This window comes from Strongylocentrotus purpuratus, unplaced genomic scaffold (genome assembly GCF_000002235.5).
Source record: "Strongylocentrotus purpuratus isolate Spur 01 unplaced genomic scaffold, Spur_5.0 spur5_scaffold_6, whole genome shotgun sequence".
Taxonomy (NCBI): domain Eukaryota; kingdom Metazoa; phylum Echinodermata; class Echinoidea; order Camarodonta; family Strongylocentrotidae; genus Strongylocentrotus; species Strongylocentrotus purpuratus.
In genome coordinates, this window is record NW_022145612.1 from 39,721,576 (window position 1) to 39,848,676 (window position 127,101).

The 127,101-nt window shown below is 36.5% G+C and overlaps 6 protein-coding genes across 15 annotated transcripts in view; 3 read left to right on the top strand and 3 right to left on the bottom strand.

Moving 5' to 3' along the window:
* The window catches only part of LOC577880 (bromodomain adjacent to zinc finger domain protein 2B), a 92,270-nt gene extending 70,124 nt beyond the window's left edge, over positions 1-22,146 (bottom strand). For 5 of the 8 annotated variants that reach the window (XM_030972748.1, XM_030972749.1, XM_030972750.1 and 2 more), the window contains exons 1-3: positions 22,033-22,146; positions 4,247-4,326; positions 1,165-1,362 (exon numbers count right to left, since the gene is read on the bottom strand). In XM_030972748.1, coding sequence (XP_030828608.1) covers positions 1,165-1,362; positions 4,247-4,326; positions 22,033-22,040 — 286 coding nt within the window. In that variant the 5' untranslated portion in view covers positions 22,041-22,146. Of the gene's footprint in view, positions 1-1,164; positions 1,363-4,246; positions 4,327-21,020; positions 21,172-21,227; positions 21,685-22,032 lie in introns of those variants that run through there. The other 3 variants (XM_030972746.1, XM_030972744.1, XM_030972747.1) reach the window with 3 other exon arrangements.
* An 11,292-nt stretch (positions 22,147-33,438) lies between these two features.
* LOC575689 (beta-glucuronidase) lies at positions 33,439-49,538 on the bottom strand. Its single transcript, XM_776075.5, has 13 exons — positions 49,244-49,538; positions 47,802-47,984; positions 47,022-47,197; positions 46,053-46,195; positions 44,703-44,896; positions 43,683-43,823; positions 42,150-42,325; positions 39,554-39,703; positions 37,556-37,643; positions 36,557-36,733; positions 35,410-35,545; positions 34,830-34,975; positions 33,439-33,700 (listed from the first exon to the last, which is right to left on the bottom strand). The coding sequence occupies exons 1-12, from the start codon at positions 49,451-49,453 to the stop codon at positions 34,857-34,859; spliced, it is 1,893 nt and encodes a 630-aa protein (XP_781168.2). The 5' UTR covers positions 49,454-49,538; the 3' UTR covers positions 33,439-33,700; positions 34,830-34,856.
* Positions 49,539-55,885: 6,347 nt separating this feature from the next.
* Positions 55,886-84,552, top strand: LOC577819 (protein DENND6A). 3 transcript variants are annotated; one of them, XM_030971966.1, is made up of 17 exons: positions 55,886-56,113; positions 57,444-57,482; positions 58,135-58,177; positions 59,043-59,158; positions 63,111-63,191; positions 71,429-71,534; positions 72,700-72,842; positions 74,811-74,927; positions 75,827-75,984; positions 76,980-77,071; positions 77,994-78,062; positions 78,608-78,672; positions 79,068-79,211; positions 82,238-82,347; positions 82,904-83,081; positions 83,582-83,689; positions 83,762-84,552. In XM_030971966.1, the coding sequence occupies exons 1-17, from the start codon at positions 55,928-55,930 to the stop codon at positions 83,774-83,776; spliced, it is 1,770 nt and encodes a 589-aa protein (XP_030827826.1). In that variant the 5' UTR covers positions 55,886-55,927; the 3' UTR covers positions 83,777-84,552. The 3 variants fall into 3 exon arrangements, with proteins under 3 accessions (XP_030827826.1, XP_003723848.2, XP_030827828.1); XM_003723800.3 differs by lacking the exon at positions 83,762-84,552 and having other exon boundaries at positions 83,582-83,716; XM_030971968.1 differs by lacking the exons at positions 57,444-57,482; positions 83,762-84,552 and having other exon boundaries at positions 83,582-83,716.
* A 14,296-nt stretch (positions 84,553-98,848) lies between these two features.
* Positions 98,849-101,817, bottom strand: LOC100891416. The gene is made up of 3 exons (XM_003723799.3): positions 101,638-101,817; positions 100,525-100,807; positions 98,849-100,302 (listed from the first exon to the last, which is right to left on the bottom strand). Exons 1-3 carry the CDS (start codon positions 101,638-101,640, stop codon positions 99,560-99,562), a joined length of 1,029 nt encoding a protein of 342 aa, XP_003723847.2. The 5' UTR covers positions 101,641-101,817; the 3' UTR covers positions 98,849-99,559.
* A 13,708-nt stretch (positions 101,818-115,525) lies between these two features.
* LOC100892117 lies at positions 115,526-117,536 on the top strand. Its single transcript, XM_011678040.2, has 2 exons — positions 115,526-115,823; positions 116,504-117,536. The coding sequence occupies exons 1-2, from the start codon at positions 115,541-115,543 to the stop codon at positions 116,896-116,898; spliced, it is 678 nt and encodes a 225-aa protein (XP_011676342.1). The 5' UTR covers positions 115,526-115,540; the 3' UTR covers positions 116,899-117,536.
* A 5,139-nt stretch (positions 117,537-122,675) lies between these two features.
* LOC100891336 lies at positions 122,676-126,743 on the top strand. Its single transcript, XM_011678041.2, has 3 exons — positions 122,676-122,795; positions 125,367-125,649; positions 126,261-126,743. The coding sequence occupies exons 1-3, from the start codon at positions 122,793-122,795 to the stop codon at positions 126,671-126,673; spliced, it is 699 nt and encodes a 232-aa protein (XP_011676343.2). The 5' UTR covers positions 122,676-122,792; the 3' UTR covers positions 126,674-126,743.
* Positions 126,744-127,101: the final 358 nt, after the last annotated feature.

Consider the following 127,101-nt stretch of genomic DNA (forward strand, 5'->3'; position numbering starts at 1 on the left):
GCAATGTACATGTAGCAGAATAAATTAATGAATAAATGAGTTAATGCTAACTATTGCTAAGCCAATTCATTAGTTCTTGCGGCACAGATCGAATTTGTCGAGTGATCACTCACAAATAACTCTAAATGCAATACATCTGTACTGTTCAAATTATGTATGTTTCCATTGAGAGAAAATTGTCCAAACCAGCTTGTTCATACAAGTATTCTATTAATAAAAACCCACCTCATGAGAATAGATGAGTTTTTCTAATAAATATATGTTGATGTAATGTTAGTCATAGACAGGAATGAAATTGTCCCAAACTAAAATACTCTTTGCCAAAACATTCAGCAAAAGGATTTCAGAAAAAAGATTTGAGCATCCTGCTTTGAAATCCTGCTTTGTTGGATCGTCAAGAAAATGGGTCAGGAAATACTGTCACACGCCTAGTATGTCATGATATCAAACACTGCCCATGGGTTATCACAATGCTCAGTGACGGCATCCGCTATCTAATACTTACTCCATTCCTAGCGTGACATAGTTGAGTCTGTGATGTAGACTAGCTCGACTCAGCTGTAGGACTTCCATTTAGGTTAAGTGCCCAGCACACTCACTCATTCATGCTTCCCCCTAGACTATTTCTTTCACACACACACCCACCCAAGCACACACTCACACGCGCGCACACACAACACACAAATGGGTCATTGAACTTAGGACCCACCCACACGTTCACACACTCAACTCCTACACCACACTCACTGGCTGGCAAGCTATTTCATTCAAGCTACTATCTGGTTGCTATGGTTGCAGGGGAAGCCAGCTCATTCATTGGCCGGGGAGAGGTGGCACAGAGCCAATTGGGTAACATTACATCATGAATATGCATGATGGATTTCTGCTGGCGAGGGACTTTAAACCAATGACAGAAAACCATCAAAAGCATGCATTTTAACCAAAAATATTCTCAGTAATTTCACAAGCACTTTTCTGTCGCGTAAGAACTCGGTAAACTGGCATAAAATTCATGGTCTCATACTCTCATTTTTTGTTGAAGATCCGGTACTCCCCAAAAAGAAAAATTATACATCAACACTGACAAGAAGGAGAAAGAAAAGAAATACTCATTAATACATAACTAAACAAGACGACCAATAAAATGATGCAATGTACACAAACCTGAAGTGGAAGCACCTAGGGAAGAAGCAGTTGCCCTTAGCGACCCGAGGCCTCCAAACTCCGCCCCCATGAGATGGGAGGAGAAGGCGGGGTGTGCCCCAAACATGGAAAAGGCACTGGGCATGTGTGTCATGGAGAACTGGTCTTGGCTGGTGGAGGGGTGAGCGGCAGCTGCAGCGGCAGCAAACAAGGGATGTGCTGTAATGGTCAAAATATCAATCAATTTAGTTTCTGTAATTTGTTGACAATCTTGGTTTCTACAGTATGTAAAGGATTGTTTAGACATGGCACGTTTTTTGCATGTAAATGAATGGCAACTGTGTCTATTCACCAAGCTCTATGTTTTAAGATGTATACAGAAATATGATTTGTGAAGTGTACTACATTTTACGTCATTAAAAACATGCAGCGGCTTTGTCACATCACACCTGAATGAACCTTAAATGTACATCATGGGCATCTAGGCCAACACTCCATAACTTCCTATTATATGCATTACTGATTGATTTATTTTGTTTGATTGAATGACAGTCTGATACCAAGCTGCATGTGAGGGGAAACATTTTATCGCGATTAAAACAACAGGACAAGCTGTCTCTAAATACACATGAAAAAAAAATTGTTGGTTTTGAGAAAGGTTCATCACCTACATGTAAAAACTTACTTTAGAAACTGTGATTGGTCATACCGGTATATGAATTTCTGTACTGATTTTAAAATTAATCTAAAACAGAGATATGTTTATGTTTGTACACATCATTGAAGTAGTGACAATTTCACAGTAATACATTAAAAACTGATGGCCTACATACATGTATGCACAAATTTAACCAATCATTAATGAAAGATTCAGCAAAACTAACAGTGCATCTCTTTTTAAAGAGCTGGATTAAGTGGCTAAATGGAGAGTGATAATTTAAATGGCTTATGAAAGAGAAAAAGAGTCATCTATTGGCTTGATCATGAGATTTACATCTGTGAATCTAAATTCATTTATAACACATGTATGCTGGAAAACACGTATGCAATGCAAGCTCTCTTTTAATCCTTCATAAATATTGACAGAAGAATCAATTGAATCTCCAGTCATGTCACTTGAAATCCTATCTCCGTGTACGTGTACTAATACACACACACACACACAGAGCCGAGTCTCTGACATCATATCAGCAAATTGTTTATCTACTTCAATTCAATAATACATTCTATATGTACTTGCAAATGCATTGTGTACCACTTTGACATTTCGATTGCTATTGCTATGCAAAGGTTTGCATCACACGTTGCTCCCGCATAATGCCATTTAGCTTTCAACAAAGAGATGAAAGCTGACAGAGAAATGGGATGGGATTGGATTGGAATGAGCTACCCCTTTGCACTTGATATCTTATAATGATACAGGAGGGAGGGAGGAAGGGAGGGAGGGAGGGAGGGAGGGAGGGAGGGAGGGAGGGAGGGAGGGAGAGAAGGAAGGAGGGAGGGAAGGAGAGAAGGAAGGAGGGAGGGAGGGAGGAAAAGGGGGCTGTGATTATCTCCGTAACAATTTAGGCATTCATTCAGAGAAGAACGATTGTGTATTTGACACAGACTCATTCCCCTGTTCCTTATTGAAATACCTTTTCTTTTATCTATCATCTCGTTGTAAGACAAAATTTGTGTTTACAGGAGCTTTCCAAGCGATTTCTTCATCTGAACGCTCTGAAGCATTTTTTTTTATAAGGTATTTTTTGTAATGTTCTTAAGCTGGGCAAAAGCCGTTTACTGCATAATATCTGTATCATATTCCTGGGCCCGTCTTTTGGAAAGTTGCAATTGATTCCCACTGATTGCAACTTAATAAAGAGATAGAAGTTTGCCATTCTGTGATTGATTGGAGAACTTGCGATCAATGCAAATCAATCGCAACTCTCTATGTGATGGGCCAAGGCTTGTATTTTTATCCTTCAAAGCCGTAAAAAACAGAAACCTTTCCCATTCATCAATGAATTTTTCCATCAAATTCCATGATATTTACAGTACAGTTTTCCTTCAAAAGAGATGAGATGATGTGAAATTTCCTCAGGGATAATTTGTGAATACAATGTTTACTATCTCTTGGTGGTTTGCAGTGCTCTGGTAATTTTGTCGGCTGGCTGGCAGAAGGGAGTTAACTTGAATTTCAGTTTTAAAAAAATGAAGCGCTAAGCAGAAGGGCATAAGCACTAAATTGCCTCAAACTTTTATAAAACTGACTTATTTTTGAGAAAAAATTGTGGTCGTGTTCTACTATAACATTTCTATTAGTCTTTAAAGTTTTAAACCATTTTTCAGGACGAAAAGCAGTTTAAATATAAAACAAATCTTTAAATGCGAATAATTTCAAAAAAGTAGTGTTCGAGTCGCTCGCACTAATGCCCTTCTGCCAGTCGGGCGACGATTTGTTGCAGATATCTTTGATAGCATTCTTGAAGCAGACCCATTCTCTGCTCTCTTGTAATTTTCTCCTGATAGAAGAAACTGACTCATCCCGGTGATGTTGATTTACATTATCTTCTAAGGATCATCCTATTCACAGATGACATGACACTTGTTATCATGAAACAGTAATCTCTTGATGGAAAATAATTGTGCAGAGCAGTTCTGTAGAGCATGCCAACAAAAATTCACAAGGTGTATTTTGATAATTTGGCATAAATCTAGGACTGTGACATTTCCCTAAACTTGCAGTCCAACCTCAGGTCAGTTGTTAAAAACATTAATTGCAAATTAAGTAATTGATTTTTCCTTTTTTTCGTCAAATAGTTACATCGTAACCATATAGATGCATTACATTATCATTAACAAAGCATTGTAACCTTGATATTCAAAATAAATCAACAGATAAAACATGCAAGACCATGTTCATCTTTAAGAATTGAAACTTTCTTCCAAACATTTATTGAAATGCATCAAATGTTCAAGAGTTTGGGCAGGGATTACAAGTAAAGGATAGTGGGAAACTACAATGAGATTACAATTATAAAACTGCAATCACTTTGCATATCTTATTTAGATCATCTTGCTTTTCATGGATTTAAATCAATTCAAGGAATGTTTCACTTACCAAAGAGATGTGAAGAATCAAAGAAACCTGCCCCCAGTCCAACAGGACTTTTAGGGGCAGAGCTCTCAGCTGGCTCCATACTGAAAAATAAAAAACAAAAGAATATGTATCTGTTAATCCTTGTTAGATTTGTATGATGATTGTTTTAGCTGACTGCTAAGAACGCATGTATATAATAATAATAATATTAATTTCTTGTATAGCGTGCAATACATTATGAAATAACGTCTACCGGTATGCACTTCCAAAGAGCTTTGGAAATTATTACCCTAGCTTTAGCTCTGGCAGCCATTATCAGTGCACAGTGCATTTCAAGGAATAATCCTACCAGGTACCCATATACCTCACCTGGATTGAGTGTGGAAAATGCAGATTAATGTCTTGCCAAAGAACCACGGACCTTGTGATCCAGTTCAGTGATATATCCACTCAACCCCGACACCACTATGCTTGTTGGTAAAGAACCAGGGGACCAACGGCTTAAAGTTCTCTCCAAGGGAGTGGTAATGAGGATTAATGCCTACAGAGCCATTGCGCCTCTTCAAATATAATTTCTATTAGAAAATTGCAGTCATGGTTGCTAATTCATTAATTATCTTGATACAAATACATGGAGTATTCCACAAGAAGAACCTGCAGAAATAACAAATGGATTTTTAATTATGACAAGATCTGGTACATGATGTACATACATGTTAGACCAGATGCGTTGCAGCAGGATTTGCTGTTGGCACTTAAAGGGAAAATTGTTTCAGATATCAAATATTTTCTTCACTATACTGCAAAGAATACAAAATGTACAGTATTTTTGCAAAAGCGCTCGTGTTAAATTATCTGCATGTTGCAAAAGATGAATTTAAAAGGAAATTATAGAGCACAGGATAACAGGAAAAATCTACCACTTGTTTGACTGCTAGATTCCTTTCTCCTTCTTTGTATTGCTCCACTTATATTCATACAATCCACTCCAAACTACTGCATACATGACAGAAAAAACAGTAATATTTCATGGTTCCTGCGTTTCTATTCCAAGCTCTGTTAAGCAAATGTTCCACCTCTGATTTTGAACAGATGATTGCATGATCATGATCTCCTCCCTGTATTTCTTACATGACCATCACAATCCAAATTGAGGCAAGTGTTTTTCAGATGCAGTCTGGATTGAAAGATGGAATTGCATATTTTAATTGAGCGTACTGTTTGCATAGATTTCTTTTAGTAAGCAAGGCCTAGGGGCGTTTGATTCTGATTTGAATAATTGTTTGTGTGGAAGTGTACGGAATCTAAAGAGGCGCACCAAATGGAAAATACAAACTATTGCCGTCATCAAAAATATGTATTCATACAAATTGGGGCGTAGTCATTACTTGACCTTTATGTCAATTTGCAAATGAAAAAAAAGGGAAGACAGTGCAATAGTGGTATAGAATTTACAATAGGATTATTGATATGGATGCATTGTGCAGATAAGAGGTATAATGGATCGGTACATGTATGCTTTATGATTGTGCGAGTGCTATTAAACTAAACAAGTGTATGATTGTACATGTAGTTATGCATTCTGAGGCCCAACACTTTTACATCCTATCTGATTCTGAGGGATTGGATTAATTGGATTAATATTGTTTCTTTTTCTTTTTCCTAATGTAAAAGCATGCTAGCTTGATTTTGAGCCTGGGGAATTAGGGTACCAACTACCAAGTCTTCCTTATGCATTATTATGAATATCGACTGAGAAATCTGGCCTTCTTGTAAAAATGAATGACTCTGTGGTTTCTCACTTACAAGGTGGTTCAACCAGGGAGGTGAGACTTTAAACTCACATGCCCTGGTTCAACAAAAAAAAAAATGACCCACAGAAAGAATTGGAGGATTAGATAAATGAAAGTAATTCCTCCTAGCAAAAGGCATCAAGCCAAGGTAGCATGCTTGCATTACATCAGATACACGGTAACTGATTTTGAGATGATTTAGTTTTGCTTTCTCAATGGGTTTGATCAAGAGGAATCTCAAGGTCCATATTCAATTAGTTAATTTTATAATAGCATGTATCAACACACTTTTCAATCGATACCACAGAACTCTTCATATTTTGACTACATCATCATCATCATCATCACGTCACGGTCTTAATATCATTACTGCCAAATTTCTTCAGGTCCTGAAGAGCCAGTAATCTAATGTCGGCTACAACCTGGGATAGCTAGGGTGCAGGTTAATAGCAAAATGTCGACCAATCTCTGAGCAGAAATCAATCACAGCTATGCAAATGTGCAACTCGCTGAGTATTGGAAGCCCACATATGGCATGCTCCAAAGATTTTCTCCTTGATGCGGCACAGAACCAGAGAGGAAGAAGAAGAAAAAAACAGAAAGAGAGAGAGAGAGAGAGGGAGAGAAATCTGCTAATGCCATTAAACACACAAAGAGTTTCATTACATAGCATAGAGAAGACTCCTATGATATGAGTCAGATGGCCTCCCGAATTACATGCATGTCCTACTGTGATGTATTCATATACACACACACAGATTTTTTGACATTGTATGTAGATTGTACAGGAAAAAAATAGAGAGAGATAATAAAATGGCTACACCTCTGCCCCAGCTATAGCTGATCCCATATGTACGCTACACACAGATTTACTTCTCTCTCGCTCTCTTCTTGCTTGCTTTATTGCAGAAGGTGAAGAGGAAATATCTTCCATAACATGTACATGTATCAACTGAGACACGGAGGGAGGATGCCCATTCATACACCACAGTAGCTTGACAAAACATCATAAGAATAAATAAACCTTAGTCAACCTTTTCACTTCCAATTCATCTCTTTTAAGAAAAAATCTACACGGGTACTACTCTCTTTTTTGTTGAAAGAATGAAAAACATTCAAATCCGAGTGCATGTTTTCTCTTTTGGATAATGTGGCATGCACAGTGAAACCATCAGATGGGCTACTGAACTGAAATGAACTCATGATTATAGGGTAGGTCACAACTACCAAGCCATGTTCCTTTGTTCCCCAACCCCCGGCCCTCAATGGTATATGAGGTTGTCATACCTCTATCTACATAGAGGGTTAAACTTCACCACTTAGCACAAAGAACTTGAATAATTCTCTCCCCCTCCTCTCCCATTTCATACATGCCACAGAAGCAGCTGTCAAGTATATTTTGAATAGCAGCACCAGAAATATGACAATCGGTAGCTTGGTTCTAGTCAGGCATCCAGTCTAATTTTTACATCAAATAGATTCAATATTGATCCATCTTTTCCCAGACTAGAAAATCTCATTTCTGAATCATTAGGAGCCATTCTTGTGATAATGATGTGGCTCAAGATACAAATCTTATTCTTGCATTGTTAAGACCTTCATCATTTGTAAGTAATTCAATCCAGCTTTCTTATAGGAAGTTTGCTCAAGTACAGTCATAGGCCTACACCACACAGAAGCAGAAAAGTCAAGTAAAACTTATTTATGTGTTATAACAAACACAGAATAAACTCTCTATCATACATTGCAAGTTTACATTTATCAGCATCCAACTGTTGCTGTGAGTTTTTTCCCCTCCTTTTCCTTATAATATTCTGTTCTATCATCTTTGCTAATTCATTTCTATATCTATATATTGGTAAATGTAAATGCATGGAATAACTGTTAACTTGAACTTGATATTTGATTTTGATCCAATTTACATTCAATGCAGTTCTTAAAGAAATTGTATTCAACATGCGTAAAGGTCAACAAATAGTTTTATTTGTGGATATCAGATCATTGATCAATTCATCAACCTAATTCTAAAGATCTTTGAAGACAGCATGGAACAATCATCAAATGTGAATGACTTTCTTTTCTTTTCTAAATTTTACAAGCAAATCTGTTGTTATCCTTATAATTAAGAAGAAGTTTTTTGTGGCAATATTTTCTCTTTTGAAAGTTAATTCAATCACAAATATCTAAAAGTTTACTTTCCTTATCAAGGAACTATAACAATTTTTATGTTTATTATGGACTACAATGAAAAGCCCTTGACAACAAAGCTTTAAAGCATCCTTCAAGGGAGAAGTTTTGTAGCATTCAGACTGCAAAGAATAATGTCATTTGACAAGCGTGAACTTTTCACGATATAAGTATGTATGCACAGATACATTATACAAGCAGGGCAACTCTAAAAGGCTTATAGTGTGATATACAGTGAAGTGTTTTTCTCAATACACTTCATGTGATGTGTATGAGTGTGCAGTAAGCCGACATAATCCCCGCGAGCTTGAAATTTGCAAACAAATTAAAATTGTATGTGACACTGCATAAGTTACTTAGACAATTTTCTTTTCTTTTACAGTGTTAAGACAAACCCAGTGCACTGCAGCAAGGGGCTTGATGACTCACGATAGGAAATGCTTGTATTGTAACTAAGGCATATTACCGACTACAATCATCATCTAGCAATCAATCTAGCCCAAGAAAAAAACTCTCGATTCAACTTCACGCGGAGACAAAGATGATATGTCAGAGGGGGAAAAAGAATGAAGGGAAAAAAATGCCCCATGAATCACCGTGAATTATCATCACAGACCACCTGGAGATTTTTATAGACTTGGGGAAAAAGAAGCTGTTTCATTCATAGAAGTGTAGATTGCAAGACTTTTAACAATCATAGTAAACAAAGTAAAGCCAAATGAGGATTAGGATATTTTTCAAAAGTGTCTAGAAATTGGGAACAATAGCATTGAGAATGGACTTGTCACTTCATCAAATTGTTTCATAATTTGAACTAAATCAATGTATACAGGTGTACCTGTTAAATACCTGTACTCGATCACAAAAATTGAATAGTCAACAAATTTAACTATGGGATAAATATACATAATTCATATATCAAGAATATGATTCGTCAAAACTCTTTTCATCGGATTCTTACTTGCTTGAACTATGTCATTTTATTTTTATGCAATGTACATTGTATGCCTTTTCTATAAAATATATAAAAAATGGAAACAAATATCAATCAGCAGGTTAGACATTCCAAACAAGACTGGTTGTCTACTTGAATACCTTGAGGCATTTTTGATTTACAACTATAATCATATTATCTTGATAAGTTCAGAGATTGCATTACCGGTAGTTAATTTCTTCAACTTCCATACCCAGTTTTGCAATTCAATGCTTATCATTGCTACCTTGCCGCGAACATGTAGGCAGGCCTACATTTATGTTATTTCAATAAATATCCTAAACTTATACATGATGCCAAGACGTTATGAATACAGCTCACACCCATAGTTTAATGACTAACGAACAAACGTAATCCTCCCTTCAAAAAAAGGTCAATTCATGATGATCTGTGATGCAAAGTCATTTCCATTTGCAAGCACTTTCCCTAAATTAGACAAACAGTAAATTCTAAAGCCAGTCTACACAAGCGCATCATGCTAAAAGTTGTACTACAACTTGCGTGTTCAGTAAAATAACAGAACAACTATTACACCTTAGTGCCATTATTCAAGAACATTCTTGCACAGTGCACTATTATCACATGAAAAACACATGTTTAAAACACACTGCAGAACAAAACAGAGGGTTCTTATTTTTAGGCACTACATATATGTGGGATCAGAGAGGTCACATAAAATAAACATCAGACTAGAGTCTAGATTTGAACACACAGCACAAAGAGGTAACCTTGCGAATATAAATTACAGACATTCTGGAAAGCTTATATCTTGTTGGATGTAATAGTCCACTCTGCCCTTTACAAACCCTGCCGTGTGTTATTCAGTGTGTGTCTTGCTTTCAATGTTGAAATAAATGGGGAGTTAAAATGCTGTAGCCCCAAAATTTGCTTTGCTATGCCATACACTCAGTCATAGACGCAGCTTTGGGCATAAATGATTACACAGCAGTGCAAGGGAGGAAACTGTAAATTTATTCAATGAAAAAGGCGAGCGCAGAATAAATTCAATAACTGCTTTGTTGTTCAAAGCTTATTTGGCACAGTGGATACATAGTTATTTTCCATACATTGGAGTTGGTAAAGCCTAATCTAGGACTCTATCAGCCAGATAATATGCACCATTTATAGTGTTGTACTTGTATTATATCCTGAACAAGGAACTGAACTGAATGTTGCTTTGAATGATACACTGCAGTTTCATATCAATACAGACTGTTTAGTTTCCTATTCTTCCTATTCTATTCTTCTATAAACCTCAACCCACAGACAATAAAATATAGACAAACATATAAAACTATCTGCTGAAGCAACAATATAGGAGGTGGAGATCCTGTAATTGAACCATTAGAATTTTTTTTTTTTTTATCTGAATGTATAACTCAGCCAATAAACCCTATATCCCTGAAAATGTTCCCCTAAATGAGAATACTACATTTATTCTACTCTAGCAAACTACAACTATTCTTTCAAAATGCATCTAAGAAATCCTGGTCATCCAGATCATACTGGTCAGATCAGGTCAAAACCATTAGACCTTTTAATATAAAGGTTTGTTTTTCATTTAATCAGCTGCAAAACATTATTTCCCTAAACAATGCACAACCATCTTTGTGAGCCTTGAAGCCTCAGGCACTATTAACTATTTTTTTAAACACCAAGAAAATACAACAGTAACTGGCACCATTGAACGCACGCATTATCTATGAAGCCTCACAAAAAACACATCAAATACATAAGCCCTCTCCTTTACCGCAATAAGTAATTCATGAAATATGCTGCAAGCAACCCTAGCTGCCTGCGAAGAATGCCAATTGATGTTTACATAATAGACAGAACGCAGTAAGTTTGCGCATAATGAGATATATCTGTCCATAGCCTACACGTACATAATTAGGAGGGAGCGATAGACGAGTCCAATTTGCTTTATACATTATCAAGTACACAATGCACAATAAAACAGGCTCTCCCAATCGCACCAGCGCATGTTTATATCATTCAACAGAGAGAGCTCTCGTAATAATTCATCAGCGTATTTTCTCCGCTTCACTTGACTGATAACTGAGCCCTCATATCCTTGTCTTCACAAGCAATGCATGCACCCAATCAGTTCAATACAGCTCCCTACAGCAAATGTCATTTACATGAATTCAAAACCAGATCTACGATGTAATCCTCAATCAACTTACTTGTTATACTACAATGAAATAGCATACTCAATCTTTGATATGTTTAGTTTATATGCTGATATTGAAAAGGAGTCAATTTCCGACTCACATCATTAGATACAAGCCTACATGACAATTGCTTAACTGAAATGTTCCACACAAAAATCCAACAGTCCATCACCAGAAAAATAGCAAGCCTTTCCTACATCATTTACTTCTAAGGTCTGTAAGGACTTATCAAAGTGATAGCGATCTAAATGGGATTAACTCTATAACAAACAAAAGCCAGCTGCACACAAGTACACACAATGAAACTGAATACATGTAGTTCATGTCATCTTTTGAGCTTTACCTGCAAAATCTCTCATAAAAGTCCCAAAGAGAGACATTTCCTAAAGTTCCTAAACCTTCACGTAACGCTCGCTTTGAATCTCAACCCTAACCCTACTGTAACTCTGTTGGCATGTAATAATCAGTTTATTTCCTTTCTCCAACAAAACTGCTCTGAAAACAATTCTCATGCATTATTGCAACTACATGTAAGTTTAACTTAAATTCAAAGGGGTAAGAATATACCAAATACAGAGCACTTTACTGCTGAGTTGAGTACAATCTTTATATTAAAGCATAGGAAAACACTAACACAATAGACTGGGCACAGTCTGAGCTTCCATTGGTCTATAGTTTCAGGACTTGTCCATTCAACATGTGGGTATATTTACAGAATCAGTCCCTCCAATTCTCTCAGTCATTTCTAGAAGCTTACACTACATGGAGAGATAGAGAGACAGGGAGAAGCTGACAAATGAAAGAGAGAGACAGAGAGATAGTATGAGAGACAGAGAAACATCCATGTTGTACAAATATATCATGTGGGCTGTAACATTTCAAAACCGACTGTATACTGTAGATTCAGAAACAGAGCTACAGTTAATATTTTTCAGCAAATGACTTGAAATGGATTGATGAAATGATAGAAATCCCTTTCTGCTACAATATACAAAAGAGATTTCAATCATCGGCTTAGCAAACTTTCTTCATCAGACATCATTTTCAAAATACCTCTTTGTAGAAATGTACTGTAAGGTTTCATACACAGAAACAGGTTACACTACATCTACTAAACATCGTGCAATGTAAAGCAATCAGCCAATCACCATATTAGAGTAGTTGTAATGCCATTTACTGATATATAGCGGAAACCTTATCTTTGCACAATGTATGCTGACTCATAAACAGTCATACATGTAGTTAAAATATTATCAAAACCATACTCACATTCCTGGCTGGCCAAAAAAACCCAGTTGAGACAAGCAAGTCAGGTCAACTCAACCAAAAGAATATCCATAGGCAATATTGAAAAAGAGAAATTGTGCAATGAACGCCGTTATACACTCATGAAATAACACAGCCCATGGAGGTTAAAAGTGAAAAGCAATTGTCGTGGCTTATTATAATCACAGCTACTCCGAGAGAAAACGCACACGACAACGTAAGAATGCACATCAAAATGTTGGCTTATCTATTCATATTTGAGTGAGACAGTGGGCTGGGAAAGAGAGAGAGAGAAAGCTCGAGCTAGCTAGAATAATTTTCTGCATGTTTTTTTTCACCTGGTCATAAAATATTCCATTCAGCGGTAATTGAGACTGCTTGCTTTTCTCTCGCACGCCCGATGAATTCTGACATATGTCTTTCATACAGTACATGCTGGCTATAAAAGGGAAGTGCAGTATTATTCCTATTTTTTCTTCAACTCTGTCTCCTTGTACAAGCTATACTTCCCATGGTGGAAAATAATTAGAAACTGAAACCGAGGCAGGATATTGAAATTACTAAAAAGGTATTCAAGTTAAACTGTGAGCAACATATCTTGTTTTTCTGCAGATTATATATGTAGTCAGCCTTTTTTCTTTGTGAGTAAGCTTTGGATTGGAAGAACCAAGTGCTATCATAAAATGTGCTGGTATTTTGCAAAACGTTTTGTTCCCTAATGCCTTACTTTCTTTTGGATGTAAACATTTACAATTTGCATATCATGTTTCTTCCAAGTATTGATCATGATCATTTCTAGGGGTATAGTTATGCAATTTTATGGGTATTATCTGCTTCTACAAACAGCATGAAACCAGGAAACAGGCATAAATCTAACAAGAGTAGAGAAATTGACTACCGTACATAGTATAGTATCTATATCAGGGTTCTTGTTAATTTTTCTGATAGCAGGCTATTTATGATTTACAGGAGGCTACTAAAATTGCAAAAGAAAAATCTCTGTGCGCATAGCGCACATCACCATGTGCGCGAAGCGAGCGCACAGCACATCACGAGCGCGAAGCGCGAAGTCCCTTGCGGCCGGGGTCCAGGGCCCGCCCAAGGGCCCTGGAAGCTTTAGGGTTTTAGATGCTCTCTGGTGCTATCTTAGCCTTATTTTTGAAGATATGACCACACTGTATGAGCCATAGTTTAATGATAAAGATCATAAATATTTTGGCTGAATAACTTACTTTTCATATGATATACAATATGAAATGAAAATGCTCCATTATTGTTTCTGATAAATCAATCATATTTGTGATGAATCTACAATTTTGAATTACATGATAATGATACAAGGTAGTCCTGGGCAAAAACGGTTAACTGACGTTTACAGGACCTTGTCAGTGAAGAAAATCGTTTGCGATAAAAAATTTAAAAAATTGGAACACACATAAAAAAAATATGACAAAATTGGATTGGTAAATGGTTTGCAGGTATGTGACAGCTGTCACAGGGGTCTGGTAAAGACTTCTGATCACAGTGAGGTGCACACTTCTCACTAGAACATTCTGTAATAGAAGCACAACCATTACTTTTTCGTAAGACTTAAAAAAAAATTAAAAAATATCGTTCATGAATAAACTACAGATAAGTTTTACATTTTGTTAAATCCAATGGAATGTATCATTTTGTGTAATTACTGCTTTGTGATAATAATAAATTAATTGTAAATCATTAGAAATTGTTCTGAAAAAAGAAGAAAAGATTTTACCAGCGTATTTTCATTCTAAATAATTTTTGGGTGGGATTTAATCTATAATACTTTTCTCCACAGCCGACAGGGACACCATTTCAGGATTGCCAATAAATTAATTGATACGGAATTATTGTGGTCACTTGAGCTCCTTTGTTAGTGTGTGTGTGTGTGTGTGTGTGTGTATGTAACACTGATTTAAAAGACAAAGTAGGCTACTAGGACAGGGCTCGACTTTATCGGGAGCCCGGTGGCCATTGGCTCCCTGAAACCCCTGCGGGCTCCCTGAAAAAGTGCTTGAGGAGCCCGGCTGGCTCCCTAAGTTTTTCTAGTATCAGCCACGAAAAATGCTGTTTCTTACCAGCAATTTAATCCATGTTTTAATCCATCTACAAACCCAAATTCCGCAGTCAAAATCATGAAATATGCGCTAGGCATTCCAAGGCACACTTGGCTCAACTCCAGCGCGAATAATGAGTTGCAAAAGAAAACACATCGAGATCAGTGCAGGAATGCCATGCATGATAACGTTATATCTCCGCACTCGTAACGAGTGCGCAATACATGCGGCATTGTATTTCGGTGCACTCAGAGAATGTACACACTAGGACAAACGCACGTGGTCGCTGCGTTGCCAGAGCTGAGTGTATGTTTACGTCGACTCGTGTTTGTGATACATGTGCGTTTGTGATCGTGAGTGCTTATTCTTCAGCGTGCGTACCTGGATGGACTTGATTATTGTTTGAACATAATTTTACGAACTACAAACTTCAAAGGCGTGTGTTAAAAGGGGTTGATTGTTGTTTTGTGAACATATCAGGGAATAATTTTCCTCAAATTTTTGATTAGCAATTTCAGCCGATGGATAAATATTTCAAATGAAATTCTGTACATTTCTATGGAAGAAAACTGCTACACAAAAGATATTTTGTATAGCAGTCATGCAAAAATGCATAGCAAATTGCGATGCGATACCAGGAAAATTATTCCCTGCATATGTACGAATTAGGGAGATTCGTGGCTAATCGTTAAAACGGCGTGTATAAACGGTCAAAGGGACTGAAAAGAATAAAATATGGAATAAAAAAGTTTGACTTGAATGTCGTTGGACTAACTTAACGGCAATCAATAAATGAATTTATTATTTGTTTCATATGTTTTCGCAAGTTTTGTGTACTACTATAAACTGTTGTGTGTTTTTTTCTTACAGTTTATGTTTTATGTTATTTCACAAAATGTTTTTATTGTAAACTGAAAGTAATTTAGCCTTCCATGGGTTGGCTGTCATATAGTAATACGTCATTTGATTAATTAAAAAAAAAGAAAGTATTTGACTATTTCAATCACGCTTCGTCTGCTATTACGACTGAGCTTTCATTTGCAAGATTTCATTCATGAAAACAGTGAGTCACGTCGACACTTTCTATTGCACCAAAAGTTTCCAAATGTGTAATTCTTGATGAGGTGAAGATGCTGCTAAGTTTTTTAATTTAATAAATTCATTGAGTGAGAATTCATTATTTTGAAATAGGTTGAGCAAAGATGAATGTCCATTTGCGTGGAAACTGAAAAATGCGTTGAAACAGATTGAGCAAGGATGAAATGATCATATTTTGGGAAGATTCTGAAAGAAAAGTTATGTTCCTCGTGGTTAAACATCTTTTCCAAAGTTGTTTTTGTCAGTTACTTTCCTCTCTGAATATGATATTATCGTTTGCTCAATCTGTTGAGCAATAATGAAGATTGCATGGATGATTGACTGAACATATTGAAACAGACGGAGCGAGGAAGAGTGACTATATCTCATTCTGATAAAACCTTAAGTCCAATGTTAGACTGTTACTGTAGCCAAAGGGCTTCATAATAGTTGTAAGATTAATTCTTCAGTACAGTCAGTTAATCCTCATGGTCACATTTACACTTAATAATACACCCCTCCCTCAGCTAGCTCAGCTCGGCTCACAACGCGCGCTTTTCTTGCGTAAGCTAGCTTGCCGGCCTGCGCTTGGCTCTGGCGCACTGGGCATAGATAGCTCTGCCCCCGCGTGCGCCGCGCCGCAAGTCCATATTTTAATAGGGTTTTATTTTACGATCGTTTCGGAGACGTTTCATCTCATTTCTTTACGACCGTTTTCACAACCCCGCGCTATGAAAGCGTGTCTTCGTGAAGCTTGTGATAACAGAAATTTGAGATAGCGACTTGACCGAATATGATGTGATTTTTGTATTATTATTATTTTTTTTTTTGAGAGGCTTACAGCCGGCTACGATTGCCGTTACAGCCGGAAAAAATAGCCGGTTGCCGGCTATTAACAAGAACCCTGCTATATAATACCACAAACAACAAAGTAAGAAAATCATAGATTTTATGAGATAGGCATGCCTGGCAAAAAGGCCTGGCCAGAGAAATCAATTTATTATCAATAAGACACTATTAAGAACTCATCTGATCATGCCCTATTATCTTGAAAACTGATATTTCCAAATGCATCGATTACAACTTACAAATGATTGTACACAATGTACAACATGTTTTTATTTGAGGTTTATGAATCCTGTCACGTCATGTCTGATTTATGTGGGTGAAAAGTATATTTGTTTTATTCACTTCACGAGGTCCCACTATTCACAATGTATTCCACACAGACTATGTAGGCCTACCTGTATGGCTATTGAAAGAACTTATAGTACCCTGCTTTTACATTTTAAGCTTTGTGAATAAGGCGATTTTATAAAGCAAACACTCTAAATTCATTTACAGTTACAAATACCAAGTGATTATAGCAATGATGTCCTTCATGTAGCAAGCAATTTAAGTAATTACACTAACAAGCAACATCGCTCATACCTGTGCTATATCTCTAAATTGTTGTCTGTCATCTTCAATGAAGAAGCCATCAACTTTACCCATTCTTTAGGACTCATGTGCAGGGTTGGGATCAGTGCATTTGAGCAGTCACTTTGCAAATTCCTGCAACCTTCCCTCCCAAATTGACATATTGTAGCCATGACTTTCAGCAGAATCCAATCAAATTACATTTTATTATTTGCAGCCTCCTGCAGTGGAAAAGGGAAATCTAGTCTGTGTGAGATTTCCACAATAAAACGCAACCTGAAGACACTCAATATGAATGTGATTGATCACGTAGTGCTTGTAAGCATGTACACTGTAGTCAGTGTGCACTAGGGGAAACAGCTGGGTCCCATTCACAACCAACACTGTGTACCATTCATGAAAGATGTGGTTTAAAGGTTATTCGCGCCATTCGCTGTCCTAAAATATATATAAGACAACCGTCTTTAAAAAATCAAGCTAAATCCTTATACATTAGTGTACACTTTCAGCAAATAGAAAATCTGAATGGAGGACGCATTTGTTCGAAGAAATGTTCGGAAAAAAAAAAACCCAAAACAAGGAGTTCACAAAACTACACACTCATACCAGACTAATACTGTAATTCCTGATGAGGCAGAAGCATCCATATTACAAAACACACATCTTTGTCATTACATGTATATGATTATTCCACTAAACTTTGGCAAGTTTAATACTTTAAATATATATCCTCTCTATTTATTTTTTGTTTGTTTTCACTTTCAGTCAAAATCTAGCTTCTTCATTTCTGTTGCATGCCAAACGCAACTTGCATCGGTACTAAATATTGTAGCCTGAACCTGAGCCTATTATTACACAGGAACAAATGGCCTGAAATCAAACTTTCAAAGTTCGCTACTCGTATCTTTTTCTTTCTTTCTTCCTTCCATTAAGATAATCTGCATGTCCGTGTTAACTACTGGTATTTTGTTTCCTGGATCATTTTGTATCCTTTTGCATGGATTCACCTTTGATCTAATTCAAGTTCAACTAAATCACATTCATTAGGTTTCCTTATCACATGAAATTCACATTCATTGTACTCATGTACTCACATGCCATTTACAGTAATACAGAATGAATAATGTACCAGGCCTTTTGCATGGTACACTTTATTAAATCAAAACATATATCGCTGCTTGAAATAATTTGTTGCCAGTTGGGACTCCAGTTTTTAAAAGTCCTTGATACATCAGAAAGAAAACACAAACAATGTATTCTTTAATCAATATTTGTCTTCAAACACTTTTTTTTTTGGGGGGGGGGTGGGGTGGGGGATCTTTGCGGTACAGTACACCAGCGGTATGCCATACAAAATACTACACACAGTAGAACATATAATGTAATTTGTATGAATATGCTTGTCAATACTGTGTGCGATTCCATCATTATGAAATGGAGAAAAAAAATGCACACAAATAATCAGCACATCCGTTTTGTCTAACTATTTTTTACCTCAAAAACAGTATCCTTATGAATTAATTGGCAAATATGTCACATGATAAAACATAACATCCTGATATTGGCTGCCACTTAAAGAACTTTGACAGTTAAGATATATACATCCTTGTTGCTCTTTATAAAGATGGCACATTTACATTTTTCAACAACTTAGGACAGTGCTTGCATACAATGAATAATTTGGCATTTCGTCTAGATCAACAGCGATCTTCAGTCAAAACATTAAGCCATTAACTACTTTACTGCCATTGTATTCTAAATACCTGCATCAAATGCAAATACATTAACATCATCCAAAGTGAGAATGACTTGACGCAGTCCAACTGTTACAAAAAATTTGGCCATCTTTAGATTACCATACCATCACCATTGTATGTTTGCGTATGATGGAGGCATGGGGTGAGGGTGAGGGTAAAGTTTAGGGTTAGGCAGGGCTAACTACTAACAGGCACCCAGGACACATGGGCACCTAAAATATAAGTCCAGACCCCTAAAATTTAGAATTTTTTACATGGGGTTCATGCACAGAGACTGTAAAAAGGTTCAATCTGGACCCCATTCCCAAAAAGTGAGTATGGAGCCCTGAGTTAGGGTTAGGATTAGGATTAGAGTTACGATTAGCTCAGAAACTCGACCGGTAACTTATAACATAGCTTCGTTGGTGTAGCGTTGGTGAAGCATTGGTCAACCTATGGTCATCTGGTTAATTTATATGATTGGGTATTATTCTCAAGTTGTTCCTAAAATTTAAAAGAATGTGTAAGGCCTTTAAGGAACATTTCAACAAGAAAATTTATTAGATTTCTAATAAGATGGCACAATATTTTCATGGATGCCAGAGCCGCAGAGCGCCTCTGAAATGAGAGTAGGCCAGCTAATGCCAAGGTAATGATAGTACAACGCTTAGTTACAGTTTTAATATAAAGCATTAAAATATGTATTGTTACTATTATTAATATTATTATGAAATAATTAAATTTTAGTTTATTATCGTTATTGAAAAAGTAGTCCTCTTTTCTGGAGAAATGTAATGCTCTAATTTAGGACAACATTTAAAAAAAAATCTCCATCCCATAAAAAAATCAAATCTGCTGGTTGGAATGTCTCTTAAAAAATTTATTTCTTTAGTTTCAGACAGACTAAGCAAATAAAAGCATTGTGTATAATTTACAGATGTACAAGTTCAAATTGCTGAGACGAAATATACTATCGTGATCGCAATGCAATCATTGGTGTAAAATTGAAACCTACATAAAATGAATGGCACACACCATAACATTAAAGTCATTATATCAACATCAACATCATACTGAAAACATGAATTGACATTTAAATTCTTGGAATTGTTTCTCTCATGAACGTGAACTTATTTATCTTGTGTTTCAAATGTTCAAATATATTGGCTTGACATCTGTAATAGGCTAGCAGAAGATGAGTTCACATGTCCATAGCATGTTAGGTTAAGAAATTGCATCATGTAAATACACAAACTATTTATCATCAAGATTTGATCTATTTTAGAGGCATCTATTTTTAGACACATCTATTTATAGATACATCTATTTTAAGATGTAAATATTCTAGAGTAGATCTAGAAGAATAAATCATGAGAAGATAAATAAAAAATCATGACAGTTCTTAAGCCTAGGGACGAAAATTAAAATAAGACAGGCAGGCTAAGAATGAGGTAGCAACTAAACAATTATTCACATAAACTTCTCTGGCAGTTCACATGAATGAGGAAAGGTGACGAGAAAGTTATCAGGGAAATCTGAGAAAAGTAGAGAAAACTCAAAGAAGAGAGGGACAGGAGGTACTTTTGAAAGCCCCACCTGGGACTGGGGTCTTGGGGAACAAAGACAATTGGATAATCGTCTTCAGGCATCTGTCAGCAAGGAAAGTGAAATTGATCAACTCCAAGGAAAGCTGCTGCAAAAATGACCCCCAAATCCCATCTAACAAAGGCACAGCACGGTGCAAGCAATGCGATAGCAATTCTCAACATAGAGCAGAACATTTTCAGTGCGATTAGAACGGCCAAGTAAATCATCGCCAATTGAAGGGGAATAAAGATGGCAGACGAACGATAGTGAATCCACACCCAGTGTGTAACGACCTTTCATATTTTAACAAGTACAGCAGTAATAAATTAGAACGATCCGAAACGCCGACAAACAAGTATGAAAATTTGGCCGAAATTCGTACAAATTGACCACTGATAGCCCCCAGTGAACACACACACGTGTGTTCGGGGTCAATGCGGACACGATAGGAGATAATTCCTAAAATTTTAGTCAGAAATCTTACCGTAAATCGGAGATGAAGACGCCAGTCGATATAGCAATTTAGAATAAAGAGATCCCTGTGGTTGTTTTCTAATAAAAGAACGAAAGATTTCCACCAGCTCGACATATTGGAAGGTCAGATAAAGCCGTAAGGAAATGCAACGAAAACACAGATAAATCCGATTGAATGTGTACTGATGTGTCCCACACACACTCGTATGTTACTTACCTGGGCCTGTAGTGAAGTGAATGGATGAAAACTTGGGATAAATTCCGTCAAATTTAGTCACAAATCGAGCGACGATTCCGGATAAGAAACGGACACCATTTTTTTGTTTGCCCTTGTTGTTTCGTATAAATAGGTAAAAGGATATATGAGGAGTCAATTTATGCATGAGTCGTCTACGGCTACACGGCAGCTGCGCGTAACATGACGGCTTCGCACCCCGCGGCTTGGCGAAAAATTGGGCAAACTTACGTCCAAATTTCACAACATTCGACCCAAATCACGGCTCCAGTGTTACGCAATCATCCAGGCACTAGTACCTTTGGCACATCATGGTATTTGTGGACATAAATGTGTTATTATTTCACCAAAAATCGTCGAAGATGTTGGCAAATGTTGCGACGAATTCGGGGGGTTGCTATTAACGGAGTATACATCGAGATAATGACCCCGAGATTTCTTTGTATAAGAAGTATACACATTCGGATATTACAATTAGAATTGAACCAATTTACCGGCAAATTATACACTATTATTCCCTCATATTTCATCGTTTAAATTGTGGAAATGTCGGTGTATGCTTAGTTTTGGGGTATATGTGTCTATTTAAATAATATAAGGCCATAAATATGTGCGATGTGCCGACTAAAGTGAGTGTTTGAAGTGATATAATCATTGGGGACATTCAGAACAAAGTAATCTTGCGATCATTCGCGAGGGGTCTGTCAAGTCGCGAGGAACAAAAAAAGTCAAACATTTCAGATTGAAATAAAACAATATATTGAATTAATTTCTCTATTTTACTCACTCATTCATGAAGCCCGATATCACCAAAGGTTTCCCTTTGGTTTCTGAAGTATTTAATCCTATATAACTCCAATAAAAAGCGGGGACTAAGCGGGTAGGGTAAGCTATCCGAGGAAATGGGAATTTCTAGCGGTGAATTATATTTTGTCTACATGTGGGTTTGTAGGATGTGCGTGACGTCACGCTCGCGAGGCAATAACAAAAAAAATCGACATGAATGAAATTTTGTGGACGCACTGTGTGTAAGGCATTACACGGTATGGTTCGTTTCTCAGACAATAGGGGGTATATTTTTTCGTCGTGTGGGCACAAATTGCGTTATTTTGCATAACTTATTTGATGGACCTGTCGCGTCACGGGCTTCGCGCTGTTTTTCTAGAATCTATTGTGAGTAATGCTTTCGACGAAAGTTGAATTCTTTGAATTTATGTCTGCATTGCATCAACGTCAATAAAAGATCATGGGATTATTAAGATATTTGTCATAACTATTTAGTTTCAACTTTTCTTAGGAAGGAATACGTAGGACCGTTTATTTTGTTCAATTAATTTTAATAAAAAACACTTTTCATATTTACGAGAACGACTCAGAGAATTGTTTTAACTTCTTTATTCAGGTTTGCAAGAGAAAAAGAAAAAGCAACTGAGTGTAGGCCGACCACGTTGAATTAAAGTATGAAATTAGTTTTAATATGATAAACGGTGATGATCGAATTTTCATAGAATTGAGGAATAGATACATAGATGGTTCATGAAGATCTATATGATTGGAATGATATGTTCAGTAACAAAAAAGACTACAAACGCCCATCGGTGCCGGATAAAATATTTAAAATGTTATGATGAATAAATGTAAAATGTAAAAAATAAAAGAATATTGAAGGTAATTGTTCTATGATACAAATAGGGATACCATTTTTTTAAATACAGATTGAACAACCTTCTTAGTGTTAGTTGTCGGTGGTGTATATCATGTGACCTCGTTGCAACAGTGTTGCAGAGGGATGTAATCATGGTCAACAGACAACAACAACGTTTGTTTACGTTTAGTCAAAGGGGCGTGGTTTGCACACGTGCTCTTAAAGCACGTGTATATATTACGCGCTTCTCGTTAAACAGGGGCGCGCGCCCATGTAACAAAATGGGCGGTTAGGGCGGTCAGTTGGACAGGGGCGGAGTATGTTTATGTAGGCGGGGCGAGGTCAGTGGGCGGGTCCGGCCTCTGTCAACAGCTATTGTTGTATGAACTGTCAAGCTTGTTTTACGAGAAAGAAATGCGGAAACTAAATCCAATCATGGCAAATTATTGTAAGGACTGGATGATGCCGCTTATTTGATTAAGAATCTGTTTTATTTTTAGTGCTTGTAACCTGTAGGCCTATATGCCACTTGCTTGGTATTTTTTTTCTTGCTTAGCCTACATTTGTATAATTAGTGGGTCAAAGTTTTAGTCGGCTTTTTTCCTGACCTTTTCCCCTTGTAGGTAGATTAGTTAATTTAACATTGAGGAATATCTATTCTGGTTTGAAAGTTGTTTATGTTGTTGTTGTTAATGTTGTTGTTATGTTTCTATTAGTTTTGTTTAAATACTTTTATATTCTTTAAAAAAAATTAATTTGATTTACATCTTAGTTCTTGTTTGCATAGGAGGCTTATTTCATCAATTATAAAAGCAAATAAAGGAAACAAAATAATGTGTTTAATTAATGTATAACTAAATTCATATTCAGCATAATAATCAGGAAAATGTCATATGACTTCTAGTCGACTTGTATATAAGCTTGTGTAACCTGCATATTTTTCTAAATCAATATAGGCTCATAATAATTATGCTGACTTTCTGTTTCTGTTTCTGTACGTGAAATTAAGAATAAGGAAATGTTTATTACCTTATTTGACGAGAAGGCAACAAAAGAGATAACAAATACAACTATAATACTTTCTACAAAAACAACAGATGCTAACAATGATAGTGGAGATGATTATGATGATGACGCTAATACTGATGATAATTATAATGATTATAATGATAATAATAAAAAATAATAATGATTTTGTAAACAGTGTCATCCAGTCCTATAGATGCAATGATGTTGGAAGTAACTATAATGTAATTACGAACCTCGAAAGTAGACAAGGAAATAGATAATAACGAAAACAATCATTATAATTATAATAACTACAACAATGTTAATGAAATTGTAATAATAAATGAATTATGATGATGATAATAATGACAAAAACAACAATAACAAGAAGAAGAACATCAACAACAATAATAGCAATGATAAAAGGAACATAAGTAGATGGAAGCATGGAGAAAGAAAAAGTAGAAAAGGAAGAAGAAAGGTAAAAGAAAAAGTTGATCATGATGATGATGGATGATGATGAAGAATCTCATCTTTGTTTTGTCAGAAACAGAATTATCAAAATAATAATAAAGCGCAATATACCCAATATTGTGGTTCATGAGATTCTCTTTGAAGTATTCATTTAATTATAAGAAGTCTTACAGATAATGACTACAAGTTGTCAATCTCCTTCACACCCCTCCCCCTTTTTCCCAATGCGGACAGCCCCACTGCTGTCAATTATATTCTCAATCAGAGAGAATGAAGAGAGAGAGAGGGAGAGAGAGAGAGAATATTTGCGCCGAGACAAACATTGTGCGAACTGCTTTGGTACAAGTGGGTCGTGCGCAATTCTAAATTACACAAATGACGCGATTACACGGAGATCAACAGTCTTCGAATCATCTTCATGGATTGCCCGCTGTCAACCGCCTCTCAGCCAATCACGCCACAGTATCCATACCACGTCATGATACATTTGCTTAGCTCATTAGCATATCTGGAGGTAAAAACACCTAGGTAGGGCAGGGCTCATTTTCATAGCGATATTTCGGAGATGCCTGTTTTTCCGGTAAGATTGTATCTCATTCGTTTACAGGACATAAACGCGCTTCATATTAGTCCTCGGCAGGTCATGCGGAGGGATAAAATACGCCGCACTACAGCACATCACCTATCTGTCTCGCGGCCGTAGTTCATACCTCATCAAAGATCATCAACCATTTTCTTGTTGGAATGACTCGAAAATCGTTATAATAAGATTATAATGGGTTATTTTGAAGGGGAAAAAAATGGGAAATGCAGTGTAACAGATGAGCAGAATATATTTATATTTTTAGAGATTGGAAGGAGGACTATCCAGCTGCAGCCGATCATCTTCATCATGGTCATCAGATTCATCATCATCGTCATCACCATCACATTGATCATCATCATCATCGTCGTCGTCGTCTTCACATTCATCATCATTATCAATATCATCGTCATGTTCATCGTTTCATCATGATCACCACCGCCATCATGCACCACCATCATCTTCCAATTCGTCGCCATTAGCATCATCTCATCAACATCATCATCATTCTCATCCTCATCACTACCATCATTAGGCCTATCATCCCATTCATCGCCACCAGCATTATCATCAACGTCATTATCATCATCTCCATGATTATCACCACCATCATCATCAGAAGCACGTTGTCGGTCTCGTGAATTTTTAAGAACTTTTTATCTCTCCGTGTTTTCTAGAACTTGTACTTTTAGTGATCGGCCGGTCTCATATACTTTATCATCGACGTCACCATTCCATCTTTATTACCATTATTATTAACATCATCATCACCAACCAACATTAGCACTACCACTATCATCATCACTTTTATTTACATCATCATCATCATCATTGTTACCTGCACCACCAATATCATCACTAACCACCACCACCACCACCACCACCACCACCACCACTATCATCATCATCATCATCTACAAAAAACCATACTTTTAAAAAATAAGTTACAATCAACTCTTTTATATAGTCATGTACAGTTACATGGTATACGGGAACGCATAATGAAGCGCCACTACTGACCCCCCGCCAAAAAAAAGAAGAAGATTAATGTATACGATTATAATTTCTTTTCAAAATTAGTCATTTACGTCATTACGTATAGTTGAAATAATCATTATAACGGATTCGACACTATGCTTTTATGTCAGGCAATTCCCGGGGCAATTTGTTCCTCTAACTTTGACAGAGAAGATAATAATTATTAATCATCTATACGAGAGGTCGTGGTAATATTTTTCATCCTTTCAAAATAATGCATATATTATAGAAGGTTGTTGCTTGGTTTCTATTTTTCCTTCATTTCTTATTTTGTTCATAATATTACATCACTTGGGTAGGTTTCATTCGTGACAATAGGATATTCCTTACATATCGCGTGTCGATGATGTTCGCTTCTGTCTTTCATGTTTTGATGAATAACTTTAAAGAATCCTTTTGAATCCTCGACAGGAATTTTCGGGAAACATCCAAACCTGGCGGGTCTTTCATTCAAAATACGCTCCAATCAAAACGTGTAAAGCTTAGATCCATTAGTGTCCTCATCGTTCGGCAAACCAAAATCGGGTATTTTGAACCACAAAGAAGAAATATACATGCGATTCAAAATGTCTGCTTTTACGTTAGTAATGGTGATGTATTTTTGTAATTGGAATGACTTAATTTCGTAAATATAGACGTCCTGATGCCCAAATGCTAATCAATAATAATTTATCGGCCAGACATTCATTTTTTCAGTAATATTTTTTTTTTTAGGGGGGGGGGGGGAGGTATTTCGAATTATTTTCAAGTTATAAAAGGGAAACTAACCCCACAGAATAACTTGTTCTTTGTTTTGATAAATTTAGTGCATTCTTGCCCATCAATCTACAAGATTCCTACCAAAGTGTATGAGAAAGGCATAAAGCAAGAATAAAGTACAGTTTCTCGGCAAGACACAGGCGTCGCCATTTTCTTGATTACATGACGCGGAGTCGTTTATCAAATAAATGTATTCAATATAAATTATGGATGATTCCTTCCCAGGTGTTTGTTGTGTTGAAGCATTTCATTCCCCTGCTATTATCCTTTGTACTCCAGTTGCCAGAACGGAAATTGCATAAATAAGTTGTTGCTGTTCTGGGATGAAGGTTTCGCATAAATGAAAAAACAGATTTTTCAACCGCTATACTTTTGGAACTTTTACATAAATGAGTTACACTTATTATTACCCTATTATATATTTTTCACCGAATGTAATTTTACCTTCTCGGCTATGATTTTCCTCATTGAAAAATAAAGGTTTTGTTATTGAATTAAAAAGTTTTTCCAATTAAAGCTTGGTGCATGATATATGTACAACCTCAACTGGTATGTCACATTTTCATGAAAATGGCTGCGCCCATGTCATGCTAAAATGCATAACATCATCCCCCCCCCCCAAAAAAAAAAAAAAAAAAAATTTATACATCTCTTGTACACGTTCGTAAGATTTGTTGTAAATCAAAAAGCAGGAATTCTTCTCGTTTTACAGAATATCACCGAATTTTCACCGAATGTAAGTTTTACCTTCCCGTCTATGATTTTCCCTCATTGAAAAGTAAAGGTTTTGTTATTGAATTAAAAAGTCTTTCCAATTAAAGCTTGGTGCATGATACATGTAGAACCCCAACTGGTACGTCACGTTTTAATAAAAATGGCTGCGCCCCTTAAATGCTAAAAGGCATAACATCATGCCAAGAAATCTTCATTTATATATCTCTTGTACAGGTTCGTAAGATTTGTTGTACATCAAAAGGCAGGAATTCATCTCGTTTTACAGAATATCTACACTTATTGTTTGGGGTTAGTTCCCCTTTAACCTGAAGAGGCTGAGATATTGGCCAAGGAACTCCAAAAACAGCCCTTGTTCATATTTATATAGCCAGCGATCTGTAACGCAAAAAAAAAAAAATCAAAAGTGTATTAATATTCACCCCCTGACTATTTTACATGCAGCAGAAACGGCATTCTCTTTGTATGAATCGTTCGAGTATAGGCCTATATTTCAAGGCATACATATTTATGTTCAATTCCGCTAATTGAATTTCCTTTGAGATATTGAATACGAATTTTTTTCAGAGACCTTTATATCAAAATCTTTATAAATAAAAAGTCTGAATACAGTCAATTTTCTTTCCCATTCTCTAGTCTCCATGGAACATATAAATACAAAACAATCATGACAATCGAACGTACGCGGGAAAGAAGAGGAAATAGATATTTTTCTAAAAGTGGACGGATCATTATGTAGTTATAATTATCACTTAAAATGGCAGTCCAAACAATTATTCATTAAAACTGGTTAATCTGTTAAAACGTTTCGAATGAAAAAAAAAAAAAAAACATCTTGAACGAAACCACAAAAGATAACCATTGTTTTTTTTAATTTCATTTCCATTTACAGGATTATAACATTTTCTTAATTTGCCCCCTCTCTCTTAATTTCCAGGCATATAGTTAAAACGTATAATAGTGTTTGTTTCTTCTCTCTTCCCCTTTTTGTCTGCCTATTTTTCTTCCCCCATCTTTCCCTTCTTTCTTTTCCCTCCTTTCTTTTCCGCCCTCCTTTATTTTGTTTCAAGTTTTATTTTGGAAAAAGGAGAATAATTAAAGAAGAAAAAATAATAAGATGATTATGGAGAAGAAGAAAAAGAAGAAGAAGAAGATTAAGAAAAAGAATAAAAAGAAGAAGAAGAAAAAGAAGAATAAAAAGAAGAATAAAAAGAAGAAGAAAAGGATGAAGATTGAGAAGGAAAAGAAACAAGAAAGGGGGAAGAAGAAGAAGAATAGGAAGAAGATTCAGAATAGTACAGCAAAAGTCGTCAATCGATACCTATTGATCACCGACATGCACTTGTAAACCACTCATAGAATATCTATTTGTAAAGGCTGTCATTTTTGCAAACCTTCAGGCGGTGAGTCGACCAGGTTAATGTCGTCGCGGTATAGCGCCATCTACAGTTTGCTCTGATGTATCAATGCAAGCCTGATCTCGAAAAGTGGACCTAATATCTGCACAGATACACTTTTTGTAATAATCTGAAAATTGCGAAAGAATATCTGATTCTTAAGTTTAACCCTTTTGATACCGAACCTGTCTTACAATCAACCAAGTTTTTCAATAGCATATCAATCTAAATACCCAAGATATAATATTTGTTCAATGAAATGTAATGTATAGCACCTGTAATTATATAGCATAAATGCAGCAGCCGATCTGTATATACATTTTAAATAGAAATTATTTTAAAGATTTATTGACAAGCCTATTTAATTCATCAATTTTTTAAAATCTTAATCTGTTACACTGGTCAGAAGCGGTTCTCTTTACAGTCTTTTTACTTGCATACCAAAACTGGTCTTATCCACATATCAATTGTAAACTCTTATTTTACTGTCAACCATGTTTGAAATTGCGAAAGAATATCTGATTCTTAAGTTTAACCCTTTTGATACCGAACCTGTCTTACAATCAACCAAGTTTTTCAATAGCATATCAATCTAAATACCCAAGATATAATATTTGTTCAATGAAATGTAATGTATAGCACCTGTAATTATATAGCATAAATGCAGCAGCCGATCTGTATATACATTTTAAATAGAAATTATTTTAAAGATTTATTGACAAGCCTATTTAATTCATCAATTTTTTAAAATCTAAATCTGTTACACTGGTCAGAAGCGGTTTTCTTTACAGTCTTTTTACTTGTATACCAAAACTGGTCTTATACACATATTAATTGTAAACTCTTATTTTACTGTCAACCATGTTTCCTTCATTCTTTCCTCCATTCTTGTTTTCATTTATTTTTCTCTTCTTCTTCTTCTTTTTACTTCTTATATATCAATTTCTTTACTGAATGTCTTAACTTTGTATTTACCAAATTATATTCTAATATTTGCCTGTATTTTGTATGCTGTGTTTTTATTTGTAAATTCAAAATGAATAGGCTTTGAGCTGTGCCTTTTTATTTTTTATTGATAAACCTTGATATTCTCAGAACATTTTGTTTATAATTATTCTGTCTATTATGTATAGTTTTATTGGATCAAAGCAGAATCAGTGATTAAACTGATAATTAGTGAAATTTTATTATATAAACAAGGAGATCATACACGTGACTTTTTTCCTGTCACTGTGATGTAAGATAAGTTCTGGGTAAGATAATTCTGAAATCTATAACTGTGAACGGAACAAAGAAACAAATATGAAATTTTCCCAATTTTGAACTGAGCTGGGCACATTTATGGACAATGCCAAATATCCTATTCATATTCTGTGTACAGCTGGAAAAAATGAATCGATGTGTAGGAGACAATTAACAAATTTGCTATTCTAACGAATAAACAGATGGAAAAGTGTTCCATTACATCATAGTCACACAACCATTTCTCAAAATGAGTATTTTCGTGTATTTATATCAGGTCCAAACATCAATATTTTCTTATCCTTGTCCTTCATGGATCAGTAATTTTCTGCCTTCACCCAAAGTCTATTCCTTCTATTTCTCTCTCGTTCCTTTTCTATCCCCATACCTCTTTCATCTCACTCTCTCTCCACTATCGCTATCATCCTTCTCTCTCGACTCTTTTCTCTCTCCCCAAACACCTCTCTTCTCTTTCCCTTCATCTCTCTTCCTTCCACACACACACTCTCTCTCTCTCTCTCTCTCTATCAACTATCTCTATCATCCTTCTCTCTGGACTCTTTCTCTGTCACACGCTTCCTTTCTCTCTCCCCCAAAACCTCTCTTCTCTTTTCCTTCTTCTCTCTCTCCCTTCCACACGCTCTCTCTTCTCTTGTCCTTCTTCTCTCTCCCTTCCACTCTCTCTCTCTCTCTCTCTCTCTCCACTATCTCTACCATCCTTCTCTCTCTCTGTCACACTCTTTCTCTCTCTCTCCCCCCAAACACCTCTCTTCTCTTTTCCCTTTCATCTCTCTCTTCCTTCCAGACACTCACTCTACCCCCCTCTCTCTCTCCACTATCTCTACCATCCTTCTCTCTCTGTCACACTCTTTCTTCCTCTCTCCCCAAACACCTCTCTTCTCTTTTTTTCTTTCATCTCACTCCCTTCCACACACTCACTCTACCCCCTCCCCCCTCTCCACTATTTCTATCATCTTTCTCTCAGGGCTCTTTCTCTGTTACACTCTTTCTTTCTCTCTCCCCCGAAACCTCTCGTCTTTTCCCTCATCTCTCTCCCTTCCACACACTCTTTCTCTCCCCCCCCCCCCTCTCTCTCTCTCTCCACTATCTCTACCATCCTTCTCTCTCTGTCACACTCTTTTTTCTCTCTACCCAAAACACCTCCCTTCTCTTTTCCCTTTCCCCTCATCTCTATTCCCCTTCCACACACACTCTCTGTCTCTCTTTCCGAAGCTTGCTCACTAAAATACTATATCAGTTTAATGAAACTAAAGATAAGAAAGTACTCTCAATGAAAAACTAGATCTTTAATTTAATGTTTTTTTGCAGTAGTATACAAGATTATAACCAAAGGTAGAAAGAACAACAATTCTACATGTCCAATGTTGAAAAAAAATGACTGAGTATAATACATATAATAAAGAACTAAGTCACAGTAATTAAAATCATTAACAAAATATTCAATTGCTGTATAAAAACTGACCATCAGAACAGGCTGAAAAGGTCAGTGAATAATCAATTTTGACAAAGGAAAGTTAACCAGAATATTATAAACATAGAATGTACACAAGTATGCGTGGTAATAAGCATGAAACTGGCATTCCTTTATAATTTTATAACAGATGACAAATACAAAAATTATACTTTTGTACAAGACTTAAACATATGATCAATAAAAAGAAATGGTACTCAAAATTTATCCATGGCAGAAATGTTAAATAATGAAAAGGAAAAGGCAAGAAAAGAAAAGAAAGAAAAAAAAATGAAATTGCAGCCTAAATGTATTAATTGTGATTATACAGGGGACAAATAATCCTAAGTTTTTGTTTAAAGGTTCAATGCTGGTATTGAACTAGTATACAAAACACAAGTTTTAAACATTAGTACTGTCTTCTGTTAAGAGATACATGCATTGCAAATTTGACAACTGAAATTGCAGCCTGGATAGGTATACATGATGAGTTGTGAGCAGACTAGTCGACATTTCAGATTTAGAATTAATTTATCACAATATTCTATATTGCTTAATGACAACAAAAAAACTGAAGAATTTTCAAAATTTGTATTATAATTGAATATATATTTGAAGACCAGTCGTGACATGTCTTGTGGTCTTTCATAAGTAAAAAATTCAATATTCAACACCCTTTTATTCTACTCATCCGAATATAAAAAAAACAGTACGTACAAGTGCATAATTGCAGTTTATGTATAAAGTATATATATATATATATATATATATATATATATAAAATATGAAAAACTTGGAATGTAAATCGTCCCTATTTTCACGAAGTGACGGTAATGAGGAAAATTGCCTTGAATTTGAGTGACGATTTTCCTCACTACCGTCACTTCGTGAAAATAGGGATGAAATGAGTGGCGATAAAATTTAAAGTCAGATAAAAAAAGAAAGAGAAAAAACCCATCAAAACTAAACTTGCATAGAAAAGCATTCAGCATAGTCAAAAGGTGCGAAAAATTGCACAGAAATTATGTACAATTGTGATGAATGCCTTGAATATAAAATGAAGAACATTGATGGTGTTCAACAGGTGAGGAGTGTGCAAAAAAATGAAAGTAAAGGAATGTGGCTTTGCAGTAGAGGACAACTGTGCTGCCTACAGAGAAGCTATATATAGCAGCCACAGCAAACTCTGAGTTAAAGCCAAGATTGAAAAGATTCAACAAAATTATGGAACCGATCTTGTGGTGTTTCCTGGAGTCTGCCAAAAAAAACTGCAGTCCTTAAAAACATCCAGGTGTGTAATTTAGATAAATATGTGATTGATTAACATTCCAAACATTGGTGAAATTCTTCATTGCAAAGCCCCCCTACAACTTACAAGGCAGTTGGATTGCAGAAGAACGTCCACAAACGAGACTTTGTGACATAAACTACATACTGGTACATGTATTATGTCAGATGTCCTCCTTCTGCTAGCTTTTAAAAGATTTCAGGTAAAATTATAATGCAACGTGAATACAATTCCCACCTTTATTTCGATCTTAAATAGTGTATTTCCATAATATGCCTTTAGTTTTCGAAAAACAATAAATGATGTGTGAACTTAATGCTATGGTCACATTAGCCAAAAGTTGCCTGCTCGGCGGCCGAGCGGCGAGTTTTGAACCAATTCTGCCCGGCGGCGGCCGCCCAGGCACCGCTCGTTTTTAGGGCATCGCCCGGTCGCCGCTGAAGTTTTAGCGCGGAGTTAAAATTTGGGCGGCGCCTGCTCACTTTTCACTCGCCGCCCAAAATACGCCCGGTGCCTGGGCAGTCGCCGCCCGGGCACCGACCTAATCGCTGGGCGATGCCTAATTCCAGCAGCGACCGAGCAGGCTACTGATCGGTCGGTCGCTGCTCTGATTTGTGACCATAGCTTTACATATCCTGGGTGTCTGGGTGCGGAGTGGCAAAAGGGGGATGCATGGGAGGAGTATAAGTTGGAAGTGGTGGCAGCGGTTAGGGCTTTATGTAGTTCTGTCAGAGCCCATGCATCTCGCCTGTTTGGGAGTGGCAGAAGAAAGACGTCGTCTGAAGAAGAGGATGGTAGAGACCTCCTATCCAGAGAAACTGCCGGAGAATGTCGAGGAATAGATTTAAACAAAATAATATGCATATAAACATGCATTTTGACATGATCATTGTTGTTCTATATCAAATGTTTATATAAGTTGAATATAGAAACTAAGATTGTAATATATATGTACAGCATATATCGAAATGCAGTGATTTTCACTATATAATTGATCTTGTATCACTGGGACATGTATTTGGCAGAGGGTAGTGTGGTGAAAATCCCTCTGGATCATGATGGTTTAATTTCTATTTCTCAAATTCTTGCTTATAATTGCAGATTCAAATTGGAGAGAATTTTTAATAGTCGATAGCTCCATTGAGTTCCATTGAGTTCCATTGAGCTCCATTGGTAGTTGCCATTGATGGCAAAGTTACCATCAATGGTAAGTTTTACGCAACGAGCCCAGGTCTGATTTTAACAGAGAAGATTCTCAGATTAGAAATAATATGTAACTCATCATAATTGGCTGTTCCTAACCCAATAAAAAAGAAAAGAAAAGTGTTCCGTCTACAGAAATGTAACTTTAAAAAAAAAGGTGTTTATGAAGTTTGTAGTCTATTCTATCACTTTAACTACCAACTTCTGAGGAGGGACCGGTCTGGTTTTCTTTCCTTCCTCATCTTCTAATTCTTCTTTGTCTGCTACCAAGTCTTTATCCGGGTGGACGTCAATTTCTGCTACAGATGAACTCTCTTTCTCGCCATCTTCTTCTTCCATCTTTCCTTCTTCCATCTTTTCTTCTTCTTTCTTTCCTTCTTCCTTTTCATCTTTCTCCTTCCTCTTCCTCTCCAGCTCTTCTTTTATCCTTTTCTTTTCTCGCTTAAATTTCTTCTCTCTCTCTCTCTTTCTGTCTCTCCTCTTCCTCCTTCCTCTTTTCTTTTCTTCTTCCTCCTTCCTCTTATCTTTAATTTTCTGCTTCTTTTTTCCATCATCGTTCGTTTTCTCGAGGTAACGGCAAGAGGAGAGTTGAAAGTTTTAGTACTACGCCTCTCCGCGATGGTTTGGATGATTTCTACCCTAATGTTTTGCCACCTCCAGCCCCCCCCCCCCCCATTGTTTCAAAATTGTAGGACAAAATAAGGGGGAAAAAAAAGGGGGGGGGTATTTCTTCATATAACTTACATTTCATTACAGGCTTGTTACATTAACTTAGCATCCCAATGTCTTGATGAGCTCTAGGTATCTCTCCTTTAATACATGGGCTTCCATTTTGGGTTGGCGCTGGCGTGTGAAAACCCCCTTCTTATTTCCAACAACTCTCGTCGTGCCTAAAAGATAAAAATGGCAGATTTTTAATACACTAAAATGGAAGACGAATACCGTCAGTATTAGTATCTATACAGTTAACGAACTATGATTCATTTAATTGTTTGTGGACAGATTTTTTCAAGTCTTTTCTGGAAAACTTGCAGTGAAACTTTAATATGGTTGGTTATCACTGCAAAGCTCAACCTTTCTGATTGTAATACGAACATTAGCCGAGAATAATTTCATACAAATTTCTCTCACAGTGCAGGTCCATTACCCAAACTCATGATATACCTTAACACACAAATGCCTAAAACATATTGTCTTTTTAAAGACAGAAGGTTATTAACAACGTGCAATTAACTACAATTTTTTAAATATTTAAATCATGATATTATACAATTTTTAAGTGGTTTCAGAATAACAAAAACAAGATATCAAAGCACATTTTTACCTTGCTTTGTATTGAAGTCTGCAAAGTTCCACACCAGTTCCCCAACGAGGAAGTCCTGCCGTAGCTTGTCGAAGGATGTGTGATAGTTTCCCATCATTTCAACCTGATACTCCTCCGTGAACATGACCGCTGGCGACTGTAACGATGATGAAAGTAGGATTTGATTAGACTGTCATAATTCTCTTCATTTATCTACGGCGTATGACCCAGTATACAAATAATACGCAGTAGTGAGGGCATTTATAGTCAGAATTACCCACACAAGGTACCTTGGGAACAGTCTAACACGCCCGAGGCGTATATTCTGTTGAGAGGGATAAGAGAAAGAAATACAAAAGGGAGAGAGAGAGAGAGAGAGAGAGAGAGAGAGAGAGAGAGAGAGAGAGACGAAGCGAGAGGGAGAGAGAGAGAGGGGAAGCAAGAGGGAAGAAAGAGAGAGAGAGAGAGAGTGAGAGAGAAAGAGAGAGACAAGAGAGAGAGAGAGAGAGAGAGAGAGAAAGAGACAGACAGAAAGAAAGACAGACAGAGAAGAGAGAGAATAAATGGAAGAAAGGTGGGAGCACTACATATGAACAGGAATAAAAGAAGAGCATTTGAATAAATGGCAGGAAATTATTACCACAGCAAATATTTCATAAGAATTATCATAATTAATGTTGTCCTATCATGTGCACTGCATTGACATTATTCAAGTTTAACTTATCCCTTTAATTAAGCCTGTATGGAAACCTAAACTGAAATTACTTGGGCATCTTAGCTTTTTATTTGAAACAAAAATCATCTCAATCATCTTAAATTTTGCGGGATTACAAAACATTGGAAGTAATAATGGTTTCTTATTTTCTCTGTTATAGCATGCATTTGGAATCAGTTTGTAGGCACCTACTGCATATCTGAAGTAGGATATGCATACATGCCAACATTTGAAAATCAGAAATCTGTACAAATTATGCTATTTAAAAAAAAAAGAGGAACAATCCTAACTCTCCTATTCAATACTACAGACAAATTTGTACAGGAAGAGGAACACCTGCATTAAAATGATAATTATCTTCTCCCAAAAAGAGGAATGTTCCTCTTTAATCTGAACAGTTGGCATGTATGGATATGTGCTCTGTAAATAATGTTTTCATCATTTAACATTTACCATGTGAAAGCCTGCAATGGTCCCTGCCCCGTATTCAGTCTGTATGACTGGCTTGTTGTAGTAGGCATGCCAGCTCGACAGAAAGTGGTTGACCTGAAGGGTCACAAGCTCAAGATGACCTGGATGATGGTACCAGGAGATGTAGCTATTCAGGCACACTACATCAACAAACTTAGCCTGCAGAATAGTGGGACAATGCAAAGAAAACAAAAATATTTGCATTAAAGACTGTCAATACTACTGCGCAAGAAGGGATTAGACCACCAGGTCACTGGCAGGTGGCTATCTCATCAACTCAGCTCTTAACTAACATACCGGTAATAAAAAAAGAGGATCATGGGGACCAACAGGCACTAATTTGGGAAGTTTTCTATATAGAGGGAGCAAGTAGCTACAAGTAGGACTGTGAGGCTTTAAATTGAAGTATGACAAATCATTGTATGCCCAGAGTAACGACAAAAAATACAATTTTTTCTAAAATTTCTGATTCTTATAATTTGTAGTCAAAATAAAGAAATAATATGGAAAAGTTTAATGTATCACTGATATCACATGTTCTGTACTGAAAACTGAAGAAAGACATTTTTCAATCATACATACACCCAAAATATAATCATTGCATATGTTTCTATACATCCCCTGTGTGTAGAAAATCTATATTGTTATCAATAACAAAGAAAATGAAAGTTTATGGAATTTTGGGTACAGAGCAAATTGGAGAGGAACTCACAAGATATGTCACAGTGTTGCCAATTTGTGTTTGATTGATCACTATTTTGATAAATTCATAAGTTTCTTATTTTTACTAGGAATTTGCTCTAACTTTCACTGACCTGTTCCTCTCATTTATCTGCTACAATTAAAACTAACTTTACAAGGGTGGAAATGCTCTGTTGAGCAAAATAATAAGACAAAATTTCTTTTTAGTTGTAAGTCTTCAACTACAATAATGGTGGAAACTACATCACCGGTTATTATATCAAAAATGATATGACATACTGCACGATCGCTTTCTGGTGTGGGGCTATTTGCAACAAATGTGACAGGTCGATGTGGATCCAACTTTCTTGTGTATGAAATGACACTCCTGTGAACAAAAAAACAAAATAAAAAATAGACATGATTATGGTTCGAGAAACAAGGTCTAATGTTGCTACGATTGCTTAAAGGTTAATGGAAGTGCATTTTGAAATACGGTTCCATAAATCATTTTCAAATACTGATCAAGTATTACATAATTCTCCCTTTAAAGTACACTGTAAATCCATGTACAGAAAAACAAAGGGATCACTATGTATTAGTACAATTATCCACCCTCAGTACCTTTGAAACAGTTTACATACCTGCCGATATTTAAAAATAAGAATTAGGAATCTATGCCTTCGAAAATAAGAAATTTGTACCCTTAACAGGCTTTTGCACATGCAGCGGCAGTGTAACTGGCAAAACGCGGTAAATCTGTACAAAAGAGTGAATACAATTCGCTGCTCGATCATGCAGCCATTCAACGCACGCAATACGTGAACTCTCAAATCACGGCACATGATAAAACAAGCTTAATTTGGCTTTAGCAACAAAATAAAACAACAATGAACAAACACAAACAAACAAACAAAATCAGAATTCAAAACTAGATGGACCTTTGACCGCGCGCAGTCGAAAATGATGCCTCCGCCATGGAGCAAATTTACAAACCAAAACAGAAGCGAGCTATTTTTGCATACATAATGAGTCCTGTGACCTTTGACCTCGGATCTCGCGACCCCAAAATCAAATCAGTTCATTGGCTTTGCAAGATACATACATGACCCAAGTTTGGCAGGAATCCATTAATGGGTTCTTGAGATAACGCGATCACGAGCTATTTCTGCATACATAATGAGTGCTGTGACCTTTGACCTCGGATCTCGCAATCCCAAAATCAAATCAGTTCATTGGCTTTGCAAGGTTCATACATGACCCAGGTTTGGTGGGAATCCATCAATGGGTTCTTGAGATAACGCGATAACAAGCTATTTTTGAATACATAATGAGTCCTGTGTCCTTTGACCTTGAATCTCGCGACCCCAAAATTAAATCAGTTCATTGGCTCTGCAAGATACATACATGACTTAAGTTTGGCAGGAATCCATCAATGGGTTCTTGAGATAACGCGATCACTAGAACGGGACGTACGTACGTATGGTCGGACGGACGGACGGATGGACGGACAACCCGAAAACATAATGCCTCCGGCTACTTTGTAGTGGAGGCATACAAATCTGAATATTCCAAATTTTAAGGTCCTAAAAATCCAGAAAATCAGATTATTCAAGAGGATTGGCAGGTATGAGTTTAAAGATAAAGGTGAATTCTGGTAATGCGATTTCATTGTGAAAGAAAAAGTGTGGAATGGATCAGAAAAAGTTGATCATATAGCATGTAAGTATTAGTGTGTACTGCAAAGTTCTGGAGTCATCAAAATTATCATAAATTCGGCCCAGTCTTGGTAAAGTAACAATCACTGTACACAGAAAGATGTATATGGGACAACCCAAATGGTGTCGGGCTAGTACTACCTAGATTTCCTTATCTTTCTATGCTCATTACTCAGCCAGTATACATTTTCTTCCAAAATTGTTTGGCACATGACATTTATTTGTAATCTCGAACATTCAGTGTAAGTTTTGTTAGATTCTGTGAGAATTCATTTTCTTTTTTTTACCAGAACTCAAGTTTATCTTGAAACAACCTCAGCTTTCGCCCAGGTATTAGACTGTTCGATCAGAAAGTTCATGTAACCAGTGTTGATAATTCTTACTAATGCCTTTACTAATGTATATTCATCATATCATAAGGAACCCCCCTTTGTTGTAAGACCCTTTGAAGAAAGCCAATGAAGAATTTGTTTTGCTCTTCTATAATCCATTTTACAGAAGGATCATCAGAGTGCATTTCTTGTACTTCAAAGGTTACAGAACTCTCAGCATATGTAGGAGTAATGGTTTGGTGACTTACTCAAAGTAAGGTCCAGCTACAGCCAGACTGGACGCTGGCTCGTTGGCTACTGACCACATGACCACCGAGGGGCGGTTCTTATCTCTCCTCACCAGCTCTGCCATGACCTGCTGATGATGCACCAGGGTGGCATTTACAAAATTATTGGCTCTGAAAAATGAGAAATAATAGTTTACATAAATAAGATAAATGCAAATGAATGCAACCAAGCAATGCATGTTCCAAATTCCCTTCATACATGTTGTTCTTGATGTATCATGTGTCGTACAAAATTAAAAGGCAAGCGAAAAAATGATGTGTACATTCTCAAAATCTGATTCAGAATTTAAACTAGATGGAATTCGACTGCGCGCAGTCGAAAATGATGCCTCCGTCATAGAGCAATTTTACAAACCAAAACAGAAGAAATTTTTCAAATTCAAGTTCAATTGTAATCCATTGACAGGTTCTCAGAATATCGTGATTACAAGCAATTTCTCATATACATATATGACCCTTTGATCTTTGACCTCATGACCCTAAAATCTACTCAGTTCATTGGCTCTGCAAGATGTCCTGAGTTAAATAGTAATCCATCTGTCAGTTCTACTGAGAATGCGTTCACAAGCGATTTTTGCATACATAATGAGCCCATGACCTTTGACCTTATGACCCCTAAATCTAATCAGTTCATCGGCTCTGCTAGTAACATATATGACCTAAGTTTGGCGGGAATCCATCAATCGGTTCTTGAGATAACGCGATCACAAGCTGTTTTTGCATACATAATGTGTGCTGTGGCTTTTGACCTTTGACCTCGTGACCCCAAAATCTAATCAGTTCATTGGCTCTGCAAGTAACATACACGACCTAAGTTTGGCAGCAATCCATCAATCGGTTCTTGAGATAACGCGATCACGAGCTGTTTTTGCATACATAATGAGCCCTGTGACCTTTGACCTTTAACATCGTGACCCTAAAATCTAATCAGTTCATTGGCTCTGCAAGATACATACATGACCAAAGTTTGGCAGGAATCCATCAATCGGTTCTTCAGATAACGCGATCACGAGTTGTTTTTGCATACCTAATGAGCCCTGTGACCTTTGACCTTTGACCTCGTGACCCCAAAATCTATTCAGTTCATCGGCTCTGCAAGATACATACATGACCAAAGGTTGGCAGGAATCCATCAATCGGTTCTTCAGATAACGCGATCCCAAGAACGGGACGTACGTACGTACAGACGTACGGACGTACGGACGGACGGACAACCCGAAAACATAATGCCTCCGGCTACTTCATAACGGAGGCATAACAACAAACATTTGAGCAAGCAATCTACTCATTGTATATTATACACAGCTAGGGACTTCTAAAACATTTTTTAAGAGAGTTTGATGTGGTATAAACCAAATAATGAAAAGATTACCACTCCAGGATGTTCTAAACATGGTACCTAGGTGAATCAAAAGTTAAATTTCAATGGATACAATGAAACACCCACTTGATCCATCTGTTTGGGATTAGTAATGCTTTTTATTCACATAAGCCAAATAGCCCCTTCCCCATACATTTGTTTGTATGGGGTGGGGGGGGGGTATTTAACTTCTTTTGTTTGCTTTAAATGGGTCTTCTCTCTACTTTATCACATGAGTTTCATATCGCATGAGTTTATAATACTCTTAATTGACTTTTCTATGGAGCAAGCACGTTGGCAAATTCATGTACAGCTTAAGACTAAATGAATGAAAGCAGTAATTGTTAAACAAAGTCAACCATTGACCACTGACTACTCTCATTGTCATAGGGGTCACTGACCTCTCCTGTGCAAAGGTTCATCTTTTTGCACTCCATGAAAATATATGAACTGCCTACTTTTCTCACTTTCATTACTCCTTTATTTTGTTAAACCATAGTTCTTTCATGAACTGGTTCCTTCTAATAAATCATAACCAACATTCCTTTTATAGTGCATTTCAACTGTTCAACCGTGCAAACCTTCAAAGATCATCAATTGTAAAGACACTCAATAAGGCCTAACTTAATCTGTTGACTACTGAATTCTTTCATTGACATACAAGGCTTCCTACAGGAGTCACTTTCGTCCTGTCCTGTGTGAAAATGGGTTAACCAACCCATTGATAAATGAATCCTCTCACTCCCATAGGCTTCGTACAGGGACCGCCTGCTTCCTGGGGGCCATGGGTTAAAGGGATCTGGTAACTTTGTCTTAGATCCTTTAAAAAAATCCTTGATTTAGCTCATGCTGCCATGATAGTTATAAACCTTCAGGTCAGTTAGGAACCCCATGACTTTTCCAAGCCGATCTTCTGTCTGATAATCAAGATATGTATGATTGAAAATCGAAATCACATTTTGCGTTTGCCAAACGGTTTTCATAACACTATAGTCTATTGGGGAAAACGAGTACCGGTATGGTAAAACCGGTCACTCAAAGGTTTTTACTTTTTTGAGGCACTCCTTAATCACTTTGAAGCACAATTTTTTTAGGGCTTCACTAAAACACCATATCACAGACACTGATAACACGTAGGGCCGTGCATCTCAGATTTAACATTGTTAAATGATCCCTTTAATAGAACTGGAAACTTACGAACGCATCCCGACGGCTGGGCACTCGTCGATCACCACGATGCCATGCCTGTCACAGAGATCCATGATCTCTTCAGAGTATGGGTAATGGCTTGTCCTGAAGGCGTTTGCTCCAAGCCACTTCAAGAGGTTGATGTCCTTGAGGATGAGGGGGTAGTCAACACCTTTCCCTCTTATCTAAACCACACATAACAAGAGATACAGATTGTTGGATACATGCTCTGGCAAAAACAGCTCCACACTATATTTCCCTACATAAAGGAAATTCTGTCATTTTCATTCTAGATCAAACACTTTACCTTACCCTAAACCTATCTTCAAACAGAATTGCTACCTTGTCCCTTTTCTTGTTGTTGAAATAAAGCCTGGTTGAATTGTAACTGGAACAAACGTCAGATTACCAAAATTCATGTCTCCAAAAAAAAACATTATAAGGAAACCAGGCAATTATCAAGAGTCAACAAATAATACATTATGATAGAGAGTAAAATGGGACTTCAGAATTGTAGAGTAGCGTTTGGACAGAATTCATTTAGAACTTTTGTCTAGTACTCTTCAGATATACTGGAAGAACGGGACGGGACTGCAGAAACCCAAGACCGAAACTATAGGATTATCAAGGAAAGATGAAAACACTGAAAGGCTTTGAAATGATGGGATGCTAGCCTCACAATTAGCCTTCAGAGACAGTAATAGCAGTGTAGAGGTGTTGTTGTTGTTGTTGTTGTCTAGCGGATAGTTTTCCAGACTGCCAACCACAAGGTACAGGGTTCAAATCCCTGCCAAAGCACCAACATCCTTTGGCAAGACATTAATCTATATTTGCCACTCTCCACTCAGGTAAAGTGTAATAACTCTGCTCTGATAATGGCTGCTAGAGCTAGAGAAAGGGTAATCATTTCCAAAGCTCTTTGAGGAAGTTATATCATATTATTACCCGTATCAGACATCTGAGCTGGTCATTTACAAAACCGTATTGCCCTAGTTTTCACCAGCAGTGGGAACGGAGGGGTATATTCTTTGTATTTTCCTTGGTCTCCCTGCGCGTATTGACTTTGCGTGTAGAGACGAGTGAAAATATACCTTGGTATTTTCCACGGTCTCGCATTTTCATTGCGCATCTATTAATATTATGCGTACGAGAACCTGCGCACTATGCGCGCACTCTATTGTGACGTAATAATCACACCAAATACACACTGTTTGTAGTGTATCGAAAATTTTGTCAAGCACTGGATGCACAGTGTTGGTTTGACAAAGTTTGTTCAGTTCTTGAGATTGTCATGGTGGATGTCTGTATTTGCTCTAGATGTCTGATTTGGATAACAATAAAAATATTGACTGGCTTTAGTTTCGGGGGATATCAGAAATATTGACCGCGCTAAGACCATATTGCCCTCGTCTTTCGACTCGGGGCAATATGATCTGAGCTTGGTCAATATTTCTGATATACCCCTCAAGGCCAGTCAATATTATATAAATATACTATGCACTATACAGGAACAGAATATTATTATCATTATTACATTCTTACATCTGCATCTTCATGTTTGTTGACACCATGGAAGTAGAACGGTTGATTGTTGATGAGGAATTGCTTGTTTGTGACTCTCACTGTGCGGATACCAACGGGGAGACGATAGACATCAGTTGTGCCCTCGAAGGAAACTGAAACCTTGAAACAAGGAAGAGAAAGGAGAGACAAAACAGAAGTTATGAATTCAGTTGGAAATCAAAACAATAGTGATGTACACTAAGAGGTTTTTGATGCATATGAGATCCCTAATATTATCACTGGACACCAAGAACATTGGAAATTAAGCAGAGACTCCATCCCACACCTTAGAAATGTCAATTTGGATTCTTAGGGCAAATGGTTAGTGCAAGTGGTTTAGTGCAAAGCCCTAGCTGTCTTCTTTGTTAAAAGAAAGAACAAAACAAGTGAAAGAATCAATCCTCCCTCATATCTTGTATTTATAAGGAATTCAAATTTCCAGTGCAGAAACAAGAACTGGTATGCCCATGATTCTCTTTTAAATTTTAGAGGTACTTCAGTTTTCCCCATGCATGCTATCAGACTTTTATATAATTAACTTCCTTTTCAAAACGCACACCTCCTAATCTACATGGTAAATATATGTTCACTAAGTGTAACATGAGAGCAATACGTATAAACAAACTATAGCACCATTATTGAAAACAATACTTGACATAATGAAACATGACCACCAAACAAATTCATCACTCTTCTGGGATAATGGCAGGACTTGAATTTAATATTATTCAAAACATTATTTTCAGTGGAGCATGGGTCCATCTATAGAGGGGGAACTGACATTTTAAAAGGGAAAGGGGCAAAGATATGCAGTATAATTAATACAGCCCTATACAACTAATGTAGATTGTGGGAGGTTGTTCTTTTCACACTGTCATTGCCTTGCCTTTCCCTCTCCCATTTCTTTCTTTTCTCCGGGCCATTTTTCATCCTACAATTAGGGGAAATGTGCACCCCCTCCCCCCTGTGGCTACTCCATTGATCATGACATTTTCCTACCTTGAGTGTGTAGAGATAGGCGGAGTCATTGTGCATAGTGTAGGGCCACCACAGATTGGCCTCACTGACCACTAGTAGCCCATTCATCTTGGTACTCGAAGCTACTACAAGACCTGCCCTGTCCAGTAGGTCTACAACAGCTACCACTTTCGATGATGGGGCGCCACCAACCGTAATGTTGAAAATCACATGACCTGCAAGCCATGAGTACAAAGAAAATTGATATCATCTTTGTTTGTTAAATATTAAAAAGTATTGGAACTGCATTTAAAGTAATGAAGATATTGACTAATAATAATATGTATTTTCATTGTTTACCTGAATACAGAAAATGTTCCATAATATGAAACTTCAGTATTTGTGAATCTGTTTTGAATTTCACAAATGAAGGAAATTCAAACTATTGTAATAAACATTAAACCTTTGACTACTGAATTATCTCATACAGACCACCAGGTTAATGCAGGCAATGGATGAACTGTGTTCAATTGAATCCACCTCGAGTAACAAATTATAATGATACTAAAATTAGCTACATTTATATTGCACAGGTATCCCACCCAGGGGATGCTCAAGGCGACTACAAAGTAATATTATTATCCCGGCTTTAGCCCAGCTCAGGGATTCCAGTGGCAATTGTCTCTAGGGCTGGATAAAAAAGTGCTGTTAGCGGTGATGAACATTCGAACACAGCTAGCTAGCTGTGCGTATAATTCGCTTAGCTTCGGCTGCTGAAGGTTAGCTCACACAGCTAGGCACATGCACCGCATGCATGCTTGAGCAATTTTAACAAATCATTCGTATCTGCCGCACAATACAATATACAAACCACATGGTAGTATACTTAAAATCACAATTCGAAGACTATTCATGTTTTTTATTCTGGATCATTCATATTATAACTGATTGATACACATCTATTTGACAACCAAAATTAATCAAAAAGCCAGAATTTCTGCAATTGCCGGAAAACTGATATTCCTGCCAGCTGCTTTAAGGCATTAAAAGTTTTCAAGGAATAAATTCCTACTAGGTGCCAATATCACACATGGCTAGAGAGTTGCAAATGTAGATTAATGTCTTGCCAAAGGACACTAGTGCCGCAGCAGGACTTGAACCACGAACCATGTGATCCACAGTCTGGTGACATATCCACTAGACCACGACACCTCTACGAAACAGTTAATACAGTATCAAACAGAGTATAATCATCAAGTCCTGATGGACAACTTTTTTGGCTCTTGAACTTCATGCTTCGCTGCGGGAACATGCTTCTTTTTCTTTCAATATCGACTCCTACTATCAATGGGTAGATTAAAAACATGCCTAACTAAAGCAAACATGTCCTACCTGTCGTTCCTGTGAAGTTTGTGACAACATCAATGTCATCTACGTAACCTTTGGGAGTCGTGTAGAGTTTGACAGATCTCTGGATTCCAGCATAGTTGAAGAAGTCAAACGAGTATTCCTGCTCAAAATAATTGGGTGGATACCTAGAGAAAAAGCCAAACAAAATAAATAAAGAGAAGAAAGTTAATGAAGTCGTAGAGTGCATAACTACCATTGTAGCTCTGAATCCAAACAGGTCTCAAACTGGCCATACTTGGGTCTTGGGAATAGCCAGATATAAACTAGCCTAGACCAAAAATAATGTCAACAAGGAAACGGAGCTCTAAATAAATTAAATCTTTAAAAAAAAAAATTATTATTTGCCCACATTTGTCATCTAGATAGTGTTCCTTGTCAATATATTTTTATACATTATATATGTCTGCCAAGAGTATTGTATTACCGGTACACATTACGAAGATCTCTACAGAAAGGACCAGACATTTAGTGGTGTCAAAAAGATCATGATGGATTTCACACTCCCAACTTTTTATTTGGGTAGGGAGGTACATTACTTGGTGCAAGCCACACACTTTTATGATATGTGGACAAGTCCAAAATTTGGGGTATTTATTTTGTGACATTAACAAGTATTGTGTAATAATCATCATGATTGACACTATAAAACATACTTTTGCTTGATAATTAATCTGACTATCTAAAGTTTGAATATGGGCTCAACACAACCTTCAGGCAAATGAAAATCAGAGATGTAGTCAAATAGGACAAGATGCCTTGGACTTGTCCACATATTCCCTAAGGCCTAAGGCCCGTATTCTGAAGTCATGTTTAGTTAAACCCAGGTTTAGAAATGCTTAGAAACATAATGTTAAACCTAGGTTTAAATCTGAGAGTTAGGGGAGGCTTAGACTAGACTTATACCTAGGTTTAAAGTTAAACCTGACTTCAGAATACGGGCTATGAACTTACATTGTGAGGTCATCGTAGTGTGTTATCGTCCCTGGTGGCAGAGTATTAGGGGTCAAGGTATTATTCACAGCAACTGTAATTCGGTTGAGCTGTCCAAAGTGCAGAAGAGATGTTACCTCTACTTCAAATGGAAGATGCCCACCCGAATGCCTAACCACTTCTTGGGAGTTGAACCACTGTGGCAAATGAGGGAGAGAAAGGACATTTGTCAAAAGGCGATCTAACTTTGATATCAAATCACTTTGAAGGAAAGCTGAAAAATCAGTGGCATAGATTGCTTAGAGCTGAATGAAAGTATACAGACATTTTACATTGGCAACTGTAGGACAACAAACATATGAGAAAATAACCCCCTTTTGCTGATTCTACACAACTTGATAAGACTCCAAATGAAACCGACCATCAAATTGCTAAAGAGTTAAATTACCAATTAGCTTTGGGTGTGGATATCTAAATTTAAATAACTATTAGTCATGTTTTTCTCCCTGATTCTTCCTGATATACATGCCTTTTTAAAATTCTTAAACAAAGAAAGATTGTATCTGATTTAAGGTCTTGGATCTCTTTAATGTTATTGGTTTGTCTTCCTATGCTAAGCAATTTCTTTAAATCAATTAAACGCATAAAGAAGGAATAACAATCTACCAGAACATGTAAGCACTATCCAATTTGTTCCAACACACAAAGTGACTAACTTTTCACTTATATAAATTTAATATGAATCCAATTCAATACTTTGAATTCTCTTTAGCATGCTATGACAGAAAACATGGCACGTACAACAATAGTTTCATAATGGGCACTTTCAAACCGTAGCACCATCCTCTGACCGTTCTTGCTCCAAGACCTTGGAGGGTAGAACTCTTTCTCATACCAAGCCCAGCCTACAAAATCCCTGAGTGAGCGATCTTGGGTGATGTCGTTGTAGCTGGATGGTACTGGCATATCTATCACCGGTCCAGACTAATTGGAAGTTGGGGGAGAAAAGAAAAATTAATAACTTTGGTGTTTGCAATACAACCTTGAATTATTCCTTGCGGAGTTTGTTATTGCACTACTGAAGGAAACTAGATGGATGTTCGACTGCATGCATAGAGCGTTTTTACAAACCAAAACAGAAGCAATTAAAAAAATTCAAGTTTGATTGTAATCCATTAACAAGTCTCAGAATATCGTGACTAGCTATTTTTCATTTACATGTATGACCCTTTAAACTTTGACCTCATGACCCTAATAATAATAATAGTATTCTGCTTTTATAAAGCGCCCAATACATTGATACAACGATGTACCTAATGTAAGCGCTTCATCTATATATTATTATCTAATCTAATCAGTTCATTGGCAGGTACATACATGTCCCGAGTTTGATAGTAATCCATCTGTCAGCATTGACAATGCGTTCACAAGCTAATTTTGCATACATAAGGAGCCCCGAGCTACGAGTTCGTAATGACATGCACAGTTTTTTCGTTATAATCATTTTGCCTTCGGCGTAGACTAGAAGGGATGAGATTTAGATGACGTCATGCGCAGCGAGAGTTTAAACTACCGCTGCAAGATTTTTATCATGGATGTCAATTTTGACCCATAATTTCCTAAAAAGGGACCATTAAACAGATTATTTCAGTCAAGTTGGTAAGTGGAACTGAAGTAGTTAAGCCTATACATTAATTGTCAAAATAAGATGCACCGGATATACATCCTGTGAAATATGGAATTTGGCCGGTAGTTTTGCCAAGTTTGGTGTAAAGAAACGTTACACCGTACGTGAACACTAAAGCGTATGGGCCTGTTCTGTCTCTAAAGAGAGAGCCGACCCTTCCCAAATGAGAGGCTAACGAACGAAAGAGACAGAAAAATTTGGTCTAGATACATACATGACCCAAGTTTGGCGGTAAACGATCAATTGGTTCTTGAGATAACGTAAGAATGGGACGTACAGATGGACAACCAGAAAACATATTGTCTCCGAGCTGAGGCAAAAAAATATAGACCTAACGAACGAAAGAGACAGAATTTTCGGTCTAGGCTAGTCAAACAGATTTCAACTGCTGGTATACCGTCTATAGACTCTTTCTAATAATGGTCTAATTGGTATATGGCCTAGACTACTTGTGATTTATTGGCTTTCACTTATGTAAGTGAGATCTTAGGTCCTCTTGAATTGCAGTCTAATTGTAGACTCTATACTGTGTAACATTATTGTGAGCCTACAATACCTCTCTCAGCGGCCGAGACCACCATTGACCGTCAAACCCGGCAGACCGCCCGGGCGAGTCATCGGCGCGAAACGCCCACACTCCATCCAGCGACCTAACTTCGCGAGATTCTGAATCTTGCAAAGACAACATTCCCCCTTTAATTTCATCTTTGGCTTCAGCTCCGACTGTCAGGATAAGAAGGGGTAATATGGAGTATACAAACGTCATAATTACTAAAATACAGTGAATATATTAAAATTTCAGAACAAGACACGTCGTAGCTCAAAAGAAGACGGAAAACTAGTGTAGTGGAGATAAATGTTTATATATCACGTGACATATCACCTGATCATGAGATTCAATAAAGGTGTACGCCATATAGAGATATATACTTAATTAAGTATATATCTCTATGGTGTACGCATACTTCGTAGTCGTTGGCTCTAGCGCCCCCAGAGCATGGGCGTCAATCCATTTTAGACCGTGGGGGGGGGGGGGGGGGACACAAGTTCAGACAGGGCGCACAGTGGGACAGGGAGGGACCAAAGTGCGCCAAAACTATTTTTGGGTGATTTATTTTTTTCTATTTTTTTCTTGCCCAGTTGAAAGGTAATACATAGAGGAATACCTCAGTGAAATATTTAATTCCGGTATGCACAATAAGGGTATAAATTTACTACTTCAAACAGCAAAATCCTACATATTCACAGTTTTAGTGCAAAAGTGACCTATTTTATAAATCTTTCAAATCAACATGAAGTTTTAAAGTTATTGATATGAAATTGCTCTCACATATTCCTGATAGTTCATTTCGTTGAATGAATGGGTTAAAATTAATAGAAACACAATCTTCATGATATATTATAGGGTAATTCACTGAAAATGGACTAATTATCCATGTTTTTTTTATAAATCCAGAAGAAATGTTTAGATCTCCGCGGTGTACCGCTTAAATTTTAATACCACCCTTTCCTCTGATGTCTAAGCTTCAAGTTGATACCAAATTTGGCTGCCCAAACTTGCCCATTGCTATGTTAGAGCCGATTTCCCTTGCCACATTGCCCCGAAAATGTGGGTTTTTGGGGTCCGCGGATGATTCATGAAGGATTCGTGGTCATAAATCACGGCGCGAGGGGGCGCGTGACACTTGTTCTGACACCGCAGACCAAAATAAACACATTTTTCGGGGCAATGTTGCAAGGAAAACAGCTCTAACATAATAACGGGCGGCAGAATCGGGCAGCCAAATCTGGTATCAACTTAAAGCTTAGACATCAGAGAAAATGTTGGTAATACAATTTAAGCGAAAATCCCTGGAAATCTAAACATTTCCTCTGGATTTATAAAAAAGAAATCCCCAAACATGAGTTTTGGCGCACTTTGGTCCCTCCCTGGCCCACTGTGGGGCGGCGCCAGGTTATTTTGTGAGGGGGGCGAATGGGCGCGCGACGCAGGGGGGGGGGGGGGGGGGTGTCTGACTATGTGCCCCCTAAGAAGGTCAAGAATTTTTTTTAAATTGATGCTTAAAATAATAGCTCGTTTTGGAGCATACTTTTTGCCAAATTAAAAAGAAAACAGTAGAACGCAGGGAATGTCTGAGGGGGGATGTGCCCCCCTCAGAAGTTGAAGATTTTTTTGAAATTGATGGATAGATGGCTCAATTTGGTGCATTCTATTTGCCATATTTAAAAAGAAAACAGTCTTAATTTTAACTAAGAAGGAACAAGAACGCAAGGGGTGTCTGAGGGTGATGTGCCCCCTCAGCAGTTGAAGATTTTTTTTTTAAATTGATGTATAAATGGCTTGATTTGGTGCATAATTTTTGCCAAATTAAACAGGAGAACGCAGGGGATGTCTGAGGGGGATGTGCCCCCCTCAGAAGTTGAAGATTTTTTTTTTTTAATTCATGGATAGATGGCTCAATTTGGTGCATTTTTTTTGCCATATTTAAAAAGAAAACAGTCTTAAGTTTAACTAACAAGGAACAGGAACGCAGGGGGGTGTCTGAGGGGGATGTGCCCCTCTCAGCAGTTGAAGATTTTTTTTTTAATCGATGTATAAATGGCTTGATTTGGTGCATAATTTTTGCCAAATTAAACAGTAGAACGCAGGGGGTGTCTGAGGGGGGGGGGGGAGGGGTGTGCCCCCCTCAGAAGTTGAAGATTTGTTTAAAAATTGATGGATAGATGGCTTGATTTGGGGCATAATTTAGGAAAAAAATTCTGTGTGCCCATGCCTTGAGCCATAATGCATGGTTGTACAGAAAAAAAAATTATGTTGTGGGCCGGGGTAAAATGCAATGAATTATTGACAATTTATTGCATTTAATTTTTTATTTTGTATCTGTGGGAACTGCAATATTAGTGCCCTTTTGTAGGGCATTAATCCTCATTAATGTCATTTATGACTTAAGGGCGTAGGTCCCCTAGTTGATAAGCATAGCAGCATACGCATGCTTTAGCAGTCACGCAAATCAAACAATGGCAAATTATTATTCAATAAAATCTGAGAATGTATACTATTAGCTAGATCTATTAGTATTAGGAATAAATCATTGTCAAAATAATTCCATAAATTGTGGTAAAAAAAAATGATTCCAACTATGCGACAGTGTACTTAACCCAGATTTAAAATATACTCTAAACTTAAAAATGTAGTACCGGACTTTCAAGACCTAAACAACGATGTGAAATTTAAACTATGATGTCCAATGACGACACCGACATAAATGCAATTATAATAATATTTGGAATAAGCGAAATGTACGACAAACGAATAGAACTACTAAATAATAAATCAACATCAAAATGCACATAACATCCCCTTCCTCCGCTAATTAGTTAATAAATACATATGTGTGTATGTATGTATGTTTATATGTATGTATAAATAGATACAAAGTTCAAGTATTGTTTTTTGACCACGTAATTTCTTACCTCTTATATTCCATTGCTGTTTATCTTTATGCTATTAATATATTTTGACTTTTGCAATATTAAGTCTATTACATTATGACCATTTACGAAATTAGTAGATTGATTAAAAAACAAAAACATTATTATTAATCTCGATGTAATTTAGTATTGTTAAAAGGACTATTTATTGTCTTCCCATAGTCACTGTCTCCCAATAGTTTGGATTTTGAATAGGGCGAGTTGTCGGGGTCATCTCGTGAGGAGGGGTTAGTTATCATAAAACATTATGTATATTGTCTTACCAGTTTGTTGCATTTTTTTATTTTGTCCTTTTTATTTGAAAAGAAAAGGAAACAAAATTGTAAAAAGTATTACGATTAATATAGTTTATTTTCGTCCCTGTATATAATATTCCAGAAAAACATAGTATGTTAAAATTGTGTCATTCCAGGTTATTTTTATCTTTACTCTGACACTCAATTATCTTTGTTACACTATAATTTTGAAATTTGTTATTCAATGTATAAACAAAATTGAGAATTATCCCATTAGTACTAGTTTGGATTAAAATCAATCAAATTTGAATTTGAATTTTGAAATTGAATTGAATAGACACACGAGGTGGGGGGGGGGGGGACTGGGGTTCTTCAAAGTCTTTAGAGATCCAATTTTCGAGCAACCACTGTTCTCGGGGAGCGCCTAAATATTTAATGTATGTTATCATATACAAAATGATCAAATCAAAAATTATTCTTGGCGGGGATGACCGAAAATCCTCACATTCGGCTTGCGTGGATTTCGATGTACAATAAAATTTTATTTTATTTTCTTGCTTGGATCGCTCACGTACAGTTATGTATCATTATCAATTTATTGGCGGGGCCCGATGGGGGGGGGGGGGGTCAAAATTAATGATACCTACATACGCCACTGTCTATGCAGCCATGGGCGTCAATCATGGGGTGGACAGGGGGACATGTCCCTCTGCCCCCCCCCCCGATTTTCAAGGGTGGGTTACACAATATAAAAAGTAGGCCTATGACCAAATTGCCCCATTGATTGAGTTTAAAAATTCAATTTGCTTTCAATTGAGGGGGGCCACATTCCCCCTCAGACACCCCCTATCCGCGCATCTGAACGATTATGTTACCAAGTCCCTTTGTATCGCATATAGCAGGCGCGTACGCAGGGGGGGGGGGGGGTTGGGGTTGAACCCCCCTTTGGTATTTTTTATGTGTGTATTTTGGAGGAAACCCCCCCCCCCCCTTTGGCTATTTTTTTGTCTACTTTTCTTTTAATTAAAAAAAAAAAAAAAAGATTATACCAATGGCTGACCTAAAATAGTTGACCTTACCCCCCCCCCCCCCCCCCCCCCAACGGAGCAAAATGTTAAATTTTCAATTTGGAGACCAAAAAAAAAAGTGTCCTCTTATCACATGATTTTCAACAAAATGCTAAAGTTTCTCCATTATTTCTTGCAAACTGACCCATTCCCAAATAGCCAGGAAGAGCATATGTTTTTTATAGTCACTAAGGGCCTTACAGTGGCCACGAACAGTAACACTAATTCCTTTCCAGAAGCTACTGTGCAAAGCACTGTCGGGAGATAACATGCTAACCACCACTCGGGCTGATGAACATGCACAGATTTGCGAACGAGCGTTCTATACTTACATCATATAACACTGCACATATACCGTTAAGGGGCCCAGTGAGGGAATTGAATTCAGACAAGATTAAAAGTAGAGAACGGTACAACGAATCGTCTTCTTTCTCTAATAATTAAATGAAACGTCAATGCTTCCGGGGATAGGCGAACAAGAAATAAGAATCGAGAACATTACAACGGATCGTCTTCTTTCTCTAATAGTTTAATGAAGTGTCGAAGGCTTCCGCGCTTTGCGCGGGAGGGGGGAAACTAAATTCAGACAAGAACACGATACAACGAATCGTCTTCTTTCTCTAATAATTTAATAAAACGTGAAAGCTTCAGCGCTTCGCGCGGGATGAGCGAAAATGAATTCAGACAAGGATTAAGAGTAATAATGAATTGAAACGTCAAAGCTTCCGCGCTTAGCGCGGGAGGGGAGGGGAACTGAATTCAGACAAGGATGAAGAGTCGGGTCCGGTACAATGAATCGTATTCTTTCTCTAATAATTAAATTAAACGTCAAAGCTTCCGCGCTTTGCGCGGGAGGGGCGAAACAAGCTTGAAGAGTCGAGAACAGTACAACGGATCGTCTTCTTTCTCTAATAATTTAATGAAGTGTCAAAGCTTCCGCGCTTCGCGCGGGAGGGGAAAACTGAAAAATAACTTAGTTCCTGGCCCGGGTTTAAAGGGATAAATTTGTAGACATTTGGACATTGGCATTTTTATATTTGTCGGTAATAATATTGGTGGCTCATTTTGTCGGTAGTCGGCGGCCTCTACACCCCCCCCATCCCCCACTGAAAAAGATCTAGCGACGCCCCTGATAACGACACAGTTTACACTCGAGATAATTTTTGCAAGTACTACTGGTGAAGTACCGGATCACCGTGTTGTGCATTGTGCGGCATCAAAGCTATACAACGTCTCACGATGTGACAGATCACTTTTCTCTAACTTCCAACTAATCAGAGGGCCTCTTTTTTTCCATGAAGTGCCGGTGGACATTGATGCGCCAAATGTGGTTCTCAAAATGGAAAAGATCCCTACTCTTGGTAGGGGTAGGAGAAAGCAATTTTACGTCATATTACTACAGGAAATGCCTGAAAATGAGTCTAATTTGGTTCTAAAATTGCAAATGCTTCTTACTCTGGGAGGGGGCCAGAGCCCCCTCCTCGACCCACCCCCTGCTTGGTCGCTCCGCTCCCTCGCCGTTAAAGCCTCATTCTGTTGCTTCATCGTTTTACATATATTTCACCCCATGCCATTTTGTGCCCCCCCCGGTAAGAAATTCCTGGATCCGCCACTGATGCCCATACCCCTTGAGCTTCGGGGGCTTCGCCCCTTGAACCCCACCGGGGCTTTGCCCCTAGACCCCACTTTGAGAAACGTAATTCAGCGGGACCTGCATGTTAGAGTGGGGTGATTCGGAATTTTTTTTGTCAGGCCCCCAAACGTTTTTGCTCATTACGCCACTGGGGCGGGATATAGGTTAGTGAAGAATGAAAAGGTGCCCCCTTAAGCATTGTCCTCGATCGTGCTAAAATAAATCTGATTTTAAAGTAATTTTCAGCAATTTTGAGGTATGGTCTTTTGCTTCTCCCCTTTCCTCGCCCAGCTCGATCATTCCTCACCATCTCCCTTCTCTTCTTCTATTATAGTCAAGTCTCCTTTTCTCTTCCTTCTTTCTGCCCGGTCAGCATTTCTTCTTCTTTTTCTACTTCTTCTTCTCGATCCCTCATTCTTTCACTCATTTATTCATTTTTTTCTCTCTTTCTTTCTCCCTTTTTTCTCTCGTTATTTCTTCCTGTTTCTTTTCCTCTTTTCTTTCCTCTTCTTATAGATTCTCCTTGTATATAATAATTGCCTTTTCCTATTTCGTTTTCTCCTCTTCAGTTTCTTCTCATTTTTGTTTTCATTCGGGTAAGAAAAAAAGTGCTCTTACTAAAAATACTGTGTTTTAATAGCAACAGAAAGTTCTATTAGAAATGGAATAAAAGAGTTCAAGGAAAATTATTATGATAAGCCGCATCTATGCACAAGTCTGTTGTTTATGTTTGTCACTTTGTTGGCCCCTCCTAGTTTGAATCACTGATACTCAATACGATAGAGCGCACGCGCAACCTCGAGAAAGAAACAATGGCGACTTTACGGGAAGGTGAAAACAAAGTCGCTTTTCGTCGTATTTCTGACACAGATAATGAAGAAATGTCGGAAAATACAAGAGATGGAAGTCGGAAGATCCTTCCATGGGATGGATTTTCAGAATGGTTTCATTGTTTTTGTGTTGTGACGTTTGATCTTGAACTCGGACAAGCTCTTGAGGTGAGTGCGAAAAACATCTTAACAGGTGCCTTAACAGTGTGCCGACTGTAGTCCCATTCCTTTGTTCCTCTGTCATTCATTTCTTTTGTTGTTTTGATTATAAATGGGAGCCCTATAATATACTATTCTGTTTATTTTTATGTCTGCCCACCTGGCATTTGATGTAGAATTGACAAGGGGGTTCTTTATTTTCCCATTATGCTTTAGTATTCCTTATAAGACTAAGAGCAATAATATTGTTGTTTTCTTTTCTCTTGACTGTTAATGTTAGATCTAGTAGATCTACTAGTCTAGATCTAGTCTAGATCTAGATCTAGTATAAGTAGAGGCGCTGCTGCTGGTCCAAGAATGTGGATCATCCTCATAAACGCGGACAAAACACGTCCTCAAATATAAGGATCGGCTGCATTTTCGCGGATGTCTTTTTTCATCGGCGCTCTGCGGGTTTCGGGTTACAACCACCTGCTGGCGATGGGGGAAAAATGTATCCTTTTTTCGCATTGCCAACGCGCCAATCAAAAATATGAAACGTCTGCGAAAATGCAGACGATCCTTATTTTTGATGACGCATCGGTCCGCGTTTACGAAGACGATCCTCACTTATGCAGATGATCCTTATTCTCGGACCGGCGCCCCTACTGAGTACTGACTATGTTAAATTATCTGGCCATTTTGTTCAATTTACTGTACAGCTGTGACCCGTTTTCCTTTTGCATTAATGTTGTACATTGATACTTATAATTAAGTTCCTACATATATTGACTGTAGATTGTAATTAGTTTTGGTTACACCAGGGTGGGTTCGGGGAGGATGGCCATCATGGCCTGCGGGCTCTAGTCATTCACACTGTAGCTGCATTACTATCCTGGCTGTGTATTAAAAGCTGTTTTATCGATTCTCAGCATTTCAAACAGCACTGTACAAAACTCAAATGATTTCACTCAAATTCGGTACTTACATGTAAGTGACAACTGACGACTCCTAAATAGTTAACAGCACAGATTAAAGCTGATTGGTGGGTCAAGAGTATGACTATGAGGTTATAATCATACAAAGAACTTGAAAAAATTACTAACTATATTTAAAAAAATGTATTCTAAATCATTCGATGTGATCGAGTTGATGTATAATTTTAATTAGATCATGTTTTGAAAATTAAAAGATTTGTAAAATCACCAATCCTTAGAAAGCATACTTTCTACTCATTTTTGGGGGAAAGTGTAGTATTTAGATTATGAGAAAGAACTGTTAAAACCTCTGAATATAGGGTCTTGCTGGAATTTCCTTTACCCTGATTGGAATGATCACGTTCTCCTTTCTTCTATTACAGTTTATCTACCCATCACACATCAAGCTTACAGAAAAAGAGGTAAGAATAAGTAAAGTGATTTACATTTTAAAACAAATGAACTTTCACTTTTCTTTTCTTTTTATTAAAAAAAAATATGATAATCAACTTATAAATATGTTATATAATCATTATATGATCTTAATATTTTTGAAAATTCCATGAAATCCAGCTTTGGTTACATAATAGATTGAATTGGAGGGAAGACTTTTTAAAAATATTGATGCATAGAAAGCTTTTGATCTACAACTTAAAGGCCCACTGCACTACTTGTAGCTAATTGCGCCCTCTATATAACAAACAATGCCTAATCGGTGACCATTGGTCCCCCATGATCCTCTTTTTCTTATGTTAACTGAGAGCTGAGTTGATGAGATAACCACCTGTCCAGTGACCTTGCAGGGCAGTCTAATCCCTCCTGCAAACTACGGCAGATAAGCTTTAAAAGGAATATTAAAAAGAGGTGTTTCAGTATGGATCATCTCAAGTGTATTGTAATTGAATAGCTCTGTTTCTTTATTTGTGTTATAAAGTCATATTTTTTTTAATGAATGGGATTTTTTTATTCTGAAGAATTGATCGCAAAATGTTAATTTGATATCTAGTATTTTTTTACATTCAAACATAATTTTAAAATACCAATATTTCTATATCATGTTATTTTTCTTTACAGAAAATGAATATATGCTACCTGTCTTTTCCAGATTCAAATTCAGGTAAGATAAATCTTAATTTAATTTGATTTATACATTTTATCATATGAGCAAAGGTGAATATAAGGTCAGAGTTACATGTAGTTGCAGATATGAAATGTATAGCCTGTGGAAAACAAATTCTGTAGAAATTAAAGGCACTTTTAATTTGAACCCTCAAGATTACCAGAAACAAGTTTATATAGCTAAGCTTTTCAGGTTTCACGCCTTCTTCCTTGTAATACAAGTTCTTTAATTATATTTATGTTCCTACTTATAAATTGTATTGTTTGGAAGAAAATAAATGTTCATTTGAATTTAATTGAATAATATTTTTCAATATTAAACATCTACTTTAGAGGATTTAGAGATATTCATAATATGACCCCTCAAAAAAGGATAAAAGAAAGCGATCTAATTAAAATCAACGATGACTTCTATTTGTAATACTTACATTTATCTGTCTTCTTCTTAAAAAATGGTACTGTTCTTTCATATTAATAAATAGATTGATAAACAAGTCAACTCCTTAATCATATAATATGCTCAATATTAAATAGTTCTTTTTATTTCATTGTCAGAGGGCTTTCGAATCTATGATTGAATTAACACATTAGAGCAGACTTTTAATTTAAGATCAAGGGTAGCTAAGGGGCAGCCTTTTAGCCAGGAGGTTATTGCCGATTCCCAATGATTAAAAATAATATCTACATCATACCTATGGAAGCCCCCTTTTTGGAATCCATACTCTTCAATATGGAAATCCTGGCTAAAAACCCACAAGGGGGTTGGGTAGATGATTAGATGCATTCTGAAATTATCAAAATTTACCCTTATTGAAAATAATTAAGCAAACTATTTTCACTTCAAATGGTCTGTTACTTTCCAGGGTGTATGGGAGACACTCAATTCAGCTTCAGGATAAGACGGTGCCCAGACAAGAGAAACCTCATAAATAGTAAAGAGAGTACAGAGTACCACAAGAATTGCCTTCCTACATTACAGGTAAGATTACGTTGAAGAATTTTTGTAAGTGTTAAAAAAAATTGTAGTTCAGGTACATTGTTTCGAAGTGCCATACTCTGCAATTCATAATCAAGGCAAGATAAATAGGGTTGTGGAAGAATGAAAATGATAAAGAGACCCACAACAAATATTGGTAATGGAAAGCATTATAAATTAAAGAGAAGGAAGAAGAAAAATGTGAAAAGAAGTAAACAAGAGAATGAAAGAAACAAGATGTAAATAAAAAATATGTGTCATTTAAGATCAGTTGAAAATAAACAATTACAAATTTACATGACATCTAACATGAGTTGAAGAAATAAAATGTGAAAATAATTACATGTCATTTATGATGAGTTGAAAGTGAATAATTGTATCTTATTAAAGATGACTTGAAAATAAATAATTACATGTCATTTGAGATCAGTTAAAAATGAATAATTATGTGAGATCCGAGACGAGTTGGAAAAAAAAAAAATCAAATTCAGAACCAATGTGATAATATTTTAGGAAGTAATGTTTTATTTTAGGGGAATGGCATAACTGTTGTGTAGAACTGTTGTGTAGAACTGTTGTGTAGTTAATATGAGTTGTTGCTCTATAAATGGAGAATAATCTGGTGAATGTGCATGTTAGTATTGTATTGTTATATTGTCGGTGAAGTTACAGTATTGTACATTCATAATGCTTGCACTGGAGAAGTAGAATATATTGCAGTGTACTAATTACACATGCACAATGCTCTTTTAGAGGTATTCAAATTGTCTTTTCTTCATCTGTGTTTGACAGTTTTTAAGGGGAAATTCACTCTGACATCAATTTACTGAATTTAGTTTGCGTTAGAGCATAAATATGACTGGAACAGATCAGTGAAAACTTAAGGGAGAACCCACACACTGACAGTACAGAGATAAAATTTAATAATTCTTACAAAGCAGCTATCCTTTTGTTTTGTACTTAGAATATCAAATAGACAGGTGTATATTGTTTTGGCAAAGGGATAGATCTTTGTCAATCTGGGAGATAGGTAAAATCAATTCACGTTCCAATGTTGTCAAGGGCAGGCATTGGTTTGAATTATGATGAGGTATTACATTTTGGACAAATATGGAAATGTATTTTTTTCTTTTAAGTGCATAACAAATGAAGACCAATTTGAACGGGAATAATAGCATTGCTAATTTGTGCTGGATTGATCCCGTCTATAAAACCATCAGTATACTTACATGTTGTACATGTTCATGAACATGTACAGTAGTATGTATAGGGAGAAAACACTGCCTGTTGAAATACACTGTACTGCATGTTAGATAGTGTGTCTCAAGTCAAGAGTGCCTCTGATAGTCATCTCAAAAGCAGTGCACATTTCCTTGAATTCCTTCCTTCAAGATTGACAAACCCGTGTATAGATCATGGATATCCTGAAGGAATTTGATTGTGCATTACCGGTAATTTTGAATACCTTTCTAGCATTTCTAACCTGCACAAGTTGCGATCTAACGGGTTGAAATATGGTCAGCAATATATTACGTAGGCAATGCAGGCCTGATAATTACCTGATTTGAATCGTTTTTGTTTTTTACCCGATTTTTTTCTTCCGGTTTTTATCCCTTTTTTCCTGATTTTCCCTGATTTTGCCCTTATTTTCCCCTTATTTTCTCTATTCTTCCCTATTTTTCCCTTTTGTTTCCCAATTTCCCCCAATTTCCCCCTATTTTCCCCCAATTTCCCCCAATTTTCTTACTTAAAAGGGGAGAATGTTGTTAGATGCCACCCCCCCCCCAAATCCTCTTCTTTCTTTTTAACTCGAGGGGGGCATGGTTGAGGGGGAACCCCCCCCCCCTTTTGTTTAATTGCTCATTATCACCTCTGGCAATGGATGATTGATGACAATTTCAAAAGTGCATGGAAGCAATAGGATGATAAAGTAACAAAATGCATACATGTACATGTATGAAACTATGAATTCTCAATATTTGTTTAGACCTCATCTGGACATGCACCATGTACCTGTGTAGTATTTTTCAATAGGAGTTCCCATGATTTCCAGCTAATTTTTCTCCTAAAATGGCAATATTGCATTTTGTTTTTTGATGCAGCCACAACATCTAACTCCATTTCTGAAAGTAAATTATTAATCAATGAATCCTCTTTTTCAGCCAAAGTATGTTAGTTCATGAGGGTACTGTAAACATAGTTGTACATAATGATACATACATCAGGTACCTGAGATTCTTAACAATAACACCAGCAAATCAGCAAACATAAGTGGGTTGGGAAGATTGGATGAGCAGCCGTTTCAAAATCTGTGCAATGCCAATTAACATACATGTACATGTACATCCTGGTTTCTTAGACAGGCAATCAATATCAAATGGGGATTGTATTTCCAGGCGAATCGAAGTGACATTTCTCATATAGCACAACCCCTTTTTACTCCAGCAGCCACAGCGTCCAACTCAATTAATTAGGGAAGGATCCTGTTATTATAAAATGCAATCAATCCCCAATTTGCTGTGGGATGACTTCCAAGATTTGGGCTGTGCACATCAAATTTTCCAATCAGTTCTTCTGCGAAAGAAAATCTGGATAAATGTACCACGATAGAGGAGGAGGCTATTCTTTTCAAATATATAAACAATTTTTAGAAAGTAAATGGGGTTATGTGTGTGGGGGAAAATACAGTCAGTGGTTCCCTGCAGATTGAAGAATATTCTTAATATAACTAGTGGTGGATTGAGGCCTTTTGAGGGGTCATCATTACAACTGGCACACAACCCTTTTTAAAAGTAATTGCACTATATACATGTATGAAGTGAGAAAGAAAAAAAGAAATTGAAATGACAGAATGTGTCCTTGTGTGCCCCTTCAAAATGTGGACTTAAACATTACCTGCAAAAGCCAATGACCACCAGAGACTTTAGTAAGTAAGCACTGAAATTGTGATATTTTCTTTCTTGGTTGTCTGAAATTTCTTTGATATATTTTTATGATAACGTAAACAAAATCCCTGGAAGAAAAAAAGTGAAGAATTAAATCATATCTGCTAGCTATAAATGATCAGTTTTCGCTTGAACTTTTGTGACTTTATATCCCATTGGAGATGTGGAATCCCCTTAGGGCGAGAGTGTGCCTGTGAATTATGGCTGCTGCATTATTTATGTCCTTCTCCACCTCAAAGAGAAGGTCAAGATCTCACTAGGCCTGGCTTCACTATCTCGAGATTGCCAAATATCCAGCTATTTGAACTATCCCGATCGCAAACTATCCAGCTACTTTGCCTATCTTCATCAGACCGAAGTAGCAATTAGCGGGATACTTGGTCGGGATTGTCATCCCAAGATATCTTGGGATAGTTTGCAAAATATCCCACTATTTGCCAAAATATCCAGCTATTTGTCCTGTGCGTCTTCACCAGACCGAAGACTCACACTATGCGCTAATGATGAGCAAAATATCTCGAGCTAATTTCTCAAGGTCGAGTGCAAGTTTCGAGGTCAAATCTCGAGCTGATGAAGACGCAATTTGTAACTTCGGGATTATTTCCCAAATCAGAAATAGCGGGCTATTTGGCAATCTCGAGATGATGAAGACGCGCCTACTGGAATCTTTCTTGTGGTTCATCAGACTTCAGAGCTACTAAAAGATTAACCCCTTTGCTACCCCCAAGCTCTGAATTAACCTTTATAGTCACTGGCAGTGCTACTTACATGTACATGTACTTTGTAGAGAATCACAGGGGGTTAACCAATATGTCCCAAATACCATTGACTATAGATAGAGTTCTACTTTCATTTACATTGTATCATACCGACATAGTTAGCTTTCTCGTCGTAAAGAGCCTCAGTTGATTTCATACATTCTAACTATACACAAATTATTTTTTTCAGGTGATTGGTACACTTTCATCATAATATCTTCTTTGTTTTGTTTTGTTTTGCTCAACCCTTAGATTGATGCTGCTCATTTATACGGGTTTGTCTACTTTCGACAGGTGAAGGACAAAACTTCAAGAAGAGGCTACTTTCAAAAGGTAATTTCATATTTTAAAAATGAAAATACAGAAGCTTCGTAAAGGATCTTCTTGTAAATCTTTTTTTTTTAAAGGTAATGTTTTGCACATTAATTGTCAAGAACGGGAAATGTTTTGGTTAAAACTACAATTTCGCAGTGTACTGTGTATACGTGTAACGTACATACAGGGTGTAGTAACCATTTTAGTGAGAAAATATGTTATTGCTATTTTCTAAATGTTCAAGTCTTTTAAGATAATCTTCCTTAGTGGTATTTAATTTCTACATGTATTTTCAAAAACTGTATTGTAAAGGAAAGAAATCAGCCATTTTTACCATTACAAAATGTTGCCATGACCTATGTACTGTACTCTGTGCAAATATTTGTGTGATTTATCATATTACTCTATGATTACTATTTCTTCAGTTAGCTACCAACTTAAAATGATCTTTTACATGATATATTTCCTCTTTACCGTATTTATCTATACACTATGAGGTTAGTGCTGTGTAGCATGCAGTTGTTTGAACTTGTAACTGATAAGTGATAACGACTTACTAATTTTGGAAATGTTTTTAATCTGATGCAATGATGGTTGGTCTCGGTACTTGTATGGAAAAGGCAATCTTCTTGATATTTATTTACACATGCCCTATTAATTACTGTTTATCAGAATAGAACAAGCATTAGTCATAGAAGCGAGAAGGAACAGTAATTGCAGTTATTGTACACAAAAACAGAATGAACATACACTGTCTATAATACACATGCCTCCTACTCCATTGTGAATGTCACATCAATGGTACTTATTAGCACTGGTATGCTCTCAATATGGTAGTCGGATGGAAGCATGTAGAGAATGGTTTAGAACCATAGGGTGCTCTTGTCAGCTTCCATTCCAATCATGTTCCGTCAGTGAACACAGTCTGACAGCCTGTTTAGACAAGGGGATATTTATATGAAACTGGTATGGAGAAGGCCGTTTGTTTAAAGAATCGTTGTGAATGTGAAGCGAAAGGGGCGTACACACCAAATAACAACATCACCTTAAAGGTAATACAAAGTTTTGGTATGGGGTAATGAATTTGGTTCAAATGAACATATTGGAAGCATATGCGATCCTACAATATTCAGTGATTGTTGTCGCGGTTGAAATCGAGTCTAAAAATATGAAATTGTAAATAATAAACTCTTTATGTTGTATAGCTCTCTCTCTCAAGGTCAAGATATTAATTAAGCTATAAAACAATGTTTCTTGACTAAAATCGACCAATTAGCTACTATCGTTTGAAAATTATATATCACAACTACATATTCTGAGATTTTCATGGTCGCAGCTAAAAATGTATGGCCGTAGTCGCTATTTGAAATTCATCAAAATTTAACGGGAGCGCCGGTAAATTTTTATAATCAATTTTTCTTAAAAGCAGAAGTGTTTTAGGGGTTAATTTTTCTTGTGCTTATAATTCATCCACAGGGGCATCCAAATATATCAAAATTGTAAAGAATCACTATCCACCCAATTTTCAAAATTTCCCAAAACTTTGTATTACCTTTAAGAAATGTCTGAACAAACTTATTTTGAAGAGGTCTGTTGATGTAACAGCTAGCCAATCATCAGTGCACGCTCACTATACGCCCTGTCATTTTATATGGTTTTGTACGATGGTCAGAAGAGAGAAACCCTGATTCTCTTGTTAGTTTTTCATTTGAAAGTTGAAACGATGCTTAACCATTCGTTTCTCTTTACAATATTTCTCTTAAAAGGCAAGTCCACTCCAATTATTATTTACTTTAAATAGAAGCAGAAAAATCAGACAAACCAATCAAAAAAGGTTTGAGCAAAATCGGATAAAGAAAAAAAAAGTTTGAAAATCAAAAAAAAAATTGACAACTCACTCATGAGTCTGTGACGTCATTGCCTCACTATCCACTAATTGTTTTCTTTATATTGATAATATAAATTTCCCATTTTCCCCCTAAGAATCTTATTTCCTCGCATCAGCATCCAAGTTATATTGATAGTAATATATTTTTGTGTGGATGCACTAATATAGAGTAATTTCTTTCAGTTAAAGCATGTAAAATGTTATATAAAAAATTTATAAAGAATATTGTGAAATGTCATGCACGCAATATGATACAAGTCATATAACCTGGGCAAAGGCATGGGCAAATCAGGCTTTTGGGGATTGAAAGGGAAATGAATGGGATAAAAATAGCAATTGATAAATAGTGAGGCAATGACGTCACAAACTGATAACCAAATTGGCAATTTGCGATTTCCATTGTTTCTTAACTTCCTTTTTAAATTTGTTTTGCTCTGTTTCTCTTGTTTTTCTGCATCTATTAAAAGCAAATTATTTTTTTTTGAGTGGACTTAGCCTTTAAAGATTGTTCCGACTATGGAAAAGGCGATAACTTATTGTATTGCTACAATGTATATGATTATAGTACCGTATAGCAATACTATGGATCTTGGTAGTCTGAACTAGGGACAAGTTAGAGATTCGTAATGGAATAATAAAGCAATCCAATGCTCTATCAGAGTACAAGTACTGCCAGTTTGACATTATGTACTATTTTCCCCTCGTTGAAAAAAAAAATCCCACATTAAGGCCATAAAAAATATATACATCATGTTTAGCATCCCCGCCCGCTTCCTTTTTGGGGGCCACCTTCTATTTATTTTATTTTTTTTTGAAATTTTTTTTTTTTAAAGAAAAAAAATGTGAAAAACACTGCTAAATTGGATCTATTTCTGATTAATTTTTTTTGTTGAAATGTCGGTAGCCATCTTGAAAAATAGCCCGACTGTCAGGGAAAATGTACCCAGCGGCCATTTTGAGCAGCCATTTTGAAAGAAAAAAAAGGGAAATAAAAGGGCCTCCTCCTTAAAGAGCTGAGCATGCAGGCATTGGAATTCCTCTTGTTCTTTAAATATTTCCGTTTTGGTTAAAAACAAAATGGGACAACTTATTATCACGTAATTTTATGATATTGATGTTTGAAAAAAGGAAGAGGAATAAGATTTGGGACACTACTGCTACATGTTGATACAATGAATAGATCAAGATGGTGTCAATTTCTCTATACCCTTAAAGAGAGTGTTACGTCCTTCTCATTCTCAACACGTGATGGATTGTGCTTTCATCATTTGAAAGGTTAGCTGTATTACGTTCAAATACATGCCATACTGACTGCACAGGTCTGCGTACAAAGTCGATATCGAGAGTAATTGCATCTTGCCTGAGGGGTATTGCACATATGTAAAAGGCAATAGCAGGTGACAAAGATAATCTTATTTTACCCTCATCTCGCTTCTCATCACCGATGCATTTATGCAACACTGCCTCCTTAAAGGGATCCGGTAACTTTGTCTTAGATCCTTTAAAAAAATCCTGGATTTAGCTCATGCTGCAATGATAATTATAAACCTTTAGGTCAGTCAGGAACCCCCATGACTTTTACAAGCTGATCGCCTGTCTGATTATCAAGATATTTATGATTGAAAATCGAAATTAAATTTTGAGTTTGCCAACGGTTTTGGGGAAAACGAGTATGGTAAAACCGGTCACTCAAAGATTTTTACTTTTTTGAGGCACTTCGTGATCATTTTGAAGCACAATTTTTTTAGGGCTTCAATTTTACACCATATCATAGACACTGATAACACATAGGACCGTGTATCTCAGATTTAACATTGTTAAACAATCCCTTTAAAGGAGCTACACAAAGAAAATTCACTAACAACTCATAATTAGAACAAATTACATATGGATGGAAAGATTTTCTCTTGAAAAACATGAACAATTTGCTGAGAAATCATATAGATATCATGGAAAGGCGTAAAATGCAATTTTTCAAGACCCTCGAACGCCCCTGAACGTAAGTCAAACACACAAGCCCAGCGAGCTCTAAATAGTGACGTCACACACTGGACGAACAGCTCAGTGCTGTGTAGCAGTATGCAACTAGACAGCCGTGTCCCGTATGTGACGTCACAAATATTGACACTCTACAAAGGACCACTGAAGGCAGAAAATCTGGATCTCAAAACTAACATTTTTGAGAGTTGATTACTGCAGGCCCCAAACATATTTTGAAGAGAAGAGTTGTTGTATTTGATCGGCAAGGCTTCCCCTTCGCAATGATATGAGTTTTGCATCAATTCAAAACACTTTTGATTCTTTGTGTGGTTACTTTAAAGCCACTCTTAGAATAAGATATTGAAACTTGAAGTCCACTTGGAAAGTACATGTACATGTATACCGGTAATGTGATAGATGTATATATTCTGACAGCAAAATATTAGAATCCACTTTGAGGGTTTGCGTCCAAAATTGAATTCCACTCAAGAGTGTCACATTTACATGTAGGATATTGTAGCATTATAATACACTGAAGTGACTGAACGATATATCCCACCATAATTAAAGCCCACTTATTTGTTATTCAGAATGTTATTGCAATTCTAAAGTCCATCGAGAACGTGGACATTATAGTGATGCAGTTTGCATATCATTATGACTCATTTATGAGGATACAGATGTGTCAAAATATAGGATTTTTTTTTTATCAAGGAAAGAAGACGATAACAAACTACAAGCTGCAACATGTTTATGTAGGAAGGGAAGTAATACCTTTCACATCATAATTAGGTACTTAGAATCAGCAATACACACACATTTGTACTCAAGGTGAAACTAGTGATCAAATTTTGTAAATAACATATGAGGGGCAAACATGATTTACCAGAAATATACCCGTACAAAGTTACAAGCTTTAAATTATGATTCTTTTTGTGGCCTACAGTGTTGTAGCAAAGACAGTATTATTTCAGAAAGAAATTTTTTCTTTTATAGTGTCATTGCATGCACATGCTGATAGATTTGATTGATGCCCTTTGACTTTATTGGGTTTGCAGGAATATGCTTTGCTTTTGAAATTTATGGAATTTTACTAATTGATATTGATGATACTTGTGTACCGGTATGTATATTGTTGTAGTTCATTTGTATCTTGTAGAATAACTATTTTATATGACACATTCTATCCTCTAGCCTACATTTGTACATGCAGTTAAAAACTACCGGTAGATTATTCATACCCTTACCAAGTTTTGTAATGTTGTCATGTGAAAAATTTGATTTGTCTCGATTTATGTTTCCTAAGAATGTGACATATTAAAGCTAATATGTACATCTAAAATATTTAACAAAGGCCCTAATTCCACCAGTCCACTTTTGATTCTTGAGTTGACAAAAACACACAAAACATCAAATTTACAAGGGGTGTGAATAATTTAGTTGATAAAGGATAGTTGAGTTCTGTTGCAGAGGGCACAACACAAAATAATTTTGTTGTGAGATAATGATAAACTGAGTGTCAAATTTGAAAGAACATACAATTTAAATGACAAAATCATCTTCGTTTGATCAAAATCGGTTCAGAGAAGGCTGAAATATCCATAAAGATAACGATTCCTAACATTTGTGTACAACCACAAATATTCGATTATTTTGTAAAAGCCGTTGAAAAAACAAAACAGCGCCTTTTACGTTGTATTTTAGCCAATGTCGATGTTGGCTTTTTCATGTGGGTTATATTACGCACAACCAGCCGGCCCATGTATTGTTATTTTTAATTAGTTACTTAATTAACGGTCACCGTTTTCTTTTGAAAGTAGAGCTGAATTGGTATGATCGTATTGGCGAAGTTTCACACATTTTGGGGTTTAAAATTACCTTCATAGAAATTTTAGGTCCTAAAAGGGCACTAGAAATGCCATAGATTAGAATAAGAATAAGAGCAATAACCATGCACTTTGAAGGCATTTGCGGTCTGAAAACAGAACTCAACTATCCCTTTAACTGTACGATCAGAGCTTCTACTTGTATCTGTAGTATATACAGTGTACATGTACATGTAGGCTGCTGCATGCAATCATTTCAAAACAAATCCCAAGAAAAGGTCATCAATGACACAGGAGAATCCATGCAACCACCAGCACAAAATGACAGACTGTGTTTACACCCAGAGTTCATGTGAGGTTTATGAAACGTTTGCTTGTGGTTTACTCAGTGGATGGAAGGTCATCGATGACACAGGAGGATCCATGCCACCACCAGCACAAAATGACAGACTGTGTTTACACTCAGAGTTCATGTCAGGTTTATGAAACGTTTGCTTGTGGTTTACTCAGTGGAAGGGAAAATCGCTTGTTTGTTCTGAGGTTCATATCATGTTATTGTTGTCCAAATACATGAGGCCTATCCTCATCAGCTCGAGTTTGCCAAATAACCTGCTATTTTAACTTTCCCAATCGCAAATTAACCAGTTAATGCGTCCTCATCAGCCCACAATTGCAATTAGCGGGATATTTGGTCAAGAAAATATCCCGAGAAATGTTGGTCTTGTTTCCAAAATATCCCGCTATTTAGGAAATAGCGGGCTAATTTGCGCCCGGCAGAGCTAGTTTGTGTGTCGAGCGTATCGGTCCGGTGAGGACGCATCGGTCCGGTGAAGACGCAATTTTGAACTTCGGGATAATATCCAAAGTCTGAAAATAGTGGTTATTTGGCAAACTCGAGCTGATGAAAACAGGCCTAGTGCTGTAACTGTTTTGGGGATAAATATCCATGAAACAGTGTGAATATATATAGCAAGTCCCTTATGCAACCATGCAGTGAACCAGCAGCACAAAGTTCTAGTCATGTGTTTACATTAAGAGTTCATAAGTTGTATGGAATGATTGTGGTTTATTCACTGGTGTAAACAATTGCTTATATTATTTGTTTTGTGGCCAAGATTGAAAGGTGAATTACATCATATATCATATACCTGTACATATTTTTTGTACTCAAAATATCATCTATTTGAGAAATAACCTGTCATTGTGTATTATATAATGAGAAGTCACCAAGAAACTGTTTGGAATCCACCCAGCCGCTTATATAAATTACAGACATGAAATTATACTAAGAGTTAAAATGTTCGTTAAATGTTTAGTTGTGGTCTAAATGCTTAAACAAGAAATAACTCATACTATTTTTCAAAAAAGCCTGGATTAGATTTATAGAAAAAATATCTGTACTGTTATTTCTGTCACCCTCAAAACATGTTGATTCTTTATAATCCAAAGTATACAGTGGTACACAAAAAATATAAAAAAGTGTATTTGAGCAGGAAAACTAAAATGCTCTTTCTCCTGAGACATACTGTACATTGTAAAAAATGGAGAACTAAAACATCTTTGGTGCATAAGTGATGTGGCACAATTTTACTACATGTAACTCTCTGGGCATACATAAAAGTAACAGCTGCATGTTTGTAACCTCTGTTTTACAAGTGACTGTCTATAGGCCTACGTACGCTACATATGATAAGGCCAATTGTACAATTACATACTTTTTTTCAATTTTTTTTCCTTCAACGAATTTTTACCTCAATACTAGGGCTAAATGAACTGTAACAGTATCTGTATTTATTGAACAATGATAACAGTATTGAAATTAATTTTGTTTTTGTTTGATCCTTGTTTATACATGGAAAAGCGCTTAGAGACATTTGTATTTAGCGCTATATATAAAATTAAATTTATTATTATTATTATAAAAGCACCTACATTTGTATCTACAATGTAACACATGTAAATCTGCCTTTTATACCTCGTACAATCTCCGTAGATACCATAATTATACTAAAACAGGAAAAGCAGAGAAATCTTTGTCCATGCATCTATTTCCCATATTACACCTCTTTTGATTGAGTCACATTGGTTGCCAATAAGGCAGATAATTATGTAAAGCATTGAATGTTTAAACCCCAATTTATTTTTCTGAATTATTATCTGTTGAATCACATCCATACATGTATATGTACATAACTTACGAAGTACACAGAACAAGCTGCGTCTACAGCTACCTTGCACAAAAACAAAAGTATTTCTAGAAGATAGTACATTGTATCTGTACTTTTAGTTGCGCCGCTACAAAGCTTTTGAATAACCTACCACTAGACCAGGGACTTGCTAGACATAAGAAAAGCCTCAGCTGTTGCTGTCTTCAAACTTTTGTTGAAGTTGCTCTTGTTTTCAGGAGCTTTTGAATAGTTTTAATTTTTGTGTCTGTAAAGGAGCACTGTTAGGAGTTTTTTTTCTCATCACAGCAAAGTAGAGTATATATACACCTGTACATGTAGGAGCTGTGCTATATTAAGTGATGATTTAATTCTTTTTCATCTTATTCTTTGCAGTCTTTAGTACTAGTGAGTCAGTTGCCCTTCACATCATTATTCACCCAGTTAGCTAGCCTGGTAGCCCCAGAGTATTTTGACAATGGGGAACCATCAATAGAAGCAGGTAAGTTATTATGTAAACCCTTGATCTTACAGATTGTTTATTTCAGCCAGTTTATGACAATTACAGACCAATGGCTTTCCCTTGCCTATAAAATGCAGTGGTATAGTGACATATAATTTGTTTTATTATTTTATTTTAAAAATATTTAAACAAATCTAATGTCTGTTCTAGCATTCAGCTTGCCATGGCACAGAGCAGTAACCACCCCTTGCCCAGGGTATACCCTTCATTAGTATATTGAAATATACTTTGTTATTTTGTACTTAAAGAGAAGGTTGAGTTCTGAGAAGAGGTTAAAAAAATAATTTGTGAGCGTTATCATTCTTATTATGCAAGTGTGGAAGAACATCAGATAAGACATGTTCCCTGAAAATCATGGCTCTACAAATGCCTTCATATTCTAAATGTGTCATGTAACATCGTAAAAATCCAGGGTAGAATTTTTACGCCACGTGTTTGTGTAGTCCCATATACATCTTTCTGTGTACAGTGTTTGTAACTTTACCAAGACTTGGCCAAATTTCTTTTCATTTTGATGATTCCAGAACCTTGCAAAACACACAAATTCTTATATGCTAGATGATCAACCTTTTCTGGTCGATTCCACACCGTTTCTTTCACAATGGAATCGCATAACCAGAACTCAACTTCATCTTTAAACTAAGGTTATGCAAAGTTTTGGGAAATTTTAAAAATTGGATGGATATCAATTTTTTAAAATTTTGATATATTTGGATGCGCCTGTGGATGTATTATAAGCACTAATAAAATTAACCCCTAAAACATTTCTGCTTTCAAGCAAATTGAGTAATAAAAATTTACTGGTGCTCCTGGTAAATTTCAAATATTTCAAAAAGCGTCCAAGGCCATTCATTGGTAGCTCCGACCAGTTATGATATATAATTTCCAAATGGGAATAGCAAATCGGTCGATTGTAGTCAAGAAACATTGTTGTAAAGCTAAAGTAATATCAGTCTTGAGAGGGAGCTAAACAACATAAAGAGTTTATCATTTACAATTTCATCACTTTAGACTCGATTTCAAACGCGACAACGATCATTGAATATTGTAAAATCGCATAGGCTTTCAATATGTTCATTTGAACCAAATTCATGACCCCATACCCAAACTTTGTATTACCTTGAATGTTTGTTGTTGTTTTCAGCATGCCATGACATAGACCAGTGGCCATCGCCTTGCCCAGGGAAGACCCTTCACTTACCCATCATGGGCTGTGTCCTTCAGGTCCGCATCCCGTCAAGGCAAGACAAGCCCAGTGCTGCAGCCGGTGCCAGGGGACATGTCGAGGTAAGGAAAATGAAGAGTTGCTGATCTCATTTGTGTGTTAGAGTAGGATAGGGTGTATACCTTGGGAATTTACCTAAATAATAATAAATAATTTTTACATAGCGCTTAATACAAATGTCTCTAAGCGCTTTACAAATATACTATTACCCCGGTCATTGGATTCAGTGCTTGCCCACACACACTGTGTGCACAATCTCCACTCCCTGGAGAGCATTCCAGCCGGGCGTTAATTGACGCTCACAAGCTGTTTGACCAACAATGACGGCTGCATCCTACCGGGTACCCATTTGACACCTGGGTGGAGAGTAGCAAGTGCAGGTTAATATCTTGCCAAAGGATATTAGTGCCGTGTCGGGATTCGAACCCTCGACCTTCGCATCTCCAGTCAAGCGCCTTAAACCACTCGACCACGACACTCCTACTGAGAACTGAGGACAGACAGAGCCAGTGCTGCAGCTAGTGCCGAAGGACAGGTCGTGGTATTCAGATTGAGAAATTAGTGTGAATCATCATCTCTTGTGGATGAGAGGTTGGGTGTACATACATAATCTTGTTCTTGGTAATGTGCTAGAAGGTTTAAAAGATTGCATCTATTGGCATTTGAGAAAAGACAAAGCCAGTGCTGCAGCCAGTGACAAGGGACAGGTCATGGTATGGGAGATTGAGGATTATTATGAAGCATTTGAGATCTTTTTGAGATGTGGTTGTATTAGTAAGGATCTTATTCTTGCCACCCTGTTAAAGGTAAAGACCAGTTTTGGAAACGCCCCCCTCTCAAAAAATGGAATAGAAGCGCAAATTACCAATCATGTGAAAGAATATGTTTTGACTAATACGTGATGATACAAATTTTGCTGAGAAACTGCCTACTAATTAATATATTTGGTAAATTATTATATCTATTTGGACCTGATAGATATCGCGCACGTGTCGCGTAGTCCCATATAAATCTTTCTGTGTACAGTGCTTGTAACTTTACCAAGATTGGGCCAAGTTTCTTATTATTTTGATGATTCCAGAACCTTGCAGTACACACAATACTTATATGCTAGATGATCAACCTTTTCTGATCGATTCCACAACGTTTCTTTCACAATGCAATCGCATGACCATAACTGGTCTTTATCTTTAAAGTTTCTAGAAAAGACTTGAAAAATTCTGTCCACAAAAAATTAAAGGAATCATTGTTTGTTAACTGTATAGATACTAATATTGACGGTATTCGTCTTCCATTTTAGTGTATTAAACGTTTCTTTCACAATACAATCGCATGACCAGAACTGGCCTTTATCTTTAAATAGCATGTAACAGTTACAAACAATTTGCAATATGACACCTGCTACTTTAAACCCTTTCATTGATGTAGTCTTTTATACTGCCAACATGTTGACAGTGTTTCAACAAAGAAAATATGGTCTTCTTTCTTGAAATATGAAACACATGTTTTGTATGAAAATTAAACAGACAAAAGGTACTGCAATTGAGAACTTCTCTGGCAAATCTGTGTGGTTCTAGAAACCCTTGGTCACACAGTAACAGTAACCTGCCTTCAAAGAAAAAGTGCAGTGGAACAGGGCTTAAATTAACTGGAAAACCTGAACGATTCTATATTGTAAGTTAATTACAGGCAGGGCTAGTGGAAAAAATGTAGGTGCATGCAAGAAAGGCCAAAGCGTACTAATTTATCAGTAGTTGCAAGATACAGAAATGTCCAGTGCACTTATATGTCATTGTATTGTGCCTGTCTTGTTAGGCGGTTTACCATGTGGGCACAAAGTTACGTTTGTATTCGCTACTATTTGATGTCGTTGTGGTAGTTCTATGAGTCTCAGTCATGACTGACCCTTTTTGACCCTGTGAACGATGATTCTCTGGAGTATTCTGTCTTGAGCTATACGATGTACTTTTTGATAAACATAGATTCAAATTATATTGTTGCATCTCGTTCCATTTTTATATTGATTACAGCTGATGGGATCGCCTCTTACTGTCGTGCCTTCCATCAGTGAGCCTGAGATGTTTAGATGCCTTCATCCAGTTATACCTCACATGCAGCTCCTATGGGAGCTTGTCCTTACTGGAGAGGTGGGTCAATGGTCATGGGTCTTTTCATAAACCAGACTTGGAGGGATCCGGTGCATTTTAGCCCCCAAACTTTCCATTAATTTCCAGACCATAAGATTTTAATCTCCTGTGAAAAATGGTTTAAAGTCATTTTTCTCCAAAAGACAAATAAAAACACCCCCAAAACAACACCCCAACACAAACACCACGCCCCTCCTAACCCTTTCCTGCTCTCCACCCCTTGCCTGCCCCCACCCCCACCCCCATCCCTACTTGCATATCCTTCACTAATCGATGATGTGCGAGAAATGCGAGCAATTGCAGACATAGACTTGACATGCATATAGTGGAATCAGATACATGAAGGAGAATCTATGTTTGGAAGTTTTATTTTGAAATATATAGTCAAACCTGCTTCTTTTTAACTCAATTCTATAACAGTAGACATGTACATGTAGGAGTGTGTGTGCATGTGTGTTACTTGTATTTGCAAGTTGTTGTTGATTTCTTTTATTTAACAGGCCTGATAATTACTAGATTTAAATCGGTTTCCCAATTTTTTTCCTGATTTTTTTTTCTTCCCGATTTTAACATTTTTTTTTTTAAACCCGATTTATTTTATTTTTGTTCTTCCTGATTTTATCCATTTTTTCCAGATTTTCCACTTATTTTCTTCCCCCCAACTTTCTTTCTCAAAAGAGGGGAATGTTGTCAGATGCCATTCCCCACCCCCCCCCCCCCCCGACTCCTCTTCTTTTTTGTTTTACTCAAGGGGGGGGGGGGGCGTGGTTGAGGGGAAATTTCTTTTCTTTTTTTTTTTTTTAGTGCTCACTAGTATCACCCCTGATTTAATGAGTGGAATAAACTTGAACTGGGTAAAATTGAATATCATACATTACTTTTTTCTTTTTCTTGTCCAGACATTAGTTGTGATGGCACCAGGGCCTGGTATGTGTGCTGATACTGTCCATGCTCTGGTCAGTATGATCTCACCTCTAAGGTTCATGTCCGACTTCAGACCCTACTTCACCATCCATGACAGCGAGTTCAAGGAGTATACCACAAGAACCCAAGCACCGTAAGTACAGCCAAGAGGGCATGTAAAAGAAACATCTAATAGGATTCAGCCATATGAGGACGCAGGTTCGAAACTGAGTCACGTCTTTCGGATGGTGACGTTTAAAGGTCCGTCCCCAGACGTAAATAGTCATATCTGATTGATACACGTCTGTAAAAACCCAATACACACACACTCACACATTGCATTTGATTTCAATGGAGTGCAGAAATTTGGGAAAACACTGAACTAATAAAAGATGTGGAAAGTTAAAACAGGCCAACTTATGAGAACATTCATTGTTGTTCAAAATGTTAAAGTCTGTAGAACATCACTTGGTAACTTAGTCATGTGATTAGGATGTTAATACGCTCTCGCCTAAAGATGTTTATTTTTTACATGAACTGATCTGAAATATCCATTCTGTTTCACAGTTATGGAGCAAAATGCCCTTTTTCTTATAGGAAACCAGTTGTAGCCTATAAGGTGTACTCACATCACAGAGTCGCTAATTGTCTCCCATGGTATACATTTTTATGTGATGGTTTTCCTGACTGGGAAAATCAGTATGCAAGATCAGTGACTAAGAGACAAAGAATGTGTGTATGATTGTAAAAGGAAAAGACATTTGTATGCATTATACAAACAAATTCATTTCAATGCAATTCGTTTTTCTAAACCATTTAAAATCAAAATCAGTATACAAAGCATGCTTGTATGAAAATTATTGATACAGTGTAAATGGTCAGGGTGCCCCTAAAAGCCAAGGCTTGATTAATGGGGCACCCTATACATAAATGAATATACATAGAATAAACATGAGATACAAAACAACCTTAGTTTATAAAAACCCCAATATAATACCCATTTTTATGTGTAGCCTGTTGAAAATATCTTTGATTAGTAGAGGCCAGTGAGAATTTAAAGAAATGGCTGCATTGTATGTTGTATACTATGGAGAATGAGATCATTCTTGAAAATGTAAGTGCTATTTAATTTGATCTTCTGTCTCAAAGGCCTTCAGTGATTCTTGGAGTGACAAACCCATTCTTTGCCAAGACGTTACAGCATTGGCCCCATATAGTACGGATAGGAGAACCCTCGTATGGTAAGTTTTACAGGTGTACATCTTTTTGCATATATGCAGATGAGGATATGATAGTACATTGAGTAGGGAAATAATAATGATAATAGTAGTACACCATACTTTTATAGCGCATATCACAAATATATCCCTATGCGCTGTAATGGAGAGAAGGGTAAGATATGTAGAGGTGTCGTGGTCAAGTGGATACGTTGCCGGACTGTCGATCACAAGGTCTGCGGTTCGAGTCCCCCTGCCGCACTAATGTCCTTTGGCGAGACATTGATCTACATTTACCACACTCAACCCAGGTGATGCAAATGGGTACCTGGCAGGAATTAATTCTTGAAATGCTGGAGCGCTGTATAACGGCAGCTAGGCTAAAGCCGGGGTAATAATAAATGTGCTTCGGAATAGAATTATCTAGATAGACGGCGCTATAGAAATGCCTATTATTATTATTATTGTTATTATTATTATTATTATTATTATTATTATTTTTATCATATGGTCAACATGCTTCCTTGAGTCATTGGGTTAAACGAAACATGATATAGTTTGTCTTATCAAAGGACAATTACATTAAATTGATGTTCAGCTGGAATCCACTGTCAGCAGTCACAGAAACAAGTAAAAACACTTGAAAGGAATTTATGATTGTAATTTGAGTTTTATGAGATGTGCAAAATGCTGGTAACATGAAATCATTTATGCTGTCTTTGCATTTCTTTGTTACAAATCATGTCTTCAGGACAAAGATTGGATAATGTATGCTTTTTGTATAATGACTGTAGAATACATGACGTTTATTGAGTCATGCAAAGTGAATGGCTTATTTATAGTTATGTCAAATCTAATGTGAAATAGTAATATTCTTCTGAATAATTCTATGGGTCTGATATTACATGAATCTAAATTTGTTTAATTTGTTTGTTTTGTTTTACAGGAGACAAGAATTCCAAAGCTCTGAAACCAAAGAAGCCAGGGAGTATCAAAACACTAGAGTCCAAACCAGGCAAGTATTAGAAGACTTATTATGTCTTGAAATCCACTGGGTGAATATTTTGATAGGTGTTATAAAGATAAAAGAAAACAAACTTGATTTACTTGCTGATAAACTGAATTATATACCTCACTTAAGAAATCCAGCCATCTGATTGGTCGAAATTGCAGTCATGGTTTTAGCCATTCCCGCAAGTGTTCAGAACTTTAGGCATGATTAATGCATTGAAGTCATTGTTATCATTATTATTATTTTTTTTTTTTTTTTGGGGGGGGGGGGGGCTTATCAATATTACACTGAATAACACTTGGGGTTTGCATGACAAGACTTGTTTTTAGCTCATTGATGACATGAGTTTAACCAAAAGCCAAAAGGTCATTGATTCATATATTTAAATACATAATTAATGCCCTTCTGGCTCCGAACAGACCATATAATTCCCATCCTGCTTTTTTTTTTGTATGTTGCATGTATTTTCTGCTCCTTATTATTCAGTTTAATCTCAATGGCTGTGTGTTGTGTAACATAAGAAGTTTATTTTGTGTTGTATCTTATAGGTGTCTACACACAGTACAAACCATTCCTGAACAAAGACAAGAACATTATCAAGAGGTTATCAAAGGTGAGTCAATCAAGAACTTTATTTTGATACAAGATAAATTGCAGTGGTACTATGACCCACACTTATGAGTCTCTGAGGTCCTCTGATAACCCCCGATCTAGAATGACCCCCTCAATTTCAACTCTCATTCTATCCAGAGATAGAGTAGGATCCTTTGTATTATGACGTGGTAAAACAAAAGTTGTGCGTGTGTTCACTGGACTCTGTGTTATAAGATACAGAATTGTTAAGCGTATTCCACCTCATGTCATAATATGAAATCCCCATGGTGTTGCTGCATCATACCTGAACGAGGCTAAACAAGAATTTAGTTGTTTTTTTTAAATTGGAACCGAACTGCATTTTTGCTTTTATGAACTGAATGAAATGAAACCTTCTTGTGACCATTTTGACAGGGCATGCAGACCAGGAGACCTACGGAAGTCCAGGACGCTATGCTTAGGAGGCATCTCCTGGAGCTGACTCAGAGCTTCATGATCCCACTGGAAAGATACGTTGCTAGTCTCATGCCTCTACAAAGGAATATCTCTCCCTGGAAGGTGAGTTGTTATTATGCCTCCGCCACCGAAGGTGGTGCCGGAGGCATCATGTTTTCGGGTTGTCCGTCCGTACGTCCGTCCCGTTTGACCGTTATCACAATATCTCAAGAACCATTTAAGATTTAAACTTAAGACTCGGGAATAGTATTTATCACCATAGGAAGACGATCTGATTAGATTTTGGAGTACGTAGGTCAAAGGTCACAGGTCACAGAGGTCAACTTATGAAATTCCTTGTATTGAGTTTGTTAGCGCGATATCTCAAGAACCATTTGAGATTTAAACTTCAAACTTAAGGATAGTATGTATCACCATAGGAAGACGATCTGATTAGATTTTGGAGCACGTATGTCAAAGGTCAAGGGTCACAGAGGTCAACTTATGAAATTCCATACATTGAGATTGTTATCATGATATCTCAAGAACCACTGGAGATTTAAACTTCAAACTTAGTGATAGTGTGTATCACTATAGGAAAACAATCTGATTAGATTTTGGAGCACGTAGATCAAAGGTCAAGGGTCATAGAGGTCAACTTATGAAATTCCATACATTGAGATTGTTATCATGATGTCTCAAGAACCACTGGAGATGTAAAAACTTCAAACTTAAGGATAGTATGTATCACCATAGGAAGACGATCTGATTAGATTTTGGAGCACGTATGTCAAAGGTCAAGGGTCACAGAGGTCAACTTATAAAATTCCATACATTGAGATTGTTATCATAATATCTCAAGAACCACTGGAGATTTAAACTTCAAACTTAATGATAGTGTGTATCACCATAGGAAGACAATCTGATTAGATTTTGGAGCACGTAGGTCAAAGGTCAAGGGTCACAGAGGTCAACTTATGAAATTCCATACATTGAGATTGTTATCATGATATCTCAAGAACCACTGGAGATTTAAACTCCAAACTTGTTTAAATTGCTCTATGGCGGAGGCATCATTTTCGACTGCGCGCAGTCAAAATTCCATCTAGTTTATTATAAGACGGGTTCTAGAATCAATTGACATCACGTGGGCGTGTATTAGTTCTTCAAATCGTGCCAAAAAACTCCCATCAAAAATTGATAACACACGCTCGATACCTGCGGATATCGCTTTTGCGTAATTCAGCCAAATTTAATTTGTGCATAATTTTCAATATCTAGATCTAGATCTAGAATATTCTAGGCCTAGATCTAGTTAGATCTAACTTACCGTAGATCTAAATCTAATATCTATCTTTACTCTGGATCTAGACTATATTGTAAGAAAGTATTGCCGACCCGTCTTATAAAACAAATAATGCACCGTTTCGCTCTTGTTTTATCACAGTTCCAGTGCACTCGGTTTAGTCAGTGCGATATTGCACTTGCCCTGCGGGCTTGTGCATTATCACCTATGTGCACTGACTAAACTCCGTGCACTGGCCTTGCGCTAACACACTCGCAACAGTGCATTATTTGTTTAATATAGGGTAGTATGAAGGTGACTTGACCTTTGCTCCCGCGACATGGGCTCTAGGCTTTTCATACTTCATCAAAATCTTAGGATTAGGGTTGGAATTGGTTTTAGGTTAAGCTTGGGGTTAGACATTGGGCCAATTCTGAGGTTAGGATTAGGCATAAGTATAGTGTTTGGTCCTGTGTTGAAGTTAAAAGTGGATTAGTGTGGAAATTGACCGTGGGGCAATTGTCGCTGGGCATGTTTTCTAGAATTTTGATGGAATTTCCTGTAGGCATTGTATTACAATCCTCTCAAATTACAACCTTCCTGCATGCACACATCTCACATATGCTGTTTATATATATATTTATTTTCTTCTATTTGGGTGGTTTTTGGGTTGTTCTATGGTTTTATGTGCATGATGAAAGACCCATCAGTCGTAAACATGAACTCAAAATCCTTATTTAATATTGGATAGCTTTGAGTGTGATACAAGAATGAATCGCTTGAGCCTTGACAATATTGAACAATCGGAGACGAGTCCAATATTGTCATATCAAGAGCAATATATTCTTGTATCACACAAAAAGAAAGCCATATAATATCATTATTATAATCCATATCAGGCTGACTAGCGAAATATCAAAATTTGACGTACTGCGGTAATATGGCTTTGTTTTTGTGTGATACGATATCGATATCCATAGTTGAAGTTCCTGGATAACTGAGCAATATGAAAACAATATCAGTCATCCGGGTTCTGCGCTAAAGATATTAAATACACCGATTCATTGTACCACTTGAAAGCATTATATAGATAATAATACCTGATATTGGTTGATGGTGGCCAGTTTTCTTCTACCCCAAAAGATCTCCAGGTCTACAGTTATCATAGGAGCTCATTACTAAAGTTCTATAATTTTGTTCAGATCATTTGCATTACTATATCGACTTGAAAAGAAATCATGACAAACATGAGGATCCCCTGTGACCTGTTGCCTGTAAACAACCATGCCAATCACACTTTGTTCATGTTATACGCTTAAAGATACGATGTCCCTTTTGCAGCCAACATCAAATTCTGTAGAACTTTGCAGGAATTATGAATATGTCATGTATGTCCTATCTGTGAAATTTAATTGTTATCAGTGTCCTAATATTCAAATTATGCAAGGAAACCTGTTTACTTGCTAGACTTCACTGTCAGACACTGTGGTAATAACATACATAAAATGAGCTGTAAAGGGTACATGATCATTTGTCTACATCAATAATCCACTTCTTGTAATGGCCAAAATTAAACTGATTGAATCTTTGCTCAGCATAAAACGAACGACCATTCGGTACAATGGTCTGAAAAATCAGACTATTACTTAATACTGGCTCTATAGCTCCTAAGTATATTCGACAACTAATAGTCGTTATTTTCCCACATAAAGACATTTTCAAGCCCCTTATTTTTTAGGGAAGTTCTAAATTAGTATTGTCTTTCAAATGCCGTGGGAATTTAACCTTTTCATTCTTTTGGCCTGCAAATGGGACATAGTACCTTTAAGCCCCAAATATTGAGTGTATTTTTTGTACTCTTCAGCATCCCCCAAGGTTGAAGCCATTTGATGCTGATGAATTCATTAAGACATTGGAGCACTCTGGACCCCAACTCACCTCAGGACTCAAGGGAGACTGGGTAGGACTCTACAAGTGAGTACATCCCAGTCTTTGACTTATTCTCACAGAGACGTCATTTTATTGTCACTCTACACTTTTTCCTTTTCACCCAGGTGAATCAAAATTTTGCCTGGTAAAATGTTCTTGCTCTTTGTTTATGTTCATGATAAATTCATCAAGCCTAGTATGATTTTATTTTAAATATTGGTCTGTCTGGAATAAGAGCTACATTGTCAACAGCTGTCTTTAAAGATATGTGTTATGTTGCCTAGGTTTGTGTTGATGGAGTAGTCATTTAGAAAACAAAATCATGAATTGTCCAATTGAAGAAATTAATTGATGCGGATTATTTTAAAAGTTATTCTATTTCTGTCTTTTATATCAGGAATACATTTTTTTTTCTTTTTCTGAAGAGCCTGAAAAGAGGTCCAATGTGTTTAAGTCCTTATGAAGGCTGAATTAGCTTGAATGGGGAGGTATCAGGGCCTCAAAACTGGCATCCCTGTTATATTTCCATTTTGTTGAATTCAAAATTCTATAATCCTGGTCCGTTTTTCAACATGTTATCTTGCAATGATCTATTTGACAGGAAATTCTTCAGATCAAAGAACTTTGAGGGTTGGTTTCAGCAGCGTCAGGAGGAGGTGAACTGTAAGCTATCAGCTCTTCACCTAGAGGCTCTGTGTGAGGCCAACATCGCGGAGTGGGCCAAAGACAAGCAAGAGGTGGAGGTCGTCGATCTTCTGCTGAAGCTTCGAGAGAAGATGGTAAGAACTACATCTTTGGCTAGCCCTAAACCTAAGCTTATATGAAGTCACAACCCCAGGGTCCCGTTTCACAAAGCCTTTTTTCAGTGACAAATGACAAATATCAGTGACAAATCTGCTGATAACCAATCAGAAGCAAGGATTTCAGTAGCTTATAACAAAAACTGTCATTTGTCACTGATGACAAGTTTTGTGAAATAGGACCCAGATCTAACCCTACATCTTTGACAAAATAAAGCTGAAAGCAAATTTAGAATTGACCTGCAACAGGGGCTGAGCCGAATCACAATTCTGTAATCAAGTACGAATGCAGGCAATCTTATGGATCTTTAGTTTTAGTGTATCATTGATCTGTGTATATATATATGTTTTACTTTATATGAATATTTATCTGATCTGCTACTCTTTGATTCAGTTTTACTCATATTGTATATTGGAAGAATTTACGAAAAACACAAGAAGAATTCTTAAATAATACTGTTTCTGTTTTGGCTATGCAGGAAAGTGTCCGGAACAACAGGATCTTGGTGAAACCGGAGCTGATCAAGCAGCTAGGAATGCATATGGATGCTATCGTCATGAACTTACCTGAAGACTTACAGAGTGTCCTCCAGAGCCACTGATAGTGAATGCATATGGATGCTATCATTATGAACTTACCTGAAGACTTACAGAGTGTCCTCCAGAGTCACTGATAGTGAATGCATAAAAAAACACTTACCAAAAACAAAAATGATTCATGTAAAGCTAATTGAAAGAGTATGTACGTGTCTTGGTACATAGTTAGTCCAGCAGCTGGAAAATCACAAAATTCACCTCCCAAGATTACCTGAAGCCTTACAGAGTCCTACACAGCCACTGATAGTAGATGCATCCAAAACATTTACCACAAATTAAAAGATTGACATGCAGCTTGATATAGAAACCGTGTCTTGGTAAGACGGGAGTTGATCAAGCAGCTAGGAGCGCTATCATCATGAGCTTACCTGAAGATTTGAAGAGTCTTCCTCTAGACCCACTGACTGTAGATGCATCAAGAACAATCACCACAATCTAGATAATTCATATCAAGCTTGAAGAGGGAACCGGTCAAACCTGAGCTGACCAAGCAGCTTTGAGCACATGTGGATGCCACCTACCATGATGAGCTCAACTGAAGATTACCAGAATGTCCTTAAAGAGAAGGTTGAGTTCTGGGAAGAGGAGAAAAATAATTTGTGAGCGTTATTATTGTTATTATGCAAGTGTGGAAGAAAATCAGATAAAACATGTTCCCTGAAAAGCATGGCTCTTCAAATGCCTTCATATTCTAAATATGGTATGTAACATTGTAAAAATCGGGATGGATTTTTACGCAACGTGTTCGTGTAGTCCCATATAAATCTTTCTGTGTAGAGTGTTTGTAACTTTACCAAGACTTGGCCAAATTTCTTATAATTTTGATGATTCCAAAACCTTGCAATGCACACAAATACATATACTTGATGTAGTCAGAGTTGATTGAGCACATGGAAGGTCTAACAAAAAATGAGTACCCCAAATTGTCTGAAGAATATTATAGTGCCGTACTGAGTGACATATACCAGATAAGGGTGCATCCAAGATGTGAACTAGAAACTGGAGGCATTATATGAAGCTTGAAGGAAAGAACAGCTTCTTGGTGTATCCACAGCCTAGCCCCCACCCCCCCCCCCCCCCCACTCCGTGAACGGAGGGATACCATGCATGTCCAAAAAATGTCCGGTAAAGGGGTACTTTTCACGCACCAAAGTCCGGCCAAAGTAAGGGGGTGCATCAAATCACTCGCCCATATCCTGATGATTTTTATTTGAAGTTTGGAGGAAATAATTACTGTTTTTGTCACTTTGTCTTTATATGTGCATTGAATATAAAGGGACATGTGATAGGATTGTATTCTTAAAATTGAGCACACTGATTGGTCATACAAATTAGAGAAAGAGTTATTACATCACTTTTGTAAACCAACACTCCTTTGTGATTCCTTGTATTGTCTATGAAGAGCTGGAAGGTGTTACACACAAATCAGAATGATCTCCCCTCCTAGCTCTCTGCAGATGACATATATTGCCAACATGCACTATTTCCATTATCACCACTGACACTGCCTACCACAAATATGATTTCCATTGATATAGTTTATATATGATATTTGATGATGGTGCCATTTGGGTAATGGAATGTTGATATGGTATGTTGAAATGTTTTATTGTCTCATATATGATGATCATGTTGTGTATGCATCTATATCAAAAATAAAAGAAAAGAAAAAATCAAATTTTTGAGTGGAAAAAGATATACAACATACAAACACAATTAAACATTATCTTGCTGAAATCGAGTGCTACATACATTCTCTACAATAACAATAGAACTATGTCTATTTGGATAAAGATATGGGGTGCACATTGTAAAGTTGTTGCAAATTTCCTCTTCATATTGCAGGTAATTGTGAAAGCCTTTCAGTGGAAAGTGCTGGTAGTACATTTAACACTATTCTGTCACTATACTAGTCAATATGTTGATATATTATAACATAGTGCTCAAGCAGCACCACTTACACGACCTCCTCTGTAGATATATAAACATCAATTCTTTTGGACAGACCAATATTTACGGGTAGTAATGTAGCGTGTTTTAACCTCGTATTAACATTTACACCATACAGTCTGAAAAGGATATCTTTTTATACTTAGCTTAGTTGAATCCAGGGTTCTTGTAGATAGGATTATTAGAAGTTTATGAAAATGTATATTTCTGAAACATGAATGATGATGGCCTGAAGGTCGTGTGAGTTATGCACATAATGAAAAATTGTGGAATTCATGGAAATATATTTTTATCGTAGTAGATTCTTCTACAATTTCATGTGCCTATGAAAGGAAAAGCAAACTGAATCAGTGAGACCCTTAGGCTTCTCACCCTCTCCTTTAGAAGGGTTTGGAATAGACACGTGTACCTTTTTACTAGATTTCAATGTACTGTCTATGAGAAGTTCAGTGGTTTACAGGGCATGGATCTCCAAAACACAGGACCTGCATTTAACATCCTATCTGAAGGACAGAGTGTTTTTATCACTGTTTCCTGAGCACATTTCAGGGAACGGGGGAGTGGCATGTTGAAACACCATCCAGATTTCAGTCATCTGTTTCTAGCGAGACTTATTTGTAATATTAACGTGGCTCATTTTATTTACTGCTCGATAGGGTACCGGTGATTTAAATCTGAATTAGCGTCTGTACATTGATATGCCTTTATTTATATCTTATGTTCATATTATATTCATTTTTGATGTGTTCTGAGTACTTTGAATATGTGACAATCATCCATTAATTAGGTATTGTTTGCCTTGGATTATTAAAGTCCCACCGCCTGATATAAAATGTTATTCTTGCCAAATTTGATTGTTGATAATTTCATCCAATTAATGATTATCTGTAAAGCAACCCCCCCACCCCCCTTAACAAAAAAAAGGTGAAAATTCACAATGTCATTTTGGAAATTGGTATATTAATGTTTAGGAAGGCAATTTTAAAGTGTCTTGTGTGGTTTTATGCATGCAGGGTATTCAGGATAGAAGTCATTTCTTGACCAGGGGCCTGTTTCATAAAACTTGTTATCTATAACAAATGCTAGATTTCTATGACAAATTTGCTCTCAGCCAATCAGATGCCATGATTTCAGTAGCTTTTAACAGTAGCTTGTAACGCGTTATTGATATCAAGTTTTTATGAAACGGGGCCCTGATTTCTCGCACAAAGGGGATACATTGTCTTCATTCTGGTTGGTGTGCGCCTTAGGTTGGAACTGGAGTGAGTGCTGTTGGTTTGACCGAAGGAAGGGCCTCAAGACAGAAGGTCCACTAAAGACTGAAAAACATTGTCTTGTGATTTAGCTTTTGACTACGTGTATATGTAGTTGCAAAAAGGCCCCCCCCCCCCCCCCCCCCCACTCCGGGAACAGGGGGACCGCATGCATGTTCCAGAAATGTCCGGTAAAGGGGTACTTTTCACGCAGAAAAGTCCTGCTTTTAACACACAAAAATCGGCCCGTATTGACTTTACACACTGGACTACGCGTACCATAAATAACACTTAGTGGGGGGGGGGGGGGGTGGGCAATAAGGTCTCAAGAGAACTGAACTTTTGTCTTTCGAACTATAGTCTAATCAACCTTTCTGCTACACGTCAGAAATTCCAGAAGAATGAATTTGCCACTCTTGTTGATCTTTGACCTAATCATAAACCTCCAATTAACTAGGAAGTTCCCATGTCACGGAGTATTCGTTGTTAACTATTGTATTATCTTGTACAGCAATCAAGGGCAACACAATTTTTTGCTATTGAACTAATTGAAACGATTTGTTGTGCTGTATGTGTCACTTCAGTATTGTATTTAAGTAGAGGCAAGTGCTTGAGATTCACATAACCCAAGTACATTTGTGTGCACTTATCAGAGGTATTGCCACATCATATCATTATTGTGGAAGATCTAAATGTGCAACACATATTACTGTTTTCTTAATTTTAATTGACGTTGGCCTACACAGTTGTGTTAATGTTCAAAATTTGCCTTGGCAAAAGTTGATTTGTTCAGGCTGTTTGGAGAAGACATCATTTTATTTGTGAGTTGTAATAATCTGAGTTTGCCTTTTTAACCCAGAATTCTTTAAGATTTTAGTTTTATAGATCACTGTTCCAGATTATCTTCTTGGCACAACTTTGAAAGTAACAATGATTGAAAAATAAAAACAGGTGTTGCTTGTTAGGGTTAGGGGGGATGTGGAGTAGGATTTTATAATTGTTTCATTGCCACATGCTTCTGTATTCTTTTACTATTATCAAGTGTTACACAGAGTATTAATATTTTATTTTGTTGATTAGATTGATTTTTCTTTCTAATCTTGAACAGAAAGTGCAGGCATTTTCTGTACTTCTGAATGGCTGTAGATTTGTTGTCAATGTCTGATTTAATGTTGTAGTTATATCATCACAAATGTATATTTTCTAATATCTCTTTAGTCAGACATATTTTATGGTATGTTGAAATAAAATGAACTTTGTACTTGTACATGTTGAATGATATTGTATTTTCATATTGCATCAAGTTAGTTCAGGATGATTTGCTGAAGGAGCTAAAACTGAGCTGTTCAAATTGAAAGAACATTCTGTAAAATTATTTGTATTTTATATGAGGTAAGTTTTAAGATTGTGAAACAATGTGTAACAATTATCTTTGTACACTTTCAGGATGATGCTCAACAAACATTTTGATGGTCTTTATTTACTGGATATTGTTCTTTACCACATCTTGGAATTTTAGTATAAATGTGCTGGATATGTCATCTGGCAATGTTTTATATGTCTCTTTCCACTTTCACCAAGGCATAGTGGTTTGTTTATTTTGACTCTCAATCCTAAGGTGTAGGGTTCAAATCCTGGCATGGTGCATATGTAGACAAGACATTTTTTATCTGCAGTTGCCTCTCTCTACCTAGGTATTAAATGGGTACCTGGCAGGATTTAGTTATTGGAATGCATTGTTTGTTAATAAGAGCTGCAAAGCTATACAGTCGGTATACCAATGTCCTAAGTTCCGTGTAAGCACATCTATAGATGATTACGTTTTATCATAAGGTCATGTGGGCTTTACAAAAAAATACCCAGAATACTATTGTTATCGTTGATCGTAATTTCATCTCCTAGTTGTTGTCCTGCCTCACAATATTTTCAGATTGATGACTGAAAACAGTGTGCAAATTCCAGAATTACAAGAGTGGTTTCCTACCTTTGCATAATAGATACCTGTTATATATTTGGATCGTGAAATGCAAAGGCAGTAGATGAATTCAGACTTCCGTGCTAAAAAATTGAATTGTCAAAAAAAAGGATTATATCCTTTTCTTCATTTGAACCTACCGTACCCAAGAGCATTTCATGTTTGAAGTAAAACCTGCGGCATTGCCATTCTTACGTTTATTTTAACAGAAATGTGACAATCGTTAATCAGTTATGCTTATTTGAGATGATGAATTTGACACTTTTGCAAGCTTTTTTTGGCGCAACAATGATGTACTTAATGCTGAAAGCATAATGCAAAATGATATGTGTGACTTTATTTGTGATAAACTGTTTAATGTGTATTATCATGAAGATTGCAATTAAAAGACTGTTTAACTTGTACTTTGGTTGTATGCATTGCCTGATTGTGTATCCTATCCTTTCTTAGGTAGTGATTCGTTGTATTGGTCAGTGGTACCCAGGCCAAGTAAGACTTTTTTGTTTAATTTAGGAACTATCCTAAATGCCATGGGCTATTTCTTTATGCCTTCCCTTTTGATTATCATGAAATTATAAGAAAAACAAAACAAAAACATTGCGGGTTTCCTAATAATAGCATGGAAAAATTGGTGGTCTATTTGTGAAAGCAAGCCAGCAAAGCAAGCCAGCAAAATATGAAAGAACAAACAAAAAAATAATAATAATATAATAAAGTAAGATGGGGTAAGAAAGAGAGAGAGAGAGAGAGAGAGAGATGGGGAGGGTTATCCTAATTTAAATTAGCATCTAGCTATCTCTTGTTTGTATACTCATTATAGGGCACAGAATAAGTATATAATTATATGATATGAAGGCAAAAAAACGAATAGTTAGTCCTCATGTTTTAATATTTTTCATGACAATAGTTATAGACAGTTTTTCACAAACAAAAGAAGGGGGAAAAAAGAAGAAGAAGAAAAGAAAATGATGATGAGAATGAAGAAGAAGAAGAAGAAGAAGAAGGCAAAAGGAAGTCTGCTCTTACGTTGAATCCCGCTGAATGAAGTCGAACGTATGAAAAGTTTAAGAAACAAACGGTGAATGTTTCAGAAAAATTTCGATAAACTCTGGACTGAAGCAACCTTTTGATTTCCTTTGCACTATTTTCCATTTTCTCCAAAGAAAATAATTATTTTCTTTTCCCATCGATTTGTCACTGGAAGCATGTTCCAACGAGTTCTCTTTTCGTTTTAATGAATCTTGCCAGCAACCAAAAAAGTAGATAAATTTGCTAATTTTGTGTACAGAACAAATTGCTTGGGAGGAAAATCAAAGAACTGCAAGTTTGCAGTTTGTATGGTGAATTTAAGAAATTCAAAGATGTTTTAAATGTTATTTGTATCAAATTTTCACTGAACCGTTTATGTCATTCCACATCTTATTCAAATTAACTAAATGTCACCGAGATCGAGACTCCCTCAAATCTAATTTGGTTAATAGGACACCAACGTGCAAACTATGCCCTTACCGGATTGTAAACAGTGTCCTTGCCCGGTGAACGATAATTTATCCCTTTCTGCGCCCTCCAAAGTCCAAACCCTATCTTTCACCTGAGTAGATTATGCCCATTATTACTTGCATGTCTGTCATTTTGTATTTGTGAATTTGTTCTTGTTATTTATGGATTAGAGGGCAAAACACATTTTCGCCACATTTAATCACAGAGCAATCTGTTGAACTGGGTAAATAAAAATTAAAAAAGTCGAAGGTTTAAACAAAATCAGACAAATAATGTTTGAGAGTCGAGATATCGAAATACACCGGTAAGTGAATCTTTAGTTGGCGAATCTGTCTTTGGCATGTGAAGTCATTACCTCAGTCACACCGACCAACCCCGAACCGCACTCCTGATCTGACCAACCAAGTATTGTCCATTCAGGGTGATGTTTTGTTGCCGGTTTCCCCCCCCCCCCCCGTTTTTGTTTTCTTTTCTTTCTCTCGTTTTCTCCCATTTCATTTATATATTTGAAAACTGTAACTCTCTCAACTTAAACGGCTGTCTTTCAATTCGGTCTTTAGTTTGTGCGACTGCGGTATCACTTGGGGGGCAGCACCCCCAAATATTGGAGAACATTGTATCCCCTGTTCTTCGCTCACTTCATTGGCTACCGGCCCATTCTCGCATTTCTTTCAAGATTTTACTTCTTTCATACAAAATAACACATAACCTGCCCTCAAATATCTTCATGACCTAGTCTCCCTTTGACCCTCCTCTTCTGCCAGATAATTTTGCTATTCAAAACCCGAATTTTGCAACTGGCAGTGACAGTGTTCACCCCATTTAGATTGAGGTTTTCAATTTTAAGTCATAGAGAGAAAAGCACATTATTTTGGTCTGAAATTTTGCTCATACTTCATAAACTCATCTTCCTGCTACATATCAAGTTTCAAGTTCGTTTATTTATTTCATTTCCATAAAAAACACAGCAAATGCAAATAAACATACAAGTATAAATACATACAAGGAATGGTCAGTTATTACAATAGTTTAAAATGAAATTGGAGAACATAGGAAAGGCCCATGGTGGCTTTGTATAAAAAGTTCCCCGAATATTATAATTTATATTATTTATATTATTGAGCATATATGAGTTCGAGATATCACAAAATATAGCGATAAACACAAAATACAGCAATAAATACAATATAAAGACAAAAAACTACAAACATATGTATGAAATAATCTAAAATTGGAGGCGGGGGGGGGGGGGGGCAAAAAGGTTTGGAAGGTAATTTTAACGGTACTCAGAATAAAAGGTCTGTTTCATTTTTGTTTTAAATATTGAACTGTTTTTATAAAAGCGGAGGACTTGAGGAAGAGTGTTCCATATGTTTGGCAAAGTATTTCTTACTGATTTTTTAGAAAATGAACTTTTTACTTTCCATAAATGAAACGTGTTACAAAGCCGAGTATTGTGAGTATGAATTTGGTTATTGATCGAAAATATGGAGGATATTCTGTTTGGAAGTATATTTTGAAAAAAATAAAAACCAATTAGTGCAGTATGGTATTTGAACAAATCAAAAACATTTAGGGTTTTTAAACGAAGAAATAACGGAGCAGAGTGGGCATAATAATCACTACCTGTACAAATACGTAGAGCCTTCTTTTGTAATTTGAAGAGGGTATTAATTTTTCCATGACACGAATTTCCCCAAATACTTATACAATATGTAAGATAAGGTAATATAAGTGAGTTGTACAAAGTGAATAAAATGGGAAATGGTACATGAAATTTTAATTTATATAAAACACCAATAGATTTTGATACCTTGCTTATAATATTATCGATGTGGGAATCCCAACGAAGGTTGTTATCTACGGATACTCCAAGGAAATTTACAACATTTAATTTTGATATAGATGTAGTATCAATATTTAAAGTTACCTTATCTAGTACATTGGAAACATTTTTACTCTTATTGTGAAATATACAAAAGTTTGTTTTAGAAAGATTTACTATCAATTTATTAGCTTTGAACCAAGTTGAAACCTTGTCTAATTCTTTGTTGACCTCGTGCTCTACATTATTTAAATCAGGTTGTGAAAAAATAAGAGTTGTGTCATCTGCATACATAATATACTGCATGATATGAGAAGATTGAATTAAGTCATTAATATATATCAAAAAAAGCAAAGGGCCAAGTATAGATCCCTGAGGAACTCCGTGTGTTATGTCTGCAAAATCAGAAGCATTATTATTATACATAGTAAATTGACGTCGATTGCATAAATAACTTTTAAAAAAATTAAGAGGGTTTCCACGTACACCATAAAAGTTCAATTTGGACAAGAGAATTGAATGATCAACTATATCAAATGCTTTTGATAAATCCATAAATATTCCGATACAAAAATTATTTTTTTCCATTGCTAAAGTCACTTTATCCTGCAAATCAATTAAAGCATGGGTTGTGGAATGATTACGTCGAAATCCAAATTGACAATCAGTAAGTATATTATGTTTAGAAAGAAAACTATACAATCGATTATAAACACATTTTTCTAGTAATTTAGATATACAAGGTAACAAAGATATTGGTCGATAATTTTTTAATGAATGACGGTCGTCTTTTTTAAAAACGGGAATAATCTTAGCAATTTTAAGTTTGCTTGGAAACGTACCAGTTGACAGCGATATATTAAAAATGTAGACCAATGGTTTTACAATAGCATGAATGATTTGTTTGAGTACATTGCAACCTATGTTATCATATCCACAAGATTTTGTATTTCTTAATGATTTACACACTTCAATCAATTCATTTTGTGATATAGGTTTAAAAAATATTGAAGAAGAAGTTGGGACATGTAGGTAATCTGTGTGAGAAATGGTATTAACTTGGGCAAGGCGATTATTTGCATCAAACCCAGAACATGAGGAAATAAAATAGGAATTAAATTCATCTGCAATAGATTGATCATTTTCAACCATTTTACCATCCTTCATAATATATGTGGGTAATTTGGGTTTTGATTTATTTAAAAGGGTATTGATAGTTTTCCATGTATCTTTAGTATCATTTTTCGAATTTTCAAATTTTAAACAAAAGTAATGTTTTTTTTGCCTTTCTTAACATATTATTCACTTTATTCCTGTAAGATTTGAATTTATTTTCATTTACAAAAGACCTATTATGTATAAATTTTTTGTAAAGTTTATTTTTCTTTTGAATACACCGTATCAAACTTTTATTTATCCAAGGCTTTCTGATTTTCAATCGTTTAGACTTATTTGGTACCAAAGGTAAACATTTGTTGTATGCAGTGGTTATCACCGATATAAATGTATCGTACATCTGTTCTATATCCTGAAGGTTGTTTAAAAAAGTCCAATCTATTCTATACAATTCACCTAATAATGCTGCAATATTTTCGTTTGAGATTTTCCGAGTACAAGTTTGAATCGTTTTCCTATGTCTTTCATAATTATCTATATTGAAAAGGGAGAATACAGGTAAATGATCTGTTACATCAGTACAAATTGTTCCGCTCGTACATTTGGATTCAGTAAGGTTGGTAATTATATTGTCGATTAATGTTGCAGAGTTAACTGTAATACGAGTGGGAGTTGTAATCAACTTTAATAAACCAAATGAGCAGTTTAAATTTACAAATGTATTTGCACTTTTATTGTTCGTTAAGTTTGAAAGATCTATGTTAAAATCGCCTGTAATTATTAAACTGCGACGGGATACACGAAGTAGTAGTTCATTATAAAATTTGAAAAAAACATCAAGATCTGAATTTGGCTTTCTATAAATGACTCCAACTGTGTATTTTAAAGTAGGTCCTAGTGTAATGTCAACAAATAAATATTCACAAGTTGAATTATCATAGGTGTTAAAGATATCATCCCGAACGGTGCATGTTATATCATCTTTTACAAACAGTGCAACACCTCCTCCTCTACTAACACAACCAGCCCTATCCGAATGTATGAAAGTATAACCGTGTAAGTGAAATGGAGTAACTGGTTTACCACAAATCCATGTTTCGGAAAGGGCAATTATTGAGAATTTATTTGACAATGTATCAAGAAGATTTGTAATGCTATCAAAATTTCTATTAAGACTACGGGCATTCATATGAATTAAACTGAAATTATGTTCATTTTTTACAAAAGAAGAGTTAAATTCACTGGGTGTATAACATGAACAAGTATTACCGTGTTCAAATATGCATATATCTGGATCCAAATCGTTTAACGGATTACCCATGTATTGTAAAGGCAACCAATGAAACACATCTTATATATATAATTGAAAAAGAAATCCCAGGATGCTTACAGCAAGCACATGAGAATATATACACCATATTTGGTTCAAAAAGTCTCAATCTAGAAAAATAATCATTGTTAAAACCTTCAAACTTTTTTCTTTCCACCTCCTTTGAAATAGTACTAGGAAAATTAATATACTGAGAATACATTTTGAATTCAGACAGAACAAATAACATAAAACAATATCAGTATTACATAAATATATAGATATACAAATAGTAGAAATCAAAATCTAAAACAAACATGAATATATATACACAAAGTACAAGTTTTATGTAGTGTAATACGAAATAAGTTGGATGTCCAACAGGAGTATATTTTGCTTTACACAATGAATTACAACAATTTCAAATCATCCACGCTGCGTATGAGTTTGGTAGATTTCGTACTTACTCCATTTTGTTCTTTAAGCAACGCGATTATTTTTCCGTCTTGGCTCCACGCCGTTTTCACTTTCTCATAAGGTAATATAAGTGAGTTGTACAAAGTGAATAAAATGGGAAATGGTACATGAAATTTTAATTTATATAAAACACCAATAGATTTTGATACCTTGCTTATAATATTATCGATGTGGGAATCCCAACGAAGGTTGTTATCTACGGATACTCCAAGGAAATTTACAACATTTAATTTTGATATAGATGTAGTATCAATATTTAAAGTTACCTTATCTAGTACATTGGAAACATTTTTACTCTTATTGTGAAATATACAAAAGTTTGTTTTAGAAAGATTTACTATCAATTTATTAGCTTTGAACCAAGTTGAAACCTTGTCTAATTCTTTGTTGACCTCGTGCTCTACATTATTTAAATCAGGTTGTGAAAAAATAAGAGTTGTAATAATAGTTGAGCTAAGCTTTTTTTTGGATGCAAATCCCTGATAAGGGCTTCAATACAGAGACCTTCCGATTCCGTAGGCAATGGGCCCAATGAATTAAACATTTCGAAAATTTATTTCGTGCTTTGGAACAAATGGGAAGGTGGTCAGGCACTAATAACAGACAGTGACATAACAAATTCGCTGATTTGAAATTCCCGTTTGTATGGGGTTGCTATATGCAACTATAATATATAAACAAATATAGTACTTCTATGGGAAATAACTCGTGCAATCGTTAAAAGGACACGAAATTGTCCTGCTAATGACAATTTCTACTGAATGACTCACATTTTCACTCCAAGTGTCGGTCCAATGACGCCCAAAGTTCGTTCGTTCCTGTCTCTTTAGATCAAGATTACTGTAACTTGATCTTCGGAGTAGTTGCTACAACCGGCCGTGTCTGACACGTTGCCCCGGGGTGCGAGATAAGACTCTTATAGCGTGCCCCCGTTTAAAACAATTATACAATAACAATTAACATTACATTTAATTAATAGTATGAAACTATTAAAATTACTCTCATGTTACGGGGAAAAATATTATATGTATATATATATATTATGAATCAATTTATTTGGTCGATCCAGTTCGATGGTTAAGAAGAAGAAAAAACGACTTACATCTACGGACTTGACATTGGCATGGCAAAGCCGATCTGCGCTAACTTAAATGCAAAGTAAATGAATTCGAATGACAAACTCGCGAATTTCGCAGGGAAATTTCGCCGGGAAATCCTATATAAGTAGTACTGGTAAATGAAGTAGTAGCAATAGTAGTAGTAGTAGTAGCAGTAGCAGGCGCGTACGCAGGATTTTTTCAAGGGTTTTTTTTTTTTTTTAAATCGGGCCGAAAATTTCGCATCGACTCAGCCAGCCGCTGAATAAGCGGGGGGGGGGGGGGGGGGGGGGGGGGGGGGGGGGGGGGGGGGGGGGGTAAGAGGACACTTTTTTTTTTTGGGGGGGGGGGTTTTCCAAATTTGAAAATTCGACATTTTGCTCCGTTGGGGGGGGGGGGTAAGGTCACCTTTTTTAGGTCAGCCATGGGAATATTTTTGTTTTTTTATTTTTTTTATTATTAAAAAAAAAAAAAAAAAAAAAAAAAAAAAAAAAAACCCAAAGGGGGGGGGGGGGGGGTTGGGGTTTTTTCAGGGGGGTTTATACACACAAAAATACCAAAGGGGGGAGGCCTGTTGTTACTGCTGCTACTGCTGCTACTGCTATTACTACTATTTCTACTACTACCACTATACTACTACTGCTCAGGCGCGTACGCAGGGGGGGGGGATGTTTAGGGGTTAACCCCCCCCCTTTGGTATTTTTATGTGGTTAAATACACTCACCAATTTCAAGTAAATGAGCAGTGTATAAGGTAGTAGTTGTTTATTTTACCATGTATACATACGAATTTGTACCTTTTGCTCACAATAATCATGTTTCTTTTAAGAAACACACACAAAATAAGAAACAGTACCTACAAAATGTTTGCTTCAAATCCATAGTAACTTTATTTCAAGAGTAATGCATCCATTCACAGTAAGCCACTCGTATAAACACAAAGAACATAAATAATAGCGTACATTCATTATAACAAGACATGAAAACAAGGGAAATAGAGCGGTGTTACTGCATTAAAGTTGTTTCAACTACGAAATTGATAAATATGTACAAGAACTGATAGCATGAAAAGTACCTTTTACTCAGGAAAATAAAGATTATTGAGAGTCCAATATTAGCATCACACCACTATGTCATTTAATATACAAGTATTTAAACATCGATAATTCGAAAAACACATTTTTTATTTTCATTTTGATTTCGTTTTACATATCCAGAAAGAGACCAGTTGTCATGAAAAATTAAGCCATGTTATTACCATATAACTACGAGGAGGGATGGGGATCAAGGGGGTTTAGCCCCTTCCCTTCCAATAGGAAACTTTCAATATGCGAATATAATTTCGTTTTCTTAATTACAAAACTGCTAAGCACTATAATTAGGGTGATCACACTGCCTGTGCACACAGTCTGCCCCATGCACATACACGCACACAGCAGCAGTCAGTTGGTAGAAATAGCAATTTTCGTAAATTTATTTAAAAAAAACTGAACAATATTTTTGAATATTTCACATATCTTTCAAGCATACCTTTAACTACAATTCTGTGTAATTTCATTGTTATAGGCATGTGGGAAATATGTTAAATTATTATTTAGAATATTGTCTTTTCAGCCATGTGTGACATGGCCCGCTGATCGCCCATTGACTGTTATTCTGCGTGGTGAAAATGCACGTCAATATATAAAACTCCCCTACAAAAATGCAATATCCTCATGTGTTTCACTCATTGAATCAATTTGTTATTTACACTCAAGGTAGCCACAACTGCACTGGGGTCACCAAACTTTCTTTTTTTCTAAAATTCAGTCCCTGTGGAATGTTATGGCCTGCTAAATTAAATGGTTTCTCGGAAAATCGTGAAAAATCCTCTAATCTGACATTTAAAAAAAAAAAAAACTATACTGTGATGTAGCTGAAAGTCTGCAGATTCTTATCATTTGTTCGGTTTTTCTGAATAATTTGTGAAACATATGAGTAAATAGCTGTAACGGTGATCCAAGTAATTTCCATCGCCATATTTTATTGGCATTGCAATAATATTTGGAATTTAATATTAATATTTGGTGTAAATATGATCTATAAATATATGATTTAAAAAAATGCCAACAAAATGAACAGTTTGACTTTCTTATATAATTAGCTGAAATGACCTAATTTGCGTATTTGATGAATATTCATAATTTTTTTTTTCTTCAAAATTGTTTTTTCTTTCCATACCTGTCTGATATACATAGGTTTCATTGATGTATCATGTTCGGTTTTGATTTGATTACATATGCGCATATTAATTAGACGGACTTAGTTATTTTCACAACTTTTTCATATCTGCAGATTCGCAAAAATGACTCATTTTGTTTGCTTCTGTTTTCAAAACGGTAATAGATATATGAATTTTCTTTTTTGTATTTTTTTACCACAAAGATTATATTTAGTGTCTGATAATTTAATTTATTATTTGTGTCCAGAAAAGTGATGAATTAAGTTGTCAACTTTGTCGAATTTTGCCATTTTGCCGATTTGACCATTTCTTGAAGGTTTTTCGGTAATTTTGCGATTTCAAAAAAATGGTATAAAATCACAACGCATTGGCCGATTTCAATTCTGTTTTTTGTTTTTTGAAGCTTTCATAAGGCTTGATCATTTGCAATAATCAAATAACATGTGTTTGATGTACTTATTTTTGGTGTGCTATACCTACTATAATATAATAAGGCGAATGCAATGAATTGCAGGTACGACTTCAGTCATCTACCGCCACTTAATATTCATATTCTCATTTTATATTGTCATCATATAATCCATATTTAGCAAGAAGGCGATCGATGACACGAAGTGTATAAAAGCAGGTGCTATCTACTTTACTTTAAAAAATAAACAAACAAATAAAACACATAATGCATGCAAGAACGGCATAATTTTAGGAGTTGAACACACTCTATATTCAACCTAAATTACAAAAGAATTTTAACTCCATAATACAGTCTCTGATTACAAAGAACATCTTGATAAATCATCCGTTTGATAACTACGACCTAAGATACATTATTGTACTGATAATTAGTCTCAAAAATATTCTTCACTGACCATGTTAAAGCATGCACCTACATGATTATATCAACATTTAATAGGGTAAAAGAGGCAAACAGCAGAAAACAAGTAAAAGTCAAATAATGTTGAAGAATCCGGCTGTAGACCGGATTAGCATATGCCAAATCAAAACCGGATATGACAGAAAGGCCTCTACCATATTAATTATGACATTGTTTAAATATCAAAGAAAAACCAGGAAGTTATTGAATAGCTACGATTTCGAGTAGAGGCTTATTGTTATGCCTGTGATCAAGACCAACTCAATTCTAAAACAGGCTAATGACATAAGATGTGCCAGCGTTAATAAAGTGGCGCCAAAATCGGTAGGGGAACTTCCACTCTGGTGGTTTCGACCACTGGAAAGTTGAGAACCCCAGAATCCTCGGTCCTCGAGTACCTTTCATCCGTCTTTGGTACACTAGGCCAATGAAAGGTACCAGGGGAAATAAGAATGCGACCACACCTCCTGCGCGGTGCAGTCTGACCACCACATAAATGAGGATGAGAATCGATAAGGCTAGTATTATTCCCGTGTGTTTTCTCTTTAACACCGGATGACTCTTTCCTCGGATATGGTACACTCTGCAAATGAAAGGTACATGAAGGAATAGAACAGCATGGTATGCAACCACCTCCAAAGAACGGTACAGAAACCGTTTGGCAAAAGGCAACAGGAAGATAAGTGCTACTATTGCAGAGATCAGCAGGCCAATAATTCTAGGATCACTCAAATCTATTGCGAATCCAAAGACGTTTATGACCTTTTTCTTGGGTTGTTGACATCGACGCACAAAGGCTTCAAGCTGTGTCCAATCTTCTTTGTCCATATCCACCTGATGGTCCAGTTTACCACCGATCATGGCCAGACCACAGCACTCGAAGGTAGTTGGTTGATTGTCGCGGAAGTTTACCATGTGGCTTTCTTTGATCTTGGCATGGTCTTTAGAAGAGCCAGTTGATTTCATGGGCCATGGGAAGTCATGAGCAACGACACAAACATTGCCTTTTCCTGTATCAAGACAAATTTAATAGATAAACAATCTTCAAAACATTGTGTAAACGGATTCATGTTTATTTCAAAGGCCAATTAAAGCAAGATTAATCAATGCCAACCTCTTTATTTGAATGGATATGGCTTGAACATATTGTTATTTGTATCTCATGAACAATAATGGTACATTGAGCTTAAAACTCCTCTAAGAAGGTTTATAAGAGGTTATATTTTTCTTACCGAGTTGTTGTTTGACATGAGGCAGGAACTTGTCATAGAGAGCATCCATAACATTTGTGATTGCAAAGCGACGATTTTGGATAGAATGACAGATAATCACACCATCAAGTCCTGCACATGGAAGACGAAAGCTGTCTAGATCATTGTACGGTAGTTCAATGAATCGGACTGTTACATTGGTCAGACCTGAAGCCTTGGTAATCAAAGCCTTGATGCTAGGTCTCATTGATGACGTGCAGATGCCGATTGTAACCTGTCTCGGCATGGATTGCGGTTTCTCCATCTGTACATAAAGATGAATGATCGAAAATGAAAGTGGAGTTATAGTAGGAGGAAAACTCACATACCCTGGTTGTGATGAGGACTGATGGAGGATGACAGAATGAGAGATGGAGAGATGGAGAGAGAGAGAGAGAGAGAGAGAGAGCGAGAGATCAGCATCACCAAAAGAGAGAGTAGTCAGAAGTGAAGGGGAATCGAGGCAGCTGGAATGGTAACAATCACAGTGATAACATAACATGCTACCTCTCCTGACCTTTCTACTTCAGACTCTCTAAAATCGGCCATGCGCGACTTCTTGAACATGGCATTGGTGTCATAATGAAAGGAGAGGAAATGAGCTTCCAATATAATTATATTTATCAGCAAACTTGGGTTTCCCTTTTTTTCAGGGACACGGTCTGTATTTATAACTTGTATTACTCTAAAAAAAAATAATAAAGGGGGGGGGGTTGCTCCAAAATACACACATAAAGAAAACGGAAGGGGGGGGGGGTTAACCCCCAACCCCCCCCCCCCCCCCTGCGTACGCGCGCCTGTATATTATATATATATATATATATATCACTTGATAAAGATGTAATATATGTACGTCGAAAATTCGTACCCTGCATATAAAAGCTGTCGGATTTTAAGCATGAAACTTCTCTTCTTCATCATTTTGTTTGCTCATCCAATGCCAACGCAATGACTTCATATCGTATATTATGTCCATGATAGTACATGACTATATTAACATAATGCCGGGACATACTGTTGCATTGCTCGACGTACCCTAATGCTATATTTTCCTAGATACGCCACTGCCTACACCATGAACTATTATATACTCACCATGATTGTATTTGAAATATTTCTTACGCCGGTAGGCCTATTCTGCAGATAACAATTGATGTAACGGAATTATATTGCCAGGACTCTGTAAATTGAACACAACTCGCACGCTCGAGTAGGCTAGCTAGGTCAAATTGTGTGCAAGAAGCGCGCGTGCACGTCTCTCGCTCCTCCATGGAGTCGATCAACGTGATGTCAGCTAGGTCACTGGGAAATCCCAGTTATGGTTAGTCTCTCTTCAGTGCAATGTGAAGCACATTTTATGATAGTTAATGTTTGTCAATTTTCTCTGAGATGGTGTATGTGCGTGCGTGCGTGCGTGCGTGCGTGCGTGTGTGTGTGTGAAATTGGGGATAAACATAGACAAATCAGAAAAATTTCCCTTCGGGAATGTCGTTAAAGAAATTGAGATTTTGAGAATGTATTTTGCGCAATTGTACAATTTATGTAATGAAAATGTTTTGAATTCATGTCAAGGAAAAACAACTTCTAAAACTTCTAACAATTTCTAAAATTAATTTGTATTGTTTAGAATCAATTTAAAAAAAACTATTGAAGAAAAAAAAAAGTGTGTGGTGTTTGTCCAGTGTGTGTGTATGTGAGGGTTAACTAATGTATGTCAGTATGTTTATGTGTGCATGTTAACCATTGATATAACCATTAAATTAGTTTTATCCCAACATAACATCCCACAAAAGAGAAGAAAATCTAAGTAGGCCTATGCACATAATAGCATTTGCCAGTATGGCAGCCATATTGGATTTGACCATTGTAACAGCCCAAAAGAGACCTCAATGACGGAACATCATAATCAGATTTGCTGACCATGAAACCCCATATTTTTCCTCTGAAACTACACTTGACCTTTCACTCAGATGGCGGCCATTTTGGATTTGACCAATATGACCAGTATGACAGCCCCAAGGTGACCTTGGCCGATGACCAGCGGGAAAATTACCCCCCGGAACAAAACCATAGGACAATTGCCCCCCAAGGTCAATTACCCCCTAAGACAATTGCCAAAAGATATGATTTGCGAGCCCCCCCCCCCCCACGCACACATACCACACATGCACACAGGGGTGATTCCTAGAGGGTGATTTCCGGAGGGTAATTGTCCGCGGGGGGGGGGGGGGGGTGACTTAGGGGGTTATTGTCCTCGGGGGCACTTGTCCTATGGTCTTGTTCCGGGGGGGGGGGTAATTTTCCCGCTGGTCATCGGCCGGGGGATAATATTATTGTACATGCATCGGGTAATCACCCTATAGAACCCCTCGATCGTACTCATTTACTAGTACGCCAATGACTATGTCGCAAGTGCATTTCAAACGCAGCTCTTGACTAATTTTTATTATAAAAACATCGGCTTTGATTTGCAGGATGCTGGAAGATTCTAAGTCAGTTATGAATGACGCGGTGAGTATAACCAAAATCAGATAATCAGAGTATTTTGCCTATTATACTCAGCCTAATTATATTGTATAAGCCTAGTCTTGGGTGTTCTCTACTCGAGTATGATTATTTTAACGTGAAAGGCACAATGTACGTAAAATGATATGGCGTTGGTGGTGCAGCTGCCTGATCAAATAACAAATACATGTACTTCTATTATCATAATGTTCAAAGTGCAGTCGGCCCCTATAATGTCATGTACCAATAACCGTCATGCACACAAACGTAGACATTGAGATGAACAGGGGTTTCAATTAAGGTGTCGCGTTCATCAATCAAGTAGGCGTTGATGTGGCAAATCTTTTAAACAAAATTGATGTTTATTTGGGCAAATAATCATTGTTGTCTCATTTATGAGGTTGTTATTTGAATCACTTTTTTTTGTTGGCTTGGAATATCTCAACGTACATGACTTTTGAAAAAATGTCATAGTATACCTTATACCAGGCACCTGCTTTGACCGCTTAGGCCGTAATATAAAGTTGAGTTCTGGCAATGCTCTTACATAATATGTGAAACAACCTGTTTGGAAGCAATTTGAAAGGCAGAATACGAGGTATATTAAAAGTCATTGACCCAGTGTTTGCTTGGAGTCACGTGCACTGAACAACGAAATGTGTATATGGGACTACGCAAGGAAATTTGTAGAATATATCTGTTTTAAATTCACAACTTTTCAATAAAATATGACCAGGTAAAGTCTTTATCATAGCCTATTACTAAGCATCATCAAAGTTAATTTTCTTAAAAATAAGGGACAACTTATTTGCCAATCACATAATTGTGATACATCATTCAACGTATTTCAGAAGAATTGGGGGATCATTATGAGTGTAGATGAGAGGATGAGTTTTGAGAATTATTGATAAAGAGGATTTAAAAGAGGACTCAAAAGGAACCTTGGGGTACACCGCAAGTAATAGGGCCGTGCGTTTGAGGTATAATTATTAATAGCAACACATTGAGTCCTGTGAGACAGGTAACCTCTGAACCACTCCAATTTACATAATAAGAAAGTTCGTTAGGTAGAATTTCATGGTTAATCGTGTCAAAGGCCTAGGAGAAGTCCAGAAAGAAGTGTGAGATTTGCTGTCAATTGTCTTGGCGACATTATCAATTAATAAAATAATCACATGCACTGTTGAATGTTCCTGACGAAAACCAAACTGAGAGTTGTTCAATATATTACAAGTCTTGAGAAACTTAATAGTTCGAGAGTATACGATTTTGTTCAAGAATCTTTGAAACTGAAGTCAACAGTGATATTGGACGGTAGTTGCCCAACTCATCCTGTGTCATTTAAAAAAAAAAGAAAAAAAAAAAAAAGAATTGTTTGTATGTGTGTGTTTATTTTGTGTAACTGTTATTAATTCGACTTTGTATTTACTTTGTATTTGTTACTTGTATTTCTCTCTTGGAGGGCCATCCTCACAGGGCATTTACGTCTATGCATGAAGTCGCTAATATAAATCTCTACATGCGGATATTGTGTTGACTCTATCTTTGATTAGGTTCATGTTGTTATTTGCAACTCAGTCTTTATGTGGTATGTGTATTTCAAGCAACCAGATCACCATGGCTTACATTGGCTTATTCAACGTATCATTAGCAGCCTCCCTCCCCCGATTTATCAATTTCTATGATACGCCTCTGATTTTCCAATTTAGTCTGAATTAATAGTGTGATTTATTATAGGTAGGGCTTATCATTGTGAGTTCTTACCGATACAAAACTCAATATTTACGTGTCTCTCCATGGTAACCAGAACAATAAGTCATCTTGTGGATAATGACTCCACTTTAATTTTTTTTTTTTTTACTGTTATACATGTATAATGTGTTGCCATTTAGCCCAATTAATGGAAGATGAATTGCAATTATTATATTTTTGTGTAGAAACTGCATAATTATAATGATACAATTACCCTATGTTGTTGTGGGAGAGCGGCGAAAGAAGCAAACTAGTTCAAAGAATAAGTTCCCATTTTCATTTGTAGTTCTCCTTTGTAAGAGGATTAAAAGATATTAGAGTTTGTACTTGAAACAGCTCTTAAAAAGTTGCTGCTTTCCCAGGACGCTATACATAATTCATAAATATATATTTTTTTCTCGATAATAGTGATGTGTACATTTTTGTAATATGGATTGGGTGTGTGACTGTGTAGGTTTAATATACCCATCCCACGCAGCACTTAACATTTTGTTTCTTTACTTTTAAACTTAAATAAAGTTGAGTTCTGGTCATGCGATTATGTTGTGAAAGAAACGGTGTGGAATCGATCAGAACTGATTGATCATCTAGCATATAAGTATTCGTGTGTATTGCATGGTTCTGGAATCATCAAAATGATCAGAAATTTAGTCAAGTCTTGGTAAAGTTACACGCACTGTACACAGAAGGATGTATACGGGACTACACGAACACGTGGCGTAAAAATCCGTCCCGATTTGCACGACGTTACATGCCATATTTAGAATATGAAGGCATTTGAAGAGCCATGCTTCTCAGGGAACATGTTTTGTCTGATGTTCTTCCACCCTTGCATAATAACAATGATAACGCTCACAAATGCACCTCTTCCCAGAACTCAACTTTCTCTTTAAACTAACCATTTCGTTCATGAAGTCGACTAACTGGTAATCATGTTCATTGTGCTCATTGCCTGATTCCATAGTAAAGTATTGTCATAATTAATAATTAATGTACATGGCATAATTTATATATAGCTGGTTGTAAAAGTGTATAGAGAAAGGCAATAGTTCAATCTGACGTTATCCAAATCATACAAACTGTCATTTTGTTATAGAAAATACAATTTCCAGGGAATCCAGTGACACATGCACTCAGAGAGGATGTAAAATAAATCGAATTGAATATCTAATGGATTTCAATAGCTTTGTAAATAGACGAACGAACATATGTTTTGAAATTCTAATACAAATTACAAACAAAAACTAAATTGAAAAAAATGAATGAATCAATCAATCAAACGAATGAATGTATGAATGAATAATATGACCGAACTACTGAAAAAATGCATGATTAATGAGTGGATTAACGCTAAGCATAATCAAAAATTAAAGTATACATGTATAATCCTAAGACAGTACAGTGTGTGATGCAGTTGTAATGAGAAATCCAACGCAGACTCAAAGGCACCACATTTTACAAGATGCTACGTGGATTACATTTACTTCAGAACATAACAAACATATACTGCTGTTCTCTACTCTAGATTCAACATGTTAACATTGAGTCACTAGATATATAGATATATGTTGTGTGTACACTCGTGATAAAACAATCTTTGTTCTGTAGCTGTACAAAACGAATTGAAAGATTTTATCCCCAGTTATAGACTATTCCAAAGTTGAGATCCTGCAAATACGATCAAGTTCCATAAATGATTTATTCTCTTATTTTTGAATAAGTTTATATCATTAAAACAAATGTTTAGCCTGTGTGAATGCAAATATGGAAGCTACATTCACCAGTTTGTTGTAGTGTATGGCCTTGTAGAAATTAAGAAAGTGAGAAAAAAGGTTGGAAACCCTGTATTCACGTAATGAAGCTTTCAATCGAAACAAATTTAGTGAAAGGAAATTTAAAAAAAAAATGAGTAGATTTCATTTGTATTTTTCTAGGCTTTTCACCTCTCAAAGACAAATTTCCATTTTTTTAGGATGTGATTTTTTTGTTGGCACGTAATAGTACCAAGTGAAATGATATTAAGAGTATTGAGAATAAATATTTATCTATGAGATGGATAATTCGTTGACGATTAATGACGATTCAGTGACCATAGAAATCTGATGGTAACCGTTTGTATCATAGTTTCCAACTGAACATCTCTTACTTTGCTAATATTGTAAAGGGGTCAGGAATACTCAGGATTGACCAGCACAATCACATGTTGATATTGATGAAATGTTTCTCTATTATGATGTAGTCGTGTCGATGGTGAATAACATTAATAAATCAATTACTCAATAGTTTTGATCGTAGGTGCTTTCAGACACAGACACACGCTCACGCTCCCCTTACATTACACATATTTTTAAAAATATTTGCTTAAAGAAATTTTGTTTTATTTCTCCAAATGTGTAATACAAACCATAACATACAATTGAATAAAATAAAAATGTGTTCAACATTGATTGCTTTTACATAAACATAATTAAATAAAAACTTATTTGCAGTATATATCACTTAGCAACAAAGTAAACGTATAAGTACCTAAACATAATATATATGTCAATTGTAAATGTTATTCACTTATATAAAAAACAAACTTAAACCAATCTGGAGGTAATTTTACTGGAACAATGCCTGCTCCTCCCTGCCCCCTCCCTGCTTCCCTCCCTCACACAAACACCCCCACCCACACACATACTCACCCACCCACACCCCCACACACATACTCACCCACCCACACCCCCCACACACACACTACTCACTCAGTGGATGTCTGTTAACATTCTCAACTCAAGAAAAATATACTAAATAAGTAAGTTATCCAGGCCGCAAAATAGAGTTACACTTTTAACAGGCTCACGGTGGAGAAGAAAACAAATACACTCACACACACACACACACACACACACGCACACACGCACACACGCGCGCGCACACACACGCACACACGCAAGCGCTCACACGCACACGCATTAGCCCAACGCAGATATTGAACTTTTGCGCTACACTATATAAATGTGAATGTTGCAGTTTTCAGGAATTTTCACATACATGTAATAGGTAATGGGTTCCCGGTAAATGCGAAAGTTAAAGGGATTGGGTATCTTCGTCTCTGATTCTAAACACGATTCTGGATTTAGCTCATGCTGCAATCATAATTACAAACCTTTAGGTCAATCAGGAATCCCATGACGTTGAGAAACCGATCGCCCGTCTGATCAAGATATTTATGATTGGAATTCGAAATTTCAAAAACCGTCTTCCCAACGGTTTTCATAACACTACAGTCTTTTGGGGAAATTGAGTGTGGTTCAACCGGTCACTCAAAGATTTTTACTTTTTTGAGGCACTTCATGAACATTTGAAGCGCAATTTTTTTGTTAGGGTTTCAATATAACACCATATCAAAGACGCTGATAACTCGTAGGGCCATGCATTTCAGATTTTGCGTTGTTAACCATGCCTTTAATTTAGTTTGCTCCGCATTGTGAGCGTCTGTAAATTGACGCCTGGCTAGAATGCTCCCCAGGGAGTGGAGAATGTGCATACATTGTGTGCGGGCAAGCCTGAATCCGATGACTGGGGTAATAATTAATATGTCAAGCGCTTATAGACACCATTAATGTTTCAAGCAGTATATAAAAGCGGAATATTATTATAATCTTCAACCTTATCAATCAATAGAACTCATCATTATTTATTCTCATGAAGAAAAATATAGGCTTCGTTATTATACATGCGTCATTTTATCCTTCACTACATGTAACAGCTAGTTTTTAGCAACACCAAAAGATATATCATATTATATATCACGACAAGTATACCATTTTTTAACATCTGTTTTGATACTGCTTGATGTAGACTGAACCGAGACTAAGCGAACATGGATTCTCCAGTGACCTCGCTGAATAGCCGTGCACGCGCGCGTCTTGACCACGATAAGTCTCAACATAGTCGAGAGTGCGAGTTTTATCCAGCAGTAACGCACGGCAGAACCAACGCATGAAATTCCGTTTTATTCTTTTTGATCTTAAGAATAGACCTACTGGTGCGAGATATATTCGAAATACATGGTGAGTATATCCCAGCTGTTATTGCCAGTGGCGTATCAAGACAATGCCCGGCTACAAAATCATGTTCATTCACGTAGAGCAGCCCTAAATGACAAAGATGATGTGAACCGTCTCGCAACATTTAACACGTTTGAAAAACCTTTGATAAATACGGCTTGAAATAATTTTTCCTAACATTAGGCTGGAAATGAAAAGAGTCTAGAGCGTGTGAGCGCTAGTAACTTTAAGAGATATATCTCTATCTAAGTTAGTTTAAGAGAAAACTGAAAACTCACCTCATTTGTTGTTACCTGAATAATTATGGTTAATTGTAATTTGTAATCAGAGTAATATGTGTCATTAATTTGTTTATTGTACGCGCTTTGACCACCATCTGGCTGGATATGTTGCGCATTATACATGTATATATATATATATATATATATATATATAGAGTAGTGGAACTCGTGGAAATCCACGGGCACTCAAAGTGTACTGAGATGAGGATGAGTTTGACTGCCGGTGGCGGATCCAGAGGGGGGGGGGGGGGGGGGGAGGGCCCGGGCCCCTCCCCTGAGAAAAACAGGTAAAAACACGTTAATTTTTGGAGATGGGCCCCTTCCCCTGGCGCTCAAGGGGGGGGGGGGGGTGCGATTTTTCAAATTTTCGAAAGCCAAAAAAAAAAAAAAAAAAAAAAATTAGTGCTCACTGCCTTTTTTAATGTTTATCAAATATTTATTTGTAACACCTGTGAATGATGGAAAGAAAAAAATTTATAAAAAAGAAAGAAAAAAAAAGAGAAAAACTAGACATGTAATACTATAGGTAGCCTGTTCCAACTGCATACCACACATGGTTAGTTAAATATTGATCGGTGACATGTTTGACCTTTGACCCTAATATACATATTAAGAAGTTAAGATAACATTGGCATGATTTGACCTTATTTTTGTTAATAATCCTCTTATTCAGGTCTATTAGTGTGCCAAATATCAAGTCTATACAATGCATGGTTTTAGAGAAACCATGTAGAGTATATTTGTCCTCTGACCCTAAAATCTAAATAACAAAATGAAATATGTATTTTCTCGATTTTGTGATTTTATATAAATATTTGTCTTACCTATCAACATGCAACATTTCATGTTAATTGCAAAATTCCTTTCCTAAAGGGTTGTACGCAAACTATTGACAGTCCTCTCCCATAGATATAACACGCAAAATTAGGCATTTTATTACATTTTTTGTAATTGTATATGATATGTTATAATAGTCATAGAAGATGATAAAAATAAATATAAAACAAAAGCAAAACCAAATAATAAATTGACTCACCGAGGAATCGAAACTGGGTCGCTGAAATTGGAGGTAGGTGCTTCGACCAATAGGTTACAGTACTCGTAAACGGAAAATGGGATTCTCAAATCACATTTTGTAGTTAAAATATCACCATGATCCCAACATCTGATTAAACAATAAATGCCACTTCTTGCGTACAGATTTTTTTCTCAGCTACAACATATCCGAAGCTGGCAAAAATCAAGCCACAATAATTGAGAATTTTTTATATTTTTAATTTGAATGTAGAATGAAGAATTCAGAAAAAAGTCACCTCCCATTATAGAGAATACACGCAAAATTGGGAAAGTTGACATGCCTTCTTTAATCGAAAGAGTGGACCATGACGCCATTTTTAAAATGACAAATAAATGTCTGTCCTCATGTAAACAATTGTCTCAACTACAACATATCGAAATTGGGAGAAAATGATCAATATTTACAGAGATACACTCAATGTTCCATAAATATTCTGACGTCATAACATGCAAATTCGTATTTTGAGTTCTAAGGCCATTTTTGCGCCCTCCTTAAGGGTGAAACTGATACATTCTTTGTCATGAATACGAAGTTCATTCTCCTTAAAGGTTTCTATATGTCAACGGAAAACACAAATCTTAGTTATTTTTGGTGAAAACGTGACCCAAAATCCGTGCAATTGGTGTTTTGATGGGCTTTAGGAGTTTATCTAAACGTTAACTAAAAGTATTCACCAAACCGCCTGAATCTTGTTAAAAAAAATACTGGGCCTACAATTCCGTCCTTAAGATATTTTAGTACCGAAATCTAACAAATTATTTTGATTTTTGAAACGATTTTTATTTTGGGAGTGAAATTTATCAGTGTTATTTTGTCGTAGCGAATGCTCATTATAACAATAAAGGTCTATGGGGAAAGGCTAGCTAGCCTGGCTATCGAAAAAAAAATATGTAAAGGTAAGTAGGGTATAATAACGTATCACTGAAACAAAATGTATAATAATGAGTCTTTATATCGACAACTGATTTTTCGGTAAAATTGGTTTGACATATGGAAGAAAATATATGCGTTTTAACGTCTAAAAACCAAATAGCTTCCGGGAGCTCCGCCACTGGTCCCCCGCCGGGACTTTGCTCCTGGACCCAGAGGCGGCGGAGCCGGGGGCCCAGTGCCCCTAAGTGCCCCTTTTAACATAGGATGGTGCCCCCTTTTACTTCAGATAAGTGCCCCTTTTTTATTTCTAATAGGTGCCCGTTTTACATTCCTATAAGTACCTCTTACCACACTTTAACTGCGATGAGTGCTACTTCTCTCATCTGATTAGTGCCCGATTTTATTTTTACACGTGCCCCTTTTTCTTCCTAATAAGTACTTTTTTCCTTCTGATAAATTCCCCTTTTCGTTTTTAATAAGAGCCACTAAACCTTCTCATAAATGCCCCTTCTGAAAACCTGTGATAGATGCCTCTATTGAAATTTCATAGGTATCCCTTTTCCTTCGACAAATGCCCATTTTCCTTTGTAATAAGTGCCTCTTGCCATTCTTACATGTGCCCCTATTCATCTGATGAGTGCCCCTTTTCAGGTGCGAGAAGTGCCCTATTTTCAACTCTGATAATTCCCCTTTTTACTTTGACAGGTGCTCTTTTTTTCTAATAATTGTCCTTTCACTCTGGATATGTGCCCCCGATTTTTGTCAACATAAAATAATAATTTACAGCAACTAGTAGCAACTATTTCTTAAATTTTACCCAAAGCTCGCTAGCATTTTTAAAAAAATTTGTACAATTATGTTTCTTATTAAAGATAATTTCAGTCTTTCATGATTAGATTGTGCTTAAAACCCCATGGCCCGTATTCTGAAGTCAGGTTTAGTTAAACCCAGGTTTAACTTTAAACCCGGGTTTAACTAAGCCAGACTTCAGGTCTAAGTATCATTTCAGTTTCTGAAAGCCAGGTTTAGTTAAACCCAGGTTTAAGTCTAAAACCCAGGTTTAAAGTTAAGCCAAGGTTTAACTACCATGGAGATGTAGTCTGCTTCTACTGCACATGCTCAGTACAGCTCATCCATCTTCAAGGGTAGCTGATATGGCCTTTATAGCACCTGCTTTATAGGCTTTGTTATAGCTGGATTTCGTGCTGCAAATTTAATAATTTCAATTCAAAATATTCGACACAAACAAATCTCTTTCGAAGCAACCATTGAACGTTATGACGTGATTATTTGTTTTGTTTTACCCTTTGATTTATTGTTAAACTGCTGAAAAAGTCTGAATCGAGGTGGAATTGATCTTTACGAATAATACTACAAAAATCGGGATTCTACCATTTCTGCATGCCCATGCAGATTAGTCAAAACTTCCAGAACAACATAAAAATGCTCTAAATAAGATTTAGATGACTAAAAGAGAAACTAAAAATGATCAAAAATACCTTCTTGATGCAAAATAACTAGTCCAAAGTCAACATTGCTGAAGCTCATTTGTTTGATTTTTAGTTTTTTTTTAGGACAATGGAATCCTTTTTCGAACCGACATGTCGGGTATCATGATCCCCTTCTCGGTCACCGTGCGCGCATATTAGCGCATATCATCGATCGTGCGCGCATTCATTTGTACAAATACACACGGTTTAGAAATATTGCATTGTCCTAACAAAAAACGCTTAAAATTCGACCATATTATATGAGCTTCAATGTTGACTTTGGACTAGTTATTCTGCATCAAGAAGGTATTTGTGATCATTTCTCTTTCAGTCATTTTAATCTTATTAAGGCCTAGCTAGGTCTAGATCTAGATCTAGACCTCTAGTGCATCGTTCGGGGCATCTTAAGGATGTTCTCGATGTTTTGAAATCATAATATAAATAGACTAGGCGCGCCTAATCGGTCTAGGTCTAGAGTCTAGACTAGATCTAGGGCAGATTCTACCCAAAACTCTACTAGATCTAGGTCTAGAGTTCCGGCTTAATACACTCGTCGGCTCTTAATTATACTAATCCATGATTGTCTTATAAATATAGATTATTCTAATCCAACCTTAGGCCTACAGTTTTATTTTATCTCGCATTTGTTTACATCGTTGGGACGCAATTTGAAAATATGTATTGCACTCACAGTTTCAAAACTACGTGAGCATAACGTCAAACTAAAGGTATGGGGCTACTATATTTGTTTTCCTCTGCAACAAAGTGATACGGGTTGATTTACTTTGGCAACTTTTTAGTTTCAAGGATTGTCGTACTATACAAATCACACAATCTTATATAAAATATAAAATCTTAAGACTTAGAAAATATTAGGCATAAAGATTCAATAAGCAAATGAAGTATCCAAATTAATGTTCAAACTTGCCGAAGGCATAAAATCGCAAGGCCCACTTTTATCCGCAAGCGATGTGTGTGTCTCTCCAATGTTGGAGTCGATGCAAATCGCTGTTTGTTTGGTATTTAAAAAAAGACAGCGATGACAAACAAATCATCGTCGCCATGATTGTGAAAGGTTTTTTTCTTTCCACAAGAGCTCTCTCCGGTCTCATTATTTGCAATAATTCGTCGTAATGTCTTTTAATGTTGTCTTCTTCTCCTCTGAATATCCAACAAATAGTTAGACCTGACTTAAGCCAGACTTAAACTAGATCTAGGTGTACCCCAGGTTTAAATATGTGTACAATTTCCACAGAGTTAGACCAGGCTTAAACCTAGGTTTAAGTTAAACCCGACTTCAGAAACGCAAAATTAAACCTAGGTTTAAATCTGAGAGTTAGGCGAGGCTTAGACTAGACTTAAACCTAGGTTTAAAGTTAAACCTGACTTCAGAATACGGGCCATGATTGTTTTTCGTCTTTATAAGATGTAATTTTTTTGCACTGCGACCTCACAAATCTTGAATTGTTTGCTCGCTCGCAAATACATATCGAGTCCATCACACCCGACTGCAAAAATATGATGCTTAAGCAGTATCTTGGACCATGTAAAGAGAGAAACAAACATTAAAATCCTCCCTGATAATGTAATCACAATGTAGAAGTATTTACCAATGACTAAAAAAGTGTACATTTCGATTTGAGATTTTCCTTTGAAGGTGCCCCCTTATACGTTGTTCTTTCCTCTTCATAAGATGTGATTATACGCACTACGACCTCACAGATATTATTTTTTTTGCTCGCTCGCTTTTCTCGCTCGCAAATAGATATTCAGTCCATCCCACCCAACTACAAAAGTATGATGCTCAAGCAGTATGTTTGACCATGTAAAGAGAGGAAACATTAATATACCAATGTTTAAAAAAGGTATATTTCGATTTGGGATTTTTCTTTGAAGGTGACGCCGTTTTCCAGAAAGTGTCCTTTTTGATGGTTAACCTCCCCCCCCCCCCCAACACACACTTTGAAAGACGCTCCGCCGCACCTGGGTGGACCCATTACATAAATGACAAATGTGGAAAATACAAAACATTCAAATTCACAATACAACAAAATGCAAGACGTATAAAGGACATTACAAACTAAAACACAATTATAATACAGAACAACATAATTTATATGGTAATTGTATGCAGCAGGGACGTCACTTATATGTGGCAAGAAGACGCAACTTGAATTTCAACTTGAAAGAATTTAAAGTGGTCACATTTTTGATTGAGTTGTCAATATTATTTCATAATTCCCCTCCTTTTTGTTGAATAGAATTAAACTTTTGTAATTTTAAACGTGTATATGGCAAGAAAAAAATTATTTTTTTGTTTTGTGTTAACATTATGTATCTTGTCTACTGTAACAAAGTAATTATCAAACACGGGTGATAACAAAAAGTTCGAATTTAATATATTAAGTTATTAAACAAAGGCGGGGTATTGGACTACACAAACATGTGGCATACAATTCGGGCCTCATCTTTAAGCTGATTCTTGTCATATTTAGAATATGAAGGCATTTGAAGAGCGATGCTTTTCAGAGAACATTTTTTCTCTGATGTTTTTCCACACTTGCATAATAACAATGATAACGCTCACAAATTATTTTTTACCTCTCTCCAGAACTCAATCTTCTCTTTAAGTAAACCTTGAAGCCCAGCTGGGAGTTTGTGCTTCGTTTGCTTCAGTTCATCCTCTTGACATGTTAGAATGTGTGGACCACCCTGTATATGCATTATTTGTAGTATGTGTTATTACAGGCACCATGATTATTATAATAACAGGATAAGTTTTTTGCGTGAGTATTCTTGACTCCTTTTATTATTCAAGTTTATTTGATATTTATTGTTGATCCATATATATCATACAAAAATTTGTTTTCCATTGGTGTTACAAAATTCAATTGTGCACTGGGCATTCTCTTTTTCGTTTTTAATAACCTTGATCCTCATTCTGTGATTTTCATATATTTACAGATGGAGCTACCATCCTCCAAGGCGAAACCAGTAACAATAGGCATCTGCACGTCAGCATTGAGGTCTAACATCGAGGCTTTCATAGCCAAGGTTTCAGCTCTGATCAATGTAACAGTCCGATTCATTGAACTACCGTACAATGATCTGGACAGCTTTCGTCTGTTAAGTGATGGACTTGATGGTGTGATTATCTGTCATTCTATCAACAACCGTGGCTTTGCAATAACAGATGTTATGGATGCTCTCTACGACAAGTTCCTGCCTCGTGTTCGACGAAATTTTGGTAGGATAATAAATCTGATGTCTTCACACAGTTACTAAATACAGGGGCGGATCCAGGAAGCCCCCCTCCCCCCTGCAAAAAACACGTTAATTTTACCTTTTTTGGAGATGGCCCCCTCCCCGGGGGCTGAAGGGGAGTGCGATTTTTCAAATTTTCGAGGGGCCCCCCCCCCAAAAAAAAATGGTGCTCACTGCCCCCCCCCCCCCCCACTGAGCGAATTATCGGCCGGTGCGATTTTCAAATTTTCGGGAGAAAAACAAAAGAAATAGTGCTCCCTACCCCCCCCCCCCCTCCCCCCTCCTCCCTTCCCCCTCCCCTACCTAGCGAAATATTGGCCGGCACCATTTTCAAATTTCAGCAGACTAAATTTCAAATTGGTTTCAAATTTTGGCCCCCCCCCCCCTTAGAAATCCTAGATCCGCGCCTGACTAAATATTTTTATTGTCTAGGCCGACGAGTGAAGGATATTTAAAGAACTGTTACCAACTAAGTCTTTCGATCATTTTTTTTCTCGAGCAAATTATTATTTTTTAAATGTCAATGTGTATTCAAATGTAAAGTCATTTTTGTACAAAAATAGTAAAATAAGATTTGTGTACTTTCTAGAAATATTCCAACTAAAAAGTGTTATGGGTGAAATCATTTAAGCCTACCTAAATTGTATTTCTTTATATATACAGGAAAAGACAGGGTCTGTGTTTTCGCGCATGACTTTCCATGGCCCATGGCACCAGGTGGTCCTTCACGCAACGACCATGCCGCGATCAAAGATACTTACATGGGTAGCTTCCGCAGCAACCAACCAACAACCTTCGAGTGCTGTAAACTGGCCATGATCTGTGGTAGACTGGACAAACAGGTAGACATGGATGAAGAAGATTGGAAACAGCTTGAAGTATTTCTGTACCAATGTCGGGTTCATTCCGAGTCCTTCAATAATCCCTCCGACGCCTGCAATACTTGTTCCTCCAACCCCGGCGGTTCTAGAAGTTACACATTCCTTATTATTGTTGGTGTGATTGCATTTGTAGCATATAAAACATTTCAACATTTCCGTAAATCCAATAAGAAATAAGAGTTATAAAAACGTTTTCAAAAATATTTATACAAGACTGGTAGGCCACTTACTCTTTGTTTTTGTTTTGCTGGCCATTGTGACGCAACAATAAGCTTGTTTACATTTTGTCAAGAATTCGCAATGACAAAGACAATTTATTCTCATGTCACCCACATTGGATTATTGGAGAAGTTAACAATCAGTTTAAATTTGTCAATTTAACGCTGTGAAATATACGATACAAATCGAATTAATTTTAATCAATAAAAATAACACTATACAATAAACATCGACAGTGAGAAAAATTATGATGATAATGAACAAAAACAAAACTATAATAGTAATTAAACGAGGCTCGCCTTTGTGGCGCGCTTCTGTTTCCGCGTTTCCGAATGCGCTCCCTTTTGCACACGGAATGCATAACACGTAATTGTGTTATGGATATTGTATTGTTTTATACTGAGATTTCTGGTATGTAACTTGGATTTGGCCGGAATTACTATTTGAGTTGGCCGGGATGAAGTATTTAATGTTTATTCCGAAAACCTCAACATGAGACCGGATTTGCATGGAAGAAATACTGGGGCGACTATTAGGAACAGTCGGATCGATCTCTTTACCTTTGTTTTTTTGTTTGTTTTGTTAAAGGTAATACAAAGTTTTGGTATGGGGTCATGAATTTGGTTCAAATGAACATATTTAAAGCATAAGCGATCCTACAATACTCAGTGATCGTTGTCGCGGTTGGAATCGAGTCTAAAGTTATGAAATTGTAAATAATACACTCTTTATGTTGTATAGCTCCCTCTCAAGGTCAAGATATTAATTAAGCTATTAAACAATGTTTCTTGACTAAAATTAACCAATTAGCTATTCCCGTTTGGAAATTATATACTACAACTACATATTCTGAGATTTTCATGGTCCAGGCTACCATTGTAAGGCCGTAGGCGCTTTTTGAAATTTATCGTAATTTACCGGGAGCACCGGTAAATTTTTATATTCAATTTTTCTTGAAAGCAGAAGTGTTTTACTGGCTACATTTTCTAGTGGTTATAATTCATCCACTGGGGCATCCAAATATATCAAAATTGTAAAGAATCACTATCCACCCAAATTTCAAAATTTCCCAAAACTTTGTATTACCTTTAATAACCTCGCGGAGAGGCCGGAAAGGGTACATTGGTAGCGAAGAGGATTAGCCAAAAGTTATAACAAAGAGATATCAGCTGGTATCTCTTTGGTTATAAGATTTCTTTGTATATGGTAATGCATGGGTGTCGATCCCGGGGGGGATGGGGGGGATATATCCCCCCCAATATTTCAGGTGGGGGGATGGCCTGTACAATCATCCCCCCAATAATTCACCATCAAAGAAAAAAAAATGAAGAGAAAAATTAATGATGAGAGACCGATGAGAGTAGTTAATGGTTATTACTCGCAAGATGACCATCAATATACACATTTTGCTATCTCATTTTCATAATACATAGTACGAAGTAAATAAGACAACCGTATATGAGACAAGAATAAATTGAATTCTCGCTCATACGGCTTCAAAAAGCAATGAGCTAAATGTTAAGCGCGAAGCGCAAAAGTAGCAATCTGCAATGCACATCAGCCAATCCTGGACAGTGTAAACATAGATGAACTCTGTGACGATTTCGTGATGAGATCGGAGACTAGGAGGAAGATTTTCGGACATTAGTATGACTTATAAAATAGTTCACTAGTTGTTATGTTGTTTCCATTCACTTTTTTTAAAATTCACGTCATTGTATCTTAATTATTATTTTTTCACTCATTTTATTTCCTGATAATCCCTAAAACATTTTTAATTTTTGGAGAATGATCATTATGTCACAACTTATTTGTGACACAACTTATTTTCAGTGGGGAAACTGAATTCAGACAAGGATTAATATAGAGAACAGTACAACGAAACGTCTTCCTTCTCTAATAATTTAATGAAAAGGGCAAAGCTGTTAGGGGAGCAACTGAATTCAGACGCGGATTAAGAGAAATAATCAAATGAAACGTCAAACTACACGATACAACGAATCTTCTTCTTTTACTAATAATTTAATGAAACGTAAAAACTTCCGCGCTATGCGCGAATTGGGCGAAAATGACACAGACAAGGATTAAGAGTAATAATTTATTAAAACGTTAAAGCTTCCGCGCTTCGCGCGGTAGGGGGAAACTGAATTCATGAAGGACACGATACAACAAATCGTCTTCTTTCTCTAATAATGTAATAAAATGTGAAAGCTTCCGCGCTTCGCGCAGGAATGGGCGAAAATAAATTCAGACAAGGATTAAGAGTCGAGAATGGTACATCGAATCGTCTTCTTTCTTTAATAAACTAATGAAACGTCAGAGCTTCCGCGCAGGAAGGGGAACTTGATTCAAACATTAAGGATTAAGAGTCGAGAATGGTACATCGAATCGCCATCTTCTTTCTTTAATAAACTAATGAAACGTCAGAGCTTCCACGCTACGCACGGATGAAGGGGAACTTGATTCAAACAAGGATTAACAGTTGAGAATGGTACATCGAATCGTCTTCTTTCTTTAATAAACTAATGAAACGTCAGAGCTTCAGCGCTACACGCAGGGAAGGGGAACTTGATTCAAACATTAAGGATTAAGAGTCGAGAATGGTACATCGAATCGTCTTCTTTCTTTAATAATCTAATGAAACGAAAGAGCTTCCGCGCGTAGCGCGGATGAAGGGGAATTTGATTCAAACAAGGATTAACAGTTGAGAATGGTACATTGAATCGTCTTCTCTCTCTAATAGTGAAACGTCAAAGCTTCCGCGCTTCCCGTGCTCACTACCGCCCCCCTAAAATGAAATCCTAGCTACGCTTGGGAGGGGTGCAACTTGCCACACGCTTCCACTTCTTGGTTGCTTAGATCCATTGCCGAAAATATGTTGGCACCTATCATCCCCCCCAACCACGGATACAAATCGACACCCTTGCTGGTAATGCGAATTGTTGTACCTTATGAGTTTGCTAAGATTTGAAAAGAATGTCCGTGGGGCATGGTCATGACGAAATGACAAGCGTATCATAACTTTTACTCAGAATATGGGTGATTCATACTGTCTTCTTTGAAGTACAAAGTTTGTAAACATATAAACTTCTTTGTTTCTTGTTCTCCACTTCCTGTGGAGCTATTGATTAGTTATTGATAGAAATATAATTTATTAAATTGTTCTTTTCACCATAAAACTGTAAAATTTTGACCTGTAGTTATTTTGGATGTAGCATGTACATGTATATTACATTTATTGTATTGATATGCATGAGGTATAGTTCTAGCGGCTGCTTTTGAAAAAGCAGGGGAGCCCATGAACGTGAAATTTGTTTCATTGTGGGTCAGCAATTATTCGCAGTAACTATGTGCGTGTGGTGTGAAATGGATATTGTATTGTTTTATGCTGAGATTTCTGATTAGTTATTGATAGAAATATAATTTTTTGAATTGGTATCTTCACCATAAAACAGTACAATTTTGACCCGTTACAAACGTATATATATATCCAAGAACAAGAAAAAGGGGTCCCTTTAATGAGTTTCACTGCTTAAAGGCGTTGTTAATATGTTAGGCATCGAGCCTGATGAGAGTATCGAGTGCTCATTTGCGTCATAGTCCCCCCACAATGTTTAAGCGTATGTGGAGTTATCTCAGTTTAGGGTGGTTATTGGCGATTTTAAAGTAAGGTTTATAACATTATGGAGTAATGCAAGTTTGGGAGTTATGGATTCCGGTTAGGTTATAGAGCATGGCATGATATCGCCTTTGTTTCCTTCATATTTTGAGTTTCAGCGGAGATTTGACATACAAACAAATTTACTCCAGTACTATGGTCTTTGTAATGCAATTCGGACACGTTTTAAAATAACTACACATGTAGCTCCTAGTAAGGCCTTAGAACCTGTCATTCCCGAAGCCGTGCGCCTTGTGGTGAAAACAAATGTTGGTTGTTTACATATTTATCAGTCTTTTCTAAAAAATAAAGTAAAGGAATGTAAAGCTCTCACAAAGTGGAAAAGTTTTTTCGATTTTCAAGATGTACTTTGGGGTTCGTACTGTCAAATTCCATTTCAGTCAACAATATATATCAACATGAGGTGGTTTCAAATCAAGATTTTAAATAAAATATTATATATGAAGAACAGTTTGTTAAGATTTGGTGTAGTGGCTGACAAGAAGTGTACTTTTTGTAGTAGTAATGATGAAACTACCATACATGTTTTTTGCTTTTGTAACTATTCTAATGAAGTATGGTCGAAGTTAGAATTCTGGATATTTCGTAATACGGGGGAAAGGATCAAACTTACAAATCAAAATAAATCGCTTGGATTTTGCGGTAGCAATAATAATGCACTCAACTGTGTTCTTATGGTTTTAAGACAAGAAGTATTTTCAGCTAAATTTCGAAATCAATTACCATCATTTGATATAATTTTATCAGCTGTTAAACGTTATTATGAAATGGAAAATTATATATACCAAACAAATCTCAGAAAGAATAAATCGGAAAAAAATGGTTTCACTTTAGAAAATATTTTGAGAGTGTTGGAAATGTGCTAACATAAACATGATCATGTATTTTATGTCTGGTATTTTTTAATTATATATTTAAAGTACTAATTTTGTCATATATGTTTGTTTTTATCTGCCACAAAAGTTTTCGGCCGTGATGATTATTATCTGTATCAAGTCATTATGTATAGAAATTATTTCTTTAATCATTTGTATATAATATTATGGATATATTGTATATGATGGAATTTGTTATGAAAATAAAGAACCCCGTGGAACGGGGAAAAAAATGATATCGCGTTTCGATAGTCTTATGTAGCTTTACAGTGTACCACTTTATTGCGCCTAGGCGTTAAACCTTGTAAAATGGAAAATCAACAACAACAAAAAAAAAATGAAGAAAACAAATGCAAGGGTTGCCTGCGGTACCCGTGCTTGGTAATTAGTTGGCTTAAATTATTGGTAAGAATTTTCACCTCGAGCTCCATATCAAGTGACACCGTGTTTTTGTGGCGGCGAGCTATTTAATTTGCTCGTTGGCGGAATTTATCAATTTGGGCCTTCATCACAATATATTAGCAAGAAATTATATCACTCCGTTTCTTTGACAATCAGCCATGCATGAAGTCTTTCGTCTACGGTTGATTGTCAACGAAACGGAGTTTCGTTAAATCCGTTTTGTTAAATCCGTTTGTTGCTACGGCAGGTAGCCAGTGAAAACGAATTCGTTTAATAAAATTATGAAAATGCAAGCACTGCTATAAACAAACAGAAGTTTGTTATTCCTAGCTCATTTTTCCTGACTGAGGTGTCATGAAAGGGCAGAAACTCGGCTTTCTAGAAATGTGATTTTCTTTTTGAAATTCAGATACCGTCAGCCAAATTACTTTTTGGATTCCTCTCTTCAAATTCATTTTACTCACTCATGCGTGAAATATGAGTTGCATCAAATGAAAGAGGAGGGTCTAAGCTTTGCGAATATGTGACATTTGTTGATGATAAATGTGACTAAGTTATAATAAAACATAGACAATTCTCGTTTTTTTTTCTGGGACGCACTGTATGATAAATTTTGACAAGTATACATCTTTTAAAAGTTGTTTTCATACTGTAACTACTAGATGTAGAGTGAACCGAGACTAAGCGAACGGGGATTCCCCACTGACCTCGCTGAACAGCCGCACACGCGCGCGTCTTGCATACGATCAAGTACCAACTACCAACCTACTCGAGCGTGCGAGTTTTATTCAGCAGTAACGCACGGCAGAACGGGGGCAGAACCAACGCATGAAACTCCGTTATATTCTTTTTGATCTTGAGAATAGACCCACTGGTGCAAGAAATATTTGAAATACATGGTAAGTATAGCCTTTATTTTATGGCCAGTGGAGTATAACAAAAATAATGCAATGCCCGGCTACAAACTCATGTTCATTTTCTTCGAGCAGACCTAAATGACAAAAAATGCATCCGTCTCGTTCCATTCATACATGTCTGAAAAACCTTTGATAATGTATCGTACCAATTTCCCCTAAATTTAAGGCGCGAAATGAAGAGAGTCCACAGAGTTCGAGCGCTAGTTACTTTGCTATATCTTCACTTAACCTTCCATGCGCATGGACCACCTATCTCGATGTAAATGCAATGAAAGAAATTGAACAAATGCCAACAACTTTGGCAGGTATCTTGGACAAAAATGCGCAATTGTGAGAATGAAATGACTGGGTATGGTATGTAGCTCTCTCAAAGTTCTCCATTGCTGCCCATGTGTGTGTGTGTGTAATATATATATATATATATGTATATATATATATATATATATATATATACATAGAGTAAAGTACCCGGTAATCGGTCAGCTCCGGTTTTCGGCCAATTGGTTGGATACATGGTAAAATCACTTTAAAATACATCGCATAATAGCATAACACATATCCCACACATACCATACCATGCCAGTGTCACTGAAGAACCACATTTGCAATGAAAAATATATCCTAAAATATCACATTTTAGCGATGTAATCGGCGGTCCCGCTACCCAAATCTGAAAAATCGAGTTTCTTACGCGTGTATGTAAGAAATATGGGTACCATAAAATGAGCTTTATTTCAAGTATTTTTCAGATATAGAGCCCGATTTTGTGCTGGTCGCAAGCTCAAAAGTATCTCATCGCATGTATTAAATCAATGCAGCCGCACACCGCGACGCACACACGATATATCTGTCTAATTCAGATTCCAACTTCCGATCACCGCTGTGCCTGTATTCGGCCAGGCGAGCACCCGGGAGCTCGGGCGTGGGTTACCTGCTCTGCCCGCTTGTGCTATACATCAGCGCAGAAACGCACGGCGCGCGCGAGCGCTTCCTATTGACTTTGTACATGCGGCCGTAAACTGAAACGCTCGGCCGATAACCGGCTCCAAAACAGTGAAAATTGAAATGAATATTGTCATGGCAATTCGTGATTTTTTTTGGGGATTCTTTTTTTGTTTAAATAATAATAATATTTCCTTCATGATTTGAACAAGAAATGATAATAAATAGGAAGTAAAGAGTCCAATAAATAGGATTTTGTCTTAAGTGGCCGAAAACCGGGTACTTTACTCTACATCATAATATATTTATTATGTATAAACCTTCACCGTAAGAATTAATGTTTCTTTAATAATATCTCTTTCTATGTAAGTTTAAGGGAAAACCGAAAACACAACTAATGTTTTTTCTTCCTATATGTTTTATGGGTGATGGTAAGCAGAGTAATTTTGTCATTAATTTGTTTATTGTAAGCGCTTTGAGCACCATCTGGATGGAGTATGTTGCGCATTATATATATCAGTGGTCTACAAGGAGTTTAACAACAACAGGTTTGCTTTTTTTATTGTACAGGTTTGAAAATCAGCAATATGTTAATATTCATTCCCAACTGCCAACAAATATTTATGAAATGTTCGACATAAGATGAGTTTGAAAATGCTTCATTTAATTATGGCTCAGATTACACCAGAGTGAATCTATAAACTTTAGAGCCCTTAAAGTGACTCGGTAACATTGTTGAAGGTTGAAAATTGCGTAATTTTTGTATGAAATTTTACCTATTATAGGCCTATTCCTTTTACTGCACTAACCCTCTAACATGTAAAAAAAAATCCTGAATAATTCTCAAACCACAAAGTTATTTATGGTTTTCTTTCAGTGAAGGTGTCATTGTGCAACACCCTCTTATACAGCGAATTCTCCCAACCATTTTTTTAATTTTCCCAACCTTTTTCCCATTAAAATGAGACATAAGACAGGCTCTAAAAAAAAATCAACACTTAAATGTCTGGAATGGTATATAGAGTCTATTAATTGCTTTGTGACGATTTACATTCACCTAAAATGTAATTAAAGTGTAATAGTTGTGAGAAGTGAGGAATCGATCAGATCATTTTTCCCAATTTGTATCATTAATAATGGTCTGTTTTCACTCAAACTGTCCGAATTACCTTTAATTGTACATTTAGCATTAAAGTCACTACCATAGCACCAATTTCTCTCATCTGAACAATGTTACCAAGTTCCTTTAGGCAAACCCCGAAGCCCGGCCAGAAGGGAGTTTGTGTTTCGCATGCATCGGTCCATACACCTGACATGTTGGAAATTGTGTACCACTTTGTATCTGCATTATTAGTAGAATGTCTTATTTCAGTCACCATGATTATTATAATTGAAGGATAGGCTTTTCGCTTGAGTATTGTATATATTTTGTCTCCCTCGAAAATTCAATTTTAAATGTTAATTGTCTATATATCGTACAGAATTTGTTCTTTCATTGGTGTTATATGGAAATGGAATAAATATTTATAATCCACATTCACAAAATTCAATTGTGCATCGGGCATTTTTTTTTCTCGTTTTGAATAACCATGACCCTTCATCTATTTACAGATGGAGACACCATCCTCCATGGCGAGACCAGTTACAATAGGCATCTGCACGTCAGCATTGAGGTCTAACATTGAGGCTTTCATTACCAAGGTTTCAATTCTGACCTATGTAACAGTTCGATTCATTAAACTACCGTACAATGATCTGGACAGCTTTCGTCTTTCAAGTGCAGGACTTGATGGTGTGATTATCTGTCATTCTATCAACAACCGTCGCTTTGCAATGACAGATGTTATGGATTCTCTCTACGACAAGTTCCTGCCTCGTGTTCGACGAAATTTTGGTAGGATAATAAATCTGATGTCTTCACACAGTAACTAAATATTTTGATTGTCTAGGCTGAATAATGAAAGATATTTCAAGAAGTGTTGCCCACGAAGTTTTTGAGCACGTTTTTCCCAAGCAAACGATATCATCGGAGGGCTTCAGCCCCCCCCCCCCGAGCTTCGCCGTTCCGGAAGCCCTGACATTTTGGGAATTAGTTAGTTTCCAACAAACGCATAAAAAAGTAAAACTTCCATAAAACTGAGGAAAAATCCCGGAACATCGCGTCATTTCAACAACATTTGTAAATCAATGGTATCGAATTAGAAATAAACCACGTTTGAATGTTAACTGCCCCGAGCCCCCCCCCCCACCATCAGTTCGCCAGTGGTCCTTAGTGGTACGCCAGATGTTTAAAGAAATGTTGCCCACGAAGTTTTTTGAGCATCTTTTGTTTCAGTCAAATTATTTTTAGAAATGTTTATGCGTGTAGAAAAGTAAGGAAGAGATTTTTTGTACTTTCTGGAAGCGTTCCTGCTAAAAAAAAAAGTGTTATTGTTAAGGACTTGTATAAGTAAATTCATTTAGTCCTACCAGGTTTTTTTTTTCTTTTTCATATAATTTATGCAGGAAAAGACAGCGTCTGTGTTATTGCACATGACTTTCAATGGCCCATGGGTCCAGCTGGGTCCTCACATGAAAATCATATCCGGATCAAAGATACCCACATGGACAGCTTCCGGAGCAAACAATTTACAACCTTTGAGTGCTCCAAACTGGCCATGATCTGTGGTAGACTGGACAGACAGGTGGACATGGATGAAGAGGATTGGAAACAGCTTGAAGACTTCCTTCTCCAATGCCGAGTTAAGCCAGAATGGGCCTGGAATATAATATATTCCATATTGGATACGATCGAACGGTTAATTATGACATATATAAAACCATACATTCCACAGGCTGTTCGAAGTGTCTTCGCTCCCGTCGAGGATGACAGCCTTCTTCGGTTGCTCAGAGATCACAAGAAGCTCAAAGAATCTTAAGATATATCCTTCAGTTTGTGTGTCTTCATGTTATAATCTTGTTGACGACGGCGGATTGTATTTTGTTGCGGATGAGGCTTAATTGTACCAGCTGTTCTCTGTGCATATTATTCCAGAAAGATGTCATTAACAAGACCCTTAAACGGTCAGAGGACTGTAAGGGTCTGTGTGGGAATTCGTTCTGTATAATGTGTCATTCCCATTCATTTGATCTGCAATTCCTGTTGGTTTGCCTTAAGCTTGGTGGAAGGATGTTGCTCGTGTGTTTGTCAATTTCCCGGGTTTATCAACAGGAGGTATCTTGGTAGCCTTAAAGGACCCAGAAATTTAGACCTTATCAGAGCATGAGGTTTTCCACTGAATGCATAAAAGAAGGTCTCCTTCAAATTTAATGACATTCTCACATGGGTGCCACGTTCGTCCCCAGT

Excerpts from the sequence above, each read along its gene's own strand:
- LOC575689 (XM_776075.5), bottom strand. The coding sequence starts at position 49,453 with ATGACGTTTGTATACTCCATATTACCCCTTCTTATCCTGACAGTCGGA. Across the intron at positions 47,198-47,801 it reads CCCATTATGAAACTATTGTT|TGGTTCAACTCCCAAGAAGT; the intron begins GTACGTGCCATG and ends CATTTGCCACAG. Across the intron at positions 35,546-36,556 it reads CCATTGCAGGCTTTCACATG|TCGCCAGCGGTCATGTTCAC; the intron begins GTAAATGTTAAA and ends TCATCGTTACAG.
- LOC577819 (XM_030971966.1), top strand. The coding sequence starts at position 55,928 with ATGGCGACTTTACGGGAAGGTGAAAACAAAGTCGCTTTTCGTCGTATT. Across the intron at positions 57,483-58,134 it reads TCAAGCTTACAGAAAAAGAG|AAAATGAATATATGCTACCT; the intron begins GTAAGAATAAGT and ends TTTTCTTTACAG. Across the intron at positions 78,063-78,607 it reads AACACTAGAGTCCAAACCAG|GTGTCTACACACAGTACAAA; the intron begins GCAAGTATTAGA and ends TGTATCTTATAG.
- LOC100891416 (XM_003723799.3), bottom strand. Across the intron at positions 100,303-100,524 it reads TCATGTCAAACAACAACTCG|GAAAAGGCAATGTTTGTGTC; the intron begins GTAAGAAAAATA and ends GTCTTGATACAG.
- LOC100892117 (XM_011678040.2), top strand. The coding sequence starts at position 115,541 with ATGGAGCTACCATCCTCCAAGGCGAAACCAGTAACAATAGGCATCTGC. Across the intron at positions 115,824-116,503 it reads TCGTGTTCGACGAAATTTTG|GAAAAGACAGGGTCTGTGTT; the intron begins GTAGGATAATAA and ends TTATATATACAG.
- LOC100891336 (XM_011678041.2), top strand. Across the intron at positions 125,650-126,260 it reads TCGTGTTCGACGAAATTTTG|GAAAAGACAGCGTCTGTGTT; the intron begins GTAGGATAATAA and ends TAATTTATGCAG.